We start from the raw sequence: 144,179 nt of genomic DNA, 5'->3' as shown, positions 1-144,179 counted from the left end.
GACTGTGGGTGATAGGCAGAATAGAAGTCCAGTTTTACATCTAGCAAGTTGCACAGGGCTCTCCAGTACTTGGATGTAAATTGTACATCCCGGTCCGAGACAATATGCAGAGTAAATCTGTGCAGATGGAAGATGTGCTGAATAAACAGATTTGCCAGGCGAGGAGCAGACGGAAGACCAGTCAACGGAATAAAATGTTCCATTTTAGAGAAACGATCCACTACTACCCAGATCGTAGTGCATCCAGCTGAGGGAGGCATCAGGAACAGGCAGGGGTAGTAGCAGACCAGCAGGTTTAGAGCGGGTAGACTTGTTCGAGGCACAGTTCATACATGAGGAGACATAGTCCGCAACATCTCTAGGCAGAGTGGGCCACCAATAGTGACGACCTATCAGGTCCTGTGTCTTGCGGACAGCAGAGTGCCCAGACAGTTTAGAGAATTCTCTTCCTGTAAGCAAGACGAACAAAAGTTTTTCCAGGAGGAATGTCTCTAATTTGCAGAGGGTTAGCGGCAATAATCCTAGAAGGATCTATGATGTATTCAGAAATTTCCTCAGAGTCATTGGTTTCAAATGAGCGAGACAGGGCGTCAGTCTTCACATTCTTGTCTACAGGACGGAAGTGAAGCAAAAACTGAACTTGGGTGAAGAACAGCGACCATCTGGCTTGGCGTGGATTTAGTCGTTGAGCCAACTGTAGGTACGCGAGGTTCTTGTGGTCAGTAAAGATGATAATAGGATGGATAGCACTCTCCATCAGGTGTCTCCACTCCTCTAAGGCCAACTTGATGGCCAGCAACTCCCTATCCCCGATGGAATCTCTAGCATTCTGCTGGAGAGAATAATTTATTTTTATTTTTTTTAAATAGTTTTTATTCAATTTTAAGTATAACATTACAAACCAAATAAAGTATGAGAACTTCGAGATACGTTACAGACACATTCTGCATACAATCCGTACAATATAATCTGGACATTGCATGAAGACAAAAAGATGAGCCTATACTTAAGAATATACAGTTACCTTTGTTATAAAAGATATCATTGCACGTATAGCATATACATAAAAAAATTGTAAAACGAATCAATACAGTCAGGTAAAGTTTCGGAATGCTTCCCATGGTTCCCACAAGGATATAAAGTTGTGTCTGGTGCGTAATTTCCAATGAGAAATTTCTTCGAATCTATATAATTGATCAACCCTATTGATCCATTGCTTCATAGGAGGTATACTCTCGGATAGCCAATAACGCGGTATGAGCAGTATAGCCGCTATGAGCAACTGTCTAAACAAAAGTGACGTTTGTTGCTTCACACTTTTAGGAAAAATGGAGAGCAATGCCAATTTAGGATTAGGAGAGAGATGAGTTCCGCAAACAAGGTTAAATTTTGAAAGATTTCCGTCCACTACTGTTGTAATTTCTTACATGACCACCAGATGGGGTAGAAAGAGCCATCTCTCTCCAAACATCTCCAACAACGATTGGGTACATCTTTAGCAAAACGTGCAATTTTGTCTGGAGTTTTGTACCAACGAGTTAAAATTTTACAACTATTTTCTTGTATTCTCACACACCTAGAAGATTTATGTGGAGTACGGAAAAAAATTTCTTGTTCTGTAAATTTCTCACCCAGATCATTGTCCCACGTCTGGATAAATGGGGGAGAGGAGAGTGTGGAAGGAGAGGACAATCTCTTATATAGGGAAGATATGGGTTTTGCTGGATACATGGGGCTTGTAAGCATATTTTCAAACCAGGAAAATGAGCAATTAAAAAAGGGTAATTTACAGGCCTTTATCATATAAGTTCTTAAAAAAGTAAGAATAGGTACATGTTGGGGTGGAATATGTAATCTCTGCGCCAGTTCAGATAAGGAAAATGGTTTCCCTTGTGTATCTATTAAATGTGTAATAGGAACTGTATAATTTTTTGTCTGCACTGGGGTGCTATCTCTTAGTTCCGGAGGGGCACTCTCCACCAGATCCCAAACCTGTGTCAATGGAGAGGGATGTAACTGGGTGTTTTCAAAATTAATGAACCAGCGCCAAGTAGACAAAGTGGCTTTAGTGATCGGGCTGTTAATGGATCTGTCACAAATATGTTGGGTAGGATTATAAAGTGTGAAGTAATGGGAGATAATTTAAATAATATAAATCTGAAAAATTATTATCTATCTTGACCCCTAGAAATGTGAGTTGTTGTGAGTGCCAGTCAAACGGGGAATCCACAGTCAATCTCATTTTGCATCTGGCAGATAAATTAAAGCTAATAACTTGAGATTTACTGGGATTGACCTTGAAATTAGAAAGTGTCCCAAAATCTGGAAATAGAGTAGAGATTCGAGGGAGAGCTACTTCTGGGTTTGACGTTAGGATCAACAGGTCGTCGGCATATGCTGCTAATTTAAGTTCTATACCTTTCACATGAAGTCCATTTATAATGGGGTCTTGTCTAATAGCCTGTAAAAGAGTTTCCATCACTAGGACAAAGAGCATTGGTGATAATGGGCATCCTTGTCTCGTTCCATTCGTGATCTTAAAGGGGGATGACAACAGACCATTGACAGACAAAGAGGCAGAGGGAGAATCATACATTGCAAATATGGCCGCAATTAAAGGAAATGGAAAGTTAAATTTATGTAAAACTCTTTTCATATAGCTCCAACTAACCTGATCAAAAGCTTTTTCTTTGTCTGTTCCCAACATCACCAATGGTGGTTTATGCTTTTCTGCAAGGTATAGTAAATGTAAAACTCTAGTAGTGTTGTCTTTACCTTCCCTATTTTTTGTAAAGCCAACTTTATCCAAATGAATTAGGTTGAGAAGTATGTTCGTTAGTTTGTTTGAAATCATTTTAGCTATAAGCTTTAACCCCTTAATGACCATCAATATGCCTTTTCATGGCGGCCGTTAAGGGTACTTATGCCAGAGCGCTGACTTTTAACAGCACTGTGACATAAGCCCGGCACGGGTGTCCTGTGTCGGCTAATGCGGGTGTTGGGCGGTCTAAAGACAGCCGGGCACCTGATCTAATGGGCGGGATCGATTTCAACTTTGATTTCACCCATTTAATCCCTTAGATGCGGCGCTCAATAGCGAGCGCCGCATCCAAGTGGTTGTGGGGGGAGGGTGCTCCCTCTCTCACCCCATCGGCACCCTGCAATTAAAATCGCAGGGTGCCGATGGCTTCTTTGGCAGCCAGGGGCCTAACAAAGGCCCCCAGGTCTGCCTGTAGTGGATGCCTGCTAGGCCATGCCTGAGGCATGACCTAGCAGGTGCCTGTCAGTTTTACACTGACAGGCAATAATACGCTGCAATACAGAAGTATTGCAGTGTATTATAGAAGGGATCAGAAGATTGCATAGTGAAGTCCCCTAGTGGGACTAAAAATAAAGTTAGCAAAAAGTTTAATAAAGTTAATAATAAATAAATAAAAATCCCAATTTAAAAAAAAATGAAAAACCCACTTTTTCCCTTATAAAATCCTTTAATATGAACAAGCAAAAAAAAGTTAATACATTACACATATTTGGTATTGCCGCTTCCGTAACGACCCCACCTATAAAGCTATTATGTTATTTAACCTGCACGATGAACGCCGTAAAAAATAAAATAAAAAACAATACCCTCATACAGCTGCATCGGCGTAAAAATAAAACAATTATGGCTCCCCTTAGTGCCCACTAATACGCCTTTTTACGTCGGTCACTAATGGGCTTTAGGCTAGGCTGACGCCTTTTCACGTCAGCCTAGTCTAAGTCCTGCACGGGTCTCCCGTGCAGGCAGGAGCCGGGGCTCTGCTGTCTGATGACAGCTGAGCTCCTGCTCCAACGCCCGCGATCGAAGTTTACTTCGATCGCGGCCGTTTAACCCGTTAAATGCCGCCGTCAATAGCGACCGCGGCATTTAACTTTGTTTACAGAGGGAGTGCGCTCCCTCTGTCACCCATCGGCGGCCCGCGAATGAAATCGCGGGTCTCTGATGGGGTGTCATGGCAGCCGGGGGCTTGATAAATCCCCCAGGTCTGCCCTGGACATATTCCTGTTAGGACGCGCCGGAGGCACGTCCTAACAGATTGCCTGTCAGATTTACACTGACAGGCAATAATGCTCTGGTATACGAAGTATACCAGAGCATTATAGCAGCGATCGGAACATCGCACAGTAAAGTCCCCTAGTGGGACTAATAAAATAAGTCATCAAAGTGAAATAAAGATTATTAATAAAAAGTACAGTAAAAAAATAAATAAAACCATTTTTTTCCATAAAAAGTGGTTTTATTTAGTAAAAGTGTAAAAAAAAATAAAAAGTACACACATGTGGTATCGCCGCGACCGTAATGACTCCATTAATAAAGTTAATATGTAATTTAAACCGCAAAGTGAACACCGTAAAAAAAAACGCAAAAAACCATGGCGAAATTGCAATTTTTTTCCATTGCCCCCCAAAAAAGTCATAATAAAAATGAATCAATAAGTCCCATGCACCCCAAAACAGTACCATTCAAAACTACGTCTCGTCCCGCAGAAAACAAGCCCAAAAAATCACTACATTGATGGAAAAATAAAAAAATTACGGCTCTTGGAAAGCGACGATGCAAAAGCAAATAATTTTAGTTCAAAAGTGTTTTTATTGTGCAAAAGTCGTAAAACATAAAAAAACCTCTACATATGTGGTATCGCCGTAATCGTACCGACCCATAAAATAAAGGTAACATGTTATTTACGTCACATAGTGAACGGCGTCAATTTAAAAACGCATAGAACAATGGCGGAATTTCAGTTTTTTTTTATAATCCCCCCCAAAAAGGTTAATAAAAGTTAATATAAAAATTATATGTACCCAAAAATGGTGCCATTAAAAAGCACAACTAATCCCGCAAAAAACAAGTCCTCATACAGCTATGTAGACGAAAAAATAAAAACGTTATAGCTCTTTGAATGCGACTATAGAAAAACGAATAAAATAGCTTGGTCATTAGGGCCTAAAATGGGCTGGTCACTAAGGGGTTAAAACATGACGACACAAAAACAAATAATTTTGAAAAAAAAAGTGTTTTTACTGTGTAAAAGTAGTAAAATATACAAAATCTATATAAATTTGGTATTGCCACAATCATAACGATCCACTGAATAAAGTGATTATGTTATTTATACCACACAGTAAACGGCGTAAGTCTAAGACGCAAAAAAAAGAGTGGCAAAATTTATGTTTTTTTCCATTACCCACCAAAAAAGTTAATAAAAGTTAATCGATAAATGATATGTACCCCAAAATGGTGCTATTAAAAAATACAACTTGTCCCGCAAAAACAAGACATTATACAGCTATGTCGACGCAAAAATAAAAAAGTTATAGCTCTTGAAATGAGACGATGGAAAACTTAAAAAATAGCTTGGTCATTAAGGTCTAAAATAGGCTGGTCATTAAGGGGTTAAATCAATATTTAGAAGGAAAATAGATCTGTAATTATAACAAAGTGACAAATCCTTGCCATCTTTTGGTATTAAGGAGATGTATGCGTGAGTCATGGACTGCGTGAGAGGACATCCTTGTAATGCTAAGTTACAGATGGGTAAAAGATATCATTGGACTCTGTCACAGCGATAAGTAACACGCCCACATGCCATTTACACGCCCCATTGGCAGTTCAGGGGGTTATTTACATATCGGGCGCCAAATATAACGGCACCAATATCTAAATAACGGAGGAAGCTAGAATTTTTTTTTAAAATAAGACGTGGTTTGTGCAGTCCTGCCTATTACATGGTGCACTCAGCTGCACATGTATAGGCAGGTGAAAGGTTCTCTTTAAACTGGTTCTTTACATTCATGATATTAACACATTAAAAAGTATCTCTATTGTTGTCTAGACTATGACAAAGGCCTACTAGGGAGCTGTAGCTGCTCTGTGTGCTGCTGTATGCTACTCTGTATGGCTCCATACATTTTTTTTTGGAAAGGGAGGACTAGATCAGTAAAATTGTCTATAGAAAAATGCCAGATTTTTTTCTCTTAAATTTATATGCAAACCAACAGAAAAAGCTTCTGCATGCCGGGACTACAGTAGAGCCCCATAATAGTCTATTATGGCCCCTTACAACCTCAGGAGGTTGCACAGACCCATGGCCCCTTACAACCTAGGAGGTTGCACAGACCCATAGTATAACCACATGCATGAACCTTAACACATGTGCTTATAGGTGGTTACTCAACCCAAAAACTCATACACTGTATTTAGATCTATGATAAAGGAACTGCACCCAAATCTGGCTTTCTAGTATGTGACATTGGATCCTCATAATTTTCTTTGGTTTATCCAAGTAGCTCACTCAGTATTAATAAGTAATGTTAAAGGAATGCTGCAATATTGATTTAAGGTCTAATTCCACTGGCAGAACTACTTTTCTGAATTCTAATAACAAAACTTTGCATCCTGCTGCTGTGTATTTAACCCTCAGACCTCCCTTACATATTTTGAATTCTCCTTCTCCCCAGTTGTTAATGACTTTCTGTATTGGTGCATATGTATTAGACCAAGGGTGACCAGCGAACTGCATTTTAGGAGCCTCAATAACAGATATTTGCAATTCAGGAGCCTCAGTCATGGAAGAAAAGTTTTGAGTTGTAAAACACATCCTTAATTATTCTTGGCACATGGCAGTGACCATTGAATTGTTCCAATCACATAGCAGCTCCCACAGGGTAGTTCCTGTTATTGCTAGTGTCCATACAAATGTGACTGAGAACTTTCAAAATTTGTAAAGCAAAATCTATTTTTTTTTCCCCCATAGAACATGCACATAGGGTCCCTTTGCGGAATGTGTCCTCCAGGAAAAAGGCCACAACCAATTCTTGCCAAGTTTCTCACCTCTATTGAAAGAAACACAAAAGCAAGAAATTCCACATAACTAAAGTACACAGGGAATGTAATGGCCATATTTACAGATGTGGTCCCAGAAACTCAGAGGAAAAGGGCATCATTTTACGAAATAAAAAAAAAAGCTGCGTGCAGGAAATATTTCATACTGTATGCTGTATCCATTTAAATTGAGAATAATTTATAATTAAAAAAAATAATTCAGGAAGCAAAAGATATGGATGACTGGCTAAACTGAAAATTAAATTCATGATAAGAAAAATATAATGAAATTATATAATGCAAACTTTTTTTATTGGGGTGGGGGATATTATCATAAGTGGTTGAAAGTCCGCTAATATTGTCGGTCTTAAACGACATTTCTATCTCATTTATCATCTGTTATGTATTATTTGTTCTTTTTTCTTGGGTAGGATAGGACCGTAGGATTAGGAATCGATCTTACAGTGGCAGGGTATGATGGTTTAATTGTAGGGATCTTTGGGTTGGGGGAGGGAGTTGGATGGGATGGATGAGAGGGAAAGGCAAGAGTTTTTATTTTTTTTATTTTAATTTTAACTGCTCTCGGAATAAATCCTTAAACCTTAGGGATCGGCTGAAGAAACTGGCAATATTGTATTTGATCAAAACACACTTCCGAGCTATAATTCTTCTTCAGGAGTCGCATTTGACAAATAAAAATCGTAATTTTTAATCTAAAGGTTGTATGACATTTTTTTTTTCATTCTCTTTACTCCGATTATGCACAAGGGGATTGTATTTTAATGCATAGAAAAATTGATTATAAAAATCTCTGGCTTTCTTGACATTGATACAGAGATATATAGCAACCAAACCAAAGTTTCCTATATTTCTTTTAGGAGACTTTAATTAAATTCTGAAACCTGATTTTGATAAATGGCCCCCTATGTCAATAGCCTCCTTAAGTAAAAACACTACCCTGTTTTTCCCGATTCATAATGAAGATGGGCTAGTTTGACCAATAGAGAGGAAGACAAAAACGAGTTTGTCCAGCACATCCATAATTTTTTTTAAAAGTTTTATTCATACATCCAGAAACTCCAGAGGGAGCATAGGTTAGGCGCGTAGACACTTACGCGTTTCGAGCAGAAGTGTTATAACACTTCTGTTCGAAACGCGTAAGCGTCTACACACCTAACCTGTGCTCTCTGGATTTTAAAACCTGATGTACACATAAATATTTACAATTTTTTCATGGATGTGCTAGAGAAACTCGTTTTTGTCTTCCTCTCTATGGATTCTCCTTGCTAGCCTGTAAGCCCCCCTCCGTTGCACTCCAGCGAGTAACTACAGATCCCACAATGATGCACCTGGTGAGCACACATTGGCTTTATGGTTGCTTCTTTTATTAGTTTGATCCATGGCGCATCTTAAACCCTTTGTTATGTTATTACAAAACCTATAATTAATTTTCAAGAATTGCTATTTGTTCTAACTAATGATGTGGGTTATGCTCCTTATAAAGAAGGCTGGTTATGCGGCCAGATCAGCTTCAGACAATCCTCCTCTGGTATTGATAATTTTTCCTACATATGATACAGGGCTTCAACTCTATACTGGATCAAAAATAGATCAGGACCTTTCCAGTATTGTACAGGTAACAGAGTGACGATTTTCACATCACGTGGTGCCCCGTGCGGGTGCCGTTTTTACGGATCCCCGTAGACTTAAGTCTTTGGAGGGATCCGTGAAAACGGAACAAAATAAGACATGTTCTATTTTTCAATGGACCTGTCCCACAGTCCGTTGAAACAATGGCCGTGTGAACAGCCCCATTGAAATACATGCGTCCGTGTAATGGCCGATGCTTTAACGGCCGTCACGCGGACGTACTCTACATTCGTCTGAATTCGGCCTAACAATTATATAGCTGCTTTTAAAAACTTAGGGGGGCACTGTATTGAATAATCGATCCTCAATTGAATTGGAACTGTTAACATATTATACAAAATTATATAATTATATGCTGCTAAAGGAAAATACTTATATCAGTAAATTTTTGGATGCAATTCATCTTCCGAATTTAACACTGTCACTTTTTTTGATTTTCCAATTTGTCTGGATGAGATCTGGATAGAGGCAAAATTCCTACCGAATAATAAGTCACCGGGCAGTATACCAGCTGAAAGCTGGGTTAAGAATCCTGATATATTTTTCCAAAACTTTTGCAAATCTATCTTAATTCTTTCATGACTTCAGGACTACCTGATTCTATGAAGGAGGCTGTATTGAAGTTAATTCTTGAGATCACAAAAGACCCTCTAGAGCTGTCATCTTATTCACCTTTATCATTATTAAATGCAGATTATAAAATACTTGCAAAGATTTTGGCTAATAAGGTATATAAAGTTGACAAGAGTCTGATCCATTCTGACTAGGCTGGCTTTATTGCTGGAAGAACTTCTTCTGATAATGCCTGCCAGCGTTTCTGGAATCTGCAGTGTTTTGAACTGGATGGAGGCGGGGGAACTGTGGTCTTACTCGATGTGGCCAAAACCTTTTACCATGTCAAGAACCCATAGTTCTCCTCTATGCCTGTGTGGTTGTCTATCTCGATGACATATTGATCTTCTCCCTAGATCCAATGATACATCGGAGGCATGTCCGTCAAGTCCTGCTGCGATTAAGGGAGAATCGTCTGTATGCAAAGCTGGAGAAGTGCACTTTGAAAAAAATTCTCTGCCCTTCCTGGGTTACATCATCTCGGATCAGGGTCTCAAGATGGATCCTGGGAAAATAAAGTCCATCCTGGAATGGCCACGTCCTCAGGGCCTGCGGTCCATACAGGGTTTTCTTGGATTCGCTAACTTCTACCGGCAGTTTATCCCAAACTTCTATTCACCTACGGCTCCCATCTCTACCCCTGCCAAGAAAGGTATTAACGCCAAGGTGTGGACTCTAGAAGCAGAATCAGAATTTAATAGCCTCAAGAGTACCTTCACTTCAGCCTCGATCCTCGATCATCCTGAAGTGTCTCGGCAGTTCTTGCTGGTGGTGGACGCTTGTTCTGTTGGTACAGGCGCACTTCTGTTCCAGAGAAGCTTCAAAGGAAAGGCAGTAGTATATGGCTATTACTCAAGACTTTTTTCCTCCGCAGACCTCAATTACTCTATTGGGAATCGGGAGTTACTGGCCAGCAAATTGGCTCTGGAGGAGTGGAGACATCTGCTTGAGGGCCCAGCTCACCCCATCCTGATATACACCGACCACAAGAACCTTACCTATCTCCAGTCGGCTCAACGGCTAAACACCCGTCAAGCCATGTGGTCGCTGTTCCTCATACGTTTCCAATTTTTGTTTTGCTACACTACCGTCCCGCTGACAAAAATGTGAGGGTCGATGCCTTTTCCAGATCATTTGAAACAGAGGTCACTGTGGAGACCCCTCAATGTATCATAGACCCGTCCTGCATTGTCACTGCCAATCCTCTGCAAGTTAGAGACATACCTCCAGTGAGGACTTTTGTTCGGTTGGCAGACAGGAGAAGAATTCTTCGCTAGGGATACAGCTCCAAACTGGCTAGGCAAGCTGGTGTTCGTAAGACTCGAGACCTGATAGCTCATCATTTCTGGTGGCCCACGCCGCCCAAAGATATTGTGGACTTTGTCTCTTCCACACTGTGTGCGCTTCTAACAAGGTTGCTCACTCCAAGCCTGCCTGTCTGTTCCAACCTCTGCCTGTACCCAATGCCCCCTGGCAGCACATTGCAATGGACTTTGTCACAGACCTTCCTCCCTCAGCAGGATGTAATACTGTCTGGATGGTGGTGGACCGGTTCTCGAAGATGACACATTTTATCCCACTGACCGACCCACCTTCTGCTCCTCGACTGGCAAATCTCTTCATCCAGCACATCTTTCGCTTGCATGGCTTGCCCCTTAATATCATGTCTGATCGGGGGGTTCAGTTCACCTCAAAATTCTGGAGAGCCCTACGTAAACTCCTGGATGTGAAACTGGACCTTTCCTCAGCCTACCATCTTCAGTCCAATGGTCAAGTTGAGAGGATTAACCAGATCATGGAGAATTATCTTCGTCACTACTTTTCCATGCAGCATGATGACTGCTTCTTCCATGGCCCGAGTTCTCATATAACAACCACACAAGTGAGTCCACTATTTCCACACTGCTCTACATTGTCTACATCTTCTATTATCAACATCCCCGAATCCCTTTTCCTGTTTCGGTTACATCTCAGGTACCCGCAGCTGACTCTGCATTTGGGGAATTTTTACAAATTTGGCAGCAAACCGGTCCTCTATTCTGCTGGTAGTCGATCGCATGAAGCAAAAAGCGAATACAAGAAGAAGAGCCGCCTCAGTTTCTCCCAGGTCCCAAAGTCTGGCTGTCCTCAAGAAATATTCGCCTGAAGGTTCCTTTATACAAATTTGCTCCCAGGTTCCTCGGTCCTTTTGAGATGCTACAACAGATAACCCTATCTGCTATAACCTTTGGCTTCCTCCTAGCCTCATAATCCCCAACTCCTTTCATGTATCCCTCCTGAAACCTGTGGTGCTGAACTGCTACTGTAAAACTCCTAGTCCTGCGGTTGCTACCGGCGGTTCTTCCGATGTGTTTGAAGTAAAGGAGATCCTGGACTGCAAGAGGGTAGGAGGAAGGACTTTCTATTGGAATGGATTGGAGAGGGTTTGGACCTGAGGAGGGGGAGGTCCTGGGAGCCAGAAGAAAATCTTAATGCCTCCTCTCTCGCTCTGGACCCGAGAAGAGGGGGGTAAGGGAGTGGGGTACTGTAACAGCCACGGACCGCAGACCCTTCTCATCCTGCCGACGTCTCCCTCCCCGGAGACGCCAGCACATGTGGCCGTCCTGTCATGCAGTGACCACTAGGGTGCGCGCGAGCTCGTTGCTGGCCTAAACGGGCCAGCACGCGCACATGTAAAGAAAAAAGTAATTATCCCCAGATCACGCTGGACTATAAGTAGGGCCCTGCCCTTTCACTCCTTGCCTGAGCGTTGTTTGTATTCCTATGTTAGTCTTGCAAATGGTCCCTTAGTCGTATCCCGTTCCCAGTGTTCCCGTACCCTGCTACCTGTATCCTGTGCTGTGATTGTTCCTGTGCCCTCTCTAGGGTTGGAGTCGTGTTGTGCCGTCTGCTACGCCTGCTGTCTTACACCACGTCTGGTGTCAAATTCCATTTTGCATCACCTGTCGTGAAAGTACAATCTGTGCCTAAGCCGCTGCTACTGGACTATTGCAGGTACCCTTGTGCTTGGACTTTGTTTAGACTTCGTACACTGTTATTTGGCCAGCTGCTACTCCGCTAAGGCGGTGCAGACTAGTGGGTCCACATACCCACAGATCATGACACTGTCAGTAGAGGGGCCCAGTTCTACCTTTAACGAAGTTTCCTACTGTGTATTAGATTGCATAGAAGGGACTGAGCTAGTGAATTACTGGTGGATTGTTAGATAGACGTAAGGGGGTTAACCCCAGAAATGTCACTCCCCACCACAAAGTCTTCAAGATCACAAGTGCTATACTTCTATGCTGATTGTAGACCCCTGTTTCCTATAAACATACAGGGTGCCCCTTGTTTAGGATGCACATAAGTATAAGGGATCATTAGACAGATATCTGTGTTGACATTTGATTTAGTAATACATACAAATAAAGGTATGTATAAGATATATTCTTTATGCCAATTTATTTATTCAACCTTCCCATATATTGAATGGATTGTACTAATTTTCTATACAATGCCCAGCATCCATCTAGCAGCCCACATGGTTAACAAGCCGCCGCAGATTAAATTACTTAAAATTAGCATTAAAAGGGTTTGTTATTTTTTCTGAAAGATTAAGATAATGTTTTGTCTCCATGGTTTCAATTAATATACTTTATAAGGTGAAACAGTGCATAAATTATATGTTACTTAACTGCAACTCTATTAAAGAGGCAGGGACAGACACCGACAGCAGACAGCCCCCATGCAAGAACAGTAAATGGGCCCCTTGCTCTCGAGTAGCATAGAGCACACCCAACTCTTAGAGCACAGTGTGACATATTGTATTAAAAAAGCAGAAAAAATATATCTTGCTTTCTCCAGAGATTCCGATCTTTTATTTCTCACATAGTCTGATGCCAGTAGTAAGGTGAATGTGTTTCTTCTGTCTGCACTGAGAAAGAAGGCTGAACCGCTCAGGTGACCACCTCCACCAGGGCCGGCTCCAGGTTTATGTGGGCCCTTGGGTGACACAGTCTTAGTGGGCCCCTTGGCGGGGAAACTCACGGAGGCAGTAAAATGTACTCCCATAAATTTAGAGCCCACTCTAGATAGTGCCACACAGCTCCCCTCTCCCAGGTAGTGCGACATAGCTCCTCCTCCCAGGTAGTGCGACATAGCTCCTCCTCCCAGGTAGTGCCACACAGCCCCCTCCTCCCAGGTAGTGCCACACAGCCCCCTCCTCCCAGGTAGTGCCACACAGCCACCTCCTCTCAGGTAGTGCCATGCAGTCCCTCCTCCCAGGTAGTGCCACACAGCCCCTCCTCCCAGGTAGTGCCACACAGCCCCCTCCCTGGTTGTGCCACACAGCCTCCGTCCCTGTAGGTAGCGACTTTGGGGCTCCCTCTAGGAGTGGAATCCCCAACCAGAGCATATTCCTCTGGCCAAGGATTCTGCTTCAGGAGGAGCCCCTGACATTACTCTCCATATATGGACAGTGATGTCAGGGGCAACCCTAGAGTCATAGTACCGGGCAGAGCGCTACTAGCACTCTGCCTGGGACTCCTGCTCTGCTACTGACCTCACTGTCCATAGTGATGTCCGGAGTAGAGCTGAAGTCCCGGGCAGAGCGCTAGCAAAGGCTCTACTTGGTACTCTGGCTCTGGGGAAGCCCCTGACATCACTGTCCATATATGGAAAGTGCTGTCCAGGGCAATACCATTGAGCCAAAGTCACTGGCAGACTTGAAGTAAAGTGTTTCCTGTCAAAGTCACTGGCAGAGCACTACTAACACTCTGCCTAGGACACTGCTCTGCTGCTGCCCCATATACGGGCAGTGATGTAAGGGGCTTCTAGCGCTGTGCCTGGGACTCCTTTTCTTCTCCTGGCATCACTGTCCATATATGGACAGTAATGTCAGGGGCAACCCCAGAGCTAATGCCTGGGAGTCTGTAGCCTAGTAAATGGCAGAGTAGGGCGCTACCTCCCTCCTTAGAGTTCAATAATATCTGCGTCCTAAGGACGCAGATACTATTGAATGTGGCGTCGCTACCGCTGTAGCAGCCATAGCGGATGCTAGCGGGTCCACTGGGTATGGGGGGATGTGACGGCGGGCAGCATGGGCCCCCTCATGCTGTGGGCCCCATAGCAGCCGCTATAACTTATACAGCGGTAGTTACGCCGCCTCCTAGATGGGGGCTCGCTCTAGAAGCAGAATCCCATCGGCAACTCTTTGGCCGGCAATTCCACTCCTGGAGAAGCCATGATGGCAGCGGCAGCACCCTGTGGCTGAGTGGGCCCCCTGAAGCACGGTGGGACCCGGCACTTTCCCGGGTTTGCCGGGTGCTGACGCCAGCCCTGACCTCCACATTCCATAGATCAAAGGGCCTTAGCGGTGGTCACCTCACTGCAGGGCCGGTTTTAGACAGTATAGCCCTGGGCAAAGTTAAAAGTGGGGCCCCAAATGCTGAATTAGGGACTGTTCCCATCTCTGTCGGGGTTCTGTTGATGGCTTCCATCAGACCTTTCCGTCAGGGGAAACCATGAACGTAAACCAAACGGAAACCATAGCTTTCCGTTTGCATTACCATTTATTTCAATGGTAATGTTTCCGTTGCAAATTATTTAGTTGATCTCCGTTCCGTAAGGTTTGATTTTTTGGCGGAAACAATAGCCTAGTTGACTGCGCTATTAATTCCATCCAAGAAACGGAAACCTTACGTAACAGAGACAAACGGAAACTATTTGCAATGGAAACATTACCATTGAAATCTATGGTAATGCAAATGGAAAGCTATGGTTTCCATTTGGTTTGTGTTCATGGGTTTCCCTGACGGAAAGGTCTGACGGAGCTCATGAACAGAAGCCTGACCAGATGTGAACACACCCTTACTGTATGAATAATGCAGTCAATTCAGAAGGCGATGTGCAGAGAACTGCATCACCACTGATTTCTAGTACCTCCAGGAGTGTTGCAAGCCCCAAAAGCATGTGTCCCCCCTCTCGCACAAAAAAATTATCTATATACATATAGTTATTAAATCATACCACCATACCAGATTAAATATTACCTGTATACTGTTACTGAATACTATCTCCACACCATAACTATATACTGTTACTGAATAATACCCCATACTGTTACTGAATAATGCCGCCACACCATAAACACATAGTGATGGAATGATACCCCCATACTGTTACTGAATAAAATCCACTATACAAATATTACCCCCACGTAGTGACCTTATAGTGGTAGATGCCAGTTATACACAGGAGCTCTGCAGACAATATAAGTGATTACAGCACATGTATATCTAGTGACTCACAGGTAGAGATGAGCGAACTTATCAAAAGTTCGGTTCGGCTAGTTCGCCGAATTTCACAAAAAAGTTCGGTTCGGACCGAACTAGTTCTGACCGAACCTGTCACTTACGTGCGCCGAGCATGCTACTGTCCGGGGTGCTGATAGAGTTAATGGGCTGCACTAACTCTTTCAGCAACCTTCACAGTACATGCTCGGCGCGCGGAAAATACAATTTAAATGTAATAAAAAAATAAAAATTATACGTTCGTACTTACTTTCCTCCTGTCCGGCCTCCAGCGATGACGTTTCATCCCTTTCGCCGCTGCAGCCAATCACAGGCTGTAGTGGCGGTCACGCACGTCAGGATGACGCTTCATCCCACGTGACCGCCTCTGCAGCCAATCACAGGCTGCAGCGGCGACATGGATGAAACGTCATCGCTGGAGGCCGGACAGGAGGAAAGTAAGTATGAACGTATTATTTTTTTTTTTGGGCATGTATGTATGTATGTATGTATATCTGTGCATGTATGTTGGCATGTATGTATGTTGTCATGTATGTATGTATATCTGTGCATGTATGTTGGCATGTATGTATATATGTGCATGTTTGTATGTATATTTGCATGTATATATTTGCATGTATGTATGTATGTTTGCATGTGTGTATGTTTGCATGTATGTTGTCATGTATGTATGTTGTCATGTATGTATATATGTGCATGTGTGTATGTATATTTGTATGTATGTATGTATGTTTGCATGTATGTGTGTTTGCATGAATGTATGTTTGCATGTTTGTATGTATATTTGCATGTGTGTATATATATATATATATATATATATGTATGTATGTTGTCATGTATGTATATATGTGCATGTATGTTGGCATGTATGTATATATGTGCATGTGTGTATGTATGTATATTTGCATGTATGTATGTTGTCATGTATGTATGTATATATGTGCATGTATGTTGGCATGTATGTATACATGTGCATGTTTGTATGTATATTTGCATGTATATATGTTTGCATGTGTGTATGTATGTTTGCATGTATGTATGTTTGCATGTATGTATGTTGTCATGTATGTTTGTATGTATGTTGTCATGTATGTATGTATATATGTGCATGTATGTATGTTTGCATGTTTTTATTTTTGCATGTATGTTTGCATGTAAGTTTATATATATGTGCATGTATGTAATTATGTTTGCATGTATTTATGTTTGCATGTATATTTGTGCATGCTTGTATATATGTATGTATGTATCTTTGCATGTTTGTTTGTATGTATGTATGTTTTCATGTGTGTGTGTATGCATGTATGTATGATAGTTTGCATGTATATATGTGTGTATGTTTGCATGTATGTATATTTGCATGTATATATGTGTATGCTTGTATATATGTATGTATATTTGTATATATGTATGTATGGCCATGTATGATACTGTCTGCTGGCGCCCTGTATCTAAGTCAACTTCGCGGCAGGCTTCTATACATGGTATAACAGTCCGTATCACACATTAAACTGAATCTAAGCCTACGACATGTTTTATTTCATTTTTTTTTTTTTTTACAGGTTTGGTGTTTGGACTACGTCGGTTTCGAGGACTACTTAGATGACGTTTTTTTTTTTCTACAATAAAATGGTTAATGAGGGTTGTGTTGGGGGTGCTTTATTTCAATAAAATATTTTATCTATATCTTTGTCTTTTTCTTTTCAAATTTTATTATTACCACTTTAGTAATGGCCGCTGTCTGAGTGACAACATCCATTACTAATGCGAGGCTTAGTGTTAGCCGGTGCAGAGGCTAACACTAACCACCATTATTACCCCGGTACCCACCACCACCAGGGGTGCCGGGAAGAGCCAGGTACGATCCAGTACCCGACCATCTGTTGTGATGGTCGGGCTCTGGGGCGGCCGCAGGCTGGTATTATGAGGCTGGGAAGGGCCAAAAACAGTGGACCTTCCCACCCTTGTAATGCTAGGCTGCTGCTGCTGTGTTGTATCTGGCTGGTTATAAAAGGGGGGGGGGACCCCACGTCATTTTTTTAAATTATTTATTTATTTACATTTTTTTTTTTAAAAAAAGACATGGGGTTCCACCCAATTTATCATAACCAGCCACATACAACACAGTGTTATTAGCCTGGGAATGGACAAAACCAGTGGCCCTTCCCACCCATGTAATGCCAGACTGCTGCGGCCTTGTATATGGCTGGTTATTAAAAATGTGGGGGACCCGTCTATTGCTAAATTTGTTAAATTCAAAAAAAAAACGACGTGGGGGTCCCCCCCATTTTTATAACCAGCCCGATACAACACAGCAGCAGCAGCCTAGCATTACAAGGGTGGGAAGGTCCACTGATTTTGGCCCTTCCCAGCCTCATAATACCAGCCTACGGCCGCCCCAGTACCCGACCATCACAACAGATGGTCGGGTACTGGATCGTACCAAGCTCTTCCCGGCACCCCTGGTGGTGGTGGGTACCGGGGTAATAATGGGTGGTTAGTGCTAGCCTCTGCACCGGCTAACACTAAGTACCGCCTTAATAATGGACGCTGTCAATCAGCCAACTGCCATTATCTAGGCACTAATAAAGTTTGAAAAAAAACCACAAAGACAATTCTTTTTTTATTGAAATAAGAAATCCCCAACAAAACCCTCGTTAACCATTTTATTAAAATTTGAAAAAACGCAGATCTACGCAGTAGTCCAACGAATCGAAGACGTAGTCCAATCGGTACATCAAAATCTGCAACAACATAAAAAAACAGTTATCAATGTGAACAATACCAATACTTCTACTCACCTACACACATATATACACGCACACACAAACAAACAACCATACTCAGACACACACATACACACACACACATAAACAGACAAACACACACATATACACGAACTCACACATATACAAACAAAAACACACATATCCAAACACACCCACACACAGTTATACACACATACACGAACACATATACACAAACACATATACAAACAAAAACACACATACCCAAACACACATATACACAAACACATATACACAAACACACATATACACAAACACGGTTTCTTTTAAATGCTGCTGGGGAACCCGCTCGATCCACTATATAAGGCTGCGCTACAGTGCAGCATTTAAAAGAAACAGGATCCTGACCTGTCCATAGAGTTTAAGGCAGCACAGAGTATTTCAGGAGATGAGCGTGCAGATTCAGTGCTGCTGCGAACTCTGCTCTTACCATTACGTAGCTCTCAGTCTGTTACCTCTCCTCCACTCCTGTCCTCCAGAACACCTTCACATGATTGGCAAGTCACCACGTAATGGTAAGAGCAGAGTTCACAGCAGCACAGAGTATTTCAGGAGATGAGCGTGCGGATCTTGTGCGTGGTGGTGACTTGCCAATCATGTGAACGTGTTATAGAGGACAGGAGTGGAGGAGATGTAACAGACTGAGCTACGTAATGGTAAGAGCAGAGTTCACAGCAGCACTGAATCTGCACGCTCCTCTCCTGAAATACTCTGTGCTGCTGTGAACTCTGTTCTTACCATTACGTAGCTCAGTCTGTTACATCTCCTCCACTCCTGTCCTCTATAACACGTTCACATGATTGGCAAGTCACCACCACGCACAAGATCCGCACGCTCATCTCCTGAAATACTCTGTGCTGCTGTGAACTCTGCTCTTACCATCACGTGGTGACTTGCCAATCATGTGAAGGTGTTCTTGAGGACAGGAGTGGAGGAGAGGTAACAGACTGAGAGCTACGTAATGGTAAGAGCAGAGTTCACAGCAGCACTGAATCTGCACGCTCATCTCCTGAAATACTCTGTGCTGCCTTAAACTCTGTGGACAGGTCAGGATCCTGTTTCTTTTAAAAGCTGCACTGTAGCGTAGCCTTATATAGTGGATCGAGCGGGTTCCCTAGCAGCATTTAAAAGAAACAGGATCCTGACCTGTCCACAGAGTTTAAGGCAGCACAGATTATTTCAGGAGATGAGCACGGGCAGCCGTTCGTTTTTCCGAGCCGTGCTCCCATTATGCACACAACCGTAAAAACACCCGTTATTGCGGGTCGTAATTACGACCCGCAATAACGGGCTCATAGACTTCTGTTACCCACGGGTACCTTTCCGTATTCTCACGGGAAGGTGCCCGTGCCGTTAAAAAAATAGAACATGTTCTATTTTTCTATTTTACGGGCCGTGCTGCTATAATTATAATGACAGCACGGTTCGCAAAAGCGGCCGGCTGCCCGTGGCCGGCCGGCCGTGCTCGTAGTTACGAGTCGTAATTACGAGCACGGCCCGTAAAATAAAAAAATAGAACATGTTCTATCTTTTTAACGGCACGGGCACCTTCCCGTGAGAAAACGGGAAGGTACCCGTGGCTAACAGAAGTCTATGGGCCCGCTATTTCGGGTCGTAATTACGACCCGTGATAACGGGTGTTTTTATGGTCGTGTGCATGAGGCCCCGTAATGACGGGTGGCTACATGTGTGCACCCGTCATTACGGCAGCGTTGCTAGGCGACGTCAGTAAGGGTATGTGCACACACACTAATTACGTCCGTAACTGACGGACGTATTTCGGCCGCAAGTACCGGACCGAACACCCTGCAGGGAGCCGGGCTCCTAGCATCATATTTATGTACGATGCTAGGAGTCCCTGCCTCTCCGTGGAACTACTGTCCCGTACTGAAAACATGATTACAGTACGGGACAGTTGTCCTGCAGAGAGGTAGGGACTCCTAGCATCGTACGTAACTATGATGCTAGGAGCCCGGCTCCCTGCACTGTGTTCGGTCCGGTACTTGCGGCCGAAATACGTCCGTCATTTACGGACGTAATTAGTGTGTGTGCACATACCCTAAATAGTCACTGTCCAGGGTGTTGAAAGAGTTAACTGATCGGCAGTAACTGTTTCAGTACCCTGGACAGTGACTACCGATCACAGCACCTGTAAAAAAAAAGACGTTCATACTTACCGAGAACTTTCTGCTTCCTCCAGTCCGGTCTCCTGGCCGTTGCCTTGGTGACGCGTCCCTCTCGACATCCGGCCCGACATTCCTTGATGACGATGCAGCCCATGTGAGCGGAGCGCTGCAGCCAATCACAGGCTGCCGCGGCCTCTGCAGCCAATCACAGGCTGCAGAGGCCTCTGCAGCGAATCACAGGCTGCCGCGTCAGAAAAGGTCGGACTGGAGGAAGAAGAGGGACTCGTCACCAAGACAACGACCGGGTACGTATGAAATGCTTTTTATTTTTAATCAGCAGCCTCTTTTCTCTATCAGTGATTGATAGAGATAAGTGGCTGCCGATTTGTATAATGTTTTTGACCGGGTTCGGTCAAAACGGGTTCGGCCGAACCCGGTGAAGTTCGGATTCGCTGCGAACCGAACTTTACCGGAAGTTCGGACCGAAACCGGGTTCGGTTGTCCCGGTTCGCTCATCTCTACTCACAGGTGATGTTTTCTCTGATTAGAGTCGTTCACTTTCCCTTTTTTTCTCCATCTGGCCCGGACCACTGTGACAACTTATTCCAGCCACGAATCGTCTCTGCAGAATTTGACACACAGACATGTTGCTTTCTCGCTTTTCAAGCATCCGCCCCACCTGTAACCCATCCTCTAAACAAACTTGTAATCCACAGTGCCCCAGATGGTAATTATGATCATTCAGTGCTCGACACAATAAAAGTGCCCCATCAATAACCGTGCGCCCATTGTGCCCTCACCGCAATAATGCCCACTTTGTGCCTACGGTAGATAGAACCACACGCAGCCCCCTGTAGATAGCGCCACAGTCCCCCCCTTATATACAGTGGCAAACAACCCCCCCTTAGTAGATAGTGCCACACAGCCCCTCTTGTATATAGTGCCACACAGCCCCCTCCCTTCTATATAGTGCCACCTAGACCCCTCCTTTGTGTGTGTATATATATATATATATATATATATATATATACACACACTACCGTTCAAAAGTTTGGGGTCACCCAGACAATTTTGTGTTTTCCATGAAAACTCACACTTATATTTATCAAATGAGTTGCAAAATGACTAGAAAATATAGTCAAGACATTGACAAGGTTAGAAATAATGATTTTTATTTCAAATAATAATTTTCTCCTTCAAACTTTGCTTTCGTCAAAGAATGCTCCATTTGCAGCAATTACAGCATTGCAGACCTTTGGCATTCTAGCTGTTAATTTGCTGAGGTAATCGGGAGAAATTTCACCCCATGCTTCCAGAAGCCCCTCCCACAAGTTGGGTTGGCTTGATAGGCACTTCTTGCGTACCATTCGGTCAAGCTGCTCCCACAACAGCTCTATGGGGTTGAGATCTGGTGACTGCGCTGGCCACTCCATTACAGATAGAATACCAGCTGCCTGCTTCTTCCCTAAATAATTCTTGCATAATTTGGAGGTGTGCTTTGGGTCATTGTCCTGTTGTAGGATGAAATTGGCTCCAATCAAGCGCTGTCCACAGGGTATGGCATGGCGTTGCAAAATGGAGTGATGGCCTTCCTTATTCAAAATCCCTTTTACCTTGTACAAATCTCCCACTTTACCAGCACCAAAGCAACCCCAGACCATCACATTACCTCCACCCAGGGCCGCCATCAGGGGGGTATTAGGGGTAGTGGTGTGAGGGGCCCGGCCAAACCTAATTGAAAGGGGGGCCCGGCAACTGCCTCGACATTCTTTTGGTAGGAAAAAACGGGCCCCTGCAATGGGGCCCGTTTTTTTCACCAAAAGAATGTCGTGAGCTGCTGCTGCTGCTGCGGGCCCCCTCCCCTCGTCATGGGGGGCCGTCAAACCGTCCGCCCGCGCGCACCCGATCGCGCGCACAATGAAACTCCCGCGCGTGCGCACTCGCGAGCGCGCATCCACGAACGGCCGCACTGGAGACCGCACGCGCGCGCACCAGCGATCGGCCGCGCGCGCACCCGCGAACGAAGCGCGCGCACCCGCGACCGGCCGCGCGCGCACCCGCGAACGAAGCGCGCGCAGCCGCGGACACACATGGACAAAACTTACCTGGAGCCTGGCTGGAGGTGAAGGACTGGACGTCTGGACCGAAGACCTCCCCTGGAAGACATCGCCGGAAGAGGACTGGAGTGGGAGCATCTCTTCTGACACAGTGAGTAAATTATCACAAAGTGTTGTTTATGTATGGCCCTGTTCACACAGTATTTTGCAGGCAAAAAAAAATCTGCCTCAAAATTCCTTAAAGAATTTTGAGGCAGATTTTGACCTGCCCACACTATCTTGCCGCGTTTTTTTGCTTCGTTTTCTGCCTCCCATTGATTTAGATGGGAGGTCAGAGGCGGAACCGCGGCAAGAAAGGACGTGCTGCTTTTTCTTTTTTCCGCGACTGGCTCCCATTGATTTCAGATTAAATCAATGGGAGGCGGTTTTGGAAGTTCTTTGGTGCTGATTCTGACGCAGCGTCCGAGTCAATATCAAGGCCCAAAAACTCTGTGAACTGGGCCTTATTGTTAGGGCTTATTCAGACGAACGTGTAATACATCCGTGCAACGCGCGTGATTTTCATGCGCCTCGCACGGACCTATGTTACTCTATGGGGCCGTGCAGACTGTCAGTGATTTTCACGCAGCGTGTGTCCGTGTGTCCGCTGCGTAAAACTCACGACATGTCCTATATTGGTGCATTGTTCGCGCATCACGCACCCATTGAAGTCAATGGGTGCGTGAAAATCACGCCCAGCACTTCCGCAGTCGTATAAACTATGAATGAAATTAGAAAAGCACCGCGTGCTACAAACATACAAACATACAAACAGAGTGTCATAATGATGGCGGCTGCGTGAAAATCACGCAGCCGCGCATCATACGCTGCTGACACACGGAGCTGTTATGGACCTTTTGCAAGCGCAAAACGCCACGTTTTTGCGCGCGCAAAAAGCACACGCTTGTGTGAATCCGGCCTTAGGGTAGGAACACACTAGGCATGAACACTGCGGATTTTATGCAACACATTTGATTGTGGAAAATCCGCAGCGTATCACAGTCGCAGCAGAGTGGGTGAGATATGAATAAATCTCATCCACACGCTGCAAAAATAATGGACCTGCAGTGTGACTTTTTGGCTTTTTAAGTCGCATGTCAATGTATTCTGTGGAATCGCTGCTCCTCTGTTGCGGAAATGCTGCGGTTCTGCCGCAAAAATCACACAAGAGAAGAAAAAAAAGGTACTTTTTTAAATTGATAAAGTTTAGACTTGCCCCGGCCGTAGTCCTGGTGACGCGATCCTCTATTCTTAGCGCAGCCCGGCCTCCTGTCATGACGTTTCATCCCATGTGACTGATGCAGCGGTCACATGGTCTACAGCGTCATCCCAGGAGGCGGGGCTACGTTCAGAAGAGAGAGATGCGTCACCAGGACTACGGCCCTGGCAAGTCTAAACTTTTTTTCCCCTGCAGGATTCCCGCAGCGGACACGCCTCACCAAACCTGCGCCGCTATTTGGTGCGGTTTTGCTGGCAGAATTCCCTGCGGCTCCCGGGATAAGCTGTGGAGTTTTACTCAGCATATCCGCCTAGTGTGTTCCTACCCTTATGATGTCGCTCCTGGAGCTGCTGCCGCTCTCTAAATAGGCAGTTGGTCCAGTAGAATTTGGAATTATTTTTTTTTGTGAACCAGCTTAAAAAAATACAAAACTTTTGTGTTAGGGCCTGTTCACATCACTGTTCGCTTCCGCTCCGGGGTTCCGTCTGAGGTTTCTGTCGGGTGAACCCCGCAACGGAAAGTGAAAGTGATAGCATGATAGCACAGCTTCCGTTTCCATCACCATTAGCGCAGTCGACTGCGCTATTAATTCCGTCCGAAAACCAGCCGGAATGGTGACGAACCACCGCTCCGGGGTTCCGTCTGAGGTTTCTGTCGGGTGAACCCCGCAACGGAAAGTGAAAGTGACAGCACAGCTTCCGTTTCAGTCACCATTGATCTCAATGGTGACGGAAACATCGCTAATGGTTTCCGTTCGTCACCATTCCGGCTGGTTTTCGGACGGAATTAATAGCGCAGTCGACTGCGCTAATGGTGATGGAAACGGAAGCTGTGCTATCACTTTTACTTTACGTTGCGGGGTTCACCCGACAGAAACCTCAGAAGGAACCCCGGAGCGGAAGCGAACAGTGATGTGAACAGGCCCTAACACCAAAGTTTTGTATTTTTTTAAGCTGGTTCACAAAAAAAAATAATTCCAAATTCTACTGGACCAACTGCCTATTTAGAGACCGGCAGCAGCTCCAGGAGCGACATCATAAGGGACACACTAGGCGGATATGCTGAGTAAAACTACACAGCTTATCCCGGGAGCCGCAGGGAATTCCGCCAGCAAAACCGCACCAAATAGTGGCGCAGGTTTCGTGAGGCGCGTCCGCTGCGGGAATCCTGCAGGGAAAAAAAAGTTTAGACTTACCCCGGCCGTAGTTTAAGTGACGCATCTCTCTCTTCTGAACGTAGCCCCGCCTCCTGGGATGACGCTGTAGACCATGTGACCTGCAGCAGTCACATGGGATGAAACGTCATGACAGGAGGCCGGGCTGCGCTAAGAATAGAGGATCGCGTCACCAGGACTACGGCCGGGGCAAGTCTAAACTTTTTTATAAATTTAAAAAAGTGCCTTTTTTTTTTTTTCTCATTTGTGATTTTTGCGGCAGAACCGCAGCATTTCTGCAACAGAGGAGCAGCGATCCCACAGAATACATTGACATGCTGCGGCTTAAAAAGCCAAAAAGCCACACGGCAGGTCCATTATTTTTGCAGCGTGTGAATGAGATTTGTTCTAATCTCATCCACTCTGCTGCGACTGTGATACGCTGCGGATTTTCCACAATCAAATGTGTTGCATAAAATCCGCAGTGTTCATGCCGAGTGTGTTCCTACCCTAAGGCCGGATTTACACAAGCGTGTGCTTTTTGCGCGCGCAAAAACGTGGCGTTTTGCGCTTGCAAAAGGTCCATAACAGCTCCGTGTGTCAGCAGCGTATGATGCGCGGCTGCGTGATTTTCGCGCAGCCGCCATCATTATGACACTCTGTTTGTATGTTTGTAGCAAGTGGTGCTTTTCTGTTTTCATTCATAGTTTATACGGCTGTGGAAGTGCTGGCCGTGATTTTCACGCACCCATTGACCTCAATGGGTGCGTGATGCGCGAACAATGCACAAATATCGGACATGTCGTGAGTTTTACGCAGCGGACTCGCGCTGCGTGAAAATCACTGACAGTCTGCACGGCACCATAGAGTAACATAGGTCCGTGCAAGGCGCGTGAAAATCACACACGTTTCACGGACGTATTACACGTTCGTCTGAATAAGCCCTAACAATAAGGCCCAGTTCAGAGTTTTTGGGCCTTGATATTGACTCGGACACTGCGTCAGAATCAGCACCAAAAAATTTCCAAAACCGCCTCCCATTGATTTAATCTGAAATCAATGGGAGCCAGTCGCGGAAAAAAGAAAAAGCAGCACATCCTTTCTTGCCGCGGTTCTGCCTCTGACCTCCCATTGATGCATTTTTCGCTGCGTTTTCTGTCTGCTGTCCTCAATCGCCGCAGGCAAAAAACGCGGCAAGATAGTGTGGGCAGGTCAAAATCTGCCTCAAAATTCGGTGCGCGGTTCCAGGCGGTCGCCGGTGCGCATGCGCGGGAGTTTGCGGGTGCGCGTGATCGGTCGCACGGGCGGCGGTGTTTGACGGCCCCCATGCTACCCAGGGCTGCCATCAGGGGGGGTATTAGGGGTACTGATGTGAGAGGCCCGGCCAAACCTAATTGAAAGGGGGGCCCGCAGCTCATGACATTCTTTTGGTGAAAAAAACGGGCCCCATTGCAGGGGCCTGGTTTTTTTCTACCAAAGGCAAGTCGCGGCAGTTTGCCGGGCCCCCCTTTCAATTAGGTTTGGCCGGGCCTCTCACATCAGTACCCATAATACCCCCCCTGATGGCGGCCCTGGGTACCATGATATAGTACTGGACGGAGTACCGTTAACAGGCGGTGCCACGGTAGGGGGGCCCAGAAAATGTAGCTGTAGGGGGCCCTGAAATTCCTGATGGCGGCCCTGCCTCCACCATGCTTGACAGATGGCATCAGGCACTCTTCCAGCATCTTTTCAGTTGTTCTGGGTCTCACAAATGTTCTTCTGTGTGATCCAAACACCTCAAACTTCGATTCGTCTGTCCATAACACTTTTTTCCAATCTTCCTCTGTCCAATGTCTGTGTGCTTTTGCCCATATTAATCTTTTCCTTTTATTAACCAGTATATAGTGTCACGCAGCCCCCCTTGTATATTATAGTGCCACACAACCCCAGTTTGTATATAGTGCTACACAGCAATCCTCCCTGTATATTGCCACACAGCCCCCCTTGTATATAGTGCCACACAACCCCCATTTTGTATATAGTGCTACACAGCAAATATCCCCTTGCATATTGCCACACAGCCCCCCTTCCTTGTATTTAGTGTCACAAAGCGCTCCCCCTTGTAAATAGTGTCACACAGTGCTCCCCCTTGTACATAATGTCGCACAGCCCCCACCTCCTTGTACATAGTGTCACAAACCCCCCCTGTATAGTGTCATGCAGCGCTCCTCCCCTTTGTATATAGTGCCAAAGTGCTCCCCCCTTGTATAGAAATGTCACACAGTGTCCCCCCTTGTATATAGTGCTAGACAGCGCTCCCCCCTTGTATATAGTGTCACACAGCGCTCCCCCCTTGTATATAGTGTCACACAGCTCTCCCCCTGTATATAGTGTCACACAGCGCTCCCCCTTGTACATAGTGTCACACAACGCTCCCCCTTGTATATATTGTGCCACAGCCCCCCCAAAAAATAATTTGTACTCATCTTGCCCCATTCCCGTGATGGAACGATGCAAAGCCTCCGTGTGGGTCGCGTGCACAGACCGTCATGATGCAGTGACATCATCACTCCGTCCTGCGCAGGGATTCTTCCCAACGCCTTATAGGCTGCAGGCCTAAGGTGGCCTGCAGCCTACAATGATCATTTGTATTGGATGTGGATGTGGATTCATTTGTATTTAATTGGATGTGGCTGTCGCTAGCACCGGGGACCCCTCCGGCTTATCCACCCTGTGTGAACATAGCCTTAGGGTATGTCCACACGTAGCGTAACTTCTGCAGATTTTGCACAACATATTTAATTGCGGAAAATCCGCAGCATAATAAGGTAGCAGCAAATTGGATGAGATTTGAACAAATCTCATTCACATGCTGTGTAAAAATTCTGCCGAAAAAACGTTCATAAATTGATCTGCGGTGCGTTTTTTCAATCCGCAGCATGTCAATTTATGTTGTGGAATCGCTGGTTTTCTGTTGCAGGTTTTCCCCATTGAATTCAACGGAGAGGTAAAACCTGCAGCAAATACAAGATAATAATAAAAAAAAAAAGCCTACACTTAACCAGACGTGGCGTAATTTTTCCACTGAAAATGTTGCTGCAGATTCGTTGCGAATTTGCAGCAACATTTTCATATTTGACAGGTAATTCTGACGTTGTGGATATCACAGCGGACTTGCTGCAGATTTCAGCCTTTGCAATGCAAAAGCTGAAATCCGTAGTGAAATTCCGCTGCTTCTCCGCAACATAATGTGCATGCTGCGGAGGGGAAAATTCTGCACCGCAGCCGCACAGTTATTTTCTGCAACGTCTGAACTAAGTTTCCTAAAAATGTATAGAAACAAATGTAAAAAACGGCTGCTGCAGAACTCCACTGCGGACTGTCCGCAGCGGAATTCCACAGCAATTTCGCCATGTCTGAATGTTCCCTTATGCTCCTGCGTCCAGCCCAGCCTGGGCCCAGGGATGACGTTCATCACAGGCTGCAGCGGTCACATGGGATAAAACGTCATCCCAGGAGGCCGGTCTGCAGGGCATCAGAGGGACATGTTGACATGACTACAGCTAAGTATAGGCTTTTTTTTTTACCTGATATTTTCTGCAGCGGACATTCTGACTGAAAAACTGCACCACAATTTGGTGCGGTTTATAGGCCGAAATACGCTGCGGAGACCAGAGCGGATACAGATGCAGAAACGCAAGATAAACTGACATGTTGCAGTATTTAAAATACGCACCGCAGGTCAATTTAGTTGTGGAAAACATTCTGCGACATGTAGAGGAGATTGCTTGAAATCTCATTTATCTGCTTGTACAGGATTAAGGCTTGTCCACACGTAATGAAAAATTTCTGCAGCAATTCCGTTGAAAGTAGCAGACTTTCCGCTGCGGCAAAAACAGACCATTTCCTGCTTTTTTAACTGCAGAAAATGGTGCATATTTTGCTGAATTGATCACAATGCTGGGAGATGGAGACATCTCCTCTGAAAAACGCAGCAATTCAGTCGACTTACCGCAGCAGAAATGAACATGCCGCGGTCTGAAAAATACGCACTGCAGGTCATTTTCTGCTCGGAAGATTTACGCAGCGTGTGGATGAGATTTGTTAAATCTCACCCACTTTGCTGCTAGTTTACTCTGCTGCGTATTTTCCGTCCGCAATTCCGGACGGAAAATACGCAGCAATTCTACTACATGTGGACGAGCCCTTACCTTGTGGATTTACCGCAGGAAAACATGTGTGGCAAATCCGCACGTAATACATGTACGTGTGACCCAAAAAATTTAATTTAGCAGCTGATTTGACACTTTACAAGACAATAAATACAATTCGTGGCCTTTTCACTAAACATGTTGAGTTGAATCATTTGAAAAGGTCAATTTACTTGCATGTTCTGTATCTCCGCGACCATGGAACCTATCGGCAGGTAAAATATTCCCATTCAATGATAAAGGCAATATTCATTTTTATTGATAAAGCATGCACCACAGCCAGATGGTATGGACGACATGTGAATAATGTAACGTCTTCTCTGCGGGATCATGTGCAGGCGATGAAGGCGTCATGTATGGAGGAAGCAGACAAAACTGAATTTTACAGAAGGGCTGCAGAGAGAAAAAGCACAGACTGCCGCTGCTCACAAGAAATTCTCATCTGCATTTTTAGATTGGTTCTAATTCCAATCAGGTTTTTCAATTAAATTAACAAGCTTGATTTCATGGCATATTGTCATTTATTATATTTAACATATGAGTCTTCCCTATGGGTCCATTTCATTAGGTTCATTTGCAAATTGAGGAATATTTCAATCTACGAATCAATAATACCATTTCAGTACACAACTCAATTGCATTGAATGCTCAGACTCGCAATGATTATTTATTTGTTGTTTTTTTTCCTTAGACATGAATTCAACCAAATACCTTTGTTTATTTACAGCATTATATAAATTGTGGATAAATGCTACACCAAATAGTAGTCCAGCTAAAGAAAGTATTTGCCTCCTTCCAGATATCTTCTATTTTTGCATATTTGTTACACTGAATGGTTTAGGCTATGTAAACCTTTGTAGGCTTTTTTTTTTTCAAATAAAATATATGTGTAATGTGAATAAAAACATCTTTCAAATTGACTTTTATTAAAAATGTTCTTTACTTTTTGAGGTGCATCTACTATGTATGCACTATACATAGAAGCTTCACAGCACTGCTGTAAGTTGAATCCATCAGTGTGAAGGATCGACGGCTCGGCTGACAGTGGCTCCTGTGAGCCAATCAAAGGTTGCAGTGGTCACATGAACTACAGTGTCATCCCAGGAGGCCGGGTTGTGCTCAGATTAGAGGATCGCATCGCTAGGACAACGGTCGGGGTAAGTATACATTTTTTTTATTAATTTCAAATAAAAAATTGCTTGAATTTTGCAGCACATGCCTCTTTTTGTGGGTCTTACCCACCGATTGAATTCAACGCAGCGATTCCGCAGCATAAATTGACATGCCGCGGCTTAAAATATCGCACCGCAGGTCAATTTATGAACGGTTTTTCGTCTGTGCATGGATGAGATTTATTAATATCTCATCCACTCTGCTCTGCAATGAAATCCGTTGCAGAAAATTCCCAGTGTTTATGCCTGTTTATGCCTAGTGTGTTCCGACCTTAAGGGTCACATGTGGCGAACTTGCATTGTATTTTCGCATTTACAACGTATGCCTATGGGAAAATTTCTCTGCACTGCAAGAACTACAGAAATCTGTAGGGTTACAGAATATTTTTCCCATAGGCATACAATAGTTTTCTGCAGTGTATGCGGAAATACAATGCAAGTACGCCACGTATAAGGTTACATGCACACGTTGTGGAATTTATTACAGAATATCTGCATCAAAACCGCTGGTAAACACCGGTAATTGCACAGGTAAAATCCACACCTAATAGTGCGTTTTTTAATGGATTTTGTTTAAACTTTAATGTGGAAATAGGTGCATTTTTATAATGCGGATTTTGGTGCGATTTTATTTTTTTTTTTTAAAACTAGTCAGATACAAATCGCAAGTGGAAACGCAAGATAAATTGACATGCTGTGGATTTTAAAATACACATCGCAGGTCAATTTATGTGTAGAAAAAAAATCTGCAATATGTAGATGAGATTTCCTGAAATCTCTTTTACTTTGCCAGTACTGTATTACATACGTGCAGAAAATCCACACGTAATACGCATCGCGTGCATTTGGCCTAAGGCCTAAGTTCACACATCGTGATTTGTTGCAGATTTTGAACCAAAGCCAGAAGTGTTTTCAAAAGGAATGGGAACTATAAAGAAAGGATTTAGGCCTCATGCACACGACCGTGTTCGGTCTGTGATATATGGCCCACATGTGGGCCGCATTTCCCGGACCGAACACAGTTCAGGGAGCCGGGCTCCTAGAATCATAGTTATGTGTGACACTAGGTGTTTTAATACGGGACAGTATTCCTGCGGGGAGGCAGGGACACCTAGTGTCATACATAACTATGGCGCTAAGAGCCCGGCTCCCTGAACTGTGTTCGGTCCGGGAAATGCGGCCGACATGCGGGCCGTATATCACAGACCGAACACGATCGCGTGGATAAGGCCTTAAATTAGAGCTACACTGAGACTTTTTGTGGTGCTACTGATTGATTTTAACTATGGAGTGACAGCTGCAGTCCACAAGATTGCATGCTACTAAATACAGTGAAGGAAATAAGTATTTGATCCCTTGCTGATTTTGTAAGTTTGCCCACTGTCAAAGACATGAACAGTCTAGAATTTTTAGGCTAGGTTAATTTTACCAGTGAGAGATAGATTATATTAAAAAAAAAACTGAAAATCACATAGTCAAAATTATATATATTTATTTGCGTTGTGCACAGAGAAATAAGTATTTGATCCCTTTGGCAAACAAGACTTAATACTTGGTGGCAAAACCCTGGTTGGCAAGCACAGCAGTCAGACGTTTTTTGTAGTTGATGATGAGGTTTGCACACATGTTAGATGGACTTTTGGCCCACTCCTCTTTGCAGATCATCTGTAAATCATTAAGATTTCTATGCTGTCGCTTGGCAACTCGGATCTTCAGCTCCCTCCATAAGTTTTCGATGGGATTAAGGTCTGGGGACTGGCTAGGCCACTCCATGACCTTAATGTGCTTCTTTTTGAGCCACTCCTTTGTTGCCTTGGCTGTATGTTTCGGGTCATTGTCGTGCTGGAAGACCCAGCCACGAGCCATTTTTAATGTCCTGGTGGAGGGAAGGAGGTTGTCACTCAGGATTTGACGGTACATGGCTCCATCCATTCTCCCATTGATGCGGTGAAGTAGTCCTGTGCCCTTAGCAGAGAAACACCCCCAAAACATAATGTTTCCACTTCCATGCTTGACAGTGGGGACGGTGTTCTTTGGGTCATAGGCAGCATTTCTCTTCCTCCAAGCACGGCGAGTTGAGTTAATGCCAAAGAGCTCAATTTTAGTCTCATCTGACCACAGCACCTTCTCCCAATCACTCTCAGAATCATCCAGATGTTCATTTGCAAACTTCAGACGGGCCTGTACATGTGCCTTCTTGAGCAGGGGGACCTTGCGGGCACTGCAGGATTTTAATCCATTACGGCGTAATGTGTTACCAATGGTTTTCTTGGTGACTGTGGTCCCAGCTGCCTTGAGATCATTAACAAGTTCCCCCCGTGTAGTTTTCGGCTGAGCTCTCACCTTCCTCAGGATCAAGGATACCCCACGAGGTGAGATTTTGCATGGAGCACCAGATCGATGTCGATTGACAGTCATTTTGTATGTCTTCCATTTTCTTACTATTGCACCAACAGTTGTCTCCTTCTCACCCAGCATCTTACTTATGGTTTTGTAGCCCATTCCAGCCTAGTGCAGGTCTATGATCTTGTTCTTGACATCCTTAGAAAGCTCTTTGGTCTTGCCCATGTTGTAGAGGTTAGAGTCAGACTGATTAATTGAGTTTGTGGACAGGAGTCTTTTATACAGGTGACCATGTAAGACAGCTGTCTTTAATGCAGGCACCAAGTTGATTTGGAGCGTGTAACTGGTCTGGAGGAGGCTGAACTCTTAATGGTTGGTAGGGGATCAAATACTTATTTCTCTGTGCACAATGCAAATAAATATATATAAGTTTGACAATGTGATTTTCTGTTTTTTCTTTTATATAATCTATCTCTCACTGGTAAAATTAACCTAGCCTAAAAATTCTAGACTGTTCATGTCTTTGACAGTGGGCAAACTTACAAAATCAGCAAGGGATCAAATACTTATTTCCTTCACTGTATATTCATTTGGACTGCAGTTGTCACTCTCTATGTGGGGCTCTGTCTGCAGGGAGCTCTATGTGGGGCTCTGTCTGCAGGGAGCTCTATGGGGGGCACTGTCTGCATGGAGCTCTATGGGGGGCACTGTCTGCAGGAGGCTCTATGGGAAGCACTATCTACATGGGACAGTGTGTGTGTGTGTGTGTGTGTGTGTGTGTGTGTGTGTGTGTGTGTGTGTGTGTGTGTGGGACAGTGTATGGTGATGCTATTATAATCAGTGACACAGTGTATGGTGCTTTTATATTTAGGGTGTAGTGTGTAGCATCATGAAAATGTTATCTTCGTTTATAGGTGCAGAAATGTTTGAAAAGTGAGAAGCTGAAGACATCTGAGCGGAAAACTGCAGAAATGGGCTGTGGCCGGGAGAAGTCATCATAGAGGTCTGGACCGGATGAAGCAGAAAAGAGAAAAAGAACAACTAAAATCTGATGTCACCTGTGAGTCACTTAATGTAAATGTATATTCTGCCTCTAATCAGTACTGTAGTCACTGCATGATCTGCAGTGAGATGATGGGTGGTATGATTTTTTTTTAGGTGGAACATCAACTCCCAGCATATACTTACCATTGTTCAGGCCATGCTGGGAGCTGTAGTTTTACGCCATATAAGCCTATACGGCAGGGTGCTGTATATATGTACTGAGCTTGGTTCCGGTGTTGTATTTATGTACTGAGCTTGGTTCTGGTGTTGTGTTTATGTACGGAGCTTGGTTCTGGTGCTGTATATATGTACTGGGCTTGTTCTGGTACTGTATATATGTATGAGTTTTGTTCTGGGGCTGTATATATGTATTGAGCTTGGTTCTGGTGTTGAATTTATGTACTGAGCTTTGTTCTGGTGTTGTATATATGTCTTGAGCTTAGTTCTGGTGCTGGTTTTATGTAGTGAGCTTGGTTCTGACGGTGTAAATGTGTACTGAGCTTGGTTCAGGGCTGTATATATGTACTGAGCTTTGTTCTGGTGCTGTATATATGTACTGATCTTGGTTCCGGTACTGTATATATGTATGAGCTTGGTTCTGGAGCTGTAATTATATAGGATATAGTTATAATAAAATTGCAGGGCAGATGTAATTGTTTTGAGTTCATTGTATATTTAATTGGAACCTGTCAGGTAGTTTTAACCACTTGCACCGCCACCATGCAGTAATACATGACCTGACAATATTTCCAAACATTCCCCTGTATGTTTTTTTCAGATGCTGCAAAATCAATAAAATCAACTTTTAAACAGCGCGCATTATATGCTAATTACTCATTAAAGGGTCATGGGGCGGTGCCGCTATCCTGAAAAGTCATAGTCCTGCTTCCAAACCCACTTTTTCATACTTGATTGACATCTCCCTGGCTGTTTTACATCACTAGCAGCCTCCTCCAACTTTCTCTGATGCACCATTGCCTTGTACTGCATGGGCGCACACCGTACAGCGAGGTGTACTCTGCCCGGCTTCATCGCTGCACCGCACATGCCAGGGGAGTAAAAGGCAATGGCGCATCCGCAAGAGTTGGAGGAGGCTGGTATTTATGTAGAACAGCCAGGGGGATGTCAATCAAAATTTGGGGGGCGCCATTTCTATTTTCGACCTCAGGCAGCAGACAAGCTAGAATTGGCCCTGGCCCTGGCCTAATACAAAACCAATCATGTTCAACTCATCTATTTCACATGTGTAGCATGTGTTAATAGCAGCTCCACGTTGCTGCTACTTCAAACAGTGTAGAAAAAAAAAGGGAATAAGGTCCATTCACACATTGCAGTTGAGGTGCAGTTAAAAAACTGATTGGAAAACCGCATCTGAAAACCACATGCATTTTTACCGTGACTTGGGTGCATTTTTTATGCGGTCGTGGTGAAAACCTAACCGCATCGAAAAACTCACCAAATCGCAGTAACAATGCATATGGTTTTCGGATTCTTTTCTAATCTACATTCATTGTGTCACTAGCATAAACTAAATAAAAATCCATGCTTACTATAGAAATTTAAAGAATACGGTCACCGAGACTTGAGGGAGGGGGAAAACCCCGAAACATTGCGACGTGCTCTAATCCAAGATAGTGGAAAGGAAAGACAGATTGCATTGGTGACCGTATGCTTTAAACTTCTATAGTAAGCATTCATTTTTATATAGGACTTCAGGCATGGGGCATCACATTTTTGGGCATTAGATACCTTGTAGTATCTATCCTTGCATACAATTTTTTTTTAAATCTAAATAAGTTCAGAATTGTGTGCTGATTTATATTTGAATATATCTTTATAGTGGTCTGAGCTTCATTTTTTGGTACATAGTTCACAAATCGACTGCTCAGACATTCATTTAGAACATAACATGCTGGCTGCAGTCACCACTAGAGGGAGCATGGGAGCTTATTGCATACTGTCTTGGGCCCCATGCACACGACTGTAAAAATCATCCGTAATTGCAGACCGTAATTACGGTCCGCAATTACGGACCCAATCACTTCTATTGTCCATGAACATCTTCCCGTATATTTACTGGAAGGTGTCCGCACCGTAAAAACCTTCTACATGTCCTATCTTTTGCTTTTTATGGATTATGCTCCCATACTTTATAATGAGGGCATGGTCCTCAAATACGGACTAGTGTCCGCGGCCGGCCGTGCCTGTAATTACGGACCGTGATTACGGGCGCGGACATGTGCATAGGGCCTTATCAGTGAGTTTTATGCATGACACTATGCAATATGCTCCCTCTAGTGGTAACTGCCGGGAGATATGTTATGTTTTAAATTTATATCTGTGCAGAGAATTTGGAACTCTATTTCAGGAAATAAACAAAGCTCTGACTGCTGTAAAGAGGAATAGACAGAATTTTGGACCTAAAAATAATACGATGATAAAATGTGCAGATTCCCTTTAAGGATTAATGCACACGGCACAGACGATACTACAGAGCCGTGGGCACTCTATCAGCCACCTTATGGTGCCTCTGTATGGCGCCATATTTCAGAGATATTTTTCCCTTGAACAAATACTTCAAGAGACGAATAGCTTTATAAAACAGAATGCGATGGAATATGACACTATTTTTTTTCTGATGGCTTTCTTATGAAATCCTTTGGGATTGGTTATACTACTGGATGCTCACTGTTCCTAGAATGCAGTAAAATATTGCATGTAGTGGGGAGTGTTTTCTATGGTGTCCTTGTTGGTATAATGTGTAGAAATAATTACATTTTAGGGACAGGAGAAAAGTGCACACAAAAAAATGAATACAAATTACAAATACAAATACTAATAATTAAATTTTAGGGACAGCAGAAAATTGCACACAAAAAAATAATGAATACAAATGAACCATTTCTATACTTAATTTAGATACACAAGTAACATGTGCCATTGCAGTACAGCTTCAAACTTTATATATAAAAAAGAACTAGTTTTAGCGAGATGAATTACATACATTACAATCTGCCGTATACTTAGTAGTATGGCTCTACATGCGTATTTGAAGTATTTTGATAAGTGTTTATTATGTGCTTTATTACAGAACAGATGTGTATGAGAATATAACTAGCGACTATGATCTAATGGAATCCTGCTATTTATTAGCATAATTTTTAATGGCATGTTTTCTAGCGCAAATATTTGGAGTTTCTATCCAACAGCTGTTGTAGAGAAATCAAATAGATTAGATATTCTTAAAGGGAAAGCAGCCACATTCAGGCTTAAAGCATTCTTCTAGCCAAAAATGAAAATGTCACATAACTGTGTGAAGCTGTCATTGTCTACTCATTTAAATTGTCACTAACTTTTCAAACAGATTATGCTAATCTAGCAGTATACCTGATATATATCAACTTTATAATTTACTTACTGTATAAATGTTGTTCTATCCAAGCAAATTCTGTGCGAAGTAAGGGTATGTGCACACGATAACGTCAATTACGGCTGAAATTACGGAGCTGTTTTCAGGAGAAAACAGCTCTTGCATTTCTGAAGTAATTGCTCGTACTCGCGTTTTGCGAGGCGTCAATTACGGACGTAATTTGGAGCTGTTCTTCATTTGATTCAATGAAAAACGGCTCCAATTACGTCCCAAGAAGTGTCCTGCACTTCTTTGACGAGGCTGTTATTTTAGGCGCCGTGTTTTGACAGCGACGCGTAAAATTACAGGTCGTCGGCACAGTACATCGGCAAACCCATTGAAATGAATGGGCAGATGTTTGCCGACGTATTGGAGCCGTGTTTTCAGGCGTAATTCGAGGCGTAAAACGCCTCCATTATGCCTGAAAATAGGTCGTGTGAACCCAGCCTTACTGCCACTAGGTGTCTCCCTTTCTGTAATCTGCTGTCCACCTCCTGTTGTCAAACAAAATCCGTCCCTGGTTGCAGATGAACTGCAGAAGGGGGGAGGGTGTCTCATCACTGCCTGCCTATAGAAGTCTATGGAGAGGGATAGGGGGGAACAGTAGGAGAGAGCAGAGAGAGAAAGTGATACAGACATGATGCCTATAAAACGCTATGGAGAGGGGAGGGGGAGCAGGAGGAGGGAGCAGGGAGAGAAACAGACATGCTGCCTAAAAAGTTTTTTGAAAAGGGAGGGGGAGCAGAAAGAGGCAGCAGGAGCAGAAAGAGAGACACAGATATGTTGCCCACAGAAGTCTATTGAGGAGAGCAAGAAGGGAGGTGGAGCATACATATATATATAAAAATAGAAATCTTGCAGCACTCCAATGTGTGAAAAGAATGGTAGTTTTATTCAGTCAACAAAATAGCGACGTTTCTGTCCAACAATAGGACCTTTATCAAGACTTGATAAAGGTCCTATTGTTGGACATAAACGTTGCTTTTTTGTTGACTGAATAAAACCACAATTTTTTCACACATTGGAGTGCTGCAAGATTTCTATTTTTCTACATTGTTCAGTCCTTGGATCAGGAGGAGTGAGTGCTGCTGTTTTCTACTAACTATCTATCTATCTATCTATCTATCTATCTATCTATCTATCTATCTATCTATCTATCTATCTATCTATCTATCTATCTATCTATCTATCTATCTATCTATCTATATGAGCAGGATGTTCTCTTCTCTGTGTGCTGTGTATGGGAGTTAGCAGTTAGGCTCCACCCACTAGATCAGGGAAAACTGAGAACTGGAGATAGGGCCTGCAGAGAGGAAAAATTATTTAAAAAAAATGGCATTTACAAGTCAAACAATGGCCAGAGATAGTGTTATTTGTTGTGGAATTTCAATTTGAGCGATTCCCCAAAGGCTGCTGGAGACTGCCGGGAGAGAGCGTGCACATAAAACCGCAACCTTGCAGGGAACGTAGGAAGCTTGATCAGACACCAGAAGACAGGAAAATTCGCAAGCATTGATAGGTGGAGGAGGCTGGGTATAAAAATACTAATTCTACACCTGAAGGCAAAAAGACGGACAAAAGAGATAGGCTCAAGGTAAAACAAACACGCCCAGAAGCCAGAACCATAGTCATGGTAACCTTAAGGGAACAGGTGTTTTGCTGACATTATTCCTCATGTACACACATATGAAAGTTTATTCTGAAAAGAAAGGTACGATTTAAGCCAAGTGCTGCAGCCTGGTCTCTTAGTCTCCTTTCTTTTGTTATAAGTCTCTGTGATAGTGAGAAAGAGAGAGAGATTCACGCCACTCACAGGCAGGAATCTGTCAAACCACTCAGGTGTCGTGTTTGCTATTGACCGCGGCATATAAGTGGCTAAACAGCCCTGTTTGGAGTTTTCTCTGAACCCGGCCATTAGAGTAGGGTGTCAGCCAACGGGTTAAAGTTAATTGCCATTGCCTTTTAGGACGTATATCTACATATTGAAGACGATATGCGGTTAATATTATATCCTAAAATATTGGCATCATTAAGCACCATATACAGAGTTGCAGTTTACAGTATTTACTTCTTTGCATTAATGTCAGATACTCATTACATTCATGTGACTTATTTACTGGCTGCCTGTTCCATCAGTTGGGATCTGAAGCTTATTGCTTATCACTATCACTTCCAGACAGATAAATTCTGACTTGACAGAAACCAGATAGGGCAAAAAACTGTATTTATCCCGAGTCCGGAGCTCTCGCATCTTCTGCTCCCAATGGCATTGTGTACCTACAAATCTTCAGATATGATCTCTGCCGAGGTAGAGCCATGCATTTCATCTTATCTTTTCTTCTACTCTTATTAATGGAGGACAATTAATTAACAGAACAGTCATGGTTTATATAGCTGACAAAAGATCAATAGGATTAATCAATATAAATAGATTTTTTTCCCCACTATTTTAATTTGTAGCTCATAGTACAGTCTTGCAAACTGGTTGTATTCTCCAATGTTTCATGAAGTCTGATTCATGTCATATAACTCCGGCTGATGTTATAGAAGTTGTAGCGTTTTTCCTTTATATTGATGATATTATGTGTGGATCTTTAGGTGCCAAATATACAAATTATTACATAGGGAATGTCATTTTTAAAGCTTTATCTATATTACACAAGCATATGCTGAGTTTTGCATGATCTCTCAGAAATTGATATGTGGTGCGTTTTTTTTATCCGCAGCATGTCAATTGTACTTGCGGAAACTATGCTTATTTGTTGCGTGATTTCTTTGTTGAATTGAATGTGGAGGTAAAACCCGAAGCAAATAACAAAGGTTGCCTTTTTTTGCAGCGGAATCGCAGTGATTCCACAGCAAAAAAACGCAACTCAGAAAAAAAACACATCTTATACTTACCCAGAACTCTGTGTTTCTTTGTCCAGGTCGGCCTCTTGGGATGCTGTTTCATCCCATGTGACCACTGCAGCCAATCATAGGCTGACGCGGTCACATGAGATGAAACGTTATCTCAGGGCTGCAGAGCGTCATGACTTCAGAACGTCGGAGAGACGCATCGTCATGGTAAGTATCCATTTTTTTTTTCTGTGCAGTTTTCTGCAGTGGAAATTCCGGCCGAAAAACTGCACCACAATTTAGTGAGGTTTTTCGGCTGGAATTCCCTGCGGCGCACAGGTTATGCTGTGTGCTTTTCCGCAGCGTATCCGTCCTGTGTGAACATACCCTAAATGAGTAATACTCAACTAGCTAAACCAAGTTAAAGGGAGGCTGTCATCAGTTTTTAGCCCCCTAAACTGCTCCCACAACGTTCTAGGATATGCTGAGATCTTTTTAAATATAGGCATTTGTGTTATCAACAGTACCGTGTGAATATTCCAGGATGGAGATTGGAATTAGCTAATGCGCAGAAGAGACGTGAATCCAATGCCCACAACAGGGAGTTCCCTGGTTCTCTGTGGTAAAGCGCACACACAAGATTTGGAGACTGTGTGTGACCCAGGAGGTGTCATCCACGTCAATCAGGGAAAGATCGGTGGAATTAGCAGCGAAAATGCTGGACACTTGTAAGATGTAGATACGCACACTGGATACTTTATATTGTATACGGTGCAGGACTTTTGCTAAGTTCTCTTTATAAGGTATGCTGCGCTATTGATGACACACATGCCTAGATTTAGAGAGCTCTCTGCATGTCCGAGACTTGGTGGGAGCAGTTTAGGGGGCTACAAACTGATGACAGGTTCCCTTAAAAAAAAAAAACTTTGCTATGAGTTCAGGCTTTAAACTATGGCTTTTATTTGCGATCCAAATAATCCAATAAATATATCTGCCCAAATTCGCTGGAGTCAGGAAGTGTATTTATGGAGATGTGCTTGAATGAATCCCATGTCATGGGACCTTAAAACTGGTCACTACGGTGGCATGGCTTCCGTTGTTACAGGACCCTTGTTGGATAGGATAGATCAGTAACAATCTGTCTGATGAATATGTTATGATCCATTAAGATCTGTTATGATCCATATTTCCTCCATTGACTTAAAATGGATCTGTCAGGTTTCCATTTTTTACTAGATAGAATAAAGTCGGATACTTATGCTATTCTGATCGTCAAAAATCATCAGAATCTAGATAGAAAATAATTAATGCAAGTATGAACAGAGCCTGAACTAGGCCCAGATTTCCATACGGCGCGATATAACTCATACCTATCCTCATTATGCTAGCTGCTACACACTATTGCAAAGTGTTACTGGAGTTAACATAAGTAAGGTGAACGATTTCTATTAAGCATAGACAAAGAGCAGCAGATATTTTACAAGAAAAGGAGGAATGATGGCGGGTGTAAACCAGGGTCAGTGGATCTGCTGAATTTTGTGATCAGTGGACCTTAAAGGGAGTCTGTCACCAGAAATTGGCCTGTGAAAGCATCAGCACAGTTATATAGTGTAGCCTGACCTGAATATAACGTGGTTTTCATTTTTCAGATGAGTGGCTCCGTTGCAGTGGTAATAATATTCTTCATATGCAAATTTGATTTTCGGAGCAACAAGGGCATCATCGTTGCCTAATCGAAGCCGTAATCACGCCTGGCCCCGTATTTTCCTGAGCACACCCGCACCTCAGCTTCTGAATCGGCACATGCGCAGTAAAGCACTGAAGTTTCACCGCGCTAATTGTGTCTACTCCACAGTCACCATTTATGTCAATCTACACCTGGGTAGCTTATTTATTCCAGAAACAGCACCGAGCTTGTCCATGGGCTGGGTCTGGTATTGCAGCTCAGATCCATTCAAGTTAATCGAGCCAAGCTGCAATACCATACATGGCCAGTGGATAAGAGTGGTGCTGCTTCTGAAACAAATAAGTAATGTATGTCTAATATATGTAGTGGTTGCTAGTAAATAGCACCGATTAGAAGTGGTGGAAAGATATTTGGACAGTATGTATATAACATTTTTTTCCATAATTTTTGAGGTTTTAACCGAGTTTTGAGGTCCAAGAAAAAACACCAAAAATATCAGGGGTCAGACCTTCATTTTTCTGGTTGCAGTCAACACTTGGGTGGGTGGGTGGGGGGGGGGACTTTTTGCACATATTTTTTGTGGCAGTAGGAAGCCATAATGTGTAGTTTAGATATATTACAGGATGCAGGGGTTTAAAACTCTTATAAAATATATGTTTCAGTTTCTGGCTGTGAGTCCCCCCTAGTGCTCTAGGCCTTTGCTGGGATGATAGTTTTAAAGGTGAGAACTGCAAGTAAGCCATAGCAACAAATTAATGTATGTTCTATTTTGCTGAAAATTGAAAGAACTAGTTCTGAGAAATGTGTCTAGAACGCTGACTAAAGAAGATTATATTTATGGTTCTGCATGAAAAATATTTTGTAGGTGCTTTTGAAGCTTTGTTACGACCAAAACTAAGATTGAATCCAAAACATAGGAGATATTTCTTCCGCAACTGTCCGCATCAATGCCGCACAGAATCTGCGTTGCAGATTCTGTGGCGGATCTGCCCAAAATGTGCAGTAAATTGATGCGGACTGGCCGCTGCGTATTGAGGTGAGAGTACTTCCCTTCTCTCTATCAGTGCAGGATAGAGAGAAGGGACAGCACTTTCCCTAGTGAAAGTAAAAGAATTTCATACTTACCGGCCGTTGTCTTGGTGACGCGTCCCTCTTTCGGCATCCAGCCCGACCTCCCTGGATGACGCGGCAGTCCATGTGACCGCTGTAGCCTGTGATTGGCTGCAGCCATCACTTAGACTGAAACGTCATCCTGGGAAGCCGGACTGGAGAAAGAAGCAGGGAGTTCTCGGTAAGTAAGAACTTCTTTTTTTTTACAGGTTGATGTATATTGTGATCGGTAGTCACTGTCCAGGGTGCAGAAACAGTTACTGCCGATCGCTTAACTCTTTCAGCACCCTGGACAGTGACTATTTACTGACGTCTCCTAGCAACGCTCCCGTAATTACGGGTGCACACGCGTAGTCACCCGTAATTATGGGTGCACACACGTAGTCACCCGTAATTACGGGAGCCCCATTGACTTCCTCAGTCTGGCTGTAGACCTAGAAATACATAGGTCCAGCCAGAATGAAGAAATGTCATGTTAAAAAACCAATACGCATCCGCAGCACACATAACATGTACACGACATCTGCGGACTTCATTGCGGAATTTAGAATCTCCATTGAAGTCAATGGAGAACTTCCGCAGTGAGTCCGCAACCAGTCCGCCACAGGTCCGCAACATCCATTGTATGCTGCGGACACCAAATTCCGCACCGCAGCCTATGCTCCGCAGCGGAATTTTCCGCCTCGTCTAAACGAAGCCTACTAAAAAGAAGTGGAAGGCAATGGAGAAACGGGTCCGCTGCGGATTAACGCTGCGGAGTGTCCGCAGCGGAATTCCAGAGCAATTCCGCCACGTGGGGCTTTGCCCTAAGTCTTTCTTTTATACATTTTCTCTCTTTAGGTTTTGATTATTTAAAAATGCATCAAAAACTGCCCATTGTGAACATGTCCTAAACCATGTGTACTATGGTGCCTCACAGCAAAACGTGACCAATCTAACACAACCACCTTCAGCAACAAGTGAGTTGAAAAGATGAAAAGTTTATGAATATTTTAGTTCCACTCTGTTTCTCCCTTCCGTTGATCTGCATTAAATGTTTCGGCTTACCCGTTCATCATTCATCATCATCATGAGCTGCACCTGAATGGAGGTCGGCCCCTTTAGTTTCTGGATCCCATAGCAGCCGCTAGGCTTACTGCCCTAGTAATGCTCATGACAGGCTGCAAAATTATGGCACAAAAACTAAAATGTGTGACTTTAAGTCATTTTAAATTCCAATTTCCTAATAAAGCATATCTGGCCGATACAGAAATAAAAAAAAAGCAGCTGAAATAACATCCAAAATCTGCCCTGTTAACCTGGCTTTTGCGTTTGCCATTTATTTTTTGACTTAATTAGCTTAGACTCGTTTAATACACTAATATGAAGCGTGCCTATTGATGTAATTAATTATGACCAAGCTAATTTAATCAAAATGTTAGCAAGAAATCCCAAAACAGACAAATGTCTCTCTTATGAAACTAGTCATCTTGGCATGCCTGCAATGGGTATAGCTGGGTACCGCTGACACGGATATTTGGCAGTCAATTACACTTTGTAAATGGAGACAGGGAGTAGCCTAAAAGTAATTAGCTGTCAGTGAGGGGAGCGGGCGTATTGTGACAGGCTGGAATTGTTTGTCATGATAATCTTTTCTCTCCATTTAGGGTTGTACTTCGCTTCAGTATCAGACTTTAAATAAAGATATGACTGTAGGCATTTTGACATCCAGAAAATGCGTAAAATCACAACTGGTTAAAGTTTACTATTGTGGAACATTATATAGCAAACAAATAAAACAGCAGGCTTAAAGCCTAAACTAAACACAGAAGACTCATCGCTAGGCTGTAAACCCATTAAGCTAAGCCGTATACCTGGATAATACCAGCAGAACATAAGGACCTCAGGGCATGCGCTGATATTTTCTATTTGCTCCATGTTATAGGCTGTAAACATACTACCAGGTTCAGAATGGGAGATGAGAGACTCCTCGGCTGCACATTGAACTCAAGCATATTAAACACCGATAATGAAGTCTGTTTTGCTGCCATGTTTTAGAAACTAAAAAGTGAATATCTAAATTTAAACTTCTAGGTGGTGGTTCTAACTATACTAAACCCATTTTTATACTAAACCCTTTTCAGCAATTTGTTTGTAATGTTAGGTGTGAGAGTGACTGCTACTCAGTAGTTTGCACCTGAGTCATCTCCCCCTGTGTAGCATTGTGGCTTGTCTGCATCCTGCTGGGAACTGGTGTTCAAACCTTCCCTTGCGTCAGTAAATTTGTCCTTTTTCAGTGAATTTAAGTAAATATAACTCCTTTTTCAGTTATTTTATTATATACTAAACCCATTGGTACAGCACATTGCAAGAGCAAAAACCACCAAATGCATAGACTATTTTGAATAGCATTACTGCTATGTTTAATATACTTACAAATGTACAGTTTTTAGTGCACCTTTTGATCAAATTGTGTGAGCCCACACGCCATGTCATGGCATTTGGTGTTTTTTGCACCTGCAGAGTGCTGTCGCAACAGGTTTTGTATTGTTTGCAGTCACATATTGTACGTGCACCTGCACATTTAGATAATTTTGTTAGGATGTGCCGGCCTATTTTATGATTTGTGGTTTCAACTATTTAACTGCGGTTTTTCAAGTCCGAGGTGCATCTGTGTTGCAACAATGCGGGACGCGTTATCATGCATCCCCCATAGACTAGAGTCTATGGAGGGATGCGTGAAGCGCAAGAAAATAGAACATACCCAATTTTCTCATGGACCCATCACACAATGGTCGTGTGAGCGGCCCCATTCAAGTACAGGCCGTGTGATGGCCATTGTTTTAACGGCCGTCACACAGACGTAATCTACGTTCAGCTGAATGCGGCCTAAGGCCTCGCACACACGAGCGTGTTTGGTCTGTGATATAAGGTCCGGAATTCAGCCGCATTTCCCGCACCGAACACACTGAAGGGAGCCGGGCTCCTAGTATCATAGTTATCTATGACGCTAGGTGTCACTGCCTCGATTCCGGACAACTGTGTGTTCAGACCGGGAAATGCGGCCGACATACGGACCGTATATCACGAACCAAACACTCTCGTGTGTGGGAGGCCTAAGAGACAGGTTTTCTCTGCACTTTAACTTATTAACACAAACAGAAAAAATGGGACATAAATATCAAAACCACAAAAAAGGCCATACTCACTAGGTAGGTGGGTGGGTGAAAACCCGTTCCCATCAGGACGCAGACGGGTCAAAGAATGCTGCAGAAGGAGTGTGCATTAAATAGTGATAGCCCCTCCCACTAGTCTTGAGGGGAGTGGCGGACTAAGTGCTCAAAGGTGTGCGATAAATGTGTGTCAGTGTAGTGCTAGGGTGTGAATGGATGGTAAAAAATAAATGTGTATGTATGAAAGTGTCAGAACTGTGTAATAATGTAATAAAAATAAATAAATAAAATAAATGTGATGAATAGGGGTCAGTGCTGTGAATAGTACATGGGGTGTCAGTACTATGTGTAATACGTGGAGGGATAATGTGCTGGTCGTCAGGCATGGCGTATCTTGCCGAATAACAGCCTATTTGTAACGCCGCTAGTGTTAGCTAAAGCGGGCTGCTCTGCATTCCAAACCAAACGCCAGCACATCATGCCCTCCCAGCATATAAGACCCGGCTGCGTCCTGAAAAAAAGTGTAGTATACGTAGTAAGAAATATCCATGAAACATGGGGTATTAGTTGTTATTTTGGCCAAAATACGCAAAGCTCGCAACCCAACGTCAAGGGTCCCCAGTGCCTTGCGAGTCCCTAACCAGAACTTTTCGTTCCTAATTTAAAAACACAAACAGAAAAAATGGGACATAAATATCAAAACCACAAAAAAGGCCATACTCACTAGGTAGGTGGGTGGGTGAAAACCCGTTCCCATCAGGACGCAGACGGGTCAAAGAATGCTGCAGAAGGAGTGTGCATTAAATAGTGATAGCCCCTCCCACTAGTCTTGAGGGGAGTGGCGGACTAAGTGCTCAAAGGTGTGCGATAAATGTGTGTCAGTGTAGTGCTAGGGTGTGAATGGATGGTAAAAAATAAAATAAAACACCTTTATTTTTTACCATCCATTCACACCCTAGCACTACTTTGACCCGTCTGCGTCCTGATGGGAACGGGTTTTCACCCACCCACCTACCTAGTGAGTATGGCCTTTTTTGTGGTTTTAACTTATTAACTCTGTCTGATAATCCGAAACATCCACTAATCTGTTACCGTACTAGATGTTCAATCATCAGACCTTTATTGGATATTATTTTTTTACTTAGTTTCTTAAGCCCAAGCCAGAAATGGATCCAAAAAGAAGGAAAGGTATAAAGTAAAGATTGATGCATCTCCTTTCTTTTGAGCCCACTTGTGTGTCTGGTTTAAAAAAGTGAGCCAAAAACTACACCAAAACTGTGTGTGTGATCTTGGCCTTAATAATTACAGAAGCACTCCCAGCAAAATTGTTTTTGTTTCTTTTGATATTGATGTAGATGAGGTAATTAGTATTGTAGTTAATTTTTCTACCGAGCGCTTAAACTTATTCACTCTGTTGCGGCCCTTCAGTTGTTCTGCATGACCACGCTCAGACTCTCAGTATCCTACAGCCTCTTGTGGACCGGAATTCAGTTTTTCTATGCATTTCTATGAGGGCCATATTGAGCGTCTTATTAGAATGCATAGAAAAACTAAACTAAGCCCTCGATAGGAAAACTAACTGCACTACTGTTTACCTCATCTACATTACTATTGGAGGAAACTAGAACAATTTTGCTGGGACTGCTTCTTTAATTTTACATTTCTGAAATCCAGAATCATGTGATCATATACTTTGCAAGCACCATTTACTTTCATTTCATGATCTCTATCCTTTTATGTCCACTTTTTATATCTTCTGTTATTAGTCATAAAGGCAGAATCAAGGGTTTTGAGGGTCCCAGTGGGCCCCTTCCCCTATTCTGGAAAAAGGGAAACTGAACATGGCATTGAGGGTTATAACTAATATAGCAATGAATGACATGTAATTGATTGAGGAAGGTTGAACTTAATGAACCTGTGTCTTTTTTCAACTTATGTAACTATGTAAGAACAATGTGTATGTTTATAAAATTAGGTTACAAGTAAAAAAAAAATTTGCACACTATACAGATAAATAATGCCACCACACAATGCCCAAATAGTAATGCTTTATGTGGTAGATAAGGACACCGGGCATATAGGAAAGCTGCTCAATAGTATCTAGCAGGTACAAAGTATTCAGCTCTTTTTCGTTGCCAACCACTTGCCCTAATGCCCCTGTCGTGATGAAATGGGGAAGCTTCCAAGGCAATTATGCCTTCTGTTTCTACTTTAAAGGTAGGTTGGCAAGCGATAGGGGTCAGATATGGGGGGATTTGACTGCAGGATCGAACTACACAGTAACTTTTTGTAGTCTGTAACCATGCAGACACATAGCTCTACATAAGAGCTGTAGAAACCAAAATTTGCTTATTTTTAAAAAAAAAGTTTTAAAAGTTTAGTCCACCAGTGAGGGCAAATTAGAATAAAGGCAATAGTGAGTTAGGCTTCTGGGAGGGGGGGGGGGGGGTCAGAGGGTGGTATACTCAAAGCGAGGCAATGACTATAACAATGAGTGAATAGCGGAGCTGGTTTCATGTCATCGTCATAAATAAAACATGTTTTTTTATGTTTCTACTGCCAAGACCATTTTTCCAGTAAAGCACCCTTGGGTCTGACTGTAGTCTGAAATTTACTGTGCACGGTCCTCCCCCACTAACCCCTGTGTTCATATGGCAATCGGCTTTGTTTTCTGAGAGACAGTTTTAAATACAAATCTTTTTTTCAGTGAACTACGCCACACTTCATTTTTTTGGCTCTGCATGGTGCAAATTAATTTAAAGAGATTTGGTCACTCAGACAGACTTCTGTAAAAAACTAATATCACGAATACGTGAAATTGTAAGGTTCAGAACTGGAGCTTGATATGATATTCACCACAGATGGTTATGAAAACATGTGGTGGCTTTCCTCTCATCAAATGTGGTCTACTTTCCCAGAATAAGGGGATAAGGGGAATAAGGGGAGAGCCTGCTCCCAGAAGAGTGGGCTATTCTTCCTATCCTGACTGCATTAAAGACCCCTCACGGCCGAGTAAATTGTAGACTTAGAGTCTATAGCTCAGGTAGTCAGAGGGGGCACTCAGCCTGAGGGGTTCTGCTGCTTACTAGAGGTGAGCAGTGGGAATCACGTTCTGAGTTGTGGGTGTCTCCTAAGGGTTCAGGTACTGGGGTCTGGCAGTCTGGGGGTCTATGTACTGGTAAATTCTGTGTTGCTAATGAAGACTTGGTATCTTAGGTTTTGTGCCTATGTCTTTTGGTACACTATTCATGATACAAGGGTGGTTGGGGCAAGACTATATATAAATGGACATGGCATATGTCAGAAAATGTGGCACAATACTAACAATTTTCCCTGAAAATGTTTCTCAAAAGTAGGGAAGTTTGCTGTGATCTCTCTTAACGGACGTTCCAGAGCATATCATGTGATGAGATGCCAAGAGATATCACATATGCTAATTACAATGTGTGGGGCATATTGCACCCCCTAGTTAAGCCATAGTACATATGTCCTAATTTAAAGAGATCAGTCCTTGTGACTGATTTTCTTTAAAGTTGAATTCCCAACTTAGGGTGTGCTCACATCAGCATCGCCCTTCCGACTGCGCTATTGTTTCTGCCAAAAAAACGGAAACCTTACAGAACAAAGACAAATGGAAACCATTTGCAACAGAAGCATTAACATTGCAATCAATGGTAATGCAAACGGAAGCTATGGTTCCTGCCTTCCCTCCGACGGAAAGTTCTAACGGAACCCATGAACGGAAGGGTGATGCTGATGTGAACAGGTCCTAAAACATTTAAGGCAGGAACAGCACCTAACTTCAGAACGGGGGTCACCTGTCCTGACTGATGAGACGGCTGCTGCATCCAGGCGGGGAATGCATGGAAAGGTGGCCGCACGTCTCTCTCAATTCTGTTCAATGGGGGATACGGAAACAGCCACCTGTCCATTCATTATCTGCCTGGATGAGGCCGTTGGCAGCTGCCTCACCAGGTAGGACAATGATTGTGTGCCCCTTGTTCTGAAGATAGAAGCAGGTACCAGGTCTAAGGCCTGCATCCATCAGACATTTATGGCATATTCCACGGATCTCAGTCCATAAATTCAAGCTGTGCATAGGGTAACACCGTTTATAGGCTGAAAAGTGTCAGAAATCATACAGTACTATTTCCTTAAAGAGGCTCTGTCACCACATTATAAGTACCCTATATTGTACATGATGTGATCGACGCTGTAATGTAGATTACAGCAGTGTTTTTTTATTTAGAAAAACGATTAATTTTGACCAAGTTATGACCTATTTTAGATTTATGCTAATGACTTTCTTAATGCCCAACGGAGCGTTTTTTAGCTTGTGGGTGTCGTAAAGAGAAGTGTATGACGCTGACCAATCAGTGACCAATCAGCGTCATACACTTCTCTCCATTAATGTACTCAGTACATAGTGATTCTGCGAGATCACGATGTTCTGTCACTTACTCACACATTAACGTTACCGAAGTGTCTTGAGATTGAATAGACATCACTTCCAGCCAGGACGCGATGTCTATTCACAATCCCGACACTTCAGTAACGTTTGTGTAGGACTTAATGACAGCAAGCGTGATCTTGATGTGCTGTGCTGAAAGTCCCACACAAATGTTACCGAAGTGTCGGGATTGTGAATAGAGATTGCATCCTGACTGGAAGCGATGTCTATTCACTCTCAAGGTACTTCAGTAACGTTAATTTGTGAGTAAGTGACAGCACATCGTGATCTCGCAAGATCACTATGTGCTGAGTACATGAGAAGTATATGACGCTGATTGGTCAGCGTCATACACTTCTCTTTACAACACCCACTTGGTCTAAAGCTAAAAAAACAACCAGTTGGGCAATAAGAAAGTCATTAGCATAAATATGAAATAGGTCATAACTTGGTCAAAATGGATTGTTTTTCTAATTAAAAAAACACTGCTGTAATCTACGTTACAGCGCCGATCACATTACGTAGAAGATAGGGCACTTATAATGTGGTGACAGAGCCTCTTTAAAATGGGTTCAAAACATTCAATCTGAGCCACTGACATTTGCATATAGACTTTTATCCTGTAGATATGCCATAAATGTATAAGTTGGGAATACCCCTTTAACCTCTTCATGCGCTGCTCCGCAATAGTACATCGTAAGCAGGACTGCATTCCCGCACTCCAACGTACGATTGCGGCGCAGACATAAACTGTTACAACCAGTGACATATCGGCGATAGAACAGAGATGGCAGCTGTCATGGATAGCTGACCATCTCTGTCATCGGCCGTGGGACCATGCCGGCGATCGCTGTTATTGGTCTGTCAATTATGACAGGCCAATCACAGCACTTCAGAAGCGATAGAATAGTAAACTCTCACTGTTAGTAACAGATTACTAAATTAGACAGTGATGGTAGCTGTCATAGACAGCTGACCATCTCTCTTATCGGCCAGGGGAACAATCAGAGCGTTCACATGCCGGCGATCGCTGTGATTGGTCTGTCAATTATGACAGTCCAATCACAGCACTTTCGAAACGATATGCTAGTAATCTGTCACGGTTAGTGACAGATTACTAAATGAGACAGTGATGGCAGCTGTCATAGACAGCTAACCATCTCGGTCATCAGCCAGGGCACCAATCAGAGCGGTCCCTTACCGGCAAATGCTGTAATTGTTCTGTCATTTCTGACAGACCAATCAAAGCACTTTAGTAAATAAAGAATAGTAAACTGTCACTGCTAGTGACAGAATAGCAATAAGACAGTGATGGCAGTTGTCATAGACAGCTGACCATCTCTGTCATCGGCCAGGAGACCAATCAGATCGGTCCCTTGCCGGCAAAACGGCAAAGGGATTGGTCTGTCAGTTCTGAAAGTTCAATCACAGTATTATTTATTAAAAATAAACTAGCTGGATACAGTAACCAGCTCTGATCTCGTCATTGTGTGACAGAAATCTGAGGAGATTAGAGCTGTGTTACCTGAAGAGCCTGTGAAAATAACAACAACAACAGTTATCCAATACTGTGTCCCATCCATTACCCTTTGAATCCCCCAGTGATCCCTCTCACAGCCCCACTGTGATCCTTCCTTTTTTTTTTTGGTAAAAAAAAATAAAAAATTAAAATATAGTTTTAAGGTTAGTTTGTTTGTGATAGTTAGAGATTTTATAGAAAATACCCCCAAAAAACAGTTAATATGTCTCGCTGCCTATATACCGCCGGGGAGGCGTATATGATATTGTCTGTTCGGACACAGACAGTGATGAGGATTTCCAATCATTTTTATCATCTTCCTCCACTGATAAAGAGGATATTCAGGATCCTTCTCAAAGGCGCAGAAGAGGTGGCATTGACAGTCAGCCTACCGCAAACCACATCATCTGGCTGCCCACCTCTATGTATACACCCCATATTCCTGATTTTGTTGCACATTCAGGAATAAAAATGGACATCATGGGTAACAGGGAAATAGATTTTTTTAGAATTTTTTTTTTCTTCTGAGTTAGTTGATCTAATAGTTACGCAAACCAACTTATGCAACACAGTTTCTTGCCACTCGTCCCAACTCCCATTTTGCCAGGACCCAGAGATGGGAACATATAGATTCATTTGAAATTATGACATTCTGGGGGCTTCTGCTAAATATGGGCCTAATAAAGAACCCCACAATTAGGTGATATTGGACTACAGACGTCCTCTATCATACCCCAATGTACCGGGCTGTAATGCCCAGGAAACGTTTTGAGGCCATCTTAAAATTCTTACACTACAGTGATAACTCCCTGTGTCCCCCCCAAAATGACCCTAACTTTGACCGGCTAAATAAAATAAGGCCACTGATAAATTTTCTGAACATGAAATTCCAGGAGGCATATATCCCAGAGAAAATATGGACGAGTCCCTAGTCCACTTCAAAGGGAGGCTACACTTTCGCCAATATTTATATTATAATAGAATAAAAATTTATAAACTCTGCGAAAGTGATTCCGGATACACCGACCGATTTAGGATATATGAGGGGAAAGATTCGCAAATAAATCCCCCAGACTGCGCCCCTTCTCTGGGAATAAATGGATGAATTGTGTGGGGCCTCATACATCCACTTCTAAGTCAAGGATACAACTTGTACCTTGATAACTACTACACCAGTATGCCACTTTTTAAATGCCTCGAAGACAAAAACACGGTAGCCTGTGGCACAATTCGCCGCAATCAGAGAGGCCTCCCAAAACAATTTATAGCTGCTAAATTGAGAGCCGGGGAATACAGAGCATTGGGCAGCGATCAGATCCTGCTCATGAAATTTAGGGACAAAAAAGACGTCCTGATGCTGACCTCAATTCATAGCGATGACACAAGCCCTGTCCAAATACGTGGGGCGAGCACCACAACCTCCAAGCCTGTCTGCATACAGGATTATAACAAGAATATGTGTGGAGTTGACCTCGCCGATCAAATGATGCAGCCATATTGTGCCATGAGAAAAACCAGATCATGGTACAAAAAACTAGCTGTCCATTTGGTTCAAATGGCCATGTACAATTCTTTTGTACTTTTTAAGCATGCCGGCAATCAGGAAACTTTTCTTGGTTACCAAGAAAAAGTCATAAAATGCCTTATTTTTGGAGATCAGGAGGAAGTGGGAGCAAGCAGGGCTACTAGTCAGGCCACCAGGATCGTACCAGGGCAGCATTTCCCCAGTGAAGTGCCTCCTACTGCAAATAAAAGTAAACCCCAAAAGCGATGTCGTGTCTGTTCTAAGAGAGGAATCAGGAAAGATACAATCAGTGTGACACATGCCCTTCTAAACCCGGCCTCTGTATGAAACAATGCCTTCAGATATATCATACCTACCTTGATTACTAAATTAAATTATAATTATTTACTAGTATACCCCTTTAACTATTTTGTCCATTAAAAATTATATATTTTTACAAATTGTAAACTATTATTTCTATGATCAAAATGCCCACAGATACAATGGCTTTCCACCAAAATACCAAACAAAACTAAAAATTCTCTTTATACCCCTAGATGAATACTTTGGGGATATAGTTCTCTAATTCGTTTCTGGTGAATGCTTCTATGTTCTGGTACCTGAGGGCTAATTTAAAAAAAAGGAATTTAGAATTCTATCTCTAGTTTCGTATAAAAATGGTGGGTCAGCATGATCACTACACCCCTTGATAATTACTTTGAGGAGTGTACTTCCCAAAATATTGTTTCTACTCAGGTTTTTTTTTATTTTACCTCGGAGCAATTGTGGGCCAATACTGTGCAAATCACAAAATTACACCTAAAAATGCGCATGTTGGTCTTTCACTCCTGAGTCCTGTCATATGTTCAAGCAAAAGAGGAAAAGTTGTATGTCCATGCACCTCAAAGACTTTGCAGATGCAACATGTTGCCCAAAAGCCATTCAATTTAAATCTGTCCTTCAAAAGCAAAACGACGCTCTAAGCCTTGTCGTGTGTCCAAACAGCAGTTTATTACCACATATGGGGTATAGCTGTGCTCAGGAGACTTTGCTTTACAAATGCTGAGTTTTTTTTCTCCTTTATCTATTGTGAAAATAAACAAATGTGAGCTAAAACGACATTTTATTGGAAAACATTTTGATTTTAATTTTTCCAGGCCTAGCTCCAATAAATTCAGCAAAACACCTGTGAGGTAAAAATGGCCACTATGCCCCTAGATAAAGTCCTTGAGGGGTGTAGTTTAAAAAATGGGGTCACTTTTTGGGGGTTTCAACTGTTTTGCTCACTCTAGGGCGTTGTAAACACAACATGACACTGAAAACCATTCAAGCAAAATCTACGCTCCGAAATCCAAATTGTGCTCCTTCCCTTCTGAGCCCTGCTGTTGGTCCAAACAGCAGTTTATTACTACATATGGGGTATTTCCTTAATCAGGACAAGATGCTTTACAAATGTCGGAGTGCTTTTTCTCCTTTATTCCTTGTAAAAATTTAAAAATTCTATGTTTTTTCAGAACAAAAAAAGTATATTTTCATCTTCAGGCTGGGTTCACATGTGGCGGAATTTCACTTAAATTCCGCTGCGGACACTCCGCAGCGTTAATCCGCAGCGGAGCCGTTTCTCCATTGACTTCCACTTTAATTTAGCGGTGTTCGTTTAGACGATGCGTAAAATTCCGCTGCGGAGCATAGGCTGCGGAGCGGAATTTGGTGTCCGCAGCATGCTCTGTCTGTTGCGGAGCAGTGGCGGACTCATGGCGGAATTTCTCCATTGACTTCAATGGAGATTCTAATTTCCGCAATGAAGTCCGCAGCTGTCATGCACATGTTATGTGTGCTGCGGATGCGTCTTGCTTTTTTAACTTGACATTTCTTCATTCTGGCTGGACCTATGTATTTCTAGGTCTACAGCCAGACTGAGGAAGTCAATGGGGCTCCCGTAATGACGGGAGCGTTGCTAGGAGACGTCTGTAAATAGTCACTGTCCAGGGTGCTGAAAGAGTTAAGCGATCGGCAGTAACTGTTTCTGCACCCGGGACAGTGACTACCGATCCCAATATACAGCAACCTGTAAAAAAATATAAGTTCATACTTACCGAGAACTCCCTGCTTCTGTCTCCAGTCCGGCCTCCCAGGATGACGTTTCAGTCTAAGTGACGGCTGCAGCCAATCACAGGCCAAGCACAGGCTGCAGCGGTCACATGGACTGGCGCGTCATCCAGGGAGGTCGGGCTGGATGCCGAAAGAGGGACGCGTCACCAAGACAACGGCCGGTAAGTATGAAATTTGTTTACTTTCACTAGGGAAAGTGCTGTCCCTTCTCTCTATCCTGCACTGATAGGGAGAAGGGAAGCACTTTTCCCGCAGTCCGCAGCAGCTAGTCCGCATCAATTTTCTGCACATTTTGGGCAGATCCGCAGCCGTAATCCGCAACCCGGATTAGGTGCGGCATTGATGCGGACAGTTGCGGAGGAAATCCGCCACGTGTGGCCATGCCCTCACAGTGATTCCAATAAATTCAGCAAAAAACCTGTGGGTTCAAAATGCCCACTATGCCCCTACCTAGATAAAGTCCTTGAGGGGTGTAGTTTAAAAAATGGGGTCACTTTTGGGGGATTTCCTCTGTTTTGGTCCCTCCAGGGTGTTGCAAACGCGACATGGCACCAAAAACCAATCCAGCAAAATCCGTGCTCCAAAATCCAAATGGCGCTCCTTCCCTTCTGAGCGCTGCCATGGGTCCAATGGGGTATTGCCGTAATCAGGAGAAAATGCTTTACAAATGTTGGGGTGTATTTTCTTCGTTATTCCTTGTAAATATTAAAAATTTCTATGCTTTTTCAGAAAAAAAGTAGATTTTCATTTTTACAGACTAATTCCAATATATTTAGCGAAAAACCTATTTGGTCGAAATGCTCACTATACCCCTAGATAAATTCCTTGAGAGGTGTAGTTTCCAAAATGGGGTAACTTTTCGGGTGTTTCCACTGTTTTGGCACCAAAAGACCTCTTCAAACCGGGTAAAACCTTCTGTGTTACAAAAAAAATGTATTAGAAATGAATTATCGGCAAAAAAAATTAAATTTGTTAATTCCACCTCTACTTTGCTTTAATTCTTGTGAAACGCCCTAAGGGTTAAAACACTTTGTGAATGCTGATTCGAATACCTTGAGGGGTGCAGTTTTCAAAATGGTGTGATTTATGGTGATTTTCTAATATATAAGGCCTCAAAGCCACTTCAGAACTGAACTGGTCCCTGAAAAAAATGTCCTTTTGAAATTTTCTTTAAAATATGAGAAATTGCTGCTAAACTTATAAGTCTTGTCCTAGAAAAATAAAAGGGCGTTCAAAAAATGATGCAAACATAAAGTAGACATATGGGTATGTTAACTAGTAACTATTTTGTGTGGTATTACCATCTGTTTTACAAGCGCATACGTTTACATTTAGAAAAACGATAATTTTTTCACATTTTCGCAAAATTTTGGTGTTTTTCAGAAATAAATACCGAATTTATCGACCAAATTTTTTCACTAACAAAGTACAACATGTCACAAGAAAAAAATCTCAGGATCACTTCAATAGGTAAAAGCATTCCGGAGTTATTACCACATAAAGTAACACGTCAGATTTGAAAAAATAGGATGTGTCCTGAAGGCCAAAACATGCTGCGTCCTGAAGGGGTTAAGGAGATACCAGAGCTTATTCTCTTATTCAATTTGCTTTATATTTATTGATGTTATATTCTTTACATTTTCTTACCTATATTTTAGATGTTTCATATTTAGTCTTTTTTTGGCAGCCTTTTACGAGCCCGCTATAATTTGGTGTGATCACCAGCAGATGTCAGTAGCCACAAATCTATTTCCGTGTCTTAAGCACTATACAGTAGAGGACACCGAGGCCTTAAAAGCTTTGATAGCTGCTCGCAGGAAAATACTATCTAAACAAGGCCTTTATACCGAGCTTCTGCTTCCTTATCACGCTTGCTGATTTTCTGTTCCTGACACAGACCTCTCCATGTTGTAGCATTCTGCTGTTTGCTGCTATCCTGATTTATGAGCATCTTTGTTAGGTTCCTTGCTGCTCTTATGCCCTTCTTCTTTGCTTAATGTTTAGATGATACGGGTTCTTGTTCTTTTGCATTTCATTTCTACTTTAACACCTTCTTACCTGCCTGGTCTCTTATTCCAGATATTTAGTCTATGGTCTTGGTGTTACCCAATCACTGACTACTCCAAGACATCTCATGAACAGCCAGAAAGTGTAAATGGCAAATTAAAAATTATTTAAAAATAGGATATAAATAGAAAGCGCTACTCATAAAAGATCGATGGGCTGAATAATAATAACATGAGCATTTATTTGCAAAAAACAGGCAACGCGTTTCAACGCAGAACCTGTGTCTTCATCAGGCCAAAATATATAATAGAATAACAAAATGTGTGTATAAAGCTGGCTGCTTTTGTTATTCTATTATATATTTTGGTCTGATGAAGACGCAGGTTCTGCGTTGAAACGCGTTGCCTGTTTTTTGCAAATATATGCTCATGTTATTATTATTCAGCCCATAGATCCTTTATATGTAGCGCTTTCTATTTATATCCTATTTTTAAATAATTTTTAATTTGCCATTGTTCTGCGTCACCACTCCCATGATGCCGGTTGTTGGATTTTGAAAGCTGCAACCATTTTTACTGATTCATGCTTACTGCACTAGTTGTACCTGCCAGTACAACTACTCTAGGTGAGTGCAATCACATACCTATATTTGGATTACCCCACCTATCAGGTTTATTTTGCACGATGTGGCGCTGTGTACACTTTTTTCATTCCAGACAGAAAGTGTAAATGGCCATGTTTTATTAATGCCATGTAATACAGTAAGATTCATAAGCTCACTACTAACTGGACTGACCTTTAAAGTGGGATTCAATAATTTAAAACTCACCGCTAAGTTCAAAATAACAAAAAGTAATAGGTTTGGATGCCAATTTCAGACAGTGGTTAAGAGCAATGTTCTCCTCCGTCTGCGGGCCTCAATAGAGATGAACAAGGGCTAGAGATGGAGAAAGAGAAGATATAGAGGAAGATGTAAGAACAGTGGTTTGAACTCTCGAGAAGCACGTACAGACTTGAAGTAGTGTAGCTGTAGGAGGGTGGAGAGTGCAAAGTAGGGCATGAATGACAGTAGAAGCTGACACTATGGACTAGCCTCATGGATGTGGTATGTCCATGGTGTAAGAATTTGTAGACTCCCTCACAGGGTAGCCAGGTGCAGGCAAAAATTGGTGAAAATTTAATAAGCGAGCTTGGCTGGAGGGCTAGGAACAGGACAGTAGACAATGTTAGCTGGTAACACAAGACAAGTCAGAAAGTCAAGTCGTCAGGGATGGAAATCAGTCAGAAAGCAGCAACATTCTGGGCATATAGATCTCCTACAATGGATGGTCACAACCTCTGAGTTTGGCTGCATTTCCAAATCTTCTGAGTGATGGTTGGAACTGTAGTGGGCATTGCTGACTGTTGTGTCAAGGAAAGTTAAGTCTGGCCTTATGTTGGATGTTGCCCTATGTGGTACCTTCTGTTGGCATCACCATATATGGAGTATTGCCAAACAGCATTCAGAGTGTACCAACTTTGTACAAATCACACCATATAGTTCCTCAGTATCAGCACCATACAATATGGTGCCCAAATAACAGTGCTATATATTTGCTAAATACAACTTCGTAGGGTTGCCTATAAAAATAACCTATTATTAAGTACTGTAGTAGCAGTGCTAAACAATGCCTAGGTATCAGCACCTAAATACAGTACTACCATACAGTGCTCAAATAATACTGACATGTAGTGACCAAATAACAGCTCCATACATAATCTAATAATAGTGGTATACCGTGTCTAAATAATACTGCTATACTATTAATATTAGAATTTGTGGTGGTGGCAAGCTTTGGGCATCAGGCCATCAGTTGCGCTTTTTTTTATTTTTTTTAGCAAAAACAGTGGATGCATATTGTAGGTCACACACTTCTAAAGCCAACCATAAGGACAATATAGTTATACAATGTCCTCTATATTATACTTTACATATCCAGAGGATAAGGGGGTAATACACACATATGATTCTGCAAGATTGGCAATGTATCTAAATAGTATTCAATTATATTTCTGACATTTCGCTACATATGTATTTCATTTTTGTGACATGTAGGTCAAAGACCTTCTAATTAAATGTATTCATTGATCCACCAAAAACCTCTGAGTCTACCTCACCATGCACACATTTAGGATTTAACCCTTCATTGTTTGGCAAGAAATTTCTCATCCCAGATACGTGCATGGAACCTCTTCATAATGGACTCAACATAAATCAGCAGCACGTTCTTGGCCAACGGGCGCAATGTTGTATGACGTCAGATCCGAACCTCATGTTGCGGTACTTATTTTCACTGAACTCTAGTTCCTCCTTTGTGTTTTGTTACATGATTTACTCTCCCACAGACTGCACCTATTGAAATTCAGCACTAGAGGGTGGACAGCTCCAGGTTTACAGAGCATTACTGGCACTGCAAATCTGACATCTCTGTAGTAAAAGTACCGTCAGAACAAATGCTTTTAAATATGTTTTCTAAAAAAAGATTGCGATTGAACTTAGCCGTGTATTTTATTATAAAGTAAAGTCGAGTTTTATTATATTGTATTACTTTGTTACATTTCGGCTGTATTATTTTTAGGATAAATATAATGTATTTTTCATAATTGCAGTTCTCTATCAAAAGAATTTGCCAGTCATCACAACCTGAAAGGGGGTGTCTAGTTTATAAAACCTGTTTTATAAACAGGTTTTAATGGAGGGGCATCCCCCATTCAGACCTTCCGCCAGTTTGCAGAGCAGGGAACAGCTACAAAGAGCAATTCTCTCTCCCTCTATGGGACCCAAAACATTTGTGCCTCTTTATGACATTATGGTAGGCCCATGCAGCTATCATACCCCATGAACACATGTTAATACGGAAATAGTCATTTATTACACAAATTTTATATTAGTTTTATATCAGTTTGTTTCACCATGACAACACTTTTTCGGAGTAAAGCTGGAATGGCGTCTGAAAGCCGTTCTCACCGGGAAGTTTGCGGATAATTGTGCAGTTCTCCTGCAGGGGAACTGTAGTATTACATGGCGGCTATTCGCATGAATGGCTATCCATGTAATATAAGAACTGGCTTGGTCTCCTAGAGTGGGAACTGCTACATGAAAGATGGGTTTTGAGTAGGGGAAACCCACAATGGTGCCATATGCCCTAATAGAGCTTATGGAATGGGGTTGTGTTGGTGAGACAACCTCCTTAAGTCGAATACAATACAGCATCCAAGTTACAACATTTTTACCTAAATTTTAAATCTAAAATTTGGGAATAAAAAGGTAACTATTCTTTAAAGTGTGTCAATTACGAGACACCTACAAGAGGCCATAGCATGTCCACTGTACAGCCCACTCCCAGCAAATACACTGCTGTACCCCTCTTCTGGCATCTGGGAAACCAATTAAAGGAACATGTCTTGGAGTGACTTATGGCAAATCATTATAGCTGTATAACTATATCATTATGACCGCTGCACTAACCAGACAATAAATTCTGCTGGCTTACAGAAGCATTCACATTCACTCTACACCTACTAGCTAATATCTTATAGTACAAAACTCCTAGTCCTAGCTCTCCCTATCTTCACTAAATTTACCTTATGCAATGATCAGACACCATGATTGTATCATGAGCATCTCTCCACAGAATAACTACTGGTGACCACAGCTATTGTGTCCTTTACTTATATAGACAATGAGGTCACCAATACATGAAGTCAGTGACCGCTGGTGGGAAGGGGGATCTAAACATTGAGAAGGGGAGATTTACATGGACAAGTTTGCTGCAAGAGATTCCATTGTTCTAATACTATTGAAAGGTGATTTTGTAAGTCTTTGTTCTATTCTTGCTGTATAATAATATAACCCTGACGGACCCCATTCTGCTTCAAGAGGATCTGTTAGGATGCGTCTGAGTCTGTGTGGAAACAAATCTGTCATGTCTGGCATGGCTCTTTATAAACTAGAGCCATGCTGCTAGTTTGAACAGAGTCTAACCGGACTTAGGTTTTAACTCTCTATGGCTCTCTGTTATAAGCATATTTGTCATAGTAGTAAATGCAATAATTCAGTCTTTAAACCTAGAGCATATAATTGAGGGTTATACATAAAAGCATCTTCAAACATTCTTATGTTGTTTCTGACATTGCTGAAATTTTTTTTTAAAGATGCTTTGGTCATTGTGGGACATGTATAAATTATTCTCAGAAATGTAAACAGCAAATAGCTGCTGCACCTGCTCTTCTGTGTGACATACTCCCAAATTTCAGATTTATATATGACCCCTAGTGCAGTTATTTTTGAATTAATACATAAACCACCAGTGGGTGGCGCTGTTGCGCATGTTTTTTTTTTTAGATTTTAGATGTCTTTTCTAGTTGGTGGTTGATGGCCAAAAGCCAAGCTATTATTTAATGTGTTTATTAGGAAGGCCAGTGCTAAAGAATATACCAAAATGTTTCTCACTGTGTGTAGCTTATTGTATTATTTGTGGATCTGCTCACATTTCTTTCTCTGGTATTTCTTTTGCATGTTATTTTTTAAAAAGATGTCAGTACAGCAAATGAAGCTTGTTCATTATCATGGTTTTTGAGATCCCTGCTTGTGGTCATTGAATGGAAGCCTTCGTTGTTTACTTTCGGCGGATGAAAATCTGTCCTGGTCATGGCAGATTTTCATCATGTGGAAGTAAATGGACCTGTAAGGATTCTGTTTGCTATCGTACATTACAAAGCCATGTGCATGTGGCCTTACACTACTACTAGGGTAACATATCATAGTAATAGCATACTGAAGATAGGTACAACTATGGCTTTGCATTCCATTTATGTCTGACCATTGGTACCATGACCATCCCTGACAATCTGGCAAATAATGAATTACTATTAAAGAGGTTGTCCAGGAACAGCTCCACATCTGTCCATGGGTTGTCTCTGGTATTGCAGTTAAGTAACATTGAAGTGACTAAGGGGTGAGCTGCAATACCACACTAAACCGTGAACAGTTGTGGAGTTGTTTTTGTAAAATAGCAGCCATGTTTTTATTTCTAAAGACAACCCCTTCAATCTATAAATGTTTTATACAAAGACATGTGAAATCATGTCATAGGTTGTCTGTGAATGTTAGCAGATGTAGTTTCACTGAAATAAATAGTTTCTTATCTCGCCCTTTAATATTATATCACCGAATATCTGATGACCTTTCTAAATAACAAAGTATAAAATACTATTTAAACTGTATACCTACTTATGCACCCCCCTGTGCAATGCATTGAAACACAGGTATTCCAATGCTATAGTTAAAGGGGTTTTCCCCTGAGAGACATTTATGACATATCCACAGGATATGTCATAAATGTCAGATAGATGCAGGTCTCACCTCTGGGACCCGTACCTATCTCTAGAACTGGGCCCCCTAAATCCCGTTCTGGCGCTCTATGTTGCGGCAGAAGCAGGTGAATTCCGACCACGACTCGGTGAACTCTGCTGTTTCCGTAAGTCCCATACAACTAAATGGTAGTTACGAAAACAGCGTAGCTCGCATGCTACGCTGTTTTTGTAACACCCGACCATATAGTCAGGAAGTGGCTGGGGAGGCAGAGGGAGCAGAAAAAGGTAGGACGAGGTTTAGGGGGCCCCGTTCTAGAGATAGGTGCGGGTCCCAGAGATGGGACACGCCTCTATCTGACATTTATTGCACATGTCCTAAATGTCCCTGATGGAAAAACCCCTTTAACATTTAATTGATCTGTTATAGATACCTAGCAATATACCATTCAACAATAATGCTGATAGTTCAGAAAGAAGAGGCATTGGTTTGAATCTGTCAAACTTAGTGCATCAGACATTTTCATAAGAGAGTGGAGAGAATAGAGAAATAGCCTGTCAACCTGATTTTGATCCTGGTGCATGGCAGAATATGTCTTGGCTTAAGGCCGATTTTGGCCCGTGCAGCGAGCGCCGATCAACAATACAGCTCGTTGATCGGTACTCGTTCGCTCCGGTCACAAGGAGCTATACATGGGGACAAGCAGTCATTACTCTGATCTCTCGTCGACATACGTTATTATCATGTCGGCAGCGCATCTCCCTGTTTACACAGGGAGATGAGCTGCCGAAAACGATAATATTTTACTTTTTTAGAACTATACGATCAGCAGATGAACGAGCTCAGTCATCTGCTGATTGCTGCCCTGTTTACACAGGGCAATTATCGGCAATGAGCGTTCTATGAACGCTCGTTTGTTGGATAATCGCTCAGTGTAAAACCCCCTTTAGTTACTATCTCACGTTAAGATAACTACCTCTCTACTTCATTATTTTGTTGTTCTGACGCCTTTCATCTGCCTTAATTTGCAGGGGTCAATTAGGCAGAGGATCCATCAGAGTGCCAGAGGCATAAAAAAAAGCAATGTGATATTGTTGGTATTGATAACAGCCACCCACCTTTTATACTATTGACCATGGCTGGCCTTAGATATGTTCGACCAGTGCGGTCGCACAGGGCGCCAGCCGCCACACTGCAAGAGGGGCGCCAGCGTGTGTGTCTATCCCCGCGCCGTTGCAACTACCAACGTGCATACACACACTAACTGCAGTCGCGTTTCCACCCAGGCGCTTCTTCACTTAGTGGCCGTCGCTACCGCTGTAGCAGCCATAGCGGCTGCTAGCGGCGACACCGGGCATGAGGGCGGTGGCGCCGCTAGCAGCTGCTGCTATAGCGGTAGCTACGGCACTATAGCAGAGCAGGGAGATATCTCCCTGCTCTGCTATCTACTAGCACCACTGTAGCTCCCTGAAGGAGCGGAATCTCCCATGTGGCCGGGGATTCCGCTCCTGGAGCGCTGCTTGATGTTTCTGTCCATATATGGACAGTGACATTAGGGGAAACTCCTGAAGCGGAATCCCCGGTCACAGTGTTGCAGACTCTATGACCGGGGATTCCACTCCAGGAGAAGCCAATGACGTCATGGACACAGACGACAGGACCTTCTCCTTGAGTGGAATCGACGGTCATAGCGTCTGCATTCCGCTTCAGGAGTTTTCCCTGATGTCACTGTCCATATATGGACAGAGACATCAAGCAGCGCTGCAGGAGCGGAATCCCCGGCCACACGGGGATTCCGCTCCTTCAGGGAGCTACAGTGGCGCTATCTATACTGGAGGTGGGGGGTGGGTTGCTATCTACAGGGGGGCTGTGGGCTGTGTGGCACTACCTACAAAAAAGGACAACTGTGCAGGAGCACACAAAATACCCAGCTTTCCCGGGTATCAAAAAAAAGAGTGGAAATAAACTAAGATCTAACTTTTATTTAATCTAGCTGAAAGGATTAATCCTTTATTCAGACTAAATAAAAGTTATATCTTAGTTTATCTCCACACATTTATTTGATAGCTGGTAAAGCTGGGTATTTTGTGTGCTCCGGCACAGTTGTCCTTTTTTGAATGTCTATTGCCTGCCAGCTACCAGGGTCATTTCGTAGTCCTTGCACTACCTACAAGGGGGCTGTGGGCAGTATGGCACTACCTACCAGGGGGCTGTGTGGCACTACCAACCAGGGGGCTGTGTGGCACTACCAACCAGGGGGCTGTGGGCTGTGTAGCACTACCAACCAGGGGGCTGTGTGGCACTACCTACCATGGCCTGTGGGCTGTGTGGCTCTACCAACCAGGGGGCTGTGGGCTGTGTGGCACTACCAACCAGGGGTCTGTGGGCTGTGTGACACTACCAACCAGGGGGCTGTGGGGCACTACCAACCAGTGGGCTGTGGGGCACTACCAACCAGGGGGCTGTGGAGCACTACCAACCAGGGGGCTGTGGGGCACTACCAACCAGGGGGCTGTGTGGCATGCCCTACCAGGGGCCTGTGGGCTGTGTGGCACTCCCTACCAGGGGTCTTTGCAACACTTCCTACCAGGGGGCTGTTCGGCACTACCTCCACGGGGCTGTGCGGCACTCCCTACAGGGGGCTGTGCGGCACTCCCTACAGGGGGCTGTGTGGCACTCCCTACAGGGGGCTGTGTGGCGCTATCTACAAGGGGGCTGTGTGGCGCTATTTACAAGGGGGCTGTGTTGCGCTACCTACAAGGGGCTGTGTGGCGCTACCCACAAGGGGCTGTGTGGCACTACCAACCAGTGGGCTGTGGGGCACTACCAACCAGGGGGCTGTGGGGCACTACCAACCAGGGGGCTGTGGGGCACTACCAACCAGGGGGCTGTGTGGCACGCCCTACCAGGGGGCTGTGGGCCGTGTGGCACTCCCTACCAGGGGTCTTTGCAACACTTCCTACCAGGGGGCTGTGCGGCACTCCCTACAGGGGGCTGTGCGGCACTCCCTACAGGGGGCTGTGCGGCACTTCCTACAAGGGGCTGTGCGGCACTCCCTACAGGGGGCTGTGTGGCACTCCCTACAGGGGGCTGTGTGGCGCACTCTACAGGGGGCTGTGTGGTGCTATCTACAAGGGGGCTGTGTGGCGCTATCTACAAGGGGGCTGTGTGGCGCTACCCTCAAGGGGGCTGTGTGGTGCTACCTACAAGGGGCTTTGTGGCACTCCCTACAGGAGGCTGTGTGGCGCACTCTACAGGGGGCTGTGTGGCGCTATCTACAAGGGGGCTGTGTGGCGCTATCTACAAGGGGGCTGTGTGGCGCTACCCTCAAGGGGGCTGTGTGGTGCTACCTACAAGGGGCTGTGTGGTGCTACCCACAAGGGACTGTGTGGTGCTACCCACAAGGGGCTGTGTGGCGCTACCTACAAGGGGCTGTGTGGCGCTACCTACAGGGGGAATCGGTGAGTGGCGGGCTGATGGTCAGTTTGCTGTGAGTGGGGGGCTGGTGGTCTTCAAGTGAGTGGTTTCCACCTCTAACCTCCAATTGAAATTAATAGGAGGCAAAAAATACCTGCGGCACCCGTTTGGAGCTTTTTTTCCAGCGTCTTTTACATTCACTTCAACAGCTTAAGAAAAACCACATAAAAAAGGTCACACAACGCTTTCAGTTGCTGAAGGAATTTTGAGGCAGATTATTTTTGCCTTTCAAAAAATGTGTGTGGACATGCCCTATGAGTGGAGTGCTTGTTCTTAGCCGTTTTCTGTCTTTCTCAAAACAATTTTTGGTAGGGGAGCCCAGAGTAAATTTTGTTTTTCTAGTGCTGCCTCGAGTCCGAAAAGGTTGGGAAACTCTGTACTAGGCTACAGGGTCCCATCATGGAGCTGCTCAGTTCGTCGTGGGAACGGGGCCTAGGTGAGTACAATTTTTGTTTTTGTTTGGGGGCACTGTCTACAAGGGGGAGGTGCGGGGACTGTATGGCACAATCTACAAGGGGGAGGTGGGGGACTGTATGGCACTGTCTACAAGGGGGAGGTGGGGGACTGTATGGCACTGTCTACAAGGGGGAGGTGTGCGGGGCTGTATGGCACGATCTACAAAAAGGAGGTGGGGGAATATGGCACTGTCTACAGGGAGGCTGTATGCAAAATCTACAGGGGGGGGGCACTATACTGTGTGGGGGCCACTAAGCGGACATTATACTGTGTAGGGGTACTACAGATGACATAATACTATGGGCACAATTAGAGGACAAAATACTGTGTCCTTGAAGGGGTTGTAATATATTATATTATTAAATATTATACTAAAGGGGCATTATAATTTTTTTATGGGGCATTTTTTTTTAATGATGGGGTGGGGCGCCGAAAGATAATTTCGCACAGGGCAGCGCCATCTATCCTAGGGCCGGCCCTGCTGTTGACAATGGGCCGGCTTTTTAATGGGGGGTACCCCTTATGAATTTTTGGGGATGGCACTTGTGGATGTTCTGGAAGCATAAAGCAGTATTCATTGTTGTCAATCAGGCCTTCATCCCTGGCCTTCTGCAGTAAAAGTCTCACTTGCACTTTACTAAAAGTAGAGTGAAAAAACACGGCGCCACATGTGTGTATCAATTATGAATTTGATGGGCAAAAGATCGTAACTGCTCACCTGTAAAGTTGAAAGTAATCCGCGAGTACAAAGCTGCTGCCGATCCCAACGCAAAACTCCAAAGAGATGCCAAAATTGATTGATAAAGAATAAAAAACGGGATACTGAGGCGCTGCTTGATAAAGAGTTAATACATTTAATTGAGGTAGTATAAATAGACAATTGCTACGCGTTTCAACGCCGGACTGGCGTCTTCCTCAGGCAAGTTAAGATGACAGCAAGGAGGCACATATTTATACACATACAGAATGCAGGGCTAATTAAGCCTAATTCAGACCAGAGTCCTGAAAAAACCGCCAAAACCAGCGGGTCAGAGTTCAATCCAAACGTAAAGTGTTAAAACAATTCATTGTTGTCATATGTTAACAACATTAATGGAATTAAAATGATCAGACAGTACATAACCGCATAATTGCATAATTATATAGTAATTAAATCATTTAAACGAAATGGCATAGAATATTTGCGCAAAAAGGCAATGGATTATGAAATTGCACATTGAACATAAACTTAAAATAACACAAGAATTGAAGTAAGATAAATAAAAATGCAGTAATAGCCCTTCCCCTTGCCATACAGAGTCCCGACATACCCCCGCATATCCCTAAGCCCTTAGCGGTAGATGTCCGCCCTAAATCTACATTTTACCCTTTACTCCATCGGGGACCGGCCCTTGAGACCTTTTATAATCTTGTTAGTAATGATTTTAAGACTATTGAACAACCGACTTTATCCTCAGACAATCTTACCAAATCTGAGCGTATTGCATTGAAGAATCTACAAAAAAACCATCTAATAGTAATACGTTCGGCTGACAAAGGGGGGGGGTATCATCATCCAGGATCGTTTAGACTATACAAATGAGGCATATAGATTATTGTCTGACACAAATTTCTATGAGAAATTACAGTGCAATCCGATACCTTTGTTCCAACAGGAATATAAACTACTCATTGAGACAGCTTTTTTAGACCAAATTTTAAGTAAAAAAGAGAAACTTTTTTTAACGGTCCCATTTCCTACTATTCCGTTTTTATACCATTTGCCAAAGGTACACAAATCTTTGTCTAACCCTCCCGGTAGACCAATCATTTCAGGGATTGGGTCATTAACGAGCAATATGTCCCATTTTATTGACATGCACCTACAAACATATGTTTTAAAATTACCATCTTATCTTAAAGATTCTACACATTTAATCAGAGAATTTATACTACCTCAATTAAATGTATTAACTCTTTATCAAGCAGAGCCTCAGTATCCCGTTTTTTATTCTTTATCAATCACTTGCACTTTGTATTGCTTGCCTGGATTAGCAGGAAGTTGTGCGAAGCAATTTTTATTAAGGAGGATATATAGGCACATTTCTCTATATATATATCTCTCGACCCATTACCACAATGTTCCCTCCCTTGTTAGATTGCTTGATGATAAGGAAGGAATCCCTGCGGAAGATATTGAGTGCTATTCTTTCCTGTGTGGTAAGGTTTTGAATGCCGCTACCAGGTTCCTCCAGCCTTCTCAGTGCATCAGTTACACTCTCAACAAACAAATCACAGTATAGTCTCCCATAGGGGGACCTTCTAGGCATGAAGCTGATTTTTTTAAATTTTTCTAAAGCCAAAAGACCCAGGATGTCACTTTCTTCCAACGCCAGTTCTAAACAGTGTTTTTTATTGTCCTGTTTGAAAAAATTTCTTCCCTTTCATTTCCTTGCAAATAGGTTAATATCTTTTAAATATTCAAAGGCATTAAATTTGACAGAAGGCACAGAGGAGAGTCCTTCTTTTTTTTTTTTTTAATAGTGATCACCGCTTCTTTGAGTGTTTTATCCAATAGGTTAATCACTTGTAGGTCCCTTCATTCGTTCCCTAAGTCCCTAAATCTGGGAATTTCTGTTTTTTAAATTTTTTGGGCATTAGATCTTTCCTCTCCCTTAGAGATACCAAGAGATCGAGGGGGTGCTCTCTAAAAGATTGACACAGTGTCCAGAAGTTCTTCCTTGAGATCGACCTCTGAACCTACCCCCTTGACCTCTGAATCCTGCCATTCCTTTGTTTAACAATTTTTCGCTAAACAATATGCTTCTCTGAAAAATTTCTTAATTTAGCTCGCTCTGTAATATTATATCACTAAATATCTGGTGAAATTTCAAAATACCAAGTGGTGTTAAGGGAGGACATGGGATGCTGGACGAAATAAAAAAAACTTCTATGGTTCCTTGTCGCACACTTCTTAAAACTCACAAACCGGAGCAGGTACACAAAGGGTTAAATTCAACTACCCAAATTTAAATACAAAAAACCCGAAAAATATACTGCTCTGATGGTTTCTGGAACGACAATCCAGTTGAATATCCTTAGAGAATAATGCTTTACCCAGCATGTATGCATATAGGAAATAAAATAAAGTCCAAATGGTGCAACATCCTCCTGAGACCTGTAGTTCTACGAGGGTTATCACAGGTCTTCTAAAACTTGCCTTTACCAGTAGTCTTCACAGGATACGGATTATATACTTCTATAGATTTAAAAACAAAGTATATTGTGACACTTTGGACATATCACTCCACGCAATTTATTTCCATACTCGCAAAAGATGAGACATTTCAGGCATATTAAAAAAGTTTTAAAATGCGGCACGCCAAACAATGTCAGCCCAACTCTGGATTTCGCCCTTCCAGCTTACTCCGGGGCTTGTGAGGCATGTACCAAAATTACATAGTTAAATAGCCGCTAAGATACAATGTAATAAACCTAAAAACACATTATAAAATTACATCCACAAAATAAATACATTCTTTTGTATAAACATAAAACGTATCTCAATGATATACAGTGGTAAACAAAAAGAGACATGTAACAGTTCCGTTGCAAATGTTAAACATTATAACCTTCTTTTAAAATATTGTTAATCTATATGTAACCCACTTGACACCAGTTCAAATAGAAAACCCCTATATAGATTTTAAAAACTTTTAAAACCGCTCTTATATTTATTTAGTTGTCAGTTCATATCCAATCCTCTTTTGCTACAAGCAAAAACTCCACCTTCAAATGTTGTGCAGGACTAAAGGTGCACTGCACCCTCATAAGGAAAGTACATTTGTTATAACCGCACCAACTTCCTCAGCTATAATTATAAGGAATGGTCAGATATTTATTTCTTTAAGTGAGAATAAAATTATTCACCAAAATATTAATGTTTAGAAAGACAATATAAGAATAAATTATAAATGAAAACTGTGAGCATTAACCAAAAAGGGACTTTATTTTAACACAGAGACCATTATCACCGCTCTATCGCGGTATTCCCTTCCTGATCCTCTTTTCCTAAAAATAATAATCCACCACTCAAAATTAATATATAACCCTAAGGAGTTATTGTGGACGCGTACTAAATATATCGTCCTATGGATAAGGTATATAGATGATGTCCTGATACTATGGACATTATCTGTATCTGAATTCAATGACTTTGTTGCTGCACTTAAAGAGAATGTGTTAGGGCTTCGATTCATAAGTGAAATCCAGACTAGTATGATTGCCTTTCTAGACCTTAAAATGATTAAAGACAGAAATGGACAGATCAGAACTACTGTCTATAGAAAGGAAACGGCAACAAACGATTTGCTAGAATGGCCGAGCTGTCATCCCACCCCTCTAAAAAGGTGTATACAAACATTCCAATAAGACGGAAACGCAATACTCCGGATAAATTCAAAACCAAGTATAAAGAGGCCCTGTCACCAGATTATAAATGCCCTATCTCCTACATAATCTGATTGTCGCTGTAATGTAGATAACAACAGTGGTTTTTATTTTGAAAAACGTTCATTTTTGAGCAAGTTCTGAGCAATTTTAGATTTATGCTAATTAGTTTCTTAATAGACAACTGGGCGTGTTTTTACTTTTTACCAAGTGGGCGTTGTACAGAGGAGTGTATGACTCTGACCAATCAGTGTCATTCACTTCTCATTGTTCCAGCCCATTGTTACAGTGTGATTGTGCAGTGAAAGGAGCTGGGCTGGAACAATGAGAAGTGTATGACGCTGATTGGTCACTGATTGGTCAGCATCATACACTTCTCTTTACAATGCCCAGTTGGTAAAAAGTAAAAACACGCCCAGTTGTCTATTAAGAAAGTCATTAGCATAAATCTAAAATTGCTCATAACTTGCTCAAAAATGATCGTTTTTCAAAATAAAAACCACTGTTGTTATCTACATTACTGCGCCGATCACATTATGCAGGAGATAATTTATAATCTGGTAATCACCCACACACTAAATGTTTAATCAAAAAAAAACAAACATGTTTTTCTGGCAACACCATGCCTTTAAGGACCTGAGAGAGAGATTCACTAGCCAGGGATTTCCACAGAAAGTTGTCAACACAACCTACCAAAGGGTGACGTGTACTGATAGACAAACTTTAATGACCCCCATAAATCATGAAGGCTGATAAGGATGTTATGAGAATTATTGGCACATATGACACCAAGCACAGGGAAGTAGGGGAAGTTGTCTCCATGTTCTGGTGGATTCTCAAGGCGGATAAAGATATAACTGCTAATGCTTTGCCCGAGTGCCCCTCCATAACGTACAGAAGGGGCAAAAATCTAAAGGGTCATTTGGTCAAAAGTTACTAGCCACCAAGAGCCCATTCTGGTACATGGTTTGCACAGAGCCCAAGGGGTACCTTCAGATGGGTCCACTGCATGGCCTGCAGCTTTTTAATAGGGGAGACACCTTTAGGAGAAGTGGCACAAGTGTACAGTACAGTTCAGTTTAAAAGATATTCAGTGGTGATAGTTTACCTTTTGACATGCTCATGCTCGGCCAACTATGTGAGCAAGATTTTTAGGCAGTTCTGAAAAGGTGTTGATTGGGACAATCTGCTGCTGTGGATTTGCACTGTAGTTCATGCCAGTTTCAGGCGTTGATTGCGAAAAAATTATCGAGTAGCAACATGCCACAACCCCTTCTACTTCGTTATGCCCACTTTTTATGAAAGCGGTGTAACTGCATGGGGATTGCAAATCTTTGCGCAAGTTGCGACTGTTGATGCATTCACAACTTTTCTATGCCAGAAATATGACGTAGAAGAGTCAATTTATTCCCCTCAATATCTGTTAGGCCTCATGCACACGACCATAGTTTTTTTTTTACTGTTCACAAATACGGACCTGTAGTAATCCACATATCTGGCACTCTGTCCGCAAATAGGGCATCCGTTTTTATGGACCCACAAAAAAAAAAAAGGGAGGCTACAAATGATTTCTCCAACATGTCCCAACCCCTTGAAAAAGTCACATGATCGCTCAAATGCCATTTTCTTGGGGAATCCCCTGCCATCGTATATCAATGCTACCGCATTTGCGGATGACTATGGATGCACATCTGTAGCCATCCCCAATTTTGCATGCGCCGAAAGACTTCTATGCGCGAGTCTGTACCGCAATTGCAGACAGGAATAGGACAAGTTCTATATTTGGCGGATCATTTCTACAGCCCGGACACACATCTGTAAATACGAAAGTGTCTGTGGCCCATAGAAATTAATTGGTCCGCAGATTATCTGTAATTATGGATCCAAATTACAATCGTATGCATGGGGCCTACTATCTTTGAAGAATACACTTACTTTTGGAATATCTGATGTTAGAAACTATAAACACATCTGTGCGGGTAGTAGTATAGGATGGGATTTACGTATACAGTTGTCTGGTCTTTTACAAGGCACAACCTGCATACACCGTCCTATGGTATGTAAACACAGTGTAAACGGACATCTAACTAAGACTTGATTAAGACGAGCGTAATTAATTTTGGGCTAGCCTTGGATGTGAAAAACTGCATTGTCACGGATCCCCCATAGACTAGAGTCTATGGAGGGATGCGTGACTTGCAGTAAAATAGAACATATCCTATTTGTTAATGGACCCTTCACACGCTCCGTTGAAACAACGGTCGTGTGAACGGCCCTATTGAAGTACATGAGTCTGTGTAACGGCTGTTGCTTTACTTTTCACGTGAATTTTTTTTTACAAATTCGAACACCATGGATATTGTCTTGTAACACATTGACCCCCCTCCTCCAGCATTATAAGTGGACTTCTAATATTTCACCTCTTGTGCACGTTCTAGCTCTACCTTTACTCTTTACATACCTTTGTTCATGAACTTCTATCTCCATGTATGTTTAATTTTTCCTTTACTCCTTCTTGTTTCGTTTACCATATATTAGAAGCACAGATATCATGTTTGACAAGCTTTGTTATTTACTTTTCCATATCTCCTCATGTTTTATTATTTGGCTTATTGCGCGGCAATTATTGCTTTATTCTGTATTTTTTGTTGTTTTAAAAGAAATTTTTTAACATAATTGGAAGATCTTTATGATCATTAATCTTGTGACACCCATCTGGTGACATTTGCTGCTGGTACCATGGATCAGATCAATAAACACATGGCGTTGTCTTAATCAAATACCAATGTGTGTGTCTGTTATGGCTAGGAAGTCAGCGCTACAAACTACACAGCAGGGTTCTTGACTAGGTCCTAAGACACAAGATACCAAGAACATAAGTGACCATATGAAATGGGCAATTCCCCTTTACTTTTTCTTATTAATATATTATTCTTTAGCATTTGAGACATGGACAACATGTCCCAGCATTCCCAATTTGAAGCAGTTTACCAATATGGAAGCCATGGTCAATGACCGCTCCTCACTCCCTACTTTAAAAAATTAGCAATTCCTACAGACAAAAGCATTTGTCAATAAATACATTAGAAATATTCATATTTTAATACCACATCCTTTAATGTGTCAAAATAGCAAAAATAAACGTCAATCAAGCTGTGATTTATCCATTTATGTCAAAGTTCAGGCCCACAATTGAATATTTCTCAAAGCTTGAAAAAAGTTTCTATCTTGGCTGAAGCATTGTACAGTATATGGGTGAATATATCACAAGGTGGGATTGGCATACAGCACTGGGGCCCATATCTGAGCATATGAAGCCCTACAAGAAGGGGTGCCTCCAAATATATATACTTAGGCCTTATTTACACGAACGTATTAAACATCCGTGTAACGGCCGTTGAAACAACAGCCGTCACACGGACCTATATAATGAATCGTGGCTGTTCACACTGGCGATGTTTCAACGAACTGTGTGAAGGGTCCATGAGAAAATAGGACATGCCCTATTTTTTCACACTTCACGCATCCCTCCATAGACTCTAATCTATGAGGGATGCGTGACATCGCGTCCCGCAGCGCTGAGCACGGATGCACCTCTGACGTGAAAAACGGCAGTTTTTCACATTCGAGATGCGCAACGCTCGTGTGAATACGGCCTTATGCTGATTGGAGGACGGGAAGGTTAACCTGTTTGAACATAGCCTTGATTGGTCACATTGTATTAACCATTTCCAGATTTTACGTATATGGTTTGTTTGTTTGAACAACAATTATATATTGAATTTTGTAATCCCATATTAATATCAGGTTAATTGAGGATGATAATGTTTTTATGATATGGCTTAAATATTGTTTTTAGCCTTATTTTTAGATGATGAAAATCCCCTTTTACGTTTGAAAGGTTGCCTGTATCACACATTTGTACTTCAGTTATGATTAAATAAAGAGATATTTGTAACGTGTAGTGGAGTTTGCGGCCCTGACTTCTTTATCCATTTGGATGTACTGTACTTGGAGAATCGACAATGCCGCTGCTAGGTTGCACGCAGTGGCGTAACTACCGCGGTAGCAGCAGTAGCGGCTGCTACGGGGCCCGGGGCTTGAGGGGGCCCGTGCCGCCAGCCGACACGCCCTCCCAAATGCCCGGTGGCGCCGCTAGCAGCCGTATGGCTGCTACAGGGGTAGCACCACTACTGTGGGGCCCGCGCCACCGAGCCTTACACAGGCACTCTCATGCCTGTAGGTGTCGCTAGCACCGGAGGGGGCCCCGGTGCTAGCGGCAGCCAAATACATGTATTAGCACTGAATGGCCGGGCATGTTCCGTGCCTGACCATCCAGTGCCTTACAATGACACTGATTGGCTAGCGGCGCGATTACATCGTCGCGCCGCTTCCATGCTTGGAAGGTGCTGATTGGCTGGGCAAGTCATTCTGCCCCGCCAATCAGCGTCATTGAAGGACGCTCATTCAGCTCCTGCAGACATGCTCAGAAGAGAGCATGTCTGCATCGCCAGTGAACAGCGTGGGAACCGGAGAATGTGAGTATGTCAACTTTATATATTTTTTTCCTCATAAAAATGTGAATGGCATTATCTATAGTGGGGGGGTCGTCTTTATGTGGGCTATTATATATAGGGGGGTCTATATGTGGGGCAGTAGCTACAGGGGGGGTCTATATGTGGGGCAGTAGCTACAGGGGGGTCTATATGTGGGGCAGTAGCTACAGGGGGGTCTATATGTGGGGGTGTGGGCCACTATATACAGGGGGGTCTATATGTGGGCCACTATATACAGGGGGGTCTATATGTGGGCCACTATATACAGGGGGGGTCTATATGTGGGCACTATCTACAGGGGGGTCTATATGTGGGGCAGTATATGTGAGACACTATACAGGGGTGGGCTATATGTAGAGCACTATCTATAGGGGAGCTATTTTTTAGGGTACTTTCTATAGGGGTGGGCTATGTGTGGGACACTATATACAGGGGTGGGTTACCTGTGGGGCACTAGCAACAGGGTGGCTATATGTAGTGCACAGTCTACAGGGGTGAGCTATATGTGGGACAATATCTACAGAGGTGGGCTATACGTGGAGCACTAACTATAGGGGAAGCTATATGTAGGGCAGCACGGTGGCTCAGTGGTTAGCACTATTGCCTTGCAGCTCTGGAGTCCATATGTGGGCACTATCTACAGGGGCTTCTATGTAGGTCACTATCTACAGGGGGCACGGTGTGTGTGTGTGTGTGTGTGTGTGTGTGTGTGTGTGAGACAGTTATATTTAGATGTGTTGAGAATTTTAACTTTGTTTACAGGTGCAGAAATGTTTTAAAAGTGAGAAGCTGAAGACATCTAAACGGAAAACTGCAGAAATCCATCATAGATGTCTGAACTGGAGGGAGAAGAAAAGAACTAGAATCTGAGACGTCACCGGTGAGTCACTTAATGTAAATGTTTATTCTGCCTCTAATCAGTACTGTAGTTACTGTATGATCTGCAGCGAGATGATGGGTGGTATGATTTTTTTTTGTGAAACCGCATCTCCCAGCATATCCTTATCATTGTTCCGGCCATGCTGGGAGCTGTAGTTTTACGCCGTACAAACCTATGCGCAGTGGCGTAACTACCGCTATAGCAGCCGTAGCGACTTCTACGGGGCCTGCAGCATGAGGGGGCCCGTGCCACCCGCCGGCACGGCCCCTCCCATGGCCGCAGGCTCCGCTAGCAGCCGCTATGGCTGCTACAGCGCGACGCCACTGAAGGGGTTGTTCCTACAAAAGACATGCATCCCCTAACCACAGGATAGGGGATACATGTGGGATCGCTGGGACGCCCAGCGATGAGGAGAACGGGGGACCGAAAGTCCCCCCTAAGTTCTCCATGACAAACCTCGGACTTCCGTAGTCTGTCTGCAGCTCCATGGAAATGACTTGCGCACCGGTCGTGCTTGTGCGCATGCGTGACCAGCGCTCCTTTCATTTTTATTGAACTGTGCAGATGCCGGAAGTCCGAGGTTAGTCATGGAGAACTTCGGGGGACTTTCGGTCCCCCGTTCTCCTTATCGCTGCCAGCGATCACACATGTATCCCCTATCCTGTGGATAGGGGATGCATGTCTTTTGTAGGACAAACTATAGGCCGTTTTTTTTTTGGGGGGGGGTTCTATATGGCGTAATCTACAGAGGGGTCTGTATGGCGTTATCTACAGAGGGGGTCTGTATGGCGTTATCTACAGAGGGGGTCTGTATGGCGTTATCTACAGAGGGGGCTGTATGGCGTTATCTACAGGGGGCTGTGTATGGTGCTATCTATAGGGGGGCGCTGTGTGGTGGAATCTATAGGGAGGCACTATCTACAAGGGGGGGGGGGGGTTGTGTGATACCCAGCAGAGGGGGGGGGCCCCAGTCAAAAGTTTGCTATGGGGCCCAGTCTTTCCTAGTTACGCCCCTGGTTGCACGGACTTGCAATATTAATAGATATGAACTTATAAAGAAATATTATAGTGGTGCTAAGGACTTTGTGTGCTCTGAAGCCCTAGAGAAGAAACAGGGGTGGATGTGTGCACGGCCCTACAGAACAGGTTGGTGCTATACAAATAATAATTAAAAAGTTGGTCTACAACTTTTGTAGAAAGTTGTTTTTTCTCTGTTCATCAGTCTAATTGCGCAATCAGCATTATGTAAAGCTCAATGCTACAATCTTTGTGATCCTCACCTATAATTATTAAGGCTGTCATTACAAATGAAACTGCAGACACAAGTGGCTGGAGATGACATCTCTATTAGTAAGAGCTGCACATTCAGGTTACAAGTGAATATATTTGTTTTCTGTAAGTGTTGCAAGAACTTTTTACATTTAATTAATATGAACGGCAGATTTTACCTCTTTAATCACAAATGGAACTATGGTAAAAGCCAAATTTATCCATTGTAATTCTGTTCATTCGACATTACGTTAATACATGATTTCTTCATGTTCTGTAATCACTCACCTCACAATCTGCAGAAACGCTGATGGTATATGATGGCGTACCTCTAGCATTTCCAATTCCGGGATTTCTCCTGGAAAAACGTCCTCCAGTTTTGAGTATGGGACCTAGTAAGAGCTCATGCACACATTCATATTATGGCTCTGTACAACCTCTGAGTTGTATGGACCCGTTATGCAGCTCCCACAACAGTCTGTGGTCCCCTACGGTCACCCTTTGCATGTCTCCAATTTGATACCAAAGAATATTTGGTTTATATTCATCAGATTTTCTATGAATCTGGCAGAAAAAATTGTGACATGCACCATTGGATGCCACATTATGGAAATATTCTTAGAAGCGAGGGAGAATATCTCTGTAATATGGTGGCGTACAGAAGTACCAGACGTTGGCACAATGATTGCATATAGCTCCTAATGCTCCGCCCTGTGCATGAGGCCAAAAATGATTTGTAGTAACATAGTAAGGTTAAAAAAAGCCATATGTCCGTATAGTTCAACCTGTTAGGGCATGGCCAGACGTGGCGTATGTCTGCAGACACTGTCCGCATCAATGCCGCACATAATCGGAGATTTTGTTGCAGCTTTGCCTAAAATGTGCAGTAAATTGATGCGGACTAGCCGTTGCGTATTCGGGTGAAGAGTACTTCCTGCTGTCTTTTAAAACATTTCAGTCTGGCTATAGACCTAGAAATACATAGGTCCAGCCAGAATGAAGAAATATCTTGTTTGTAAAACCAATACGCAACGCAACACACATAACATCTGCGGATTTCAATGCAGAATTTTGAAACTCCATTAAAGTCAATGGAGAAATTCCACAATAAGTCCGTAACAAGTCCGCTACACGTCCGCAACAGCCAGTGTATGCTGCGGACACAATATTCCCCACCGCAGCCTATGGTCCGCAGCGGAGTTTTCCGCCACGTGTGCACGAACCTAACTAAAATGGTGTGGAAACCAATGGAGAAAAATTCCACTGCGGATTTCCGCAGCGGACTGGCCACAGCGGAATTCCAGAGCAATTCCGCCACGTCTGGCCATGCCCTTATCCTGCAGGGAAAAATAATATAAGGTAAGTAGTGCAGGTTAAGGCCAGGTTCCCACGTAGCGTAAATGCTGCGGAATTCTGTGCGTAAATTCCGCACCATTTACAGTAGCAGCAAAGTGAATGAGATTTTGAAAATCTGATGCACACACTGCGGAAAGAAATCAATTCCGCAGCATATCAATTTATGCAGCGTGTTCTGTGCGGAGATGCTGCGTGTTTCGCCCATAGATTTCAATGGGAAACAGAAATTCCACAACAGATTTATGCAACGGAAATGTAGTAAAAACTAAAAAGCAATATAAAAATGTCACAGCAATATGAGCAGGAAAAATGCACTATTTGGTGCGGATTTCTGGGACAGATTTACCAGCGTTTTTCTAGAGATTCTGTTGCAGATTTTCTGTCGCCGAAAATCTGCAGATATCCTGTGTGTGGGAACATACCCTAAAGCCGGGTTCCAACGGGGGAATATACTCTGCGTAAAAATCACGCAGCGTATCCGACCTGGAACCCGCAGGACATTCCGTCCGAAAAATCACACAATTTTTCAGACGGAAATTCTGCTGTGGAGGAAAGCCGTTCATACTTACCCCCTGCTTCCTTTGACGTCCGCTCCGGCCTCTCTAGATGTCGTTTCAGGCCATGTGATGCTGCAGCCTGTGATTGGCTGCAGCGGTCACATGGGACGCAACGTCATCCCAGGAGGCCGGACTGCAGGAAGAAGGAGGGCGTTCTGGGTAAGAATGATTTTCCTTCCGGTGTTGTGATTTTTGCGGCGTAATCGCTGTGATTACGCCGCAAAAGCCGCAACGCTTGGCTTTCTGTTGCAGGTTTTGCATCCCAATTGAATTCAATGGGGAAAACCCACGGCGGAAAATGAACAAAAATGCGGCATACATTGACGTGCTGCGGTATTAAATTCCGCACCGCAGGTCAAGTTATTAATGTTTACGCTTTTTTTTCCGCAGCGTGGGCATGAGATTTCCTGAATCTCATCCACTTTGCTGCTACTGTAAATGCTGCGGAATTTCCGCACAGAATTCTGTTGCGGAAATTCCGCAGCGTTTACGTTACGTGGGAACCTGGCCTAAAGGTAAGGAGAGTGGGAGGGAGTTTTGCAGAAGTGGTCTTAATTCTCTATCAGAGTTCTTTAGTAACATGGCACATGGGAACGATAGTCTGCGTTAGACTCAACCACGTACAATGTCCATTTCCCACTGGTAAGCCTTTATTTTAGTACTTTATACTAGTTTATACTAGTAGCTCATCATTTGCCTTGTTCCTAAATCATGGCCTTTGACATAGTCCTTGCCTGATCTTTTCCCACTTTTCGTCTTTTGCTGAGATTTTTGCCTTTCTACCACTATTCCTAGCCCTTCTCCCTACAGTCTTATGTTCTCCCCACTGAGCGCTGAATCAAACCTGTGTATCCCATGTAACAATTAGAAAGCTGCTTGTCCCTGTTTGCCTGTTAATTGCATCCCATTATTTTCCTCTCTTCGTCCGTTTCCGTTTTGTGCTTTTGACAGCGTCGCGATTACTGCAATAATAGGCTTACATAGGGTAATAGGCTTATGGCAGACATTATTTATGTCAAGGACAAGCAATTAAGCTTGGCCTGGCACATAATAATTAGATTTGAGCTGATGAGCTCATCTGTAATGTGTTTAGTTCAGATTAGCAGCTTATTTCAGGACCCTCCCTTCAGTAAGATCCATTTAAGGGTTATACTCATTACTCATGTTCCATGCCGCTGCCTTGGTCAAACTTAATGGCAAAATGTACACTTTTTAACTCTTTAAGGCCCTGTTCACATCAAGGTATGGCCCTCGCTTTGACATATACGCCGGGTAAATCTCCCGAGGTATACCTCCAATGCAAGGGAACGACGTGCCTACTGTATAGGCACTGTTTAGTCTACCATAGGCTTCCATTCTTAAAATACGTATGCCATGCTGTATATGGTTTTTACTGAATACTATTGTATGGAATAACATAGTTGACCACACTATTCCATTTAATTTTTTTGTGGAGTCACTTTTTGGGCCTCTGTCAGGGTATAGATATGCTAAGCATGGCGGGAGCTATTTATGGCACATGCGCTAAGCAGTTATCTTAAACGTGATGTGAACAGGGCCTAAGCCAAGGTCATATAATACAATACTGTTGTGGCGCAGGTGAAGCACTTGTTTTTTTTTTTCCAGCAAGTAATGTTAAAATGTTCTTTTTTTTTGTGTTGTTCAGTTCTCCAGTGAGAAGAATATTTTGGAATGTGAAATTCACAGTAACATTCATGTATGGAAAGCCCAGGTATAAGTGGTGAAAGCAATAAAAATCCATGTTTAAAGCGGTTCTCCGGGATCAGAAAGCACAAAATACTTGTTAAATATTTAACATGTGTTTTGGCATTCTAGAAATATCCGCTCAGAAATCACTGAACCTCAGGCATTATGCAGAAAAAATATAATCGTATGTTTGCATTACAGTTTGTTTTTACTCTTTGTAATGTATGAAACATGTATCTAGTCAGCCGGCTGCTGTTGATGGATTTATTCCTATTAGGGAGTAGTATTTAGTGCTCGGAGTGCTCAATGGGTGATCTGTGGGATGTTGGTATGTTATTGTCTCATATTGTATTATTAACATTCTACCCCTTCCCGCAGCAGCGGTGTTTCATTTTCGATTCCCACCCCCACTTTCCAAAAACCATAACTTTTTTTTATTTCTCTGTCTATAAAGCCGTATGAGGGATTGTTCTTGGCAGGACGAGTTGTAGTTTTTAATGGCACCATTTATTGTTCTTTATAATGTACTGGGAATCTGGAAAATGTTTTATTGTGGGGTGGAATGGGAAAAAAACTGAGATTCCTCCATTGTTTTTGGGGTTTTAGTTTTACGGCATTCACCTTACAAAAATGACTTCTTAACTGTATTCTGCGAGTCAATACGATTACGGCGATACCAAATTTACATACATTTTTTTTTTTCTGCCGCCATATTCTGAGAGCCTTAACTTCATCTCTCTGTCGAATGAGCGGTATGAAAACTTGTTTTTTTGTGGGGAGAGCTGTATTTATTGGCAACATTTTCGAGTACATAAGAAATTTTGATAACTTTTTATTCCATTTTTTGTGGGAGATGAAGTGACCAAAAAAACTGCAATTTTGTCTTTTTTTTCTTTTTATGGCATTCACCATGCAGGATAAATAATGTTATATATAGTTTGGAGTCTTATGGACATTGTGATACTAATATATATATATTATTTTTTTTGCATTGCTTTAGGGGGAAAATGGGAAATATTTTTTTTCTTTAACTTTTAATATTTTTTTGTACATAAAATTTATTTTTATTTAACTGTTATTTACTTTTTTATCAGTCTCTCTGGGGGACTTGAACCAGCGATCATTGGATTGCTCACACTATATACCGCAATACTAATGTATTGCTATATATCAGGATTTTTATAGGCTCCTATAAAGACCCCATGTACACGACTGTAATTTTCATCTATAATTATGGAATTCAAAATTACAGATCATACTGCAGACCCATTCATTTCTATTGGCCACGGACACCTTTCCGTATATTTACGGATGTGTGTCGGGGCCGTAGAAATGATCCGCAAAATATAGAACATATCCTATTCTTCCCCGCATTTGAGGCACGACTTGAAAATAGAAGTGTATGAGTGCTTCTGCAATTGCGGACGGACGGCAGCGGATGCGTATCCATAGCCCTCGGATCCATATTTGCGGACAGTAAAAACTCTTACAGTCGTGTGTATGAGGCCCAAGTCCTACCTTTGACAATAGGTGTGGAAAGATGGAAGACCTGGGCTTTGTCATGGCAGCCCACAGGCTGCCATGACATCTCCACCTCGCAATTGCGGGGGAGGGGGGAGGGTGTTGATGTCGGAGATACCACTGTTGCTATAGAGGGGGTCAAACAGCGGGATCCCGCTTGTTATAGTGAATGTTTGCCATAACATACAGCCAACAACCGCTGAGTATGGAGCGGGCTAAGCCCGTGAGCCCACTCAATACTTCCTCTTGCCGGCTATGACATACCCTTACGTCAAATGTCAGCAAGGGGTTAATATCCACTGTAGTAAGGTTGTTGACGACATGAATACCCAATGGAATTTGACAAACACATTATATGTTTCACCATGATATGGGACCTAAAAACCCAAAATAAACTAGATGCATAAAATGACTGTGTACCAGTGCTCGGACAATGTTAAAGGGAGGTGCTGATTAACCCCTTCCCGTCGCAGCCATTTTTCGGATTTTCACTTTCGTTTTTTCCTCCCCACCTTCCAAAAGCCGTAACTTTTTTATTTTTCCATCAATATCGCCGTATGAGGACCTTTTTTTTGCGGAAGTGTAGATTTTCACAGCACCATTTATTGTACCATGTAATGTGGTGGGAAACTGTAAAAATATATTTGTGGGGGGAAATAGGAAAAAAACAGTGATTCCTCAATCTTTTGAGTGTTTTTTTTTTTAACGGCGTTCACCGTGCAGTAAAAACGGCATGTTAACTTTATTCTGCGGGTCAATACGATTACAGCAATACCAAACTTACAGTTTTTTTTATGTTTTACTACTTTTACAAGGAAAAAAATAATAGTTAAAAATTAAATTTGATGCATAACTTTTTTTATTTTTCCTGTCGATTTAGCGGTATGAGGGCTTATTTTTTTGTGGGACGAGCTGTAGTTTCTATTACTACAATTTTGGGATACAAAATACTTTTTGATCACTTTTTATTTCATTTTTTTGTGGAAGATGAAGTGACCACAAAACAGCAATTCTGAAGTTTTTAATTTATCTTTTTTATGGCGTTCACCGTGCGGACTAAATAACAATATGTTCTAATAGTTCAGACTTTTAGGGATGCGTCGATACCATTTATGTTAATTTATTAATTTTTTTACATTGTGCTTGAGGGAGAATGGGAAAAGTTTTTTTTTTTTACTTTTAATTTGTTATTTTTTATTTATTAAAAAACTTTATTTTACTGTGTTTTACTTGTCCCCCTATGGGAATTGATCAGCGATCGCTGGATCACTTGCACGATTTACTGCAATACTAATGTATTGCAGTATATCGTGATACTGACAGTCTCCTACGAAGCCCTGCCGGAGGCAGGGCTTCATAGGAGTACAAAGATGGCGGACCTGGGGGCTTTCACCAACGACACCCCCCCGATGGCGCTGCAGGGAGGCTGTTAGAACGTCACAGTCACTGTTTTGGAACTGTTTTTAGTCATTTAAATGCAGCGGTCGCTATTGACCGCGGAATTTAACGGGTTTAACAAGCGGGATCGGGCACGAGCGGGATACCGCACATTACCCGGAAATGTCGGCTGTAACACACAGCAGACACGCTCGTTCTATGGAGCGGGCGAAGCCCGTGAGCCGGCTCCATGCTCCACCACCCGACCTACGCCATATATATATACTGCGGATGACGGGAAGGGGTTAATAGAATGCTGTCAGTCAATGGGCACTGTACCAACCAGCAACATGAAAGCACTGATTGAGAGATAGATAGATAGATAGATTATGAGCCAATTTGGGACAACGACGACACATTTCTATTGTTTCTTTTGCCCTAGGGGCAAAAGTACCTTGTTCCCCTCCTACATTTTGGGTATTCATTTATAGCATTTATAGCATGTGTTCTGTTAGACATATGACAATCTTTATTATAATTGAAAAATTCTGGTTAAAATAAACTGTGGCTAAGTAAATATTGACACTGCCCTTACTAACAAAAGATACCAAGGAGACGTGACCAGGTGCCCTGCTCTATTGTTTTCTGACAATGACTTTTTGTAGGGCAATGTTCTTTTTTCTGGGTAACAATGTTTCACATTGTGTAAACTTCTCTAAAACCTGGTAATTACTCTTCACATTTGCAGGAGAAATGTTTGCTCTGGAAGTATTTATACAAGTTATAATAAATAATTCACAATTCTGATACTGCAGGTTTCGTGTCAGGATTCTAAACCTTGTTTCTCAGGAGTCATGCAAAGAAGAAAATCACTAGCTGGGCTTTTCAATTAGCAGTAAGGGAGATCAATTTCATCAAATCTAACCATTCAGTACTCTGCTCAGCAACATACTGACCACCACAAGCAATAGAAGGAGAAGATACAATCACAGCATATCATTTTGTTCATTTATGTATATTATAAAAGGTAACAAGTATTAACAGCTAAAATGAATCCCCACATGGCATACACCCACTGTAAAGAGGGCAATAAATGGCAAAGGGCATTTAAAAATACAAATCTGAAGGGTTAGTTCTAGCCTTTGGAAATGGCAGAGAGATTAATAAAACACTGTAAAAATATAATAACATCCGCAAAAATGCAAAATGAAAGGCAGGTGGCCAAAGAAAGTAAAATAAATCCCCTCAAAAATCTATAAGTATGTAAATCCAAAAAAAAGCCAAGGTCAGAACATGTAGGACCCCTAAATAGTGCTAATGGGGAGTTTACTCTGTATGTACAATAGAAGAAAGAGTAGCTGATATAGGTGATGCCAGTGCTGGTAATACATCAATTAAAGGGGTTGTCCACGAACGGACAACTGATGACCTATCCACAGGATTGGTCATCAGTATATGATTGGTGAGTATCCGACACCTGGACCCCGCACCGATCAGCTGCTCCGGCTGCCTCTGGGCACCGGATGTTTTGAACGGTATATAGTAGTTGGAGCCGAAAGCAGATGGCTCCGACCAATGCATAGTGGCCATTCTGCAGTACTGCAGCTCGGCCGCTATTTTGTGACCGGAGTCATCTGCTTCTGGCATAGACGTCCGATGCCTGGAGGCAGCCGGAGCATCTGATCAGTGCGGGGTCCGGGTGTCGGACCCCCACCGATTATTTATATACTGATGACTATCAGCCACTGGTAGGTATGAGAGTGGCTGTTCATGAGTATTTTAATCTCCCTCTATGTAGCATTGTGGCTTGTCTACATCCTGCTGGGAACTTGTGTTTGTACCTGCCCTTACATCAGTAAGTTTTTTCTGACGTTTAGATAATTTCTTAAAACAAAAGTTTGTGTGTGTATATATATATATATATATATATATATATATATATATATGTTTTTTTAATGGACAGCACACCGAGGTATACAATGTTCATCTGAATAAGGCCTTACGGTAGTAAGAACTATTGAAACAATTAAATTTGAGAAAAACAGATTTTAAGGCTGGAAAGGCCACTGACTTTAGAGTCTATAATTAAAACATAGAAGTGTGATATAGACTTGGGGTAGTCCAGCGCTCCCGGCACGGACGTGTGACCGCTACAACCAATCACTTTCCGTCAGGAAAGCTGCTGGGACATCACATCTGTGTTGCTGTCAGGTGAACTGCTATGACATCATAAGTGTGTTTAAGTCAGGTGAGAGCTACTGTGAGAGCAAACTACTGTGACATCAACTTATTTCAGTCAGGTAAGTTTAGGGTATGTTCACACAGATTTTTCAGACGTATTTCAGAGTGTAAAACAGTCGCCATAACGCTCAAAATACGCCCTGAAAATGTAAATGCTTGCAAACATCTCTGCCATTGGATTCAATGGTAAAAAGCTGTGTAGTGCAGTTTAAAAAAAGCGGCGTAAAAATACACCTCTTAAAAAAAGAAGTGACGTCACTTCTTGAGGTATTTTTTAGGCTGATTTTCCATTGACACTAAAAAAATGATTAAAAAATGTGCCTCCAAATATGCCTTAAAAAAAAAAATGCTTCAAAAATCGGTGCCAAAACACCTGGATTCAGAGGCTGTTTCACTTGAAAGTAGTCTTGTATTTTTCTGCCTCAAACAAATACCGTGTGAACATACCTTAAGGCCTTATTCACACGGCCGTGTTCAGTCCGTGAGATACGGACCATAGGTTGGCCGCATTTCCCAGACCGAACACAGTGTAGGGAGCCGTATTCCTAGCATCATAGTTATTATGACTCTGTGAGACACTGCCTCCCAGCGGGACTACCGTCTCGTATTGAGAACATGATTACAGTATGGGACGGTAGGGGAGGCAGGGACACCCAGCGTCATACATAACTAGGATGCTAGGAATACGGCTCCGTGAACTGTGTTCGGTTCGGGAAATGCATTTGGTATATGGTCCATGTGAATAAGACCTTAGGGGAAGACATGCGTGAATTTGCCACGTGAGGTGGGAGTTAATTTTAGCAACTTCTTTACATGACTGGGTTCTCTAGAGGTATAATATTAGTCAGTCGGGAGAAAAAGACACATCTCTCCAGTCCCCCCGGGCTTGGAAATACTCACTAGGCCTGCACAGCCTTCCTGCAGACCATATTAATGAAGACTGTTTTTTTTTTATTTGATGGAGTTCTACATTACTGTTGTTGTTTTGCTGTGTGAATTGTTTCTACAGTAAATAATCCCTTGCTTGGTGAGAACCTGGTCTCCACAAGTTATGACTTGACGCAGCTCGATATACTCGCACTGAGACCTTAATGCCAAAAGAGTCACCACATTTGTCAATTGGTCAGATTTTTATCGTCCATAAATGAATAATCTCCTAAAAAGGGAGGATCAGATAATGTATTGATCTGTACAGCTAACATTACTTTACTGTTGGAGTTTAAGTTGTGTTGTCTTTGGCATCAAAAACTCACCAAATTCTACTTAGAAATGTCTAGTAGTTCCTTATTTTCAACTTTACTTACAGCTTGAAATAATGGAAGCAGAAACTGTATATAAACCTTTCCATTAGACCGAAAATAGCTTTGTATTTGGCAAGCATCCCCACACAGCAGTCAATACGGTAAAACAAATGACATAGAAGCTATGTAGCCGAAGTTTATCCCATCCTCATCAGCAGAGATATCCACAAGAATATTTCTAGATTCAGTTTAACTTCCAGCGTATTGAGCAGATTTTAATTCTAACATAGTTACGTAGGATGAAAAAAGACACATGTCCATCAAGTATAACCTTTCTTAGATCATTTATATATCATATATTGCTGAATAATTTATAAACCTCAATGTCTTTGGTCATTAAATAAGCATCTAGCTCTTTTTTAAATGTTAACATGGTATATGCAATACTATTTCTTTGGGTAGGACATTCCACAGTTTAATTACTCTAACAGTAAAGAACCCTTTCTTATATTGATATCTCAATCACGTTGTCTCCACACCTAAAGAATGTGCCCTGGTCCTTGTTGCAGTTCTTGGAATGAATAAATCATGTGCCAGTTCTTTGTATTGACCACACATATATTTATACATGTTAATAAGATCACCCCTAAAATGTATTTTTTTGCAAGCTAAACAAGCCCATGTTTTCTAGCCTCCCATTGTAAGAGAGACCACCCATCTAATTTAATAATCTCGTTGCCCGCCCTTGAACCCTTATCAGCTCTCTTATATCCCTTTTACAGCATGAAGTCCAAAACGGAATGCCATATTCGAGATGTAGTCTTACAAGGGATTTATAAGGCCACGATCAGACGTGGTGGAATTGCTGTTGAATTCCGCTGCGGACAGTCCACAGTGGAATTCTGCAGCAGCCGTTTTTTACTATTGTTTCTATACATTTTTAGGAAACTTAATTCAGTCGTTGCGGAAAATAACTGTGCGGATATTAGGCTGCGGTGCAGATATTTCCCTCCGCAGCATGTACATTATTTTGCGGAGAAGCAGCGGAATTTCACTGCGGATTTCAGCCTTTGCAATACAAAAACAGAAATCTGTGGCAAATCCGCTGTGATATCTGCAAGGTCTGAATTACCTGTCAAATATGCAAATGTTGGTGCAGATTCGTTGCATAATTTCCCCGAATCTGCACCAACATTTGCAACGGAAAAATTCTGACACGGCCTAAAAGAACAATATTACATTGGGCTCACAGGTTTTTATCTTACTTTTTAGACAACCCATAATCTTATCTGCTTTTGCAGCTGCTGCTTGACATAGAGTACTGCTGCTTAGCTTGTAACGAGAATACCCAAGTTCATCTCTTATTCTGTTATCCCCAGTTTTATTCCTTTTAATTTATATGCATTAATACTATTACTGTGGAGGTGCATGACTTTACCTTTATCAACATTATAATTCGTCTGCCACCTTCTTGACCAGGCTTTTGAATGTTTCAGAATTGAATTGTGCAGTCAGAGTAACCCACTGGAATTTTACATGTTGTATATATTAATTAGCAAAGCTTTTGCTATTTCCTTTACCACTTTTCTAGTTTCAGGAAGAAAACCGTGATGAACACTGAATTGTAAAAAGTGTTAAACTGTTTCAGAAGGGTTGATCGCTGGACCCAATCCTCAGCAGGTTTAATTAAGTGATCCTAGTTGGAAGGCAACACTTGATGAATGTACAGTTTGGGGTCTCACACTTACTCCATGAGGTTTGAGAGATGAAGAACAGGCCCTCGCTGAAATGAATTAACATCAAACAGAATAAATCAATCTTACATAACAGGTGAGAATGTACTATGTTAAGTTGAAGATTCGGTCATCTGAAGGGCAAATTAATCTTATTGTTAAGGATTCTCACTCAGCACTTTTGCAATGGTCTAACAATGTGCATTGCTGATGGAGACTATTTCACTTTCCTGATACTGCCATTGTGAAAGTGCTACATACACAGGCCTTTGTGTGCTGACATTTGCATTCATAATTATTGTCAAGGAAAACAATCATTTACAAGTAGAAATGGCTTCCCGGCTTCGTGCTACAATAGCTCAATGTCATTGTCACCTGCACTGTTCTTATAAACGATTCCAGTGTAGCTGACAATAGATGACACCCACATCTATGCCTGGAACTTGAAAAGGTTACTATTATACTAGAAACATATATGCATGTTCAATTCCATTAAGACATGTAATATTATTCATACATATAGGAAGGGGAGCGGAATGGGGAGGATATGTCCACGAAACTGATTTTCAATCTTTTCTTTCTAAATAAGAAATGAAATGTGGATTAGCAAATTGCCTCCAAGCTAGCACATTAATTTGCATCTTAAATTTATATGCATTTAATTTTAGTTTAATTATATTTAGGTATGTAGAAGAAAATGTATTGTTTTTGTTTATTATTTAATTTTTAATGCAGCTATTAATTTTTGAAAATTTTGTCGGGGAATGTCATATTGGAAGACACATACATCCTTCCTGTATTGTCTGTATAGACAGTGCAACAAACGATATGTTCTTTATGGATGCTGCAATGAATGGGACATAATAGTCAGATAGTGTTCATAATCTAATACAATCTTCATAAAGAAATGGAGTACTATCCCTCCCCCGGAGACAAGAGAGTAGCAGAAGAACTGCATGCAGAGTTTTAGCTGAATGTACAGTGTTGTTGTTCTGCCTTCTCTGAGTCTCCAGCAGTAAATTACAGCTATCATATCTTAAATTCCCTGCCCTCTAATTATAATGAGATGACTCTGCTCACCCTCCCCAGTCTACACAGAAAAGCAGAAAGATGTACTGCAGAAACTCCAGTGACTAGTGTGAAACTAAATAGAAGCTTAATGCTTAAAGGAACAGTGTCATCACAATTTTTTTTTTAATATGTTAAAGATGTTAGTGCTTTATTAAAAACGTTTGGATTAATTTGTGTGTTTGTGTGTTACTTTTTCTTATTTTTACACTTTTTCTTCCCTATGGGGGCTGCCATTTTTTTGTCCATTTCTGTATGTGTCGATTAACGACACATACAGACATGGAATACGGCAGCCACAGTCCCATAGGGACTGCGAACGGGTCCCGTCCCATCCACTTCTGTGTACGCCGTCTGTGTGGGAACTGCGCATGCGCCGCTCCCACACAGTCCAATTTGAAATGCGCGCCGTCCGGCGCCATTTTCCTGTGGACCGGAAGTCGCGGCCGGACAGTAAGATTACTACTTCCGGTCGCGGCTTCCGGACTTGTGCACTTGGACCAGTGGCAGCAGACGGAGCAGACGGGCCGGAGGGAGCCGCGGCGGCAGGAGCAGGTAAGGGATTTCTATGTCTGTTCGTGTTTGTGTGTGTAAACCTACTACACTGTGTGTTAGCTCAAAAAATGGCGACACACAGTGTAGGAGGTTAGACCGTTCAATCCCCTCGTTTATCCCGGCACTAGCCAGGATAAAGGAGGGGGGGATTCTCAGAGCTCACTAGAGCGAGTGCTTTTTTCCCAATTTTGCAGCAAAAAGCAATGTGGTTGCTTTACCACATGCAATGCTGCAATTTTGGGAATAGCTCCATCTAGTGACCAGCAATGGGAAATATTATAAATTAGAATCTAATTTATAATATTTCGTGACTCGTGAAAAAAATAAAAAAAATTTGAACAATGTTTAATCACCTACACACTAAATGTTTAATTAAAAAAAAACAAACATGTTTTGCTGGCAACACATTCCCTTTAAGGCTGGCTTGCATTCTATCAGCTAATACTTTTTTTTATTTTTAAGGCTATATAGCTATTTCAGGCCTTGTTTTATGTAGAATGAATTGTACATTATTTAAGCATAATTTTTGAGTACATACACCGTTCAGCCATAACATTAAAACCACTGCCAGGTAAAGTGATTAACATTATATCATTGCATTGGCACCTGTCAATGGATGGGATATATCAGGCAGCAAGTAAACAGTTAGTTCCTGAAGTCGTTGTGTTGGAAGCAGGAAAAATGAGCAATCGTAAGTATCTGAGTGACTTTGACAAGGGTCAAATTGTTATGGCTAGACTACTGGGTCAGAGCATCTTCATTAGGTCATAACAGAACAAACAGAACAAACAGTAAGGTAAAGCATAAATACATGTAAAAAGAACACCAGATTGCTATGGTACCGTTACGTAATCTGAGGACATGAGATTGAAAGTGATAGACATCTCAGTTGGCAAATAGGGTTAAGAACAGTTTCATGTAAAGTCAATAATGATGTCAAATGTAACTGCTCAATGATAATCATAGTAATTTAGCAGCAAAGGTACAAAAAACAGAGGACAAGTGTATAAAATTACAATGATCCAACAAAGAGAAATAAAAATACATTAAAATTATATATACTTCAAGGATGATGATTGCTAAAACACAAATGATGAATAATAACAATATTCTATCACACAACATGTAGAAAACAGTGTATAAAATTATAAATATATATTAATGGTAGTAGCCGCAGACAATAGTTGGCACAAATTGGTGAAAGGGTAAGACTAAAATTACAAATATAGCAATAATAATAGAACATAAAAGTGGTCGCTATTTACAATATGTATCTGAACTATTATTAAAGGAACAGTGTCACGAAAAAAATATTTTTTACATAAGTTTGATTTTAGTGCTTTATTAAAAACTTTTATATTTATTTGTGTGTTTGTGTTTTACATTTTTTTATTTTTTAACTTTTTCTTCCCTATGGGTGCTGCCATTTTTTTTTCTTTTTCTGTATGTGTCGATTAACGACACATACAGACATGGAATACGGCAGCTACAGTCCCATAGTGAATGCGAACAGGGCCCGTTCCATCCACTATGGTGTACGCCGTCTGTGTGGGAACGGCGCATGCGCCGCTCCCACACAGTCCAAGTTGAACTGTGCGCCGTCCGGTGCCATTTTCCTGTAGACCGGAAGTCGCGGCCGGACAGTAAGATTACTACTTCCGGTCGCGGCTTCCGGACTTGTGCACTTGGAGCGGCGGTAGCAGACGGAGCGGACGGACCGGAAGGAGCGGCGGCGACTGGAGCAGGTAAGTGATTTCTGTGTATGTAAGTGTTTTACTGTGTGTTTACTAGTGTATGTAAACCTACTACACTGTGTGTTAGCTCACAAAATGGCGACACACAGTGTAGGAGGTTAGACCGTTCAATCCCCTCGTTTCTCCCGGCACTAGCCAGGATAAAGGAGGGGGGGATTCTGAGAGCTCACTAGAGCGAGTGAGTTTTCCCAAATTTTGCAGCATAAAGCAATGTGGTTGCTTTACCACATGCAATGCTGCAACTTTGGGAATTGCTCCATCTAGTGACCAGCACTGGGAAATATTATAAATTAGAATCTAATTTATAATATTTCCTGACTCGTGAAAAAAATAAAAAAAATTAGAACAATGTTTAATCACCTATACACTAACTGTTTAACTAAAAAAAAAAATACATTTTTTTCTAGCAACACGTTCCCTTTAAGATGCTTTTAGTGGTCGGTTAGCGTTGGTTGATCAGTAGTCAGAGCAACTGGCTGTTAGAGGATAGCTATGGCGTCCGATAACGGACAAAGGGCATTGCAGGGTCGGTCAGCGGATGCTAAAGAGTGGCTACAGAAGCCGGTAATAGATGCAGACCACAATTGGCACAATAATGTAAAATTATGAGACTAAAATTTCATCATAAGAGAACATAATAATGTTGACTGATTGCAATGGGTAACGATAGTATTAAATCGCTGTTAATGGCCTTGAAGTAGTCGTAGCAACCGAACGCTAGTGGATATTTGCGGAAGTCCATAAGAGGATATGTAGAATCAGTTGACATGGTAAACCGAGTTTACACAATAGTTACGGAGGCCGACAAGTGACAAATGGAAGAAAAAACAGATGAGAGGGTATAGATTATGTGATTCAGGTGATCCAATATTAAAATATACAGGCAGTATTGTCTGACATAATAATGGGGAGGTGAATTAGTCTGAATAAAACACTCGCAAGTTATTCTGTTCATGGTGATGGAATGTTTAATGTGATACATGTAATGCGGTATCAATGTCCAAGAAGGATTCAATTACATCATTGAGGCCATTAGAATGGAGGCAGGACAGTTTATAAATCCAATAGTTTTCTCTATGTTGTACAGGTGCTGTAATATGTTCAATAGTGGTGATGAATATACAGTTAAAAACCACAATTGTGAGTAAGAGCAAAATGCCTAAATACGCTGTGTTTTAAGTAGCCCAAATTTGTATTAGACCTATGTTTATTTATCCTCACGTATAACGATTAGATTGTGTGTCCAACATACTGAAGGTGGCATGGACACTGAAGCAAATACAGTATATGATATGGTACAACATTTAATGAATGTCTTAATCGGAAAGGTCTCTTGGATCTCTGCCAATGTAAAGTTAGTGGACTTTATTTGCCACATTTATATGAACATATTGGGAACATATTGAGTATTTTAGATTTTTTGCAGAACAGCGAATGCTGGAGAGCCAACATGTTTCTCAGAGTCATAGACCTCCTGAAGATGACCTGAGGTTTTTTGGAAAGGGAATCTTTCAGATAGGGGTCATTGAGAAGAAAGAGCCAATGTTTGATAAAATCTTTATAATATCCTTATATTCTGAATTATAAGTCATGATACATATTTTTTTATTATTATTATTATTATTATTATTATTATTATTATTATTATTATTATTATTATTATTATTATTATTATTATTATTATTATGTTGGATTCTGGAAGTTACATTGCTAGTGTCTCTTTTTCTTTGCTTTAAATGATCCTATTGTGTAAGGGCAGCTGCTTTCTTACATGCCCCAGACACTAGGCTTTTAGGAAAGTATATTTCAAGAAATCGGTTAGTGAGCGTATTACATTGAGATCTGAATGTGGAATCTTTAGCCATGGCTGATGGTGTGTGCTACGAAAATCCAAGTAACTGTTCACATCCACTTTTTCCAAATAGATGCTGGTTGATACGTTCCCCTCATTGTCCTTAGAGATCACAAGATCCAAAAATTCTTTATGCTCTCTAGAGAGCTGGTACAAAAAGTACAGCCCAAAACAGTTGTCATTAAGCATATTCATAAAGTGCAGAGCTTTATTTTCAGTACCGGCTCATACAAAAAGCAGATCATCTATATATCTGCTGTACAAGAGGATCATATCTCTAAACGCCTGTTTGTTTAGGATATATTGTTCTTCAAAGGACCCCATGTATAAATTTGCGTATGATGGTGAAAATCGAGAATCTAACACGCATCCTTTTGTTTGTCTTTATATATAACTATTGAAACTGTAGGCATTATGATGTAGGATGAACTATACACACTGTTCAACAAACCATCTTTGTGTCTCGGACATGTTTATGTTTGAGCAGAGATAGGAATATACTGCTCCAATCTGACGGGCATGTGGGATATTATAATATAACGCCGATATATCTCATGTATGAAACCACAAATTGGATAAGTTATGAGAATTATTAAGCTTCTGTAAAGCTCAAATAAGCTGCATTGTGTCCTTCAAGTAGGAAGGAAAATTATTACTAAAGGCAGAAGGTGGAGTTCTACAAACTGGGATAGGTTTCTTGTGAGCGAACCTATGCCTGAAATAAAATGATGACCCGGTAGTGTAGTACCCGATATGTGAACCAGCGAATGTGTTATTTGCACCCAAGTCTAATTGATGTGCATGGGAAGTGAAGGATATCATGTCTGGCCTGATTCCACAGAAGAGATACTGCAGCACAAATTGCTGGAAAAGGTTAATGTTGACTAATATAGAAAGATGTCTAACCCACAGTGCATCGCAGCTTACTGCTTTTGGGGCTGCAGAGCCGGAGACAAGTCAGAGTGTTCATGCTGACCCGTATCCACCGCCGAAAGCATTTACAATGGACATGTGAACATTAGAACTGAACCATGAAGCAATGGAAGAAGGTGGTCTGGTCTGATGTTTCACGTTTTCTTTTACATTATGTGGATGGCCGGGTGCGTGCGCGTGGCTTACCTAGGGAAGAGCTGGCACCAGGATGTGAAGAGACAAGCCGGCGAAGGCCGTGTGATGTTCTGGGAAATGTTCTGCTGGGAAACCTTGGGTCCTCGCATTCATGTGGATGTTACTTGACATGTACCACCTACCTGAACATTATTGAAGACCAAGTACACCCCTTCATGGCAACGGTATTCCTTAACTGGTTGCCGACACAGGACGAGTATGCTCGTCCTGAGCAGCGAGCACTTCGTGCATTAGGACGAGCATACTCGTCCTGTGTGACAGCCGTCTGTGCGCGCGATCGAGAGCGGGGCAACGGCTGTAATACACAGCCACGGCCCCGCTCTGACAGCGGAGAGAAGAGAAACATCTTCTCTCCGCCGTTAACCCTTTGAACGCCGCGATGAAAGCTGATTGCGACGTTCAAAGAGAGGGGGCTGCACATTGATCGCATCACAGAAAATAACTGTGACGCGATCAAAGCCCACAACTCGTATGGGCAGACAGCCCAGGGTCCATTGAAGGACCCCAGGGCTGTCTGAACATATTTCCTGTTGTTAGGGCATACTGAGGTATGCCCTAACAACTGCCTGTGTACAATCAGTACACAGGCTAATGTACTGGCATATAGATCTATGCCAGTACATTACAGTTACAAAATAAAAATCAAAATGATAAATCCCTTTATGGGATTAAAAAAAAAAGTTAATTGAATGTAATTTTTTTTTAATGATAAATAAATAAATAAAAAGTTAAAAAAATACACAGAAACACACATTTTTTATAATAAATAAACTTTTTAAAATATAAGTCCCAAAACATAAAATAATACAGACATATTTGGTATCGCCACGACTGTAACAACCTGTACAACAAATGTATAACATTATTTATGATGATCGGTGTATGGTGTAAAAAAAAATATATTAAAACTGCAGCGGAACTGCTTTTTTTCTGCATTTGCGGCAAAATAAAAATTTATAGAAATTAAACGATAATGTATTTGTACCAAAAAATGGTACATACATAAAGTACAACTCGTCCCGCAAAAAACAAAGTCTCATACAACTACGTCGTACAAAAAATAAAAGAGTTATGAGCGTCGGGATACAAAGAGGGAAATGTAAAAAAATTGCTCTGTCCTCAAGGCCAAAATTGGCCGTGTCCTTAAGGGGTTAATGACAGTGGCCTCTTTCAGCAGGATAATGCACGCTGCCAAACTGAAAAAATTGTTCAGAAACGATGTGAGGAACATGACAAAGAGTTAAAGGTGTGTGCCTCGAAAATTCTACATATCTTAACCTCTTCCTGACATTTGACGTATCCATACGATGACTGTGTCGGCTGTATGTTACAGCCGACACTTCAGAGTAACTTCAGAGTAACTAGCGGCATCGTGCTCAAGCGCGATCCCGCTAGTTTAACTCGTTAAATGCTGCGGTCAATACTGACCGCAGCATTTAAATCGTGAGAAAGAGGGGGCGACCCCCTCTAACAGCTCATCGCGCCCCAAAAAAACGCAAGTGCGGGGGGGGGGGGGGGCATGCTTGCTATGGCTGCCTGGGGGCTTAATGAACGCCCCCAGGTCCGCCATCTTTGTACACCTATAGTTGCCTGTCAGAATCACAATATACTGCAATACATTAGTATTGCAGTATATCGTACAAGTGATCTAACGATCGCTGGTTGAAGTCCCCTAGGGGGACTAATAAAAAAAGTAAAAATTAGTTAAATAAAGTTTTTGGGGACTTAAAAATTTTTTTTTAATTAAAAGTTCAAAAAACCCCCCTTTTCCAATTTTCCCCCTAGAGCATAGTAAAAAAATAAATAAATAAACATAATTGGTATCGCCGCGTCCGCAGAAGTCTGAACTATTACAATATATAATTATTTAACCCGCACGGTGAACGCCGTAAAAAAATAAATTGTAAACGCCAGAATGTCTATTTTTTGGTCACCTCATCTCCCACAAAAAATGAAATAAAAAGTGATCAAACCATCGCATGTACACCAAAATGGTATTATTAAAAACTACAGTTTATGCCACAAAAAATAAGCCCTCATACCACTTAATCGACGGAAAAATAAAAAAGTTATGGCTCTCGGAATTTGGCGACGCAGAATAAATGTTCTTTTTTACACTTAGGTTTTTACATGTAAAAGTAGTAAAATATAGAAAAAACTATATATATTTGGTATCGCCGTAATCGTATTGACCCACAGAATAAAGTTAACATGTTGTTTTAATTGCACAGTGAATTCCGTAAAAACGGCGTGCAAAAAACCATGGAGGAATCGCTGTTTTTTTCATTTTCTACCCCACAAATAATTTTTTTCCCGTTTCCTTGTACATTATACAGCAAAATAAATGGTGCTACGAAAAACGAAAACTCGTCCCGCAAAAATCAAGCCCTCATAGTACTATATCGACGAAAAAATAAAGACGTTATGGCTTCTGGAATGTGGGGAGGAAAAAGCGAAAATGAAAATCTGAAAGTTGTTTACGACGGGAAGGGGTTAATATAATCAAGCATCTGTGGGTTGTGCTGGAAAAACAAGTCCGATCCATGGAGGCCCTACCTTGCAAATTATATGCAATATTTTCATTAAACACCTTTTATTAAAGCTAAAAGTCTACACTTCAACCAAATCTTGATTGATTTGCGTCAAATCCATTGTGGTGGGGTAGAGACTAAATTACAAATATTGTGTCACTGTCCAAATACATATGGTAGCATTGAATTTATATGTATGCATAAAAAAATCAATTCCACTATTCTATTTATTTTATTACGCCGTTTAACATTCACAGTAATTTATGGTATAACCTTTTTATACAGGTCATTAGGAGTATGTGAATACCAGATATGTGTATATTATTACTGTTTATGAACTTTTATTTAACCAAAATTATTTATTTGAATAAAAAAAAAATCTGCTAAAATACAATGTTCATGGTGGCCATGTGTCTAAGATTTATCCAGTAAACGGAAATGAAGATAGTGTCTAGCGCATTTGTACCAAATAAGCAGACCATGTGGCTGGCATGATGCCCCTGGAGAGAGAGGGCCCAGTCAAGGTTGAATGAGAAGCTATAAAGGAATCTATATCGGTGCCGAAATGTTAACAAACAAAGATGAGGGTATTTGGCACAAGGTCATTTGAAGGGGATTGGCAGGCCATAAAGGCCTTTCTGTCCTGGTTTGCTTTACTCAGCACTATTTTGATCCTTGTTATAGGGCCCACTTTCTTGTATGCATGGGTAATGTTATAAAATATGCACCTCTTTATATCACAATGTATACATATGTATTACCACCTTGATTCCTCAGCGAGAATTTGTCTGTCATCTGTTCTTTTTCTTCAGATATTCAGGTTCTACACCTGCAGAATTGTCATTGAATTTTCTTCAAGGCGGTTTGTACACCCTAATCCCCTCTCTGCACTGCTCTAACACTTTCAACTCATATAATGATCATTAAGTGTGATGTTGGTAGATAAATGTACATGCTGCCATTCCATTACATGGTTGTTCACTGATCGGCTGTCCTATCCTTTAATTTAGAAATCCTCCAGAGTCCCTGCTGTCTGTTTTATTTGTTTCATTCTTTCATTATTGGTTTCCACTTTTCATCACATCGATCCACTGATACCTGTACTGGGAAGTTGTTTTCTGTAAACTGGTTTGTCTCTGGTCTTGTTAACATCTGCAGTGATGTCTATAAATGTCTCTATTGTACAGGCCATGTTTTCTACACAGTTGTATGTGGCCAAGCTTTCATGAAGTCACCCATCCCCAACGTGATGACCTGCAAATTCACATGTTGATCTGAGTTCTCAAAAAATAATGGTAGTCCATATTATTTTGTGACTAGCTAAAGCAAATCAATTAAAATGATAAGTGGGATTGTTATAGGCCTATTAGCCAGTCTCCAGTGCAGCATTCGGAAGAGTGCTGATATTTCTGTGGTATTGAAAGAAATAAAATAGTTGCGTTATGGTGATATCAATAAAGATGGTGTCTGCTAGTTTATGTTGGATTGTTCACCACCTGAAGCCTTTTGTATAAGAGATCCCACCACCAACAAGACCATCAGGATTTTTTATTTTTTTAGCTGGGATCCCTAATAGAAAAAGAGGTAAATGTAGCGTCCATGGCCACGGGCCGTCGGGTCCACTCACCTCCTGACGCCCGCAGTCATGGATCTGTGAGCGCTGGTCCCCATCTCCTTCCCAGGAGACGCCAGCGCTCACTTCCGCTCCGGTCCGCTGTGTCCCGTAGGATGATTTCCTACATGTGTGCGCTGGCCCTTTAAGAGCGGGCACGAGCGTGCGCGCATGTAGGAAATCATCATCATCAACACACATCATTTCCTGGACTATAAGAGGGCCCTGATCCTTGCCTGAGTGTTGTTAGTAATTCTCAAGTCTGTCTTGCAAATGGTCCCTTAGTGTTTCCCGTTCCAGTTGTTACCAGTGCCATGTTACCTGTTCCTGTATCCCGTGCTGTGTTCTTGCTCCTGTGCCTACTAGTAGGAGTCATGTCTACTACATCTGTGTCATCCGCCATGTCCTGTGTCATCTGCCACGTCCAGAGGGATTCGCCACGTCTGGCGCAACCTGCGGCATCTGTGTCATCCGCCATGTCTGGCGTTACCTGCTGCACCCATCTCCATCAGTGCCAGAGCTGTGGCCTCTGTCTGGACTATCTAGGTACCCTTGTGCGGGACTTTGTATTGCTGGGGTTCCCTGCTGTTTGGCCAGCTGCCTCCCTGCTACGGCAGTACAGCCTAGTGGGTCCACAAACCCACAAACCGTGTTCACTAAATAGCAATTGTCTAGATTAAAACAAAGCCTGTCTATAGAAAAAGAGATGAACAAATCCATTCTACATAAATCAAGTTCGGTTTCAAATTTCCAAAAAGTTTCAGATTCGCCGGTCGCCTTTTTATAAAGTAGAAAAAGGATCACATGACCTCGGGTAGAAATCCTAATAATGTCTAGCAGACAGCCTTTCCAAAATGTACTGCAGTTATGCCTCCCTCTAGCACAGCCAATCATGAGCGGTATAGGTGAATGACTAATATCCACTATAAAAAGCCCAACCAGTAAAGGCTACAGGTTGGATAAAGTCCTAGAAGACATCAGAGAGTCAGATACGAGTTCTAAGGGCAATCGGGGCACTTGCGATTTGCAGCAAATTTATTTGGACCAAATCTAATTGGGTGACCGATTCAATTAAATTGGACTCAAAATGTATTTCGGGAAATTTGCTCATCTCTATATATAAAACTTACAACACTTTCCAAGTAAAATAAGTAGAGCATGCCATACAGCCAAATTGTTAACACAAGATTTCATTCTGTACAAGAAGTGAAAATAGCTTGAAGGTATTTCTGATTCTGTAGGGAATCACATAGTGTGCTCACTGTGGAAATGACACTGAGAAGTTACCATCACCACCTGCCTTCTTCTGGGTCTCAATTGCTCAACCCATGGATGTAACGCCTGCCAAGTCCACAGTAAGGTGCTAACATAACAAGGTACTTGTTCACAGGTGCAATATGAAGCGTGAGATGTGGCTGGCTTGTTGTCAACTTTTAGCCATAAAATGTAATGCTGTAACTAGGAAATTGGGAAAACATGGGGTTACAAGATTGAGAGTATAATATTTAGTATTAAGTGGTAAACACTTTTTATGGAACACATTATATACTGTATTATCGAGTGATAATCTATATTATTATTTCAGTTACTTATATAGCACCAACATATTATGCAGCTCTGTAGGGAGGTCCTCTTTTTTACTGTCCCCATTGGGGCTTACAATCTAAATTCCCTATTGGTATGTTTTTGGGATGTGGGAGGAAACCAGAGTACCCGGAGGAAACCCACACAAACTCCATGCAGATGTTGTCCTTGGTGAGATTAGAACCCTGGAACCCAGCACTGCAAGGCAATAGTGCTAACCACTGAGCCACCATATCAATCCCTTATATACTGTAACACTCTGGCTCTACATAAAAATAACCCAGATATTATTTTAGAGAAAAAATACAAGAGATTACTGTGTAGAGGTATACGTTTAAATTACTAAGATGTAATTATTCTGCCTGTATAAACGTTTAAAATAATTGTTTATTAACAAAATTATTAAAATTGGTAGGGCACAGAGTGCCAAAAGATCCAGGTACAGGCGTTGGCAGCCAGATCAAGAGCGCAGACTGAGATGTATGTGACAAAAAGATAGATAATCAGCAAGCACCCATTCATGGATGCCTGATTATATCACAGGTGAAATGATCACATAGAAACTAACTCAGAGTGCTTGGCAAATATTAATGAGATCTGATTGCCACAGATTAGTTAACAGGCACACTCCCAACGCGTTTCTGCACCTTGTAGGGGAGCGTCCTCAGGGGTACGAGTTGCCTGAATTAATTAACGTATAGTTGCCTGTCAGCTGATATTCAGCTGTTCGTTTTAGTGTAACGGCGCATATGAGACATCTGATAGTGGTCTGACGCGCGCCGTGGAAACTCGGAAGTTTTATTCACCCAAGCCCCACCCATAGGGGCGTTGCGTAGTATCGGGCCGTCCAGTGAAGGAATAAGGCGTGTGAGAACACACGCCCCTACAGAGGGCGGTTCCATAGTAACCACGCAGCCTATGAAAGAGATGCATAAAGCATCAGTGGTAACAAGGGGGAGCTAAAGGTGGCCAACACATACAGCGCCGATATCAACGCTGGAATAAGCGCTATGTGTACAAAACAGGGAATCTGGTGAGCAAAACAAAGCACAAAGGCCCACAAAGTAGTATATCAATAGTCAGGATCGGACAAACTATGGATCATCAGATCCAATGTAGGTAAACAGTACAGGAGAGAACGCTGAAAACGGTACAGGAACGAGCTCATAAACAATCCCATTACATATCAATGAAAGATACATGCAAAAATACAGTAATAGGGCAAGGCAAATTATAAGAACGGAAGGTAAGATATAGACTCATTGAGGCCCAGTGGCTTGATGGTTTGCATCCTGAAAATCCACTGGGCCTCCTTCTGTAGAACACGTCTATCCCAATTACCTCCCCTGGCAGGAATACTGACATGTTCTATTCCTTGGAACTTAATAGAAGAGGGGTCTCCCTTATGATGGTCCCATACATGTCGAGAAATAGAGGTGTCAGCTTTATTCTGAATATCACAAATATGGTCCCGAATCCTGCGTCTGAACTCCCTTATTGTCTTACCGACATACTGCATGCCACATTGACACGTAATCAGGTACACCACCCCCTTGGTGAGGCAGTTGATAAACGACCTATTGGAAAACGTGACTCCTGTCACAGTACTTTTGAATATTTTGCTTTTCCAAACAGAGCTACATGCTTTACATCTACCACACTGGAATGACCCAGTGACATTAGTCGAAAGCCAAGTGGTGACAGCAGGTGTCTTCAGATGGCTGTGCACCAATCTGTCCTTAAGATTACGTCCCCTCCGGAAAGTGATCTGAGGACGGTCCCCAACTAAACCACCTACGTCCGGGTCTGCTTTAAGGATGTCCCAGTATGAGGTAAGAATATTTCTAACCTCAGCGTGCGCAACATCGTAGGTACCAATTATCCTCATAACGTTGTCCTTCTCTGGAGATACTTTAGGGTTCAGTAGGGACTCCCTATTTGATGTAATAGCATGTTGGTATGCCGATTTCAAGACACCACTGGGATACCCTTTGTGCTCAAATCTTTTTCTCAGACCATTGGCCGACATTTGAAAGTCTGACAGTGTGGTACAGTTCCGCCTCGCTCTAATATATTGGCCCTTTGGGATGCCCATCTTCAGGGGTTTAGGGTGACAACTATCCCATCTGAGAAGGCTATTGGTGGCCGTGCTTTTCCTAAAGATTTGTGTCTGGATATGTCCCTGGTTAGTCTTCTCTATTTGGATGTCAAGGAATGTGATATGATTATCCTTGATTTCAGAGGTGAAATAAAGACCCAGGTCATTGATGTTCAGAATAGAGACAAATTCCCCAAATTCTGCTGTTGTCCCAGACCACAGTATCAAAATGTCATCAATGAATCTTAACCATAACACAATGGAAGAGACATATTTCTCCATTCTGTCACAAAACACAAATTCTCTCTCCCACCAGCCCAGATAAAGATTGGCATAGGTAGGAGCACATGGGCTACCCATGGCAACTCCTCTGAGCTGGTGAAAGAACTTATGTTCAAAGATGAAGAAGTTGTGCTCCAACACAAAACGCAACAGGATGAGCACAAACTGATTATGCACACCAAACTGAGCCCCTCTCTCATTGAGGAAGTATTCAACAGCACCACATCCCAAGGAGTGGGGGATGGAGCTATAAAGGGCCTCTACATCAAGACTTGCCAAATGGACATTGGATTCAACTTTGATCCCTTCAAGCTTCCTGAGGACCTCCATTGTGTCACGCACATAGGACGGAAGTGCCGTCACGAAGGGCCTCAAAATCCTGTCCAAATAGATGCTAGCGTTCTGAGACACACTATCAATCCCAGAAACAATGGGTCTTCCTTTTAATGGACTAAGACCCTTGTGAATCTTGGGAAGACTGTAGAAAGTGGCTATCTGAGGACATTGTCCCACAATAAATGACAACTCTCGAGCATCAATGATCTTCGCTTGTTTAGCCTCCCCCACAATCTCTTTAAGTTCAGCCATGTATTTTGCAGTAGGATTGGCACTCAGGATGCTATAGCAGAGTCTGTCCTTCAGGATGTTATGACACATGGTGACATACTGCGCACGGTCCATCACAACAACATTACCCCCCTTGTCCGAGGGTTTAATTATGATCCCCGTGTCACTCTCCAGTGCCTTGAGTGCAAGTGTTTCATCCCGTGACAGATTAAAATGTGGATGTTGATCTGCCCCTAGTTTCTGCAGTTGATTTGTAACAACCGTGAGAAACACATCCAGCAGAGTGTTGTCATTGATTGGGGGATTGGTGGTTGAGGGAGCCCTCAGATCAGTGAAGGGGCCCTCACCCACTCCCCGTTGCCCCTCATCCAATAATTCCTGCAATACCCTGACATTTGCAAGATCTTCCTCCTGAATGCCAAGTTCAGCACATTGTCTTCTATCATGTGTACAAAAGAACTTCCTCCACTTCAATTTCCTAATAAATAAATTAAGGTCCTTCACCCAGGAAAAGAGATCAAAACGATTAGTGGGAATAAATGATAGACCCTTTTTCAGAACGACAGTCTCATAGTACGATAAGGTTCTCCCAGACACATTGATAATTTGCATTTCCTCATCAACACAAGGAGCACCCAGCGTTAGTTGTCCCTGGGGTCCCTGTGTAGGTAGTCGAGGATGGGGTGGCTCTTGCCTAAAAAACCATCCCTAGTGGGGGCTCTTCCCCTAGTTCTCCCTCTTGGGGTACCCCGGGAAAATGCTTTACCCTGGGTCCTATTATTCCGAGCTGTCCTAAGAGGATATCTCTGAGTGTCCGTATCTGATAGATCTGGTTCAGAGGAGGATAACTCAGTCTCTACCTCCTGATACCCCATTTGTTTCAGGCCAAACTCAAAAACTCTGCCCTCCTTGAAATCAGTTGTGTCACGAACGTATTGGAAATGCTTGCGTTCCTTAATATGTGCGGTGAATTTTTCTACAGTTTGTTGAAGAGTAGTTTCTCTTCTTTCAAATTCAGCAGTGCCAGAGAACTTCTGGGCAAGCTCAATACCGTCCCTCAATTCCTTGGAGCTACGTGAGAGCAGATTTTTTTCCTCTTCCAATAGAATACCCATAAATCTGAGAGACGAATCAATCGATTCTTTCTCCCATCTCTTGAGTAAATCCACTGAACGCAGTCTAGCTGCAGGGGTAAGTGAAATTCTAAGCCCTCTTGGGACAATGCTGTTCTTGAGATATGTCTCAATGGTCTGGACCTCCCACCATGATCTGATGTGATCCTTGTATGACTTGGTGAGCTGTTTAAATGTACCATTGATACTTAAATTGTGTGATTGTGGCAGTAATTCACTCTCAGAAAACACCTCTCTCGCATCACACATCCATCTTTCCACATTGATATCAGTTGTGAGAAAGCCTGCCATCCCCCTTAGAGAATGAGATTTAGAGAAAAAATACAAGAGATTACTGTGTAGAGGTATACGTTTAAATTACTAAGATGTAATTATTCTGCCTGTATAAACGTTTAAAATAATTGTTTATTAACAAAATTATTAAAATTGGTAGGGCACAGAGTGCCAAAAGATCCAGGTACAGGCGTTGGCAGCCAGATCAAGAGCGCAGACTGAGATGTATGTGACAAAAAGATAGATAATCAGCAAGCACCCATTCATGGATGCCTGATTATATCACAGGTGAAATGATCACATAGAAACTAACTCAGAGTGCTTGGCAAATATTAATGAGATCTGATTGCCACAGATTAGTTAACAGGCACACTCCCAACGCGTTTCTGCACCTTGTAGGGGAGCGTCCTCAGGGGTACGAGTTGCCTGAATTAATTAACGTATAGTTGCCTGTCAGCTGATATTCAGCTGTTCGTTTTAGTGTAACGGCGCATATGAGACATCTGATAGTGGTCTGACGCGCGCCGTGGAAACTCGGAAGTTTTATTCACCCAAGCCCCACCCATAGGGGCGTTGCGTAGTATCGGGCCGTCCAGTGAAGGAATAAGGCGTGTGAGAACAAATGGGGTATCAGGAGGTAGAGACTGAGTTATCCTCCTCTGAACCAGATCTATCAGATACGGACACTCAGAGATATCCTCTTAGGACAGCTCGGAATAATAGGACCCAGGGTAAAGCATTTTCCCGGGGTACCCCAAGAGGGAGAACTAGGGGAAGAGCCCCCACTAGGGATGGTTTTTTAGGCAAGAGCCACCCCATCCTCGACTACCTACACAGGGACCCCAGGGACAACTAACGCTGGGTGCTCCTTGTGTTGATGAGGAAATGCAAATTATCAATGTGTCTGGGAGAACCTTATCGTACTATGAGACTGTCGTTCTGAAAAAGGGTCTATCATTTATTCCCACTAATCGTTTTGATCTCTTTTCCTGGGTGAAGGACCTTAATTTATTTATTAGGAAATTGAAGTGGAGGAAGTTCTTTTGTACACATGATAGAAGACAATGTGCTGAACTTGGCATTCAGGAGGAAGATCTTGCAAATGTCAGGGTATTGCAGGAATTATTGGATGAGGGGCAACGGGGAGTGGGTGAGGGCCCCTTCACTGATCTGAGGGCTCCCTCAACCACCAATCCCCCAATCAATGACAACACTCTGCTGGATGTGTTTCTCACGGTTGTTACAAATCAACTGCAGAAACTAGGGGCAGATCAACATCCACATTTTAATCTGTCACGGGATGAAACACTTGCACTCAAGGCACTGGAGAGTGACACGGGGATCATAATTAAACCCTCGGACAAGGGGGGTAATGTTGTTGTGATGGACCGTGCGCAGTATGTCACCATGTGTCATAACATCCTGAAGGACAGACTCTGCTATAGCATCCTGAGTGCCAATCCTACTGCAAAATACATGGCTGAACTTAAAGAGATTGTGGGGGAGGCTAAACAAGCGAAGATCATTGATGCTCGAGAGTTGTCATTTATTGTGGGACAATGTCCTCAGATAGCCACTTTCTACAGTCTTCCCAAGATTCACAAGGGTCTTAGTCCATTAAAAGGAAGACCCATTGTTTCTGGGATTGATAGTGTGTCTCAGAACGCTAGCATCTATTTGGACAGGATTTTGAGGCCCTTCGTGACGGCACTTCCGTCCTATGTGCGTGACACAATGGAGGTCCTCAGGAAGCTTGTAGGGATCAAAGTTGAATCCAATGTCCATTTGGCAAGTCTTGATGTAGAGGCCCTTTATAGCTCCATCCCCCACTCCTTGGGATGTGGTGCTGTTGAATACTTCCTCAATGAGAGAGGGGCTCAGTTTGGTGTGCATAATCAGTTTGTGCTCATCCTGTTGCGTTTTGTGTTGGAGCACAACTTCTTCATCTTTGAACATAAGTTCTTTCACCAGCTCAGAGGAGTTGCCATGGGTAGCCCATGTGCTCCTACCTATGCCAATCTTTATCTGGGCTGGTGGGAGAGAGAATTTGTGTTTTGTGACAGAATGGAGAAATATGTCTCTTCCATTGTGTTATGGTTAAGATTCATTGATGACATTTTGATACTGTGGTCTGGGACAACAGCAGAATTTGGGGAATTTGTCTCTATTCTGAACATCAATGACCTGGGTCTTTATTTCACCTCTGAAATCAAGGATAATCATATCACATTCCTTGACATCCAAATAGAGAAGACTAACCAGGGACATATCCAGACACAAATCTTTAGGAAAAGCACGGCCACCAATAGCCTTCTCAGATGGGATAGTTGTCACCCTAAACCCCTGAAGATGGGCATCCCAAAGGGCCAATATATTAGAGCGAGGCGGAACTGTACCACACTGTCAGACTTTCAAATGTCGGCCAATGGTCTGAGAAAAAGATTTGAGCACAAAGGGTATCCCAGTGGTGTCTTGAAATCGGCATACCAACATGCTATTACATCAAATAGGGAGTCCCTACTGAACCCTAAAGTATCTCCAGAGAAGGACAACGTTATGAGGATAATTGGTACCTACGATGTTGCGCACGCTGAGGTTAGAAATATTCTTACCTCATACTGGGACATCCTTAAAGCAGACCCGGACGTAGGTGGTTTAGTTGGGGACCGTCCTCAGATCACTTTCCGGAGGGGACGTAAACTTAAGGACAGATTGGTGCACAGCCATCTGAAGACACCTGCTGTCACCACTTGGCTTTCGACTAATGTCACTGGGTCATTCCAGTGTGGTAGATGTAAAGCATGTAGCTCTGTTTGGAAAAGCAAAATATTCAAAAGTACTGTGACAGGAGTCACGTTTTCCAATAGGTCGTTTATCAACTGCCTCACCAAGGGGGTGGTGTACCTGATTACGTGTCAATGTGGCATGCAGTATGTCGGTAAGACAATAAGGGAGTTCAGACGCAGGATTCGGGACCATATTTGTGATATTCAGAATAAAGCTGACACCTCTATTTCTCGACATGTATGGGACCATCATAAGGGAGACCCCTCTTCTATTAAGTTCCAAGGAATAGAACATGTCAGTATTCCTGCCAGGGGAGGTAATTGGGATAGACGTGTTCTACAGAAGGAGGCCCAGTGGATTTTCAGGATGCAAACCATCAAGCCACTGGGCCTCAATGAGTCTATATCTTACCTTCCGTTCTTATAATTTGCCTTGCCCTATTACTGTATTTTTGCATGTATCTTTCATTGATATGTAATGGGATTGTTTATGAGCTCGTTCCTGTACCGTTTTCAGCGTTCTCTCCTGTACTGTTTACCTACATTGGATCTGATGATCCATAGTTTGTCCGATCATGACTATTGATATACTACTTTGTGGGCCTTTGTGCTTTGTTTTGCTCACCAGATTCCCTGTTTTGTACACATAGCGCTTATTCCAGCGTTGATATCGGCGCTGTATGTGTTGGCCACCTTTAGCTCCCCCTTGTTACCACTGATGCTTTATGCATCTCTTTCATAGGCTGCGTGGTTACTATGGAACCGCCCTCTGTAGGGGCGTGTGTTCTCACACGCCTTATTCCTTCACTGGACGGCCCGATACTACGCAACGCCCCTATGGGTGGGGCTTGGGTGAATAAAACTTCCGAGTTTCCACGGCGCGCGTCAGACCACTATCAGATGTCTCATATGCGCCGTTACACTAAAACGAACAGCTGAATATCAGCTGACAGGCAACTATACGTTAATTAATTCAGGCAACTCGTACCCCTGAGGACGCTCCCCTACAAGGTGCAGAAACGCGTTGGGAGTGTGCCTGTTAACTAATCTGTGGCAATCAGATCTCATTAATATTTGCCAAGCACTCTGAGTTAGTTTCTATGTGATCATTTCACCTGTGATATAATCAGGCATCCATGAATGGGTGCTTGCTGATTATCTATCTTTTTGTCACATACATCTCAGTCTGCGCTCTTGATCTGGCTGCCAACGCCTGTACCTGGATCTTTTGGCACTCTGTGCCCTACCAATTTTAATAATTTTGTTAATAAACAATTATTTTAAACGTTTATACAGGCAGAATAATTACAGATATTATTTTACCATATTTTTATTTAATATCGGATTGAGCAACATAATAAGGCTATGTTCACACAGGGCAGATATGCTGCATAAAACCACGCATCGTATCCGCCCTGTAAGCCACAGGGAATTCCGGGCAAAAAACGGCACCAAACGGATATGCCATAAATGTCAGATAGATGCGGGTCCCACCTCTGGGACCCCCACCTATCTCTAGAACGGGGCCCCCTAAACCCCGATCTACTTTTCTGTGTTCCCGCTGACTGACACTTGTGATTTCTGACCATGTCAGAAGAAAACAGTGTAGTTTGCTGAGCTACGCTGTTTTTGTAACTCCCATAGAAGTGAATGTCAGTTACTGAAACTGTGTAGCTTACATGCTACGCTGCGTCCGTAACTGCCATTCACTTCAATGGGAGTTATGGAAACGGCGTAGCTCAGCGAACTACACTGTTTTCTTCTGACATGGTCAGAAATCACAAGTGTCAGTCAGAGGGAACACAGAAAGGTAGTGCCCCATTCTAGAGATAAGTGGGGGTCCCAGAGGTGGATATATCATAAATGTCCCTGATGGGAAAACCCAGGATATACATATACAGTATATATTCACGGGGGGGGGGGGGGGGCAAATTTGAAAACTATAAATATAAGAAAAAGGTTAAAAGTGCATCACAAAGAGCGGCTACATCCTGTAGGATAGAAAAGGCCCCGTTAAGCAGGCACAATAGATTTCTGTAAGTAAACGTAGGATCCATTTCTCTTAAGTGCTTTCAATGAGTTGAAATGAACAGTAGAATCAGCAGTACAAGCTGACTGGGTTTTTCTGGCTGTAGCAGCCAATGATTCTATTAAGGATTCCTTTGCCTACGGCTTAATTAATTTGTTGTTGTAGAAGAAAGATAAAGTTGATTGACACATTTTTCAGATGAGCAGCGACGTAGAAATCTAACAAGCACTTCATAAGGAATTTGTGCTCCACGATCTTTTATTGCTCTCCTAGATTTGTACTCCTATCAGAAAAGTCTTTTGTACTGTTATATGATATATCACACGCTTTTATCAGCAGAGATGACTGTTTATATTTTGACTTTTTTTTGTCACCCCCCCACACCTTCGCCTCTTTTCTGTACAACCGTCCTTCCTATTTATTCTTTTATTGAAAAGTATTAAGTAAAGAATATCAATAAAAAAAATATCCAACAAACATTTACCTGAAAATCTGCAATACTGAAATGACAATGAAAATACAAGTGCCATTAGTGAAGCTCCTGGGTTTGTTACTTGTTTTAGAATCTATTGTTCTACTTTTCTACATTGACACCATAAACTGTACATGAATTTTTAATGGTATAGAGGCTTTTCTTGTAGTTCTCTCTTGTTGAAGATGACCTGAAAAAAAAGTGTCAGATTGGAAGTATTAGCCCCAAAAGAGAGATGACTAGGATTCAAGATCACAAAAACAGTCAAAGCTGAAAGCAAAATATATAGAAATACAATGCCCGAGCCCTGGTCTGTGGCAACATCAACAGAAAAAAAAAAAGAATAGATCCTTGCACTAAGGCCTCATGCACACGACCGTGCTCGTAATTACGACTCGTAATTACGAGCACTGCCGGGCACGGCCGGCCACGGGCAGCCGGCCGCTTTTCCGAGCCGTGCTCCCATTATAAAGTATAGCAGCACGGCCCGTAAAATAAAAAAATAGAACATGTTCTATTTTTTTAACGGCACGGCACCTTCCCGTGAGAAAACGGGAAGGTACCCGTGGCTAACAGAAGTCTATGGGCCCGTTATTTCGGGTCGTAATTACGACCCTCAATAACGGGTTTTTTACGGTCGTGTGCATGAGGCCTTACACATACAAAAAAACACACATTTTCTCAGCAGATTTTTTCAGAAGCGTGTGGATGAGATTTGTTCAAATCTCATCCACTTTGCTGCAACTGTATTAGGCCTCATGCACACATCAGTATTCTGGTCAGTATTTAGCTTCAGTATTTGGAAGCCAAAACCAGGAGTGGGTCCAAAACACAGAAGAAATGCAAATCTTTCCATTATAGTTTTCTCTGTTTATGTTTTACTACTGGTTTTGGCTTCCAAATACTGACCAGAATACTGATGTGTGCATGAGGCCTTACGGCACGGGCAGACGTGGCGGAATTGCAGTGGAATTCTCTAGCGGCCATTTTTTACAGTTGTTTCAATACATTTTTAGGCAAGTTAGTTCAGACGTTGCGGAAAACTCCGCTGCCGACCATAGGCTGCAGTGCAGAATTTTCCCTCCGCAGCATGCACTGTCTGTTGCAGAGAAGAAGCGGAATTTTACTTCGGATTTCAGCATTTGCAATACAAAAAATTTAAGTCCGCCGTGTTTTCTGCAACATTTGAACTACCTGACAAATATGCAAATGTTTGTGCAGATTCGTTGCGTAATTGCCCTAAATCTGCACCAAACATTTGCAGCAGAAAAACTCTGCCACGTCTGGCCGTGCCATTATGCTGTGAATTTTACGCAATGATATCTGCCACAGAAAATCCGCAGCTAATCTGCTAAGTACAAACATACCCTTAGACCGGTTAACCACGTGTCGGATATGCTGCATAAAAATCACGCCGTAAATCAAACCTAGTACATTCCATTGGAAAAATCGCACCACATTGTGGTACGTTCTTTCGAATGGACTTTCCACAGCAAAAAAATGCGCTGGGGAGAGAAAAAAAAGAGATCATACTTAATCCCTCCCTCATCTCTGCACGTAGTCTGGCCTCCTGGGATGACGATGCAGGCCATGTGACACCGCAGCCTGTGATTGGCTGCAGCAGTCACATGGGATGAAGTGGAGACTTCATACAGAAAGAAGTGGAGACTTCTGGGTAAGTATGATTTTTTTTTTCCTGAGTTGCGAACTTTTCAGTGGATTCGCTGCGACTCCACTGCAAAAGATGCAATACTTGGCTGTCTGTTGTGGGTTTTGCATACCCATTGAGTTCAATGGGGAAAACCTGCAACAGAAAATAATGAAAACGCAGCATAAATTGACATGCTGCGAAATTAAATTCCGCACCGCAGGTCAATTTATTAACGTTTATGCTGCGTTTTCCCCCTCAAAGTGGTCATGAGATGTTATAATTCTCATCCACTTTGCTGCTACTGTAAATGCTGCGAAATTTCCGCACTGAATTCCACTACGAAAATTCTGCAGCGTTTACGCTACGTCGGAACCCAGCCTTATAGTGGAGGTGTTAAGTTTTATTGTAATCCTGCCTGTGATGATAAAGAGATTTCTGCAGTCCCTCCACCACAAGTTGTATTTTACTGTTGGTTCTCTGCAGCGAATCTTTCCAGTGGTCAGATTGTCGAATCTTCAGCAACAAACTTTTAAAAGTTTGCTGACTTCTATACAAAGTATATAGAAAAGTAGGAATGTTAAAGTTCTTATCTCTTTTTCCTAGCAAACATTTCTCAAGAAGCTTTCCTCTAAAATGGAAAAGACCTGCATACCTTTAGTGAACTGCAGCAGGAGGCTTCTAGTTTACACGCGTTTTGAACCTGCCCTCTTTTCCCCCGGCGCACACTAGATTAATAGCCTTTTGGCCACTCTTTCAAAACTCAGAAAAAGCAATTACAAGCATCACAGTGAAAAATTAAAGCTTTCGCTTCAATCTCATTAAAGAGACAGGACTCATATTAACAAGTCAAACTACAAAAGGAGCAATGAAGGAAGATAGGTGAGGGCAGAGAGAAAATTTATTTAACTGCCTGCTCGTTGGGAATAATCCATAGGTGGACAAGAAGCAGAGAAGAGAATAAATACTGTAACTACACCTTGAGCATGGTCAAACATTTGTTTATATACATTAAATACAGGGGGTCCTGCGGAATAATATTTTTTTTATTTGTTTTACAGTTTGAGACAATGGGTGATATGTTCAACTATATGGCATACTGTTACATACGTTGGAGCCATAGGTTTTACACTGAATGTGTGAGCATAGTCTTAAACCCTTAAAGATGAGTGTTGGATATATCCATCAAGAGCGGGTACTAGTTCCCACATCCTGACCAAAATATCTGTCACTCGGGTCTTGTGGGTACTGCCAGTGTACTTACGAGATCAGTGGCAGGAGCACTGGTGTTATACAGAGATGGTGGCATTTTTACCCTTTAGATGCCAAGGTCAATAGTAACCGCAGCATCTTAGGTGTTTTACAGAGGGAAGGGCTCCTTCTGTTAGCTCATCGGAGCCCTGCAAAACACAATCGCGGGATTCCGGCAGGATAAATATGGCCCCCAGCTCTGCCATCGGTAACTGTCAGTAATACATTGACAGGCAATAATGCCTTTGAATACTAAGTATTCCAAAGTATTATAAAAGCAATAATAAAATGGCAGATTCAAGTCCCCTAGTGGGACAAAGAAAACATTTTAAATAGAGTTTCATAAAGTTTAATAAAAATTAAAAAGTACACACCCCCATAAAAAAATAAAGTAAAAACTTTATTAAAAAATATATTTTTAAATCTTTTTAAAGAAATGGTAATACATATTAGGTACCACCACAATCATGACGACCTATAGAATAAAGATTATTTATTATTTATGGCGCATGGTGTATAAAAAACACAAAAAGATGCTGGTGGATTTGTTATTTTTTTTGCATTTCTGCAATAAAATGTTTTAAAAAAATTTGTCAATAAATGATATGTACCCCAAAGCGGTACCTATAAAAACTACAACTCATCTCATAAAAACAAACCATCATATGGCTAAATAAAAAAAGTTATGGCTTTCTTAATGCAACACACAAAATTGACTGTTCACACTGAGTTTTTTTTGTAGACAGAAAGATCTGCCTCAAAATTCCTTTAAGAATTTGTAGGCAGATTTTGACCTGCGTGCACTCTCTTTGCTTTGTTTGTCCCTGTGTTTTTTGGCCGCGGCCATTGAGCACCGCGGGAAAAAAACACACAGTGAAAACCGCTTTCTCTGCCTCCCATTGATGTTAATGGGAGGTCAGAGATGAAAACGGCCGAAGAAAGGGCACGACACTTCTTTTTCCCGCGAGTGCGAAAAAAATTCCTCCACCTCCAATTGAAATCAATGGCAGATGTTTTCGGGCGTTTTTGGCATGGTTTCCGCGTAAAAAAACGCACCAAAAAATTCTGTGAACAAACATGGCAGAATTGCTTTTTTTTTTTCAAATAATTGAAGCTTATTAATAAATTATATATACAACAAATGTTGCCATTGAAAACGACAACTTGTCCCACAAAAACAAGCCCTCATACAGCTACATTTACATAAAAAAATAAAAAGGGATGAAAAATAAAAAAAATGGTTTGTCATCAAGGCGGAAACAGGCCTGGCCGTAAAGGAGTTAAAGTATTTTTTATTATTTTTTAAATTAAATAACACTATTGTGATACCCATATTAGTCAAAACGGCCTCCTTAAATTGTTTGCACCGCTTTAGCAGGGCTGGCATAAACACCCGGCAAGCCCAGACAAGTGCCAGGGCCCACTACCCTTGGGGCGGCCCACTCGGCTGTGGAGTGGACACCCCAGCCAGAGCATGGCCGATGCTCTGGCCAGTGATTCTGCACCTGGAGGAGCCCCAGAAAGTGGTGCAGCAATAGGGGTTGCAACTGCGACCGGGCCCCGAAGCTAGGGGGCCCACAGGCCCCCATCACCACACTAGCACAGTAGCGCTGCAATGAATCCTCTACATTGCTGGGTCACTTATGTTGGGGGAACAAAAGGGACCCAGTAATGTAGTTTAAAGCATAGGTGCAGCTCTGCTGTCAAATAAGCAATGCGTGGGGGGGGGGGGGGGGGACAAAGAGGGTGGAAAATTATTGATGCATTCACACATCTTACTTACGAGACCCAGGCCCGCCCACTGTGCCGTCCACCCAATCAGCTTGCTGCTAACTGTTTCCCTCTTCCTCATGACCTGTGTAAAAAGGAAAGGAATGGCTGCAGCAAGAACTCATCCTGTGCATGCCTGCACCTCCCTGGCAGTACGAGCCACAATGTCCCGTGGTTGCTAAATTCAGGAATTCTGACTCCTGTTACTCTCTGATCCCTACACCAAATGTATATAAGTAGCTACTAGTAGCAGTGGCTCCTCCTGGAGTGGAATTCCCAGCTGAGTGTAATGGCAGGGGGTAGGGAGACGGACAAGTGAGCCCTAATCTACCCGCCACTCTGTCCCTGCCTACTTGCAACGACCCGCCCTAGGCGACGGGGTACAACTGGGCGGCGGTCCCTGCGCTCAGTAAGTGCACGACAAACACGACAAACATACAAAGGAACACAAGCAAGGAAAAGGGGCCGTTGCCCACGGCAACACCGTGAGCAACCAGAGTGGTGAACGAGCTGAGTCAAGCCAGGAGTGTGCGAGGTACAAAACGAAAAGCAGAAGAGTAGTCGGTAAGCCAGGGTCTGTATGGAGTAGGATCAAAAATAGCAGGAGCTGTAGCTTGGCCAGGAAACCACAAGGAAAGAAACACAAGCAATAACAAGCACCGAGGGACAGGAAGTGCAGGCTTAAATAGACCGAGGGCGGGAGCTAGCTGAGTCTGGCCAGGTTACGATAGGCTCTCCCACTCCTAAGCCTGTCAACCTGAATGGTGGAAGCAGGAGTCAGTCTCAGGGATGTATTCTCAGGTGCTGACTGATTAGTTCTGGGAGTTAACCCCGAAGCTGTGCCTGGCAGATCCTTTACACTGAGGCTCTGGCTGGGGATTCCTCTCCTGAAGAAGCCCCTGGTAGCACTACCAACAACATGGACAGTGACATCAGGGGCTCCTCCTGGAGAGGAATCCCCAGCCAGAGGGTCGGCAGAGGGAGCCCCAAAAGCGCTATCTACAGGGAGTGGGTGGCACCACCAGGGAGGGGGGCTGTGTGGCACTTCCAGGAAGGGGGGCTGTGTGGCATTATCTGGGGGGGCTTTGTGGCAGTTCCTGGGAGGGGGGGCTTTGTGGCAGTTCCTGGGAGGGGGGCTTTGTGGCACTACAGGGATGGGGGCAGTGTGTCACTACCTAGGAGGTGGGGCTGTGTGGCAGACCCTATAAGGGGGCTTTGTGATACTACCTACCAGGGTGCTGTGTGGCACAATCTAGAGGGGGCACTGTGGCACTATATACAGAGGGCACTAAATGTATGGGGGCATAAAATGGGGGCCTAACTTCTATAAGGGGTCATAAACAGCGCCTAACTTCTATATGGGGGCACAACGTTTTTTGCCTTTTTACGCCGTGAGTTCCCAAAGGGGCCAACTAAGTCTGTGTTACCCAAGGGCCCACATAAACCTACAGCCAGCCCTGCCCTTTAGCAGCAATTATGCAAAGAAATGTTTCCTATAATTAGATAAATTAATATCTCACATCTGTGTTTCCAAGTCTTCTTAGAAGAACTGCTTTAAATTAAACACATTGGTTGTGCATGAAGTTCCTATTATCCTACTGGGCAAATCTTTAGAATGCTTTTTTCCCCCCCCCTAAGCCATTCAGATGAAGAGCATAGACATTCTCCTTTTGAACTGTCAGTTGTGCCGCAAAATTTGTGGTTTCTTCAATAATAATGTGAGTTCCAGATGCTAATGCTGCCCATACACATAAGATATAACTCAATCAAACCCATTGATTTTGGTGGGATTGTACGACAATCTAATGTGTATGCAGGCCTTCCGACTTACCTGCGATTTCAGATATTTGGGGAAAGAAGGATCGCCATGATGGATTTCAACATGCTTCAATCTACAGTATGTTCCAACGGAAGATAAGCTGCTTCCAGAGCTATCTGGCATTAGCTTATTTTCTTTTTCCCATTAAAATAAACATGCAAGCTTGCCCCATCTGCGCGTGCATATTTATGGTGGAGACAGGAGAAAAAGCTATTTTTTGACATTTATTTCATGTCTATGGCCAACTTAAGGCTGCAAACCATGTGCAGTACAAATAGTTATTATTATAACATTATTTGTTTTAGTTTCAGGATACAGTTACTTTAACATATGGGTATTGGATAACTTAATGAAGTAGTAATTGTATCTGACCTTGTTTAAACATCAGAACCCCTGAATGTGACAAATTTGCAAAAATAGTGGATTTCTGCAATAGGGACTGCAATATTTGTTTCTTAATAATGCTAAGTTTTACCTTCCTTTTTATGCATTTATGCCCTGTGCTGCTAATTATTTTAATTTCTAAACCCCTGATCCCCAAGTAGGAAGAGAAGCTGGTTAGTCTCTCTCTTAGTTATGAAAGTAACCGAAGTTTATCCTGTATCATTCGGACTGTGAGAATGAGATAAAGAGTTAATGATTGTTTTTGTGCACGTGGTCTGTAAAACCCCCAGCAAAGTTTAAAGTTCAGTTTAACTTGTTTGTTTTTTTTCAAAGGTGGAGGCTCAGGGCGTTTCTGACAGGTTCTCTCTTTGTTTAGGTAACATGTATTTATATACCATAAGTGATCTTAAACCTAATTGGTTAAGCTACCTATGCAATGAGGCTATACTTATAATCGAGTGTGTTCTATTGGCTTTTGTATGTTATCTTTCTTTGGCATCCTGTTCTGTATAAATAAATGGCACAGGGCATCATTCTACAGAGAATGCCACATGAGATACTGAAACACTTGTCTGTGTCTTTGTCATCTCTCCGATGCATGATTATCTGATTTGGATACCGAGGCTGGATTCTTAGAGTACCTTTAGCTCTCCCAAACCCAGGCTACTCCGACATAGTGATATTACCGTTGAACTACATTATGGCTGTGGTCTGACTGACACCCACCTGTTGCACAAATAAAAAGTTGTCCACAGTTCATGTTTTATGAACTACAGGATTAAAGACTTTATCCAGGATTTTAAAATTGATGGCTTATCCTTAGGAATGTCACAGTGCTGCAATACTTACACAGTTGCTACAAATGTAACGGCGTGTGCAAGAACAAACAAAAATAGAATCGATGTAAACAGCTGATGAACGGGGGTGTCGGGAGTCAGACCCCTACCGATCTAATATTGATAACCTATCCTAAGGATTTAAGAGGTTAAATGTTCACGATCTAAATAAACTTCAATTGCGACCACTAGAGCAAAAGCCTGGGTGTCATCAGACAGCAGAGCACCATCTCCAGCCCATGCAGGTCTTAGACTAGACCACCGTGAAAAGACGTATTGCTGGTCACTAACTGGTTAATAAAATATGGATTTGGACAGTAAAGGGATTGGTGTGGGGGTTGTTGTCTCACTGTGTTTTCACTTTCATTGATTGCTAGGTATACTTCAGAAGATTCAGGGAAGAGACTCAGGGTGGCAGAGTGACTGAAAGGCAGCCCAGTGAGAATGAATAGGGCTGAAAATTAAAGTGGTCAGACAGATACTTCCCATCCCCAGAAACTAAAGTCAAAGTTAAGAGCTGTGCCTACATGAGAAAAGCTGCAAAAATTGTACTGCACATAATATTGCAATAATGTTACTTTTTGGTTGGACACTTTAAAGTGAATATTCACTTACTGTTAAAGGTTGCCTCACTGTCATTTGGGATCTACAACTGTAGTCTGTAAAAATTAGGCTCAGATACAAATCTCCAGACATTTACCCTTGCTATATGCCAATGACCAGTATAATGGACAGGGTGGTAGGCAATAGGGCATTGGTTGTTACCCTGGTTTGGAATGGTGCAGCAAATACAGACCCACAGCCTGGTGCAAATCAACTTTACTTCCAAAGAGGCACGAGCTTGATGGCTTTACGATACAGGCACAGTCTTGGTGGTTACAATCAATGGTTTATTAGCTTAGCGATGTACGTCCTCTCACTAGGAGGTACAAACAAGTGGCGGTTTCAATGAAACAACTTAAATTCAGTCAATGTCACCGATGGGACACCATGATGGCATTTGTAGTCATCTCAGCTTGCGTCGCAGAATTGATTTGTCAATCCAGTGTCTTTCAGTCTATCACACTGAAATAGTAATTCGCTACTTAGCCAATAAAGCAACAGTCTCTCGCGGTACTCACTTACTTTGCAAATGGCTATTCCCAGATCCACAGAGCTCAGTGGGCGCCTCCTGCGATCCTACTGCAACCGCACAGACATCTGTTCCCATCCCAGCTAACAGTAGCTTTCACCCTGCTTGCTTTCCATCGCCTCTTAGACCTGACTCCTTTGGTTAGAGGCAGCTTTATTTTTCCGCTCAATTGACTCAGACAGCTCTCTCAGAATCTTTTGTCCGAACACTTCATGCGTCACAAAGCCACCGCTTACTGACACCAAAACCCCCTCTATATACCTATGTTGCACCATACTATGCATCCACATGTTTGTGGAACTTGCCATTTGGGGGTAATGGGGGTCCAAAGAGTTGTAGGAGGATTAAGAGATGTTAGCAGTCCACAAGCAGGTGAAACTCTGGCCCCTCTATTAATTTATAAATGTCATAGACACGGGTAATTTTGCAAATCAAACTTCTACTGAAGATTTACTTCTCGTAGAGCGGGTATCTATATATAATGATTGGTAGTTATGACTTCCCTTTTTAAAATGCTTGATTGCACAGCAGGCCCTGTCAGCGGTTTCCGCCACACTTGGCAACTCGGCTTCCAACAAGCTCTCTGACCGGCTTCTGCCCAGCTTGGATACTCACCATTGCACATTGCAATCTCTACAAATCCGGCTGTCCTTCTGTATTAGTAGGAGACAACCGGCCCATTTCAGACTCCACAGCACAGTAGGGAAGTCTTTCTGACTATTCAATGGTAAACGCACAACCATTCTGGTGCCAAATCCACAATATTTATGTTCCCCTGAGGTTCCACCCATCATGCTTATGACTACGTCCTGACGCCTGTGCACCACAGTGGCTTTCCTTCTACGTCACCCCAAACCCCTCAAAATATGTTGCCCCCGGACCACATTCCCTGAACAAATAATGCACATTGTACAAGGAAGTCACCTATCTAATCACCACGCATTACACCAAAACACACAGATACACAATCCCAATTTGGACAAAGGTTTCACCTTTTTACAGGCCGCCATAGCAGTGTGCAATATAAGTGCCGCAAATAAAATAGAGCATTAATGTAATGCATAAAAACAATACAAACAGCATCAAACAACATATGTACACACTTTACAACATCATCAGTTTTGCCTTTATTATACTTTCACATTTTTTAGAAGTGTTGCAAGAACATCATGTGGCCCACTAGCCCTAGCAATGCAATAGAAAATGTTAGCGGTGGCTCTTCTAATCGCTTTATTGTGAGCTCCTAGCAACTTCAAAAATCCAATCTGCTCCGGCAGAGTCACAGATTCTGCTTCCTGCAAAGAGCATTTTAAAGGCCCAGCAAACACATATTTAACAACCATATCAGCAATGAAATGTCCATTAACCCAAAGCACCCTAAACCAGCTCTAGTGTTACATTGAGACATACCACATTATTAAATTAAATATCCTGCCATGACAGATTCTCTTTAAACATTCAGATTCCTTTTTTTATTATTTTTTTTCCAGTTTAAATGAATAGGGTAATGTAAGCTGCTGTATGACTAATACACCCGAAGATTATTTACTGAAGCCGTCCCGTACCTGGTCTTTATCATAATGAGGCGCACATTGCTATTAAGAAGCGCTAATGTGTTGTCTGATAGAATGAAATGTTGTAATTGGCTGATTTATAACTAAAATAAACCAATGTCTGTTCCCTTGGTTTCCAGCTCTGTGGGCTCCGTCACAGACAGAAGACTAGTAGCATAGGATATTTATATGAGATCAGCCCTGGGTTTCAATTACAATAGGAAGCTTTTCTAATGAAGTGCTCAGAGTTTCTTAATGTGAAATTAATACACCTTCCAGGACCATCACTCTTAATAGAATTAAGAATAGATTAATAATCGCCAGATACTTTGCAATTAAGAGAGAAGGGAATTTTCCTATTTCCGACACTAATGGATCTTCAGGGAGAGATAATTTTAATATTCAGTGTTAACTATTTTATTTCTTAAACCTGTAATAAAATTGTATGGCAGAAAGTTGTATGGTTTTAGGCAATGAAAGAGTTAGCATGGCAGCTTCTATTTAGAAGATTAACTATCCACCTGGGATACTTTTTTAATGGAATTATAGATGGGATTTTTAAAGCTGTCCTCATAATGTAAAATTATATATGTATTGAAATTAGAGCTCCAATAATTGTCCATTTCTAGGTATATAAATGATATAAATTTCTGCAGTGCGCACTCTTTGCTACCCAAATTTTTTTCACAAAGGACTTTCACATATATCAGTAGCGGTGTAGCAGAGAGGCGGAGAACTACCGCACTGAAAAAAACACCTAAAAAAAACCCCCACAAATGCAGTTTTACTACAGTTTTGCAGAATTGCACTTGCAGCCTTTTTAAAGAAACAGATCTATGAAAAGGCATGTTGAGATGGTCGCGATTCGACTTGTAATTTTAAATTTGCAATGCAATTTGCATTTTTTCCTCATTGAAGTCAATGTGTAAAAACAGGGGCACTATTTTAAAAATTTCATTCACTATAATAGCATATCTGGCTGCAGCAGACGTAGATTATATGGCTGACAGTATCCTAAAAAATCTCAAAAAGTCCAGTCCAGTTCAGTCCAGTCCAGTCCAGTTCAAACAATGATTGTTTCTACAATTCTTATGATTAGTAATTGTGCCTTGTTATTTAATGCATTACTTGCTCCCATCTCTCTGCATAACTAGAACGATTTAATGTGTATGACTCTAAGACAACAAAGCACAGTACAATACATGTGAATGGGGTTTCCCAAATTATTTCAAATCCACAGTATTTCTATTATGCTATGAATTTTCCTTGGATTTCCGCCACTGCAATGCAAAAGTAAAATCCACGGCAAAATCAACAGCAAAATCATCGGCAAAGCCACAGGATATTGCAGCTTATTCCCTGAGGATATTTGTCAAAATCTGCGGAGGATTTTTTTGCCACATCTGAATTCACCCTAATGGTCCATGAACAAAGCAATGCTGCCATAGTGAGGCATTGTTTCTAGGGGAGAATACCTCTGTAATACAGTGGTATTCAAATGCGCTGGAACATTCCACAACTTTTCTTATTGAAAAATCTCAGTGTGCCCCTTTATAAGCTTGGTAGCACACAGAGGTACAGTATGTGCCCATAGTAATCTTATGGGTGCCATATTACAGATTTGTACCACACATTTCCCTAATATGGCCGTGTGCATATTCCCTAATGAAGCTTGATAACATGCACTATGGGAGCTATCCTTTCTTTAATTTCCTGATGTCACTCTTCAAACAGCGAGGGTAGAAAAATATAACTGGGAAACAGTTGAAAGAATTTTTAACAACTTGATTGGAGTGGGCAATTAAATTTTATTTTTTTTGTTTTAGGTGGAAATACTGCTTTAAAATGTTTAAGCACATATGCAAGGCCTCCTTTATTCTTCTCTTACCTTTTCCTACTGGAACATTTAGAGGTAACATGGAATATGTGGTCGGACCTTCATCAATTACACGTGTCACGTTTCTTATGATATGTCATACATATTTATAATGGGAAAACCTCTTTAATAAGTACTTTATGCAAAGTTTGCCTTCATATTTTCCTCAGTGTTGGCTGCTTTTAGCTCTGCTCCATTTTAGCCAGCTTTGATGGCAGCTTAGCTGCATTGTCTGTAGGAAGTCTGAGGAAACCTAAAGTTCACCTACTACTTCTTTGTTCAGCAGCTCTATAACACGAGCCCAGCACATGCACTATGTAACAGTGGTGGGGGGTGCCACTTCTGCTGGCGTTCCCCACCGCCAGATTACTCACCTCGGCCGCCGGCGCTCTGGTCACGCTGTTGTATCAGCAATCCATGCCCACCGGCATGCTACCTGGTTTGAATGCCATAGTGGCTCTGCTCCTCATCCCGTGCTGCTCCCCTTTCTTCTGCTGTGGCTGTTTCTTTGTCTCATAGGGTGCGTCGGCACTTCCTTACTGATCCTTAAAAGGCCAGTGTGCGCGCACTCAAGATTATCCTCCATAAATCCCAATTTGGTGCGGTTTTTTTCGTACGGAATTCCCTGCAGGCTCCATACTTTAATGCAGTGTATCTGCCCTGTGTGAATATACCCAAAGGGATTTTTGTAATAACTAAAATATATATATATATATATATATATATATATATATATATATATATATATATATATATCACAAAACGCCTGCATTGTTATTTTTGGTTTAATGTTTTCATTGGGACATTGTTGCTCATTTGTAGTGTTTAAATAAATAACGTATAGGACTTTTGCTAAGAATTATACACTATGTGGCCAATAGTATGTTGACACCCCTATTAAGTTCAGGTGTTTCAGCTACACCCATTGCAAACAGGTCCATAAAATGTAGTACTCAGTCATGTAATCTGCATTCACAAACATTGGTTTAACTATGGGTAACATACCGAAGAGATTAGTGACTACAATTTTGGCACTGTCATAGGTTTCCATGAGTCAGTTAGTGAAATTTCTGGTTTGCTAGATCTACCCCGTTCACATGTAAGTGCTATTACAGTGAAGTAGTAGCAACAAGGTGTTGCAACAGCTCAGCCATGAAGCGGTAGACCATGCAAACTCACAGAGCTCGGCCGTCAGGTTCTGAACTGGCATGTAAAAATCCTATCCTTTGTTGCATCCCTCACTACCGACTTTCAAACTGACTAGTGACATCAGCACAAGAACTGTGTGTTGGGAGCAGGGGCGTAACTAGGAAAGACTGGGCCCCATAGCAAACTTTTGACTGGGCCCCCCCCCTCTGCTGGGTATCACACAACCCCCCCCCTTGTAGATAGTGCCTCCCTATAGATTCCACCACACAGCGCCCCCTATAGATAGCACCATACACAGCCCCCTGTAGATAACGCCATACAGCCCCCCTGTAGATAACGCCATACAGCCCCCTCTGTAGATAACGCCATACAGACCCCCTCTGTAGATAACGCCATAAAGCCCCCTCTGTAGATTACGACATACAGACCCCCCCCCAAAAAAAAAACGGCCTATAGTTTGTCCTACAAAAGACATGCATCCCCTATCCACAGGATAGGGGATACATGTGTGATCGCTGGCAGCAATAAGGAGAACGGGGGACCGAAAGTCCCCCCAACTTCTCCATGACTAACCTCGGACTTCCGGCGTCTGCGCAGCTCAATAAAAATGAAAGGAGCGCTGGTCACGCATGCGCACAAGCACGACCGGTGCGCAAGTCATTTCCATGGAGCTGCAGACAGACTACGGAAGTCCGAGGTTTGTCATGGAGAACTTAGGGGGGCATCCCAGCGATCCCACATGTATCCCCTATCCTGTGGTTAGGGGATGCATGTCTTTTGTAGGAACAACCCCTTCAGTGGCGTCGCGCTGTAGCAGCCATAGCGGCTGCTAGCGGAGCCTGTGGCCATGGGAGGGGCCGTGCCGGCGGGTGGCACGGGCCCCCTCATGCTGCAGGCCCCGTAGAAGTCGCTACGGCTGCTATAGCGGTAGTTACGCCACTGCGCATAGGTTTGTACGGCGTAAAACTACAGCTCCCAGCATGGCCGAAACAATGATAAGGATATGCTGGGAGATGCGGTTTCACAAAAAAAAATCATACCACCATCATCTCGCTGCAGATCATACAGTGACTACAATACTGATTAGAGGCAGAATAAACATTTACATTAAGTGACTCACCGGTGACGTCTCAGATTCTAGTTCTTTTCTTCTCCCTCCGGTTCAGACATCTATGATGGATTTCTCCCGGCCATGACCCATTTCTGCAGTTTTCCGTTTAGATGTCTTCAGCTTCTCACTTTTAAAACATTTCTGCACCTGTAAACAAAGTTAAAATTCTCAACACCTCTAAATATAACTGTCACACACACACACACACACACACACACACACCATGCCCCCTGTAGATAGTGACCTACATAGAAGCCCCTGTAGATAGTGCCCACATATGGACTCCAGAGCTGCAAGGCAATAGTGCTAACCACTGAGCCACCGTGCTGCCCTACATATAGCTTCCCCTACAGTTAGTGCTCCACGTATAGCCCACCTCTGTAGATATTGTCCCACATATAGCCCACCCCTGTAGACTGTGCACTACATATAGCCACCCTGTTGCTAGTGCCCCACAGGTAACCCACCCCTGTATATAGTGTCCCACACATAGCCCACCCCTATAGAAAGTACCCTAAAAATAGCTCCCCTATAGATACTGCTCTACATATAGCCCACCCCTGTATAGTGTCTCACATATACTGCCCCACATATAGACCCCCTGTAGATAGTGGCCCACATCCCCACATACAGACCTCCCCTGTAGCTAGTGCCCCACATATAGACCCCCCTATATATAGTGGCCCACATATAGAGCCCCCTGTATATAGTGGCCCACACCCCCACATATAGACCCCCCCTGTAGCTACTGCCCCATATATAGACCCCCCTGTAGCTACTGCCCCACATATAGACCCCCTATATATAATAGCCCACATAAAGACAACCCCCCCCTGTAGATAGACCTCCCCACTATAGATAATGCCATTCACATTTTTATGAGGAAAAAAATATATGAAGTTGACATACTCACATTCTCCGGTTCCCACGCTGTTCACTGGCGATGCAGACATGCTCTCTTCTGAGCATGTCTGCAGGAGCTGAATGAGCGTCCTTCAATGACGCTGATTGGTGGGGCAGAATGACTTGCCCCGCCAATCAGCACCTTCCAAGCATGGAAGCGGCGCGATGATATCATCGCGCCGCTAGCCAATCAGTGTCATTGTAAGGCACTGGATGGTCAGGCACGGAACATGCCCGGCCATTCAGTGCTAATACATGTATTTGGCTGCCGCTAGCACCGGGGCCCCCTCCGGTGCTAGCGACACCTACAGGCATGAGAGTGCCTGTGTAAGGCTCGGTGGCGCGGGCCCCACAGTAGCGGTGCTACCCCTGTAGCAGCCATAACGGCTGCTAGCGGCGCCACCGGGCATTTGGGAGGGCGTGTCGGCTGGCGGCACGGGCCCCCTCAAGCCCCGGGCCCCGTAGCAGCCGCTACTACTGCTACCGCGGTAGTTACACCACTGGTTGGGAGATTCATGGAATGATTCATAAATCGCCAAAATGACCTGAAATGCACATGGTACATTTTAACTCCTGAACCCTGTCATATGTCCAAGTAAAAGATTAGCGCAACATGTAGGTTGTATCTAAAGCCAGGAAACAGAGCATAATATTTAGAGAACTGTCTTTTCATAGTGGCACAAGCTGGGCACTACATATTTGGCACTGAAATTATACATATATATGTGTAAAAAAATTATTTTCGCTTTGCACCATCCGCTGTGCATTAATTTCTAATAAAATCGTATAAAAAAAAACACTGGGTGTGTCAAAATGCTTACTACACCCCTTAAAAGATGGCTTGAGAGGTGTAGTTTCCAAAATTAGATCACTTCTGGGGGGTTTGTTTCACTATTTGACTTCGGTGCCCTGCAATTATGGGCCAATGCTGTAAAAATCACCAAAATAGGACTCAAATGCGCATGGTGATCTTTTACTTCTGAGCCCTGCCATACGTCCAAGCCAATTATAAATGCTTTGAGGGGTGTAGTTTACAAAATGGGGTCACTTTTTGTGGGTTTCCACTGTACACTGGTAACTCAGGGGCTTTGCAAATGTGGCATGGCGCTCGAACAACAATACAGTAAAAACTGAGCTCCAAATGCCAAATGGTGCTCCTTCCTTTCTGAGCCCTGCCCCGTGCCCAAACAGCAGTTTACGACCACATAGAGAGTATTGCCATACTCAGGAGATACTGAGTAACACATTTTGGGGTGTTTTTTTTCCTATTTCCCCTTGTGAAAATAAAAAATTAGGAGCTAAATCTAGATATTTTTGGAAAAAATAACATTTTTCATTTTCACTGCCTAAATCTTATAAATTCTAGGAAACGCCTGTGGGGGTCAAAATGCTCTCTACATCTCTAGATAAATGCCCTGAGGATGTAGTTTCCAAAATTGAGTCACTTCTCAGTGGTTTTTACTGTACTCTGGTACCTCAGGGGTTCTGCAAATGCGACATGGCGCCTAAAAACCAATCCTGCAAAATCTGCATGAAAAATAGCTCCCCTGCTTTCCTGAGCCCTTCCGTGTGTCCAAACAGCAGTTTAAAACCACATATGGGGTATTTCCATAGTCTGTACAGATTTCTATACAAATTTGGGGTTCTTTTTCTCCTTTATCCTTGTGAAAATGAAAAAATTCTACAATTTAGTGGAAAGAAATGTAGATTTTCATTTTTATAGCCTAATTTCAATAAATTCTGCAAAGACCTATTGGATCTAAATGCTCACTATGCCCCTGGATAGATTCCTTGAGGGGTGTAGTTTCCCAAATGGGGTCAGTTTTGGGGGGTTCTCCCTGTTTTGTCGTTCAGGGGCTTTGCAAATGCGACATGGCACCAGAAAACCATTACAGCCAAATTTGAGCTCCAAAAGCCATATGGTGCTCCTTCCTTTCTGCGCCCTGCCATGTGCCCAAACAGCAGTTTTTGACCACATATGGGGTATTTCCATACTCTGGAGAAATTGCATTACAAATTTTACTAGCTTTTTAAAAAAAATTCCTTGTGGAAATGAAAAAAATTCTACAATTTATTGGAAAAAAAAAGTATTTTTTTCATTTTCACTGCCTAATTCAAATGAATTCAGCAAAAAAAATGTAGGATAAAAAGATGCTCACAATACCCATACCAATACCCATAGATGAATTTTTTAAGTGGTTTCGTTTTCCAATGTTCAGGTGTTTCCACTGTTTTGGCCCCTCAGGGGCTCTTCAAATGCGACATGACACTCAAAAACCATTACAGCAAAATTTGAGCTCCAAATGCCAAATGATGCTCCTTCCTTTCTCATCTCAGCCGTGTGTCCAAGGAGCAGTTAATGGGAACATATGGGGTATTGCTGAAACGTCTTTACAAATGTTGGGGTGCTTTTTCTCCTTTATTCCTTTTTTAAATGAAAAAAATCGGAACTAATACTACATTTTCGGAGAAAAATTTGTTTACTTTGATTTTCACGGCCTTATTTCAATATATTTAGCAAAAATCCTATAGGGTAAAATTGCTCACTATACTCCTAGATAAATTCCTTGGGGGTGTGGTTTCCTAAATGGTGTCTTTTTTGGGGGGTGTTTCCTATGTTTTGGCACCACAGCACCTCTTCAAACCTGACATGGTGCCAAAAATATATTCTTATAAAAAGGAGGCCCCAAAATCCACAAGGTGCTCCCTTGATTCTGAGGCCTGTATTTCAGTCATGTAGCACACTAGGGCCATATGTGGGATAATTCTAAAAACCGCAGAACTTGTGCAATAAATATTGAGTTGCGTTTGACTGGTAAAACCTTCTGTGTTACAGAAAAAGCTGGATTTTCTAAAAAAAAAAAATTTAATTTGTTAATTTCACCTCCACTTTGCTGTATTTCCTGTGAAACACCGAAAGGGTTAAGAAACTTTCTAAATGCTGTTTGAATACTTTGAGGGGTTCAGTTTTTGAAATGGGGGGACTTATGGGGGTTTCTAATATATAAGGTCCTCAAAGCTACTTCAGAACTGAACTGGTCCCTAAAAAAATAGGTTTTGGAAGTTTTCTTGAAAATGTGAAAAATTGCTGCTAAAGTTATAAGCCTCCTAACGTCCTAGAAAAATAAAAGGATGTTCAAAAAATGATACAAAAATAAAGTAGACATATGGGGGATGTTAACTAGTAACTTTTTTTGTGGTATTGCTATCTGTTTTCCAAGCAGATACATATAAGTTGATAAAAATGCAAATGTTTTCAAAATTTTGGTGTATTTTACAAATAAATATTTTCCAATAACATAAAGTACAATATGTCATGAGTGTCAATATGTCATGAGAAAACAATCTCAGCATCGCTTGGATAAGTAAAACCATTGCAAAGTTATTACCACATAAAGTGACATGTCAGATTTGAAAAAAATGGGCTGTGTCCACAAGACCAAAATTGTCTGTGTCAAGGGGTTAAATCAACGAGACCTCATACCAGATAGATAAAATCTAAATAGAGAACTCAGACCAGACCCCCCTAAATGAATGGAGACTTTAGACCAGACCCTCCCTAAATGGAGACTTTGGATGTCTATAAGTAGAAAATATTTTTATTGTAAATTAAATAAAAGTGAAGTTTTATGATACTAATCCACAAGAGAGCCTGTGATAGTAATCTAATACAAGTGGATAAGAATACTTTTGTTTCTCTTTGATTTATGAAGCAAACAAACAATAAAAAAAAAATCAGTGCAAAATGAATAAAATAACACAACACAATCATAGCTTACAAAATCTAAAGCTCTAAAAGTTCAGTAAAAAGTTTAAAATATTGAAAAGTATAAAATGGCCATTATGATTTACCATGAGATAATGTGCCTTATACATAAGCTATCGCTTGTTGTACCCGCGGTCGCTGACTTCCGGCACATCCGACTCACATTAATCCCTGTCCTCAATGAGGTCCACAATTTAATTTCCCTGTCTCACTACGACCAATTTTATAGGAAGCCAATTAACAGTATGTTAATCAGTATGTTTTTGCAGTGTGGTGGGTAAAGAAGTACTTTGAAAAAACCCACAGAAACACAGGGTGACATATAAACTCCACGCGGATGTTGACCTTGGTTGAATTAGAACCCAAGATCCCAGTATATATATATTATGTGTATGACTTAAAGAGGCTCTGTCACCAGATTTTGCAGCCCCTATCTGCTATTGCAGCAGATAGGCGCTGCAATGTAGATTACAGTAACGTTTTTATTTTTTAAAAACGAGCATTTTTGGCCAAGTTATGACCATTTTTGTAGTTATGCAAATGAGGCTTGCAAAAGTACAACTGGGCGTGTTGAAAAGTAAAAGTACAACTGGGCGTGTATTATGTGTGTTACATCTGGGCGTGTTTACTTCTTTTACTAGCTGGGCGTTGTGTATAGAAGTATCAACCACTTCTCTTCAGAACGCCCAGCTTCTGGCAGTGCAGATCTGTGACGTCACTCACAGGTCCTGCATCGTGTCGGCACCAGAGGCTACAGTTGATTCTGCAGCAGCATCAGCATTTGCAGGTAAGTAGCTACATCGACTTACCTGCTAACGCCGATGCTGCTGCAGAATCATCTGTAGCCTCTGGTGCCGATGTGTCCTCGCTCGTCTGACACGATGCAGGACCTGTGAGTGACGACACAGCGTGATCTCTTGAGAACACGGCTGTGTCTGCACTGCCAAAAGCTGGGCGTTGTGAAGAGAAGTGGATGATACTTCTATACACAACACCCAGCTAGTAAAAGTAGTAAACACGCCCCGATGTACGCACATAATACACGCCCAGTTGTACTTTTACTTTTCAACACGCCCAGTTGTACTTTTGCAAGCCTCATTTGCATAAATACGAAAATGGTCATAACTTGGCCAAAAATGCTCGTTTTTTTAAAAATAAAAACGTTACTGTAATCTACATTGCAGCGCCGATCTGCTGCAATAGCAGATAGGGGTTGCAAAATCTGGTGACAGAGCCTCTTTAAGCCAATCGACTCATTTACTGTTGCTTTTCTGCAGCCAAAAAAACCAAAACATCTTCTCTTGGGAAGTGATAATTTACCATGCTTTTGTGAATGTTGCAATTTGCTTGTTTTGTTAAATTGCCCTTGTTTTTCAATAGAGCTTATTATGTGCTGTTGTCAGTCATGGGACCGGTTTTAAAAAGAAGCAATCTTATTACTTTGTCAAAATCTTTTTCATTGAACATTTCATATCCAGAGGTAGTATAAAGCTATGTGTCATTATGTCGACCATACTTTTCACTCCCTCCTTAGTCCTAAAGTACAGAAGCACATCTCAGATTTCAGTGCTAAAGACCTGGCTACTTATTATCAAAGTAGCAATGAACACTTCCCTCCCGCATATCCTCTTCTTTACTTTCAGCATTTCACCCTATAACAGAAAAACAAGTCTCTAGGCACCTCTTTTCTTCTCGCTCTACCCCCTGCCTCAGTGATCTTTTTCTTCACACCTCGTCCAGTCTCTCTCCCCGAATGTCACTAGTCACCTGACTAAAATATTTAACCTCTCTCTTTCTTCTGGGATCTTTCACTCCTCTTTTAACTACGCTGTTATAACCCCATTACTGAAAAAAAAATATCTCTTCACCGGTCTTGCACTGCTAACTTCCGACCGGTCTTTAATCTCCGCTTTATCTCTTTACTCCTGGAACACTTGGTCTACTCCCGCCTAATCCACTATCTTTCTTCTCAACCCCATACATTCTGGTTTCTGCACTACAGAAACTGCCCTTACTAAAATCTCAAATGATCTTCTGACAGCTCAGTATAATGGTAAATACTCTCTCCTGATTCTTCTGTATCTCTCTGCAGCCTGTGACACTATAGATCACCAACTCCTACTCTGTATGCTTTACTTTTTTGTCCTGAAGGACATTGCTCTCTCTTGGTTTTCTTACTACCTCTCTGACCGCTTATTCAGTGTATCATTTGCTGGTTCTACTTCTTCTTCTTCTGCTTCTTCTTCTTCTATTCCCCTTGCTCTTGTGGTTCCTCAGGGATCAGTCCTAGGTCTCTTCCCTTTTCTCTATACACAGCTTCTATTGGACCAACTATCAGCAGATTTGGCCTCCAGTACTATCTCTACACTAATGACACTCAATTATATGCCTCTTCCTGTGACATTACCCCCGCTCTAATATAAAACACCAGTGATTGTCTCTATAACATCATTTCCTCTCTCTATATGAAACTGAATCTATTCACAAATGAGCTCCTTGTGTTTCCACCATCTACTAACCTACCTAAACCTAATGACTCCATCTCAGTGTGTGTTACTACCATAGCCCCTAGACAACACACCTGCTGCCTTTGAGGTTACGTTTGACTCCGGTCTTTCCTTTAGGTCTTATATTCAATCACATGAACACTCCGGTTACCTGCACCTCAAAAACATTTTGTTAATCCGACCTTTTCTTACCGTGGAAACAACCAAAACTCTTATTGTTTCTCTGATTCATTCTTGCCTTGACTACTGTAATTCATTACTTATTGGTCCTCTCCTCACTAAGCTCTCCCCTCTCCAATCTATCCTGAATGTAGCAACTAGGCTCATCTTGCCCGTCACTACACTGGACCACTACAGCAATGCCTCTGCCCTGTGCCAGTCATTGCACTGGTTTCCCATTCCCTTTAGATTAAAATGTAAACTTATCACTCTCACCCACAAAGCTCTCCACAGCGCTGCACCTTTCTACACCTCCTCCCTCAACTCCATCTACCATCCTACTTATGCTCTGAGTTCTGACATTGATCAACATTATCCGATCCTTTCACTTTAGTCTCCAAGATTTTTCTCATGCTGCACCAGTCTTATGGAATGTTCCACCAGTGGACAATCAGATTAATTCCCAACATACACAGTTTTAAGCATGCCATAAAAACACATCTTTTAAGGCAGGCCTATCACATTACCTAATCTGAGTCCTTTCCTTAGCCCCCCTGCTGACTACATTTGTCCACAGAACCTGATCCTTTCATTTAACTGTACCTGCCACACTTCTTGCACCCTAAGGCACTTCAATTCTGTGCAAATGCAGATACTAGTTGGGTGACTGGCTCATGTAGCTTTATGTGTACTACTCTATGTTTGTAAAATATGGATGGACGATTGTACAAAACTAGCACTTTTTACATTTTGTGGCACCCTTATTTCCTCATAGATTGTAAGCTCTTCGGAGTAGGGTCCCCACTCGTCTTGTTAATTAGTTTGTAATATCTGTTTTTTTATACATTTACACTCTGAATTGTAGAGTTCTGCCAATTATGTAGGCGATATATAAATAAAGATTATTACTATTATTTTTTTTACCATAGTTATTTGCCAACACATGACTAAATATTTGTTTCAACAGTTTTAATATATTCCCACATGTAAACTAGTACAGGCAAAGATCTCATGCACGGCACATTTTTTAACTATACAAAAAAACAAATGTCCATAACAAAAGTTAAATAAAACAGTCCATCCACAACTTTATCATGCACACATATCAATGTGAAATATTTAACACTTTTTTTTAGACCTTCAGGATTCACCTCAATGGCATAGAGGAAGACAATGTGACTGCTATGGGGACCCCAGAGATAGGAAGGGGGAAGCTCCGGTTGGCCTTATCCGCTATTTTAATAGGTGGTAAGACCTTGTGCAGGAATCCCTTTTCTACAGGCCCTACAATGCTAGCAAACAAGGCGCGAGGGAATCAAATATACAAAGATTATGGAAAGCAGATGAGGCAAACAAGCATCAAATGGGTATTCTACAGGATATCTCTGTGCTACACTGTTTCCATAACTCCCATTTACTTCTGGAAACAGCGGAAAAGGGTAAGATGTGGGGGTCAGTGGGCCCTGTTCTAGAGATAGGCGCAGGTCCCAGAGGCAGGATCTATCAGACAGGTATAAATGTCTGAGATGAGGATATCCTTTAAGTCTTCCTGTCTCAGAGGTTAGGGGTGTGGTGGTGTCAATCAGCACCAAAAGGGGGCCCCTTTTAATGTTTACTATGGGCCCCCTACCCTATATGCGTGCCCCTTGTTCATCTTACCAATCAATACTTTTAAAGAGCAGCAATATTTGCAGAAACAAATTAAAAAGCTATCAAAAAGGCTTTCAAAATGTGCCCCAAAAGGATACCGATGAAAACTAAAAGTTGTCCTCCAAACATAAGCCCTCATACAGCTACATAGTAATAAAGCATAAAAAACAATATGAATTTTGTATCACTGTAATTTTACTGACCAAGAGGATGTCATGTTATACAGCGTAAATTTAAAATGCAAAAAAGGATGGCGGAATTACTGTTTCTTATCCACCCCCCCCCCAAGAAAAGTTAATAAAAGGTAGTTAATAATTTATATGTATCCCAAAATGGTGCTATTTAAAAAAACAAAATCTAGTCCTGCAAAAAACAAGCCCAACGAATGAAAAAACAAAAATGTAGCTTGGTCATTAAGGCCAAAAATAGGCTGGTCGCTAAAGGGTTAAATATAATTTTACCATTTTTAATTATAATGTTGAATTGCGGGTAGTTAGCTGGAGGCAAATGGCAGACTCAGGGATGAAAGATAAGCCATATTTATTATGAGTGAAGCTGCTCGAAACATACTGAAATTTCAGTGGTTTCATTAGTGGAAATTAACGGAGCATAATTTTTATGGCTGGCACGTGAAATACCAGTTCTGCAGTTAAAGAATTATGAACCTCCATTAAAATGTTAAGGAAAGTGAAGTATAAGGTATGGAGAATTTGAGCACAGGGTGAGGCCAATATTTACCAAAATATAAAAAAAGATTCAGAATGTCTCTTAGGATGTATTCACATGGAAATCGCAGTGTATGTCAGAGGTATATTTCGGGAACATTTCCAAACCTGTACCTCTACATATCTTTGTACCTTCGACGTATACCACTGGCAGGTGCATATATCACGACAGACTCCCATGTTAAAAAAAAACAAATAAACGAATACCGCGTGGTATACTTTTTCCTCTGACATGCTGTTCCCTACAGTTGAAAAAAAGGTACGACGACGAATGCCAAGGGAATTTTTTTTTTTACATCTGCTGGGAGAATGGGTACTAGGGATATGTATGTACCAATAGCTTTCCAACTGCATACGCCAAACATACACTGCAAACACAGTGTTAATAGATTTTTACTAATTTTTTAAGATAATGTTTAATTTGATTAAAATGTGCACTGGATTGCCTAAGTACTGTATATGTAGTCGTGAAGACAGAGTAGAATAGATACTTCTATAGAGGTAAAGGCCGGGGCGTAACTAGGAAAGACTGGGCCCCATAGCAAACTTTTGACTGGGGCCCCCCCTCACCTGGGTGTCACACACCCCCCCTTGTAGATAGTGCCTTTTTTTACAGCCCCCCCTGTAGATAATGCCATACAGCCCCCTCTGTAGATAACGCCATACAGCCCCCTCTGTAGATAACTCCATACAGCCCCCTCTGTAGATATCTACAAAGGGGGCTGTATGGTGTTATCTACAGGGGGGGCTGTATGGCGCCATCTACAGAGGGGGCTGTATGGCGCTATCTACAGAGGGGGCTGTATGGCGCTATCTACAGAGGGGGCTGTATGGCGCTATCTACAGAGGGGGCTGTATGGCGCTATCTACAGAGGGGGCTGTATGGCGCTATCTACAGGGGGGCTGTATGGCGCTATCCACAGGGGGACTGTATGGCGTTATCTACAGAGGGGCTGTATGGCGTTATCTACAGAGGGGGCTGTATGGCGCTATCTACAGGGGGGCTGTATGGCGTTATCTACAGGGGGGCTGTATGGCGCTATCCACAGGGGGGCTGTATGGCGTTCTCTACAGAGGGGGCTGTATGGCGTTATCTACAGGGGGGACTGTATGGCGTTATCTACAGGGGGGCTGTATGGCGTTATCTACAGAGGGGGCTATATGGCGTTATCTACAGAAGGGGCTGTATGGCGTTATCTACAGAGGGGGCTGTATGGCGTTATCTACAGAGGGGGCTGTATGGCGTTATCTACAGAGGGGGCTGCATGGCGTTATCTACAGAGGGGTCTGTATGGCGTTATCTACAGAGGGGGCTGTATGGCGTTATCTACAGGGGGGGCTGTATGGCATTCCCTACAGGGGGGGGCTGTAAGGCGTTCCCTACAGGGGGGGGGGCTGTATGGCGTTATCTACAGGGGGTCTGTATGGCGTTCCCTACAGGGGGGGTCTGTAGGGAATGCCATACAGCCACCCCTGTAGGGAACACCATACACCCCCCCTGTAGGGAACGCCATACAGCCGCCCCTGTAGGGAACGCCATATTGCCCCCCCCTGTAGGGAACGCCTTACAGCCCCCCCTGTAGGGAATGGCATACAGCCCCCCCTGTAGGGAACGGCATACAGCCCCCCCTGTAGGGAACGCCATACAGGCCCCCCTGTAGGGAACGCCATACAGCGCCCCCAAAAAAATTCGACCTACAGTGTGAAAAGACAAAAGACATGTATCCCCTCTCCACAGGACAGGGGATACATGTGTGATCGCTGGCAGCGATAGGGAGAACGGGGGACCAAAAGTCCCCCAAGTTCTCCATGACTAACCTCTGACTTCCGGCGTCTGCGCAGCTCAATAAAAATGAAAGGAGCGCTGGTCACGCATGCGCACAAGCGCGACCGGCGCTCCATTCATTTCTACGGAGCTGCCGACACAGACCCCGGAACTCCGAGGTTTGTGATGGAGAACTTCAGGGGACTTTCAGTCCCCTGTTCTCCCTATCAATGCCAGCGATCACACATGTATCCCCTATCCTGTGGATAGGGGATACATGTCTTTTGTTTAATGGCAGAGCGGGGAGATACCTCCCTGCTCTGCCGTAGTATTCAGTAGCGTCCCGCTGTAGCAGCCATAGCGGCTGCTAGCGGAGCCTCCGGCCATGGTGGGGGCCCGTGCCGGCGGGCGACACGGGCCCCCTCATGCTGCTACGGCTGCTATAGCGGTAGTTACGCCACTGGGTAAAGGCTTTCCTGGGTCTAGGTGGATCATGTTATCACATAGCGGAAGAGTGAGTAGTATAATTAAGGGCCTGAAAGACATGAGTAGATTCATAAGCATTGCTGTACCAAAGATAGGTAACAATCAAGCACAAGATCACCTTTAGACAAAGTTGGGTCCAATAGCTATAAAATGTAATAATAATAATAATAATAATAATAATATAATATACCGCTTTGTAATATACAGTATCTCAAGTACCTATTTTGTCTCCTAAGGGTATGTTCTCACACATAGGATACACTGTGGAATTTCTGCAACAGAAAATCTGTAGCGGAATCTCAAAAAAACGCAGATAAATCTGTCACAGAAATCCGCAGCAAATAGTGTGTTTTTGCTGCATATATTGCTGCGGAAGGGCTATGGTTTTTCTGCAGCGGTTTTACCTGCGGATTTAGTTTGAATATTGATTATAGCAAAGTTTATGTGCTCCTGCATATTTCCAGCATTTTTACTGTGTTTCTGTTGTGTTAACCCTGTACAAAAAATCTGTTGCGAAATATATGCTCCCCATTTAAGTCTATGGACCAAACATGCAGCATCTCCGCACAGAATACGCAACATAAATTCATAAATTGACGTGCTGCGGAATTGAAAGTCTCACTGCAAAACACTTTCTGCACAACTTTTCTGCGTTTTTGTTTTTTTTGCATTGTGTGTCTGAGATTTTATAGCTCTCATTCGCTTTGTTGCTAGTGTTAATGTTGCAGAATTTTCACACAGAATTTCATAGCGGAAATTCTGCAGCATTTACACTATGTGGGAGCCCAGCCTTAGTCCTGTTTCACTCCTGGGTGTATTGGCTACTGGTGCACTGAATTCTTTGGTTGACTACATTCTCCTCTGTAGTCAGGTTCTATCAGTAAAAGCTTAGGCTCTCCAGCACACAATACATAGACAATTCTCTCTAGCGATTGAGCCTACAGCAGCATCTTCTCTAAAATGGCACACAGCAAAGAAAATAACTTATTAAGCTGGTACGAGGCATTGCCACCCAGAAGAACTTAGTTAATATTTAGTTAAGGATGTATATACCATTAACTCAGCTTAACCGTTGCCTTTTGCTCTCGACAGGTACCAAAATGGAAGTAAAAAAGAGGCAAGGAACAATTCTTCTACAATAAATGATTACTGTACATACATGTTCTAAGATGTGGTGTGTGGTGGCAGCCGGCAGGTCCCAATTACATGGGGGGAAAAAGATGCAAGTGTCCAGGGGCGTCCACCACCTAGGGTCCTTCATCTCCCAGTTCCCTACAAAGCTTTCCAGACCATACATGGGTGTTTGACTATATTTTAAGTGTACCTCTGACAATATAAAAGATTATGCAACATTAACTAATATATGTTACTAAAAGTAGAAGACCAATTCTCGTTGTTCAGAGCTTTGATGCCATATGTGTCTACAGCTCACCCCTGATGAAACTGCACTACGAGGCAGCAATAGTTGTGGGGAGTTGTCCTTGACTGCAGTTTTATGGATCATGAATACTCAAACTTTTTGCATCTCTTTTTGCTACTATGTTTTTTATATTTTTCATTATGATGCCACATTGTTATTAGATATTATTGTATTTTGTTTATGTTATGTCACTTACGCACTATACAATTTATTCTCATAGTCCTGTTGGGCTTGTCCAATTTTGCGGTTTACATACAGTACATGAGTGACTTATGTCATTGTATTGTCTATATATATATATATATATATATATATATATATATATATATCTTTCTTTCTACAACAAATAATTAGGTATATTTTAATATATTCATTACTGATCGTAGTGAACATTTGTTATTTTTTGACCCTTACACATTCTACACCTTATTATGTGTTCATACTGCAGCAGATTGATTCTGAGTTATTTTGGATTTGGAGACCATGTTGTTTTTAAATGTTTTTAAGTGTTTGTGGAATAATGCACTTAATATAATTCATACTTTTATTATGATATGGGGTTTGCACATTCTTCGAATATGTTCTTTTTTTGCTAACATATTGGTTCTCATATTTTTGCTGCACCACAAGCTAATATTATATTAAACGGTGCACGTTCACTATGTCTCTCCATATCTGTCTACACTGCTAACTAGAAGAAAATCGGTGGCAAAACACGTGCAGGAAGTGATTGGACACGGTGGTCAGGTGCTGTGGCCAAAAGGGACAGGAGAGGTATTGATTTGGTATTATATTGGAAAATGTTATTTTTTTTCAGTTTTGCCCCAAATGGGCAACTTTTAAGTCACACATCATAAAACATTGCTAATCAGGAGGGGGCCCTCGCTAATTATTTTTACCAGGGGCCCCTACCAACCTTATTCCGACCCAGTGTGGTTGGATGAACCAGCACTAGATAATCAATGTATTTGAATATACACATACACAGCCACATGAATTTCTTTTTAGCATTCTCTATTTCTGCCACAGCGATTCGTCTATCCTTATTCCCTGGTAACACCTAGGTGACTCATACATTAGCTCGTAATTAGAACAGCCGCAGCTCACAGTCTAATCGGTGTTTTCTTTATTGCGGCAATGAAATCTTTATGTTCCAGCCTCTTTGTAATTATTCTATAATTATATCACAGCAAAGGGATATTCATCAAGAGCCAGAAATAAAAGCTCTGACTCCTACAGTTTCTTCTGTCTCTGATTTGTTCTGAGCTCTGCTCGTTCCGAATCTTATACCTGGTTTAAACAACACATGGACTCCTCCATAAGTATGAACATTCAGAGCGCCCAAGAATGAACGTTTTTCTTCATAAGTGTCAAGAGATAGCTCCAAGACGCCTCTGGAATTCCCTATCCTCTGGGGAACAATGGAGTGGACATGTAAAACACCATCTTGTCCAATTCTTCCCCCGGTGGCAGATGTGGGGGTGGACCATTGAGAAAATATCATAGACATAAGCTTGACTAAAAGAGAATAAGCTTCTCAAAAACTGATGGTAAAACTTTTAGGCTGGGTTCACACTACCTATTTTCAGACGTAAACGAGGCGTATTATGCCTCGTTTTACGTCTGAAAATAGGGCTACAATACGTCGGCAAACATCTGCCCATTCATTTGAATGGGTTTGCCGACGTATTGTGCAGACGATCTGTAATTTACAGCTGTCAAACTACAACGCGTAAATTGACTGCCTCGGCAAAGAAGTGCTGGGAACTTCTTTGCAACGTAATTTGAGCCGTTCTTCATTGAACTCAATGAAGAGCAGCTCAAGATATATGAGCGTCAAAGACGCCTCGTATATTACGAGGAGGAGCATTTACGGCTGAAACGACGCAGCTGTTTTCTTCTGAAAACAGGCTGTCATTTCAGCCGTAAAAGCCAGCTAGCGTGTGAACATACCCTTAGGCTGGGTTCACACGACCTATTTTCAGACGTAAACGAGGCGTATTATGCCTCGTTTTACATCTGAAAATAGGGCTACAATACGTCGGCAAACATCTGTCCATTCATTTGAATGGGTTTGCCGACGTACTGTGCAGACGACCTGTCATTTACGCGTCGTCGTTTCACAGCTGTCAAACGACGACGCGTAAAATTACTGCCTCGTCAAAGAAGTGCAGGACACTTTTTGAAACTTAATTTGAGCCGTTCTTCATTGAATTCAATGAAGAACAGCTCAAATGATCGGCCGTCAAAGACGCCTCGCATAATGCGAGGAGGAGCAATTACGTCTGAAACGAGGCAGCTGTTTTCTCCTGAAAACAGTCTGTCTTTTCAGACGTAAAAGCCAGTTCTCATGTGCACATACCCTTATTGTCAGCATATTCAGTCAATTACAGTCAATATGGTTGCACTTTTTATTGTCACTTTTGCCAAAGTGATTAATAATTGACCGTATTTTTCGGACTATAAGACGCACCTGACATGCTTGAGAAAGGTCCCGCTGGACTGAAATGTCGCATTTGTGGGTAAATAAAATGCTTATTTTTGGATGTGCTGCCTTGTTCCTTGAAAATTGTTGTTTGCACCTGACTATAAGGCGCACCCAGGTTTTAGAAAACAGAAAATAGGAAAAAAATTCATATTTTAATTTTTTATACAAAGAAAAAACTATTGGTTAAAAAAACATAATTTGTTCGGTTTCACCACATACTGAGAGCCATAAGTTATATTTTTTCATCGTTTGAGCGGTGTGGGGGCTTATTTTTTGCGGGACGGGCTGTAGTTTTTATTAGCACCATTTTTTTTGTACATATGATTTTTTTATCACTTTTTATTTCATTCTTTTTAGCGCTATGGTGACCAAAAAACAAAGATTCTGGGGTTCTAAATTTTTTTTTTTTACGTCGTTCACTGTGTCAGTTAAATAATTCTACATTGTAATAGTTTCTGACTTTTATGGACGCAGCAACCGCAATTTTTTTATTACTTTTTTATTTTTACATTGTGCTTGGGGAAAAAAATGGGAAAAGTAATTTTTTTTTAGCTTTAATTTTTTTTTTAACTCCTGAAAATGTATCTAACTTTTTTTTTTTTTACACATTTTATTAGTTCCCCTAGGGGACTTGAACCAACGATCGCTAGATCACTGGTACAATTCACGGATGAGTTAGGGCGGGTTCACACATGGCGGAATTTCACTTAAATTCCGCTGCGGACACTCCGCAGCGTTAATCCGCAGCGGAGCCGTTTCTCCATTGACTTTCACTTTAATTTAGCAGTGTTCGTTTACACGATGCGTACAATTCCGCTGCGGAGCATAGGCTGCGGAGCGGAATTTGGTGTCCGCAGCATGCTCTGTCTGTTGCGGAGCAGTGGCGGACTGGTTGCGGACTCATGGCGGAATTTCTCCATTGACTTCAATGGAGAGTCAAAATTCCGCAATGAAGTCCGCAGATCTTATGTGTGCTGCGGAGCGTATTGTTTTTACTACCATGACATTTCTTCATTCTGGCTGGACCTATGTATTTCTAGGTCTACAGCCAGACTGAGGAAGTCAATGGGGCTCCCGTAATGACGGGAGCGTTGCTAGGAGACGTCTGTAAATAGTCACTGTCCAGGGTGCTGAAAGAGTTACGCGATCGGCAGTAACTGTTTCTGCACCCGGGACAGTGACTACCGATCTCAATATACATGTATCTGTAAAAAAAAAATATAAGTTCATACTTACCGAGAACTCCCTGCGTCTGTCTCCAGTCCGGCCTCCCAGGATGACGTTTCAGTGTAAGTGACGGCTGCAGCCAATCACAGGCCAAGCACAGGCTGCAGCGGTCACATGGACTGGTGCGTCATCCAGGGAGGTCGGGCCGGATGCCGAAAGAGGGACGCGTCACCAAGACAACGGGCGGTAAGTATGAATTTCTTTGACTTTCACTAGGGAAAGTGCTGTCCCTTCTCTCTATCCTGCACTGAATAGGGAGAAGAGAAGCACTTTTCCTGCAGTCCGCAGCGGCCAGTCCGCATCAATTTTCTGCACATTTTGTGCAGATCCGCTGCAGAATCTGCAACGCAGATTCTGTGCGGCATTGATGCGGACAGTTGCGGAGGAATTCCGCCATGTGTGGTCATGCCCTTAAGGAAACAGCGTAACTCGCTGAGCTACGCTGTTTTCGTAACTCCCATAGTAGTCGATGGCAGTTACAAAAGCAGAGTAGCATGCTATGCTGTTTCCGTAACTACTATTCAGTTCTATAGGAGTTACGGAAACAGCATAGCTCAGCGAGTTACGCTGTTTCCAAAACTCGACCATGTAACCAAGAAGTGGCCGGAAGACAGTAGAGCCGGGTAAGATATAACAGGATTTAGGGGACCTCGTTCTAGAGATAGGTGTGGGCCCCAGAGATGGGACCTGCATCTGTCTGACATTTATGACATATCCTGCGGATATGTCATAAATGTCCTTCATGGAAAGAATGCCGCGGTCGCTATTGACTGCGGCATTTAACTAGTTAAACGGCCAGGAACAGCGCCATCGCTGTTCCTGACTGTTAAAGCAGCATGTCAGCTATAAAACACAGCTGACATCTGCAGGGTATGGAGCGGGCTCCGCTCCAAACATCATTCCCTCCCCCTGCCTGCACATCAGGGGTCGGGAAGGGGTTAAGTAAGAAGCGGTCACGGTGCCCGGCACTGCCAGGTCCCTTGACTGCCAACTATAAGGGTATGTTCACACGAGGTCATTACGTCCGTAATTGACGGACGTATTTCGGCCGCAAGTACCGGACCGAACACACTGCAGGGAGCCGGGCTCCTAGCATCATAGTTATGTACGACGCTAGGAGTCCCTGCCTCGCTGCCTGACAACTGTCCCTTACTGTAATCATGTTTTCAGTACGAGACAGTTGTCCTGCAGCGAGGCAGGGACTCCTAGCGTCGTACATAACTATGATGCTAGGAGCCCGGCTCCCTGCACTGTGTTCGGTCCGGTACTTGCGGCCGAAATACGTCCGTCAATTACGGACGTAATGACCTCGTGTGAACATAC

This window comes from Rhinoderma darwinii, chromosome 10, assembly GCF_050947455.1.
Source record: "Rhinoderma darwinii isolate aRhiDar2 chromosome 10, aRhiDar2.hap1, whole genome shotgun sequence".
Lineage (NCBI taxonomy): Eukaryota > Metazoa > Chordata > Amphibia > Anura > Rhinodermatidae > Rhinoderma > Rhinoderma darwinii.
Note: the sequence above shows the minus strand (reverse complement) of the source record.